Here is a 144,179-nt window from a genome sequence, read left to right as displayed (position 1 = left end):
ATCCTGAAAATGTTCGAAGAAGCAAGCAGATGATTGATGGAAATTAGTTGTAAAGTGCCCATTATTATTAATCTCAAGTGGTTAAATGATACTGACTCTTCTCTATTTCATGTATTATGCTTGTTGCTTTATTTTCTTGACTTTAAGATTATTTATAATAACTTTTATAGGATCCTAAAATCTTCAATCTTTCTAACTGTCTTATATCCTTTAACTATGAATTGTCCTACCAAAGAATCAGGAACTTGGCCCTCTCGGTGTGTGCGTGTGTGTGTGTGTGTGTGTGTGTGCGTGCGTGCTGGGGATGGGGTGAGGAGTCTGCTCTTTTGCATTTTCGGAGTACATAAAGTCTTAAATCTGGAGTGTGGAGCAGGGACGGAAGGAAACAAGTCTAGTTGTTGCTAAAGCTAACCTTGCTGCTCTGAACCAAGTTTCACTGAGTAGTGACAGTGTCCATTTCACTATCCTGGGCAGTTATTAAGTTAAAGTGATTATCTAACTTATATTCCTGCTGCCATAATTGGAACCAATTCCCTTTTTCTTTTCTTAATGTAAATTATCATATTATTTACCATTATATTTATCATTATTAAATTATTACAAAAATATCATCAATAAATTATATTTCTCAGTTTTATGGAAAATGTAAGTAATATAATAATTTGGGGGAATTAGATTCAAATATTTAAAAAAGAGTCCTTTATCTTCTACTTGTATTACTGATGGCCACAAATATTTCTGTTCTTTCCGAACTATCTGAAATAATTTTGATAAGATCTTTTTCTATGACAATTATGATAAATAGACAAGATCTATAATTAAACCACTAAAACTGTACTGATGAAATTTAGATGAAGAAAATAAGATTGTTTTTCAACAAATTGTTGAAAATTGTTTCAAAAATTGTTGCTTGGGGAAAATATTAAAAATATTATGCAAAACAAAAAGCTAAACTGACTTTTAATTAGGTTGATAAATATGTCAAGGGTATTTCTGTTTTCCTTTAAGTGAAGTGATGGGTTAAGTCTATTAAAGTAATGCATCTATAATCCCCTTTAATAACTACATGCTAATGATGCTCTTCCAAGTATATGCTTTGTATCTGAAGTCTGTACTTCCATAGGGGCTTTGCTAGAAGAGACATGACAAGGAAAAGGATTTTATACAAGCCTTCTTTTTGAAAGCTGGCAGGTCACTTAAAAGACTCTAGGGTTTCCTCCAAATTGCATCATAGAGTCTGACACCTGTTCTGTCTGAAAAAAAAAAAAGTATGGCCCTAGAGGAATAACTAACTAATGGTTGAAGAATGTTAACATTTTCTTTAAAGAAAAAGAGAGGGGGAAAAGCTTTGGCAAGGACATAGTACTTTACATTTGCAAATAGCTTTACAGCATACAAAAATCAAATGAAATAATGGATGTGAGGACACTGAGTTAGGTAGAACAGCTGTTATTTCTATTTTACATAAGGAAATTAAGGCTCAGAGATGTTAAGTGACTTTTCTAACGTCCTCAAACTGTTAAGTAACAGAATCATAATTTGAACCCTTCTTTAAATTCCATGAGCAACACTCTTTTCTCCACCACTCAGACAACTGAATACTAGAATACCAGTGGACAGCTTCCTGGAAATACCATCCAGGTTCAGAATGGCAACTCTTTATATGTTATTAACATACTAAAGATTTCTAAGAGGTATGATTCTTCTCAATTTTCCTAAGATATCAATAAACCTTTTATTTTAAGGAAGCAGCAGAGAAACAGGAATGTTATCTCAACTTTTGATCTCAAGGTGGAAAACTCTAAGACATCTACAGTCATCTTATCAATAAGTCAGACAGAGAGAAGTTGGAGGTGTAATAAACAAAGCAGAAAATCAGTTCCATGCGGTGCTAAACAAATAGCTCAAGGGGTGGAAGAACAGATCCAGGCTGCTGTTCATTGGGCAGCCAGCTCTCTTTCTTCTCAGCTTCCTGGTGTAAGTCTTTGCCTGTAAGCAGTGTTATGAAATAGTGTGATTTTAATCAGCTTTGACTGTACCTTGCTCTAAAGGTTTACTCAGTGCAGTCCTTAGAGGCACATTACCATTCGGCCCCATTCCAGGGAAGAAGTCTGTTCTTCATCAGCTTCAGAAAGACAGCAGTGCTTTTGTCTCACCATTCCAGAGCTACAAGAAGGACCTAAGACACAGATGGCCAGCCATAGACTCGGCCTTGCCAAACTGCAACCCCACTGTAAATAGGCCAGTGTGTAACCCAATTTGGTAGCAATGACTTAGGAGAGGTATGTCAAAATGGCACTGTCTCTAAGACCATTCAATCCCTAGTTACATTTCCCAATAGCAAGCTAGTACAAACCAAAGTCCCAGACTATCAAGTGTATTCTGCATAACACAGCATGAATGCTACCTAATGCTACCAATATGTTTGGCTCTTTGCCTTCAGATTTCATAGATTTCTTCAGAATCTCTGAGAACCTTCAGATATATTAATTCATTCATTTAACAAAGTACTAGACACTGGTTATATGGTGATAAACAGTCACAGTTTAAGAGTTGGTTACATTACAATAAATAAAAATGATAAATCACTACACTCATAATGGTTTTAATCCAGGTGAGAGATCGCTAATAAATGATTAAATTAGTAGATAAACAGAATGTAATTATAAGGTAAGAAAGATGCCACAAAAGAAAAATAAACAAAGCACTGTAATAGGAAATAACAGTGCCTGGATGGGGAATGATTTTTAGATAGGGTGACCAGAGAAGGATTTTCTGAGGATTAGCTGAATTTTGAAAGGTGAAAAAGAGCTAATCATGTAAAAAAATCACTTTGGAAAGCACTCCAAGTACTGCAGGATCATTGAGCACAACGGTCGAGAAATAATTCTTGAGATGTTTTATGGTGTAACTTGGGTTTTTTTAAGTAGCACAGGGACAGGACCAGTGGGCAGAAAGAGCTGCACTTTTGTTGTATAAGCTGGTGCTTATGAGCCTAGTGCTCAAAGGGGAGGGGACATGCAGGGAACGTTAGATCATAAATTTTTTTTTCAAATTTCTACTTGTAAAACTACTTCCAAGATATTTCTCTGATGCTTATCATTCAGTTCAATATTAACTATCAGTGAGATGTACAGGCAGTCAAGAGACCCTTTAAGAATGTGGCAACCAGCATGTATTTGATCCTTTTTGAAACTATGCAGGCTATAGGTCAGCCTTCTGGGCTAAAGATGAACATGTTTTTTGCTACTATGCCTCATCATTTCCCCCTGACTAATATTCAGTCCTTAAATCTTTAAGGTTGTGAAAGGGTGAAGGGCTCATCCTCTTAAACTTTTTCAAACTGGCAGGCACCATAGAGATGTCCCTACTTATGGACCAAAATTGGTCACTCTCTGTCCTTACAAGTAACTATTATGGAAGGCCATTGCTGAGAGTGCGGACTGGACATCAGAATGAATTTGTTTCAAGTAGTTAGGACCATCTGTCAGCTGGGTGAAGGAGTCAAGAAGTGACTGTGTTTATCTCAACAAAAGGACAGAATAAAGCAAAAGAGACAACATATTAGGATAAATATTATAATTTTAAAAAAAGAGGTGTGATAAGAAGACTCTTTAGGGTAGAGCACAGTCCACCTCCTGACCAAAAATTTAACTAATCATTAAGTGACAATGTAGGGTCTAAAGGCACCAATTTGGTTATTTATTTCAGTGAGTAATCCTATTATATTTTTATCATAATCTGGAACGTAGACACAAATTACAATTTAATAATGGCACATGTTCCTCCTTGTGCTGCTAAGATATCTAATGCTATTCTACTTTGTATAATTGTTATACTCATTTGAGTTACCTTAGTGTTCAATAATGTAATACTATTTTGAGTCATTGAAGGTCTTTTGTTATTTTATTTTTTTAATGTATATTTATTTTTCAGAGAGAGAGATAGAGAGTGAGTGGGGGAGGGGCAGAGAGAGAGAGGGAGACACAGAATCTGAAGCAGGCTCCAGGCTCTGAGCTGTCAGCACAGAACTCCACACGGTGCTAAAACTCTCAGGCCACGAGATCATGGCCTAAGCCGAAGTCAGATGCTCAACCAACTGAGCCACCCAGGCACCCTAAGTCATTTAAGGTCTTAACTGTGTAGTTATCAAGGGCTTCCATATGCCTTATGACATCTTCTAAACCTACTGATGTAAGAAAAATAGATGTCAGACTGTCATACCAACAGAACAAAGATCTTGTCTGTTGTTGTTTTATATATGGAAGATCAGCTGGACTTGCGATAGGCCTAGCGCTACAGCCATGCATCCGGGCATAACCCATAGTACATTTTCTGATATGGCTTGGTGGAAGCCATGACCACAAATTTTGCCCACATAACCACTGTGTTCCATTAGGTTCTAGCCATCTGATGTCTGGTTGCCTTGTCCAATCAGTAGTAAACCAGTCAGTTGCCTGTAAAATAATGGTGTGGTCACAGGCTTCTGGAGAGAGCTATCTCATTTGATGAGTACTATTGGGCCCTTAAGAAGGGTATGATTTTTCTGTTTCCATCATGAAAGGGCCTTTTGGCTTAGTTGTCCTATTGAGTAAGCCACATATATCCACTCCATATTTGATATAATCCTTCCTGGGGGTATTGATGGGAAGGACTACATAGTCAGGGAATTTGTTGTCATAAGCTTACCTGTGGGTTGGCATATTCAGTTAAAATTTTGATAGTTTGAGGATAAAAGCTCCGAGAGTCCCATGTAACATTTACCATAGGGCAGCAAGAAACATTTACCATAGGCCAGCCCCTCCCCAGCTTGTGCTCCTTCATTCAAAATAAATAAAATAAACTTTAAAAATATATATCAAAATGTATAAAACCATTAAGAAGACTTGTTTGCCTGATGTCTAGCCCTAACAATATCCTAAATACGAGAATCTATTAGCAAGTGGAAGATAATTTGTCCCAGTAGATGAGGGCATCCCCAAGTGTATTTTCCAATCCAAATTTAAGGAACATGGGACCATCCATTGTCTCCACAAATTCATATAGTTAACCCAGTGGAAGAGGGTATACTCTAACTTTTAAGGAACAATTTTGTTATCCCAGCCATATCGAATTGATCAAGGTGACAGCTAAGTTATAAAATTGTTGCGGAGTCCATCCCATTATCCAGCTGTTTAAATAATCATATGTCCATGGGGTCTCTTTTATTATCTGCTAAGGGTAACAAGGAGGAAGATTGTCTATATATGAGCTATTATGGGAATTTCTCTGAAGTTTATCTCTAGTTGTCTAGTTTAGGCAAACAAACATTTTTTTGGTTTTTTTTTTTTAATTTTTTTTTAATGTTTATTTATTTTTGAGACAGAGAGAGACAGAGCATGAATGGGGGAGGGTCAGAGAGAGGGAGACACAGAATCTGAAACAGGCTCCAAGCTCTGAGCTGTCAGCACAGAGCCCGACGCGGGGCTCGAACTCATGGACCGCGAGATCATGACCTGAGCTGAAGTCGGCCGCTTAACCGACTGAGCCACCCAGGCACCCCTGGTTTATTTATTTTTGAGAGAGACAGAGACAAGAGCATGACCAGGGGAGTAGAAGAGACAGAGGGAGACACAGAATCCAAAGTAGGCTCCAGGCTCTGAGCTCTCAGCACAGAGCCCAAAGCAGGGCTTGAACTCACAAACTGTGTTATCATGACCTGAGCCAAACTTAAACACTCAAATGACTGAGGCACCCCTAGGCAAACAAACATTTAAAGAAAATTAATCAAAACTAGAATCTGGAGCTGCTGGGAAGATGGCAGCGTAGGAGGACGCTGGGCTCACCTTGCGTCCTGTTGATCACTTAGATTCTACCTACACCTGCCTAAATAACCCAGAAAACCGCCAGAAGACTGGCAGAATGGAGTCTCCGGAGCCAAGCGCAGACGAGAGGCCCACGGAAGAGGGTAGGAAGGGTAGCGAGGCGGTGCACGCTACAGGACTGGCCGGAGGGAGCCGGGGCGGAGGGGCGGCCCGCTGGCTAAGCAGAGCCCCCGAGTCGGGCTGGCAAAAGCGGAGGGGCCGGACTGAGTGTGTTCGGACAGCAAGCGGGACTTAACACCTGGAAGGTTATAAGTTAACAGCTCTGCTCGGAGAACAGGAGGGCTGGAGAACAACGGGAGGGAGAGTTGTTGAGCCCCGGACGACAGACCTCAGTTAGGCGGGGAACAAAGGCGCTCACCAGCACCATCTCCCTCGCCAGCTCCATCTCCCTTGTCCATCCCCCAGCCAAAATCCCAAAGGGAACCAGTTCCTGCCAGGGAACTTGCTTGCACCTCGCAAACACACAACACTGTGCTTCTGCGGATCCATCCCTCTGGTGGCGGGTCTGATCCCTCCCAGTGCCACAGGACCCCTCCCGAAGCGGATCTCCCAAGGAAAAGTGAGCTGAGCCTGCCCCTCCAGCCCCTGTGCACCTTGCGGATCCACCCCAGCTAATACACCAGATCCCCAGCACCACAAGCCTGGCAGTGTGCAAGTAGTCCAGATGGGCCACCCCACCCCACAGTGAATCCCGACCCAGGAGAGGGGAAGAGAAGGCACACACCAGTCTGACTGCGGCCCCGCCCACCAATGCAAGTTATTCAAGACAGCACAGGGGAAGTGCCCCACAGTCCCGAACCAGTCAAGGGACTATCCAAAATAACGAAACGGAAGAATTCCCCTCAGAAAAACGTCCAGGAAATAACAACAGCTAACGAACTGATCAAAAACGATTTAAACAATATAACAGAAAGTGAATTTAGAATAATAGTCATAAAATTAATCGCTGGGCTTGAAAACAGTATAAAGGACAGGAGAGAATCTATTGCTACAGAGATTAAGGGACTGAGGAACAGCCAGGAGGAGCTAAAAAATGCTATCGATGAACTGCAAAATAAAATGGAGACAACCACGGCTCGGATTGAAGGGGCAGAGGAGAGAATAGGTGAACTAGATGATAAAGTTATGGAAAAAGAAGAAGGTGAGAAAAAGAGAGATAAAAAAAATCCAGGAGTATGAGGGGAAAATTAGAGAACTAAGTGATGCACTAAAGAAAAATAATCTACGCATAATTGGTATTCGAGAGGAGGAAGAGAGAAGGAAAGGTGCTGAAGGTGTACTTGAACAAATCATAGCTGACAACTTCCCTGAACTGGGGAAGGAAAAAGGCATTTAAATCTAAGAGGCACAGAGAACTCCCTTCAGTCGTAACTTGAATCGATCTTCTGCACGACATATCATAGTGAAACTGGCAAAATACAAGGATAAAGAGAAAATTCTGAAAGCAGCCTTGGATAAACGTGCTCTAACATATAAAGGGAGACCTGTAAGACTCATGACCGATCTCTCTACTGAAACTTGGCAGGCCAGAAAGGAATGGCAGGAGATCTTCAATGTGATGAACAGAAAAAATATGCAGCCGAGAATCCTTTATCCAGCAAGTCTGTCGTTTAGCATAGAAGGAGAGATAAAGGTCTTCCCAACCAAACAAAAACTGAAGGAATTCATCACCACTAAACCAGCCCTACAAGAGATCCTAAGGGGGATCCTGTGAGACAAAGCACCAGAGACATCGCTACAAGCATGAAACCTACGGACGTCACAATGAATCTTAACTCATATCTTTCTATAATAACACTGAACGTAAATGGACTAAATGCGCCAACCAAAAGACACAGGGTATCAGAATGGATAAAAAAACAAGACCCATCTATTTGCTGTCTACAAGAGACACATTTTAGACCTGAGGACACCTTCAGATTGAGAAAGAGGGGATGGAGAACTATTTATCATGCCACCAGAAGTCAAAAGAAAGCTGGAGTAGCCATACTTATATCAGACAAACTAGACTTTAAAGGCTGTAACAAGAGATGAAGAAGGGCATTATATAATAATCACAGGGTCTATCATTCAGGAAGAGCTAACAATTATAAATGTCTATGCGCCAAATACGGGAGCCCCCAAATATATAAAACAATTACTCACAAACATAAGCAACCTTATTGATAAGAATGTGGTAATTGCAGGGGACTTTAACACTCCACTTACAGAAATGGATAGATCATCTAGACGCACGGTTAATAAAGAAACAAGGGCCCTGAATGATACATTGGATCAGATGGACTTGACAGATATATTTAGAACTCTGCATCCCAAAGCAACAGAATATACTTTCTTCTCTAGTGCACATGGAACATTCTCCAAGATACATCACATACTGGGTCACAAAACAGCCCTTCATAAGTATACAAGAATTGAGATCATACCATGCATACTTTTGGACCACAATGCAATGAAGCTTGAAATCAACCACAGGAAAAAAATCTGGAAAACCTCCAAAAGCATGGAGGTTAAAGAACACCCTACTAACGAATGAATGGGTCAACCAGGCAATTAGAGAAGAAATCAAAAAATATATGGAAACAAACGAAAATGAAAAGACAACAATCCAAACGCTTTGGAATGCAGCGAAGGCAGTCCTGAGAGGAAAATACATTGCAACCCAGGCCTATCTCAAGAAACAAGAAAAATCCCAAACACAAAATCTAACAGCACACCTAAAGGAAATAGAAGCAGAACAGCAAAGACAGCCTAAACCCAGCAGAAGAAGAGAAATAATAAAGAGCAGAGCAGAAATAAACAATGTAGAATCTAAAAAAACTGTAGAGCCGATCAATGAAACCAAGAGTTGGTATTTGAAAAAATAAACAAAATTGACAAACCTCTAGCCAGGCTTCTCAAAAAGAAAAGGAAGATGACACAAATAGATAAAATCATGAATGAAAATGGAATTATTACAACCAATCCCTCAGAAATACAAGCAATTATCAGGGAATACTATGAAAAATTATATGCCAATAAACTGGACAACCTGGAAGAAATGGGCAAATTCCTAAACACCCACACCCTTCCAAAACTCAATCAGAAGGAAATAGAAAGTTTGAACAGACCCATAACCAGCGAAGAAATTGAATCAGTTATCAAAAATCTCCCAACAAACAAGAGTCCAGGACCAGATGGCTTCCCAGGGGAGTTCAACCAGACACTTAAAGCAGAGATAATACCTATCCTTCTCAAGCTATTCCAAAAAATAGAAAGGGAAGGAAAACTTCCAGATTCATTCTATGAAGCCAGCATTACTTTGATTCCTAAACCAGACAGAGACCCAGTAAAAAAAGAGAACTACAGGCCAATATCCCTGATGAATATGGATGCAAAAATTCTCAATAAGATACTAGCAAATCAAATTCAACAGCATATAAAAAGAATTATTCACCATGATCAAGTGGGATTCATTCCTGGGATGCAGGGCTGGTTCAACATTCGCAAATCAATCAACATGATACATCACATTAATAAAAGAAAAGATAAGAACCATATGATCCTGTCAATCGATGCAGAAAAGGCATTTGACAAAATTCTGCAACCTTTCTTAATAAAACCCTCGAGAAAATAAAAATTCGGGATAGAAGGAACATACTTAAACATCATAAAAGCCATTTATGAAAAGCCCACAGCTAACATCATCCTCAATGGGGAAAAACTGAGAGCTTTTTCCCTGAGATCAGGAACACAAAGGGATGTCCACTTTCACCGCTGTTGTTTAATATAGTGCTGGAAGTTCTAGCATCAGCAATCAGACAACAAAAGGGAATCAAAGGCATCAAAATTGGCAAAGATGAAGTCAAGCTTTCACTTTTTGCAGATGACATGATATTATACATGGAAAATCTGATAGACTCCACCAAAAGTCTGCTAGAACTGATACATGAATTCACCAAAGTTGCAGGATACAAAATCAATGTACAGAAAGCAGTTGCATTCTTATACACTAATAATGAAGCAACAGGAAGACAAATAAAGAAAGTGATCCCATTCACAATTGCACCAAAAAGCATAAAATACCTAGGAATAAATCTAAACAAAGATGTACAAGATCTGTATGCTGAAAACTATAGAAAGCTTATGAAGGATTGAAGAAGATATAAAGAAATGGAAAAACATTCCGTGCTCATGTGTTGGAAGAATAAATATTGTTAAAATATCAATACTACCCAAAGCTATCTACACATTCAATGCAATCCCAATCAAAATTGCACCAGCATTCTTCTTGAAACTAGAACAAGCCATCCTAAAATTCATATGGAACCACAAAGGCCCCAAATAGCCAAAGTAATTTTGAAGAAGAAGACCAAAGCAGGAGGCATCACAATCCCAGACTTTAGCCTCTACTACAAAGCTGTAACCATCAAGACAGCATGGTATGGGCACAAAAACAGACACATAGACCAATGGAATACAATAGAAACCCCAGACTAGACCCACAAACGTATGGCCAACTAATCTTTGACAAAGCAGGAAAGAACATCCAATGGAAAAAAGACAGTCTCCTTAACAAATGGTGCTGGGAGAACTGGACAGCAACATCCAGAAGGTCGAAACTAGACCACTTTCTCACACCAATCACAAAAATAAACTCAAAATGGATAAAGGACCTGAATGTGAGACAGGAAACCATCAAAACCCTAAAGGAGAAAGCAGGAAAAGACCTCTCTGACCTCAGCTGCAGCAATTTCTTACTTGACACATCCCCAAAGGCAAGGGAATTAAAAGCAACAATGAACTACTGGGACCTCATGAAGATAAAAAGCTTCTGCACAGCAAAGGAAACAACCAACAAAACTAAAAGGCAACCAACAGAATGGGAAAAGATATTTGCAAATGACATATCGGACAAAGGGCTAGTATCCAAAATCTATAAAGAGCTCACCAAACTCCACACCCTGAAAACAAATAATCCAGTGAAGAAATGGGCAGAAAACATGAATAGACACTTCTCTAAAGAAGACATCCGGATGGCCAACAGGCACATGAAAAGATGCTCAACATAGCTCCTCATCAGGGAAATACAAATCAAAACCACACTCAGATATCACCTCACGTCAGTCAGAGTGGCCAAAATGAAGAAATCAGGAGACTATAGATGCTGGCGAGGATGTGGAGAAACGGGAACCCTCTTGCACTGTTGGTGGGAATGCAAACTGGTGCAGCCACTCTGGAAAACAGTGTGGAGGTTCCTCAGAAAATTAAAAATAGACCTACCCTATGACCCAGCAGTAGCACTGCTAGGAATTTATCCAAGAGATACAGGAGTACTGATGCATAGGGGCACTTGTACCCCAATGTTTATAGCAGCACTCTCAACAATAGCCAAATTGTGTAAAAAGCCTAAATGTCCATCAACTGATGAATGGATAAAGAAATTGTGGTTTATATACACAATGGAGTACTACGTGGCAATGAGAAAGAATGAAATATGGCCCTTTGTAGCAACGTGGATGGAACTGGAGATTGTGATGCTAAGTGAAATAAGCCATACAGAGAAAGACAGATACCATATGTTTTCACTCTTATGCGGATCCTGAGAAACTTAACAGAAACCCATGGGGGAAGGGAAGGAAAAAAAAAGAAAAAAAAGAGGTTAGAGTGGGAGAGAGAGCCAAAGCATAAGAGACTCTTAAAAACTGAGAACAAACTGAGGGCTTGGGGGGTGGGAGGGAGGGGAGGGTAGGTGATGGGCATTGAAGAGGGCATCTTTTGGGATGAGCACTGGGTGTTGTATGGAAACTAATTTGACAATAAATTTCATATAGTAAAAAATAAAAAAATTTTTTAAAAATGTCAAAACTACCCAAAGCAATCTACATATTCAATGCAATCCCTATCAAAATAACACCAGCATTCTTCACATTCTTCACAGAGGTAGAACAAACAATCCTGAAATTTGTATGGAACCAAAAAGACCTTAAATAGCCAAAGCAATCCCGAAAAAGAAAATCAAAGCTGGAGGCATCATAATTCCAGACTCCAAGCTGTGTTACAAAGCTGTAATCCTCAAGATAATATGGTACTGGCACAAAAACAGACACTCAGATCAATGGAACAGAAAAGAGAATCCAGAAATGGACCCACAAACATTGCCAACTAATATTTGACAAAGCAGGAAAGAATATCCAATGGAATGGAATAAAGACAGTCTCTTCAGCAAATGGTGTTGGGAAAACTGGACAGTGACATGCCAAAGAATAAACCTAGACCACTTTCTTACACCATACACACACAAAAAAAACTCAAAATGGATGAAAGACCTCAATGTAAGACAGGAAGCCATCAAAATCCTACAGGAGAAAGCAGGAAACCCTCTTTGACCTTGGCCACAGCAACATCTTACTCAACATGTCTCCAAAGGCAAGAGAAGCAAAAGCAAAAATGAACTATTGGGACCTCATCAAGATAAAAAAGCTTCTGTAAGGCAAAGGAAACAATCAGCAAAACTAAAAAGCAACTGACAGAATGGGAGAAGATATTTTCAAATGACTAATCAGATAAAGAGCTAGTATCCAAAATCTATAAAGAACTTATCAAACTCAACAACAAAAAAATAATAATCCAGTGAAGAAATGGGCAAAAGACATGAATAGACACTTCTCCAAGGAAGACATCTAGATGGCTAACAGACACATGAAAAAATGCTCAACATCACTCATCATCAGAGAAATACAAATCAAAACCACAATGAGATACCACCTCACACCTGTCAGAATGGCTAACATTAACAACTCAGGCAATGACAGATGCTGGCAAGGATGCAGAGAAAGAGGAATCTTTTTGCATTGCTGGTGGAAATGCAAATTGGTGTACCCACTCTGGAAAATAGTATGAAGTTCCTCAAAAAATTAAAATAGAACTACCCTATGATCCAGCAATTGCGCTACTAGGTATTTATCCAAAAGATACAGGTGTGCTGTTTCAAAGGGGCACACACATCCCCATGTTTATAGCAGCACTTTCGACAATAGTCAAAGTATTGAAAAAGCCCAAATGTCCATTGACGGATGAATGGATATAGAAGATGTGGTATATCGGGGCGCCTGGGTGGCGCAGTCGGTTAAGCCTCCGACTTCAGCCAGGTCACGATCTCGCGGTCTGTGAGTTCGAGCCCCGCGTCAGGCTCTGGGCTGATGGCTCGGAGCCTGGAGCCTGTTTCCGATTCTGTGTCTCCCTCTCTCTCTGCCCCTCCCCCGTTCATGCTCTGTCTCTCCCTGTCCCAAGAATAAATAAAAAAAAAAAAAAAAAAAAAAAAAAAAGAAGATGTGGTATATATACACAAGAGAGTATTACTTGGCAATCTAAAGGAATGAAATCTTGCCATTTGCAACAATGTGGATGGAACTAGAGGGTGTTATGCTAAGCAAAATTAGTCAGAGAAAGACAAATATTATATGACTTCACTCATATGTGGAATTTAAGATACAAAACAAATGAACAGAAGGGAAGGGAAACAAAAATAATATAAAAACAGGGAGGGGGACAAACATAAGAGACTCTTAAATATAGAGAACAAATTGAGGGTTGCTGGAGAGATTATGGGTGGAGGGATGGGCTAAATGCGCAAGAGGAATTAAGGAGGACACTCATTAGCATGAGCACTTGGTGTTATATGTAGGGATTAATCACTGGATTCTACTCCAAAAATTATATGCTAACTAACTTGGATACAAATTAAAAAAATAAAAAGTAAAAAAATTTTTAAAAAGGAAAAAAATTCTGTTTTATGAATCTACTTGAAGATGAAACACATTTTGCAAGAACATCAGAACAGTAACTATAAATGACAAACTCAGAAATGGACATAGTTAACAGTCTGATATGAGGATTCATTATAATGAAATTGACAAATCCAGTTATTTCTGTGACACACTTTTCAATAATTCAAATAATGACCTTTTACCAGGATATACTAAAACTTCAGGAATTTCATATATTTCTTAGAATAATTAGAACATTTATCCATACAATACAACATAAGGCCTATCATTATTGGCTTGACAGAGCTTTCCAAGTAATTTAACATAGCAAACAAACAAGCCTAACTAGTCAAAAAGACTTTATTTACCATTTAAATATTGGGAAGTTTGTTAAAAATCTCAGAAAGTTTTAAAGCATGTGCCTAAATAGGATTACAGATCATTATAAATTTAATATTTATATTTAACAAATGTGGCAATAAGGGGTTCTACAGGAAGCTATATAGTTGTTAGCAAAACTTAACTCCTTTAACACTGAGAAGATTTAACTTTCTTAAGTAATCAAAGACCTGATAAAGACAAAACAGGAGCTTTGGCTTTCTGGGCAGATAAAGAAAAAAAAACTTTGTTTATATTTTCTTATTGAAAGCAGACCAACAATCCAAGAAAACTTTGTCTTTTTAAGAAAGAGAAAAGCAGAATTTCAGTCTTATACAAGTATATATTTAAAATTCATTCATTTCAAGCTCAGTCCTGACCACACATAAAACTCTTTTCCAAAGATTTCCCCTCACAAACCTTCTACAATTTTCTTTTTCATTCTGATTTTGTCCGAAGCCCTTTCTCTCTAAACAACCAGTCTCAGGAAAAAATTATCGTCTTTTACTCACAATAAAATATATTGCTATTCTTTATATATTTCTCATATATCTCCTATTTTCCTACATACAGATTCTTTCCTTATTTTCATCAGTCTTAATTACATCGAGCAGAATTTTAACTCTTAGAAACCTTAGTTCCAGCAAAAATTAAATAGTAACTAATTGTGAAGTATTACACAAGAATTCTTTAGATCTGAAATACACTAATACATTCCACAATTTCTTTAAAAAAAACAAAAACAAAAAACAAAACATGTTTTTCCATAGTACAATCTTTCAATAAAGCATACTTACCAACAGACCCAAGTATCTTCAGTTTCTCCATAAGAAGTCAGAGTAGATAAACCTACATTCAGGAATCAATGTTTTAGTATTTTATCTTATTTGGAAAAGACTTATATATCTAATGAATTCAATCCATTTAATTTGGCCAAACTTCAAAGTTTCAGGTTACCAAAAATTTCAAAAGTTATTTAAAAGTTTTACTAATAAAGATACCTGGGTGATTCAGTCAGTTAAGCATCTGACTCTTGATTTCAGTTAAGGTCATAATCTCACAGTTCGTGGGATAGAGCCCCGCACTGTCAGCACTGAGCCTGCTTGGGATTTTCTCTCCCTCTCTCTCTGCTCCTCCCCCACTTGTTCTCTCTCTCTCTCTCTCTCTCTCTCTCTCTCCCTCTCTCCCTCCCTCCCTCTGTCTTTCAAAATAAATAAAATAAACTTTAAAGTTTTACCAATAAACATTTTTATTTATTCAACTTATTTGTTCTCTACAATTACCCATGAAAACTCTTATGAGACAAAATTAACCAATCATTTAAGTCATCTTTTTGCTGACAAATTGCAACAGAGATACCATAAGCGTATTTGATCTTTAGTAAACATTGGTAGAATAAAAGTTATATTTAATGCTGATACGTCTGAAGGTATGTCTACCTTAATTAAACTAAAAAACTTAAATTACTTTAAATACGGAATATGTTGCAGCTGGGTCCACTAAAATTCAATTTATTCTCCACGGTCAATTTTTACTTGGAGCACCTGTGGGGGTAATGAAGTGGGCAGTTTAAGTCCAAGGGAACCTTTGGGCCCCTTCGTGTTAAGGAGGTGGTCCAACAGCTTGGGGTGCCCTTTGTTCTTTGATAGAGTAGGAGAAACAGGAACCAATGGTGCCAGAGGCATGGAGGATAGTATAGGAGGTGGTTATGCAAGCTGAACCCATGGTGATGCAGAAACAGGAGGAGCGGCAGGTGGGAGCAGAAGAGTTGAGGTGCCACCACAAGGCTGAACACAGATAAAAGCCCAGAGGGCAGAGAAAGAAAACTCCCAGTCCTAAAGCTGGTCAGCTCAGACAGATGAACAGACACACAGTTTCCTTCCACCAACAAAAAGTGAAAATAGGTAGTCTATATTGGGCCAGAGAAGACAGGGACCTCCCCAAACAAAAGGAATTTCAGCAACTTCTTTGGAATATTCCTTCAAGTCCCTGTCCCAAGATAGACTAACCAGACTATTGGCTCCAATTATCATAGCCATTAACTCAGGTAATGAACGAAGGAGAAAACCCCACATACAACAAGTGCCCGGCAACATTCATCCAGTCCTCTCAAAATATATTCCAGATTTGACACACAAGAGAAGCCAACATTGAGGAGATGAGTGACTCAGGAAAAACATAGACAGGCATGTATAGGATCTTGGCAGCAACCAGCTTACAGGAGAGCTGCATACCCTGAGGGTTGGTTTTCTATCTTTTATAGCCCAATAGCTTGGGGTGCTTTTTCTCTAAATACAAATTGACGCCAGTGTGCTAAAAGAGAGCTCAAGAGGGAATATTTTGAGATCAAGGAAGCTGATCCCAAGGCTGATTCCTACAAAACGAGGAGAGTACATTAACTAACTAGGAGTCCATTACCAAAAATTCCCTTCAGCTTCTGAATGGCATCCCGTCAGGAATACTGCTGAAGGTTCCTGAGGTTCAGAATGGCAGGAGGCATCCCTCTTTCTTGAACACTCTGACACCTTTGTACTACCTCCCTTTGCTTCCCCATTGCATTCCAGATTACAATAGGTGTTGGTGGATGAACTGAAATGCCAAAGAAATTGGGGCTGCCTCTTTCCATTTTGGAGTAATTGGTACATTTGGTAACCAATAATAATACCGTTTGTAAGCCTGTAGATCTAGTATTAATGAATGGGGTAGAGAGTCTGGCCTTTGTTAAGAAGGGGCAGCTATTTTATATCATATTAAGCCACATATCTAAGCTAGAAGTACTTTCAATCTGAGAGCAGGACCAAGAACACCAAATCACCCGTGGGTAAGAACAAATGAAAAACAATGAAAAAAAATGAAAGTATGGAACTCCTATCTAATTCAGGCACCTTTCTTGTGAGTTTTGTCCATGATCCAGTCCCAAAGGAGTACACCAAATTGGATGAGTGCCCCAACTTGGTAATAGCTCCAACCAGTCCCTTTCAGGAAGCTCACAGTCAGATGTATCTTGGATTTTTGCTCACCAAGAGATCACACAGGGTTATTTAGAAGGAAGACTTACATAGGAGTCTTCAGATCCATAACTGTCCTAATAACATGCATGGTCATCCCATGCCCTAGGAGAATACAAGTATTAAAAGAACAGGTAAAAAGAAGGATTTCCTGATTTCTGAGCTCAACACCATTATGGCCAAGGTACTGGTGTCCAGCTGGGTGGCAGGAGTTTGTCCCTCCCCATAGTGTAGTCACAGGCAAGAGATTCCTGAGCACTCAGGAGAGACACATTTTGAAGGGTCATACTATTCAGGATATCCTCAAAAAAGAAAAAGAAGAGGTAAGAAACAAAGACTGGCAGTAAAGAAGACTTACCAAGTCTCACTGACACTCTTGAATTCACTCCATTGTCCCGGTCCAGGCCACCAAAAATGTTGCAAGATTGTTGAGCACAATGGTCAAGGAAGAATTCTTGGTATGTTTTATAATGCAACTTAGTAAGTTTATTTAAGTAGCATGGAGACCCATGGGCAGAAAGAGCTGCACTTTTGCTGTATGAAACTGGTGATTATACGCTTAGTGCTCAAAGGAGAGGAGAGATGCATGGAGTATTAGATCATAAACATTTTCTTAGAATTTATACTCCTAAAACTACTTTCACAAGATTTCTCTGGTGTTTATCATTCAGCCTGATATTAACTATCAGTGAGATGTACAGACAGTTATGAGACCCTTTAAAACTGTAGCAACTAACATGTTTTTTATCTTTATTGAAATGATGCAGGCTATAAGTCAGCCTTCTAGGCTAAAGGAGAACATTTTTCTGCTTCTAGCCCACACCACAAGCAGATGACCTGAGTTTTTACAACACCTAAAGACCTGAAAGGAGACCATAGTGGATAGAGTATAAGCAAAGAGAAGAACATTGAGATTAGAAAGGCTAAGTATCATAGGATAGAACATGTAAGATCTGTAGTCCATGACACAAAGTTTTGATTTTATTTATAAATACAATGTAAAACCAGTTAAGTGCTTTAAGCTAAGAACTAACATAAACCTACTTACATTTCTAAAAGCATTGACTCTCACTAATATGTGGAAATCAATTGGAAAGAGATAAGACAAAAAGAAAAACAGTTGGATGCTATTGCTATTTATACATGAAATGATGATGTACTGCCTAAGAAAATGGCAGCAGAGATGCAGAAATGTAAACTGATTCAAGATATATTTTGGCAATTACACATACTAGATTCAGCTAACATAAAAACTCTTAGTATGAAACCATTTTTAGAGAAAATAGTATGTTTTATAACTCCTTGTCCCTGTTTGTTATCCACGGATAACATATCTACCACCTTACTATATCTTATATCTCCAAGTTGTTTCCCAATTTTTATCTGACAACAACAGCCATATGCCAGGTGTATGCTAAGAACTTTACATACACAATATCATTTAATTTCATTTAACAATTATCACATTTGGCAGATGTGAAAACTGAAGCAAAGAAAGGCAAAAAAATTTGCCTATCTTCACATAATTAATAAACTGAGCTGGGAAACTCAATTGACCAAAATTTATTTTCTTCCAGAAGTTTACACCTGAGACAACCAATATTTATAGTGTAATATATTTTGCATTAAAAAAAGTAAACTCATGTGGTAATAATGAAAAAAGTCTGGCGATGTATATAGATATAGATATAGATATAGATATAGATATAGATATAGATATAGATGATATAGATGATATAGATGATATAGATGATATAGATGATATAGATGATATAGATATATAGATATAGATATATATATGGATACAGATAGATATAGATATAGATATAGATATAGATATAGATATAGATATAGATAGATAGATATAGATAGATATAGGTAGATAGATACACACACACACATACACATACACACACACACTAGAGGGTTAGTTGCAATTATCTCAGGGGATAGAACTATAAATGATTTTCTTTTCCTTCTTAAGAATTATTTATATTTTCCACGATAAACAGGCATCACTTTTATAATCAGGAAAAATGTCCTTTTAAAAATAATAGCAATAACAAAATGCTACCACTGTTAGTACTGATAATAATAATAAATAACAGTATGTAACTAACAGTATAGAAACATACCTTATGTATATTAATTCATTTATCATCATATAACCTTATGAGGATTAGTACTATTTTTTATTTATCTTTTACAGATGAGGAAACTGAGGTATAGAGTAACTTGCCCACATTTACACATCTAGAAAGTGATGAGGCAGATATTTTAACCCAGTCAGTCATGCTACAGTCTTATTCTCTTAATCATTATGCTACATATACTATAAATAACATAGTCTATTGTTATATACAAAGCTCTCACTAGTTAGAATTAAGGTTTTTTGTGTGTTTATTTAAAAATCAAAATGGGAAATAGTCTAACTCATATTATTTGGCTAGCCAAGTAGAGTTTCTCTTCTGTGACTGCAATAGTTTAAAAGCCATTCACAGTTACCATGTGCTCAAATAATTTTTGTAAAATTAATTAAAGGCTAAAAGTTCTTTACAAATGCAAACTATTATTATTATCCACAGTACTCAAAAGACTATACTATGTCACTTAGCATCATCACTACGTATGAATTTAAAGACTGTGCTTCAGGAAAAATGTTTTTGCAGTTAATGTCACTTGCTATATCTTTAATTTTTTTCACTTAAAGTTTATTTATTTTGAGAGAGAGAGAGCAAGCAGGGGATGGACAGAGAGTGAGACAGAATCCCAAACAGGCTCCACACAGTCAGCACAGAGCCCAATGAAGGGCTCAAACTCACAAACCATAAGATCATGACCTGTGCTGAAACCAAGAGTCAGATGCTTAACTGACTAAACCACACAGGTGCCCCTAGATTTTTAATTTTTATTTGCCCTTATACAATACGAAAGTTTTAGGCATACCATCCCACTAGTATTAATAGTATTAACCAAATTTTACATATATGAATTCCTTATCACAGCATACAAAAGCTGATCTTTACATAGTAATTAATCTGTGCTGGAAGGGTCCTAAGCAATTTATATAGATTAACTCATATTAATCCTGTGAATAAATACTACCACTATCCCATTTTATAAATGGTAAACTAAAGCAAAGGGAAGTCAAGGAGTTCCCCAAGATCACACAGCTGGTAAGTAGTGAAGCTGAAATTAAAAACCAAGCAACCTGGACTAAAAGTCAGAGCTCCCATGTTTATGCTTAGCACAGTAGTATATGTATACTTAATTTCTAAGGCCCTTGGGTTAGAAAAAATATATTGCTGGAAAATCAAATAAGACCTAAACAGATGAAGAGATATCCCTTATTCACAGGTCCAAAGATTCAATATTAAGATGTAAACTCTCCTCAAATTGATCTATATTTCAACACAATTTCAATAAAAGTCTCAGCAAGACTTTCTTGTAGAAATTAACAAGCTAATTCTAAATTGCATATAAAAATGTTAAAGACTTAAAAAATGTTAAAGACCTATAATAGTCAAACAATTCTATGAAAAAAATGATAAGAAAGTTCAATAATTTATACTACTTATTTCAAGAATTATTACAAAACTCTATAATCAAAACAGTATGGTGTTGGCATAAATATTAAACAAATACATCAATGGAAATGAATACAATCCCAGAAATAAATCCACACAGAAATAGAAAACTGATTTTTGACAAAGGTGCAAAGAAAATGTAGTGGAGAAAATAAGCCTTTCCAATAAATCGTGATGGAATTACTGCATATCCATATAAAAAAAATGAATGTGGATCCACATCTTGCAATAAAAAAAAAACTAAAAATGGATGATAGATCTAAATGAAAAATCTAAAACTATAAAACCTCTAGAACAAACATAGGAGAAAATCTCTGGACCTTGGATTAGACCAAAGGTCAGCAAACTTTTTCTTTAAAGGGCCAGAGAGTAAATATTTTAAGCTCGGGATCAAGAGGAAAAAAAATAAGAATATTGTATAGGTACTTATATGGCAAGAAAGAAAACAAATTTCCATAAAATTTTGAAGAAATTCAAAATAGAATCATGATAACTGAGTGCAATCATTGTGGTACATGTCCACAACATGGTTGTCAATATGAATAATGGAATTTGTGGTGGAGGGATAATATTTCACTTAATTGGACCCCAAGTTAGTGTTTTCTAACATCAAAACTGATTTCAGAATGATATCAATAAAACTGGCAAAGTAAGTACATCCACAAGTTTGCCTCTCCATAAAAGCAACCAAAAAATGCCCCCCAAAAAATTGTCAAAATTAACTTTTTTAGAACTCTGGAAATTAACAAAAGGCTTGTAGCAATCCAGGAAGCATTTAATCAAAAAAAAACAAAAACTAAATCTCAATAAGAAATTGAGGTTTGTTTTAACTTGCATTAGTCCCATACCCTATCCCAGATAGACTTGAAAAAAAATTCATAGCTCACATTCTCGGTTCCAGAGGGAGTACAACAAAATTCATCTCAAGGAATTATTCATTGACCTATCTGGTGGTTCCCTGGAAGATTCCACTTAAAATACCTGCATTTATTGATCTCACTTGAACTTGTCCAGTACCAAATGTCTCTTTCTGGGAAGCATTTGTCAAATGCTTAATATCACACATACCTGAGGTGATGGATAACAGTTGGAGCAAACAATATACTAATCAAAAAGTTTAAAAGGAAAACTTGAGAAATGAAATGTCCATATGGGCTTTGAAAAAAAGATCTGACATATTCCCAGGCATGTAGAAGTCCATATGCCTGCCCAGGGCTATAAGTATGCTAAGGAAAAGACCTAAAAATGCCCCATTCTCTCACTTCTAACTGACCTTAAGTCTCTGTACAAGTAGGAAATGAAGGGTAAGGCAGTGTTGTAAACTTCTTGGCTGAGGGTTGAAAACATGTCTCAAAAAGCATTCATAGTCCCTTGGAAAATACTGGGAAACCTAATGGTTCCAGATATTTAAGGAAATTTCTGTTTAATAGTTAGCTGACCACTCAGCTAACAAATGAAGACTTCAGTGGATTCACACAAAAAAGATACAAAGTTAGGTCAGAAAAGCCACTTAACAAACAAACAAACAACCACCACCACCACAACAACAACAACAAAAAACTACTACTACTACTACAAGGAACAGTAACCCTAAATTCTAGTGATGGGACAGAATCTAATTTCCAGAGCACTACATTATATTATTTGAAATGTCCGGTTTTTCAACAAAAAATTTTTCAACAAAAAGTTACAAGACATGTGAAAACACAGAAAGAATTAGAAGAACTCAGGAAAAAGTTATCAACATAAACTGTCCCTGAGGAAGCCAGACATTGGACATACTAGCCAAGGACTTTAAATCAGCTATTTTGAATATGCTGAAAGAGCTAAGAAAAATATATTTAAATAAATAAAGTAGCAAATTACGTACATTCAAATAGAAGATATCAATAAAGAAATATAATTATAAAAAGGAATCAAACTGATTCTAGAGTTGAAAAGTGAATAACTTAAATGAAAACTTTACTGGAAGAACTCAACAGCAGATTTGAGCAGGCAGAAACAACAATTAGCAAACTTAAAGTTGGTCCATTAATATTATCCAGTCTGAAGGACAGAAATAAAAAATAATCAAGAAAAATGAATAGAACCTCAAAGACATGTGAAACACCATCACATATGCCAACATACACAATATTGTAGGGGGAAAGAGAGAGAAAAGAGTAGAAAGAATATATGAAGAAATGATGGTCAAAAACTTCCAAAAATTGTTGAAAAACATTTATATGCACAATCAGGAAGCTGAACAAATTTTAAATAGGATAAGAATTAAAGATATCCACACTTATACAAATCATAATAAAACTGTTGAAAGCAGAAGACAAAAACAGAATCTTGAAAACAGTCAAAGAGAAGAGACTCATCACATCATCACATACAAGGGAGTCTCAATAAGATTAACAGCTGATTTCTCATCAGAAATCATGGCGGCCAGAAGGCATTAGGATAACATTCAACTAGTGAAAGAAAAAAAAACCTGTCAATCAAAAAGTTTAAATCAGGCAAAATTATCCTCCAAAAATGAAGGAGATAACACTAAACCTGTTCTTTTTTTTATGTTTTTATTTTATTTTTGAGAGAGAGACAGAGCGCAAGTGGAGGAGAGGCAGAGAGAGGGAGACACAGAATCCAAAGCAGGCTCCAGGCTCTGAGATGTCAGCACAGAGCCAAGGCAGGGCTCAAACCCACAGACCATGAGATTATGACCTGAGCCAAAGTCGGACACTTAACCAACTGAGCCACTCAGGCACCCCTAAACCTGTTCTTTTTTTTTTCTGTTTTTCTTTTTTTTTTAAATGTCTATTTTGGGCACCTGAGTGGCTCAGTCAATTGAGCATCTGACTTAGGTCAGGTCATGATCTCATGGTTTGTGAGTTCAAGCCCCCCATCAGGCTCACGGCTGTCAGTGTAGAGCCCTCTTTGGATCCTCGGTCTCTTTCTCTCTCTGCCCCTTCCCCACTTGTGCTCTCTCAAAAATAAATAATACATTTAAAAAAATTAATGTCTATTTTGTAAAATGAAGAAGAAATTAGGATATTCCCAGATAAACAAAATCTAAGAAAATTTGTTACAAGCAGAACTGCCTTACAAGAAATACTAAAAGGAGTATTTCAGGCTGAAATGAAAGGATACTAGATTTTGGCTCCGGTCATAATATCATGATTCATCAGTTTAAGCCCCCCCATCAGTCTCCATGCTGATGGTGTAGAACCTGCTTGGGTTTCTCTCTCTCTCCCTCTTTCTCTGACTTTCCCCTACTCGTGTTCTTTCTCTCTCTCTCTCTCTCTCTCTCTCTCTCTCTCTCTTCTCTCTTTCTCTCTTTCTCTCTTTCTCTCCCTCAAAATAAATAAATAAACTTTTTTAAAAAGATTAAAAATATATACACCGAAAATTTATAAGAGAATTAAAACATGTAGAAATATCCATTTAACACAAAAGGTAGCATTAATGGAGGGACTGAGGGGGAAAAAAAGAAATACGAGAAACAGTGAATTGAAAGTATAAATTTTACCTTAGCAATAATTACATTATATGTAAATGGATGAAGTTCTCCATTTAAAAGTCAGAAAATCACAGACTTGGTTTTAAAAACATGATCTAACTATACACTGACTACATAACAGTTTAAATTCAAAGACAAAAATATGTTAATAGTAAAAGTCATCAAAAGAAAATTAGAGAGTCTACACTAATATTAGACAAATTAGACTTTAAGACTAGTATTGATACTAGAATCAAAGAAAGACATTTATAATGATAAAAGGGTGAATCATCAAAATGATGTAACAATTATATATATATGTATATGTAATAAACATCCAAAATTACATTAAAAAAAAACTGCCAGAAGTGAAAGAAGAAATAGACAATTCAACAATTGTTGGAGGCTTCAATATCTCACTTTCAATAATGGATAGAACTACTACACAGGAAATCAGCAAAGAAATCACAGGTTCCACAACAACTTAAGCCAACTAGATCTGACAGGTATCTACAGAACAACAGCAGAATACACATTCTTCAATGCACATGGAACATTTTCTATTATAGATCATATGCTAGGCTGTATAACAAGTCTTGATAAATCTTGAAAGATTGAAATCAAACAAAGCATACTTGACAATGACAAAAGTTTGAGAGGAAAACACATAGAGAAGAAAATGTGAGAAATTTACAAATATATGGAAATTAAACAGTACACTCTTTATTTTTATTTTTATTTTAGAGTGAGAGAGAGAGCATATGAGTGGGGGAGAGGGGCAAAGGGAAAGAGAGAATCTTAAGCAGGCTCCATGCTCAGTGCAGAGCCCAATGCAGGGCCTGATCCCACAACACTGGGTTCATGACCTGAGCTCAAATCAAGAGTTGGATACTGAACCGACTGAACAACCCAGGCACCCTCTAAACAGTGTGCTCTTAAGCAATGCATCAAGGAAAAAATCATAAGGCAAATTTAAATATAGTTTGAGATGAGAGAAAATGAAGAAACAGCATGCCAAAATCTATGGAATGTAGGAATAGCAGTATTCAGAAGTAAATTTATACCTGTGCATGCTTATATTTTTTTAAAAACCTCAAATCAATAACCTAATAATGATTACAGCTAAAATAATGAAATAGAAAATAGAAAAATAAACAGTAGGAGCACCTGGGTGGCTCAGTTGGTTGTGTCTGACTTTGGCTCAGGTCATGATCTCATGGTTGGTGAGTCCAAGCCCTGCATCACACTCTGTGCTGACAGCTCAGAGTCTGGAGCCTGCTTTGGTTTCTGTGCCTCCTTCTCTCTCTGCCCCTCCCCTGCTCATGCTGTCTCTCTCTCTCTCTCAAAAATAAACTGAAAAAAAAATAATAACAATAACACAGTAAATCAATGGAACCTAAAGTTGGTTCTATGAAAAGATAAACAATTGACAGACCTTTAACAAAGGAAAAAAGAGAAGAAAACTCAAACTACTAAAATTATGAATAAAAGGAGAAACATTCCTATTAACCACACAGAAATATAAAGGATTACTAGGGAGTATAATGAACAATTTTATGCCAACAAATTAGATAAATAAAATGGAAAAATTCCTAGAAAGACACAAACTGCCAAAATTAACTCAAGAAGAAATTAAAAATCTGAATGCACTTATAACAAGTAAAGAGATTTAGTTAGTACTCAAAAAGCTTCCCACAAAACATTCCACTAATATCTATAGTCATCAGAAAGAGAAATTAAGAAAACAATCCCATTTACAATTGCATCAGAAAGAATGAAATACCTAGGAATTAATTCAAGCAATGAGATGAAAGACCTACACACTGAAAACTATAAGACACTGAGGAAAAAAACTGAAGATGGCATAAGTAAATGGAAAGATATTCCATGCATATGGAATAGAAGAACTGTTAAAGTGTCCATACTACCTAAAGCAGACCAGTTTGAAGGCAATCTCTATCAGAATTCCAAAGGTATTTTTCACAGAGCTAGAACAAATAATTCTAAAATTTGTATGGAACCACAAAAGGTAACAAATAGCCAAAGCAATCTTGAGAAAGAACAAAACTGAAGGTATCACACTTCTTGATTTTAAACTATACTACAAAGCCATAGTAATCAAAACAGTATGGTGTTGGCATAAAAAGAGACACACAAATCAATGTAACAGAATAGAGAGCTCAGAATCAAACCAACACATATATAGGCAATTAATTTGCAACCAAGGAACCAAGAACAAGCAACAGAGAAAGGACAGTCTCTTCAATAAATGGTGCTGGGAAAACTGGACAGCAACATGCAAAAGAATGAAACTAAACTATCTTACATCATACACAAAAATTAACTCAAAATGGATTAAAGACTTGAATGTAAGACCTGAAACCATAAAATTGCTAGAAAAAAATACAGGCGGTAAACTCCTTGACATTGGCCTTAGTGATATTTTTTGTGAATCTGATTCCAAAGGCAAGGGAAACAAAAGCAAAAATACACAAATGGAATTACATCAAACAAAAAGTTTCTGCACATAAAAGAGACCATTATCAAAACCAAAAGGCAAACTACTGAATGGGAGATTTTTGCAAATCATATATCTGACAAGGATATAATATTGAAAATATATAAAGAACTCACACAACTCAACAACAACCAACAACCTGATTAAAAAATGGGCAGAAAAGCTGAATAGACATTTTTCCAGAGTGGACATACAGATAGCTAACAGACACATGACAAAATCTTCAACATCACTAATTATTAAGGAAATGAAAATCAAAACCACAAAGAAATATTACCTCACACCAGTTAGAATAACTATTATCAAAAAGACAAGAAATAATAAGGGTTAGAGAAGATGTAGAGAAAGGGAACCCTTGTACACTGTTGATAGGAATGTAAATTGGTACAGCCAATATGGAAAACAGTATGGAGATTCCTCGAAAAAATTAATACTAGAACTATCATATGATCTAGCTCTTCTACTTCTGGGTATTTATACAAAGAATTAAAAATGCCAATCCAAAAAGAGATATGTATCCCTATACTCAATGCAGCATTATTTATAATAGCCAAGGGTTGGAAACAAACTAAATGCCCATCAATAAATTAGTGGAAAAAGATGTGGAATATAGAATGGAATACTATTCAGCCACACACATACAAAAAAATCATTTATGACAACATGGATGGACCTTGAAGGTGTTATGCTAAGTTAAATAAGTCAGATAGAAAAAGACAACATGATTTCACTCATATATGAAATCTAAATAAGCACAAAAAACAAAAGAATAAATAAAACAAAACAAAATCAAACTCATACATACAGAAAACAGAATGGGAGTTACCAAAGTGGAAGAGGGGAGGAAGAGTGGGTGAAATGAAAGAAGGGGGTCAACTGTATGGTGATGGATGATAACTAAACTTTTAGTGGTGATTCCTTTGTCTCATATATGTATGTCAAATTATAATGTACACCTGAAACATAATGTTATATAACAATTTTACCTCAATATATAAAAAAGAAAAGAAAAAAATCTATTAGAATAAACGAGTTTAGCAAGGTTGCAGGATACAAATTCAATAAAAATCACTTATAACCTGGCAATGAACAATCTGAAAATGAAATGAAGAAAACAAATTCATTTGCAAAAGCATCAAAAAATACCAAAATATTTAGGCATATTTTTTTAATTAATTTATTTATTTTGAAAGAGGGAGAGCACTTGCATGTGTTAGAGAGGGAGGGGCAGAGAGAGAAAGGGAAAGAGAGAATCCCAAGCAGGCTCTGTGCTGTCAGCAGAGAGCCTGACCTGGGGCTTGATCTCACCAACAGTGAGATCATGACCTGAGCCAAAACCAAGAGTTGGGTGCTTAACCGACTGAGCCATCCAGGCACCCCTAGATATAATTCAACATAAGAAGTATAAGAATTATACTTAAAAGAAATTAAAGAAATAAATATGTGGCAGATATACATCCTGTGTTCATTGAATGGAGCATTTAATATTGTTAAAATACCAATACTTCCCAAATTGATCCAGAGATTCAACGCAATCACTTTTAAAATTCCAATTGCCTTTTCTTTCATAGAAATACAGAGCTGATCCTTGAAAAAGAAGGGCAAAGTTGGGAGATTCACACTTTTTTATTTCAAATTCTACTACAAAGCTGCAGTAATCAAGACAGTGTGATACTGGTATAAAGACAGATATATAGATCAAAGGAATAGAGTTGATATTCCACAAGTAAACACATGCACTTTTAGATAGAGGAACCAAGATCATTCAATGGGGAAAGAATACTCTCTTCAGCAAATGGTGCTGGGACAACTGGATATCAACATGCAAAAACATTAATTTGATCCCACACCTCACACCATACACAAAATTAGCTAAAAATGAATCAAAGACCTAAATCTAAAAAGTGAAACCATAAAACTCTTAAAAGAAAACATAAGTTTAAGTCTTAATGACCTTGGATCAAGCATGGTTTCTTCTCTATGACACCAAAAATACAAGCAAAGAAAAAAACATTACATGACTTCTTCAAAATTAAAAACTAGTATGTATCAAAGAATAATGAAAGACATCCACAGAATGGGAAGTGAAAGTGAAGAGACATCCACAGAATGGGAGAAAATATTGTAAGTCATATATCTGATAAAGGTCTAATATCCAGAATATATAAAGAACACTTACAACTCAACAATAAAAAGACAACCCAATTTAAAAATAGGAAAAAATTTTCGACAGATATTTTTTCAAAGAAGATACACAGTGACCAACAAGCACATGAAAAGATGCTAAACACCATTACTCATTAAGGAAATGCAAATCAAAACCACAATGAGATACCACTTCACACACACTAGAATGGCTATATTAAAAAAAATTATTAGTGAGGATGTGGAGAAGTTGAAGCCCTCAAATACTGCTGATGGAATTGTAAAATGGTACAGCTGTTGTTCAGTCAGTTTGACATCTCTAAAAAAGTTAAACATAGAATTATATAACCCAGTGTATTCGTTTCCTAGGGCTTCCAAAACAAATTACCATAAGCTGGATGAATTAAAACAATAGAAATTTATTCCTTTACAGATCCGAAGCCTAGAAATTCTAAATTAGTGTGTGATTTCAGACCACACCCCTTCCAAAGATTCTAGAGAAGAATCCTTCCTTGTCTTTTCTAGCTTCTGGCAGTTGCCAGCAATCCCTAGCTTTCTTGGCTTGGAGTTGCATCACTTCAATTTCTACTTCTGTCTTCACATGGCTGTCTTCTCTCTGTGTATGTCTGTCTCTCTGTCCAAATTTGTCTCTTCTTATAAGGACATCCATCACTGGATTAGAGTTCATCTGAACCCAGTATGACTTCATCTTAATTTGATTATATCTACAAAGATCCTAATTTGAAATACAGTCATATCACAGGTCCTAAAGGTTAGGACTACAACACATCTTTGGGGAAGATACAATTTAACCCACAATACTCAGAAATTCCACTATAAAGTATATACCCAAAAAACATTAATAACAGATGCTCAAACAATGTCTTGTGCAGGAGCACTCCCAGGAGTATTATTCATAATAGCAGAACATGGAAACAATCCAAATATCCATCAACTAATAAGAGAAAAAATAAATGTGGTATGTACATACAATGGAAAGCTATTCAACCAGGAAAAGGAATGAAGGACTGAAATAGGATATCCCTGGATAAATCTTGAAAACATTATGTTAAGTGAAAGAAGCCAGACACAAATGGCCATATATATATGATTTCATTTATATGAAATGTTCAGAATAAGCAATTCCATAGAGACAGAAAGTAAGTAGTGGTTGCAGGGGATGGGGGAAAGGGAAAATTAGTAACTACTAATGGTTATGAGGTTCTTTTGGTTCTGATGTAAGTGTTGTGGAACTGGATAATAGTTGTACAACACTGTGAAAATACTAAAAATGATTGAAGTGGATACTTTAAAATGATGAATTTTCTGATATGTGGATATCTCAATATAAAAAATAAATTTTAAAAAATATTTGCAAATGTGCAACTGTTAATGCTCAACTATAATGAGATTTTATAGATTTTTACCTTTGAAAATGTCTTTCACACAGGTACTACAAACTACTGATATCAATCCATAATTATCTGATTTTAATTGAGTATATTTATCATTATACATTTGCAACATAGTCCAAAATATGCTGCTGGAAAAAAAATGTCTGCTACAAATTTGTGTAGGAAAAAAGATCTCATTTCTTTTTTTAACTTTCAAAATAGAGAAAGTATATAAAATAGCTTGACATTACTTGTGATTCAAACAACAAAAATCAAGATGACTTTGCCTTGGTACAAGTTACATAAGTGCTGTTTTCCTTGTAATTTTAGGTTGAACTCATTAATACATTTTATTAAGTTGCAGCAAAAGCCAACTTTGAAAGCTACTTGGTGCTTGATAATAGTAATTCAAAGACATTCTTCTCTTTCAGAAAAATTTCAATCTTGGCTCTGGGCTCAAAAAAATCATAATAAAACATTACCACTGCTAAATCATTGAATTGTTATGTGAAAGAGCAAACGAGGATATTTCACTTCTGTTTCTGACAAAAATTCACAGAACTCATGATGGTTAAGTCCACAAGAGTGAATGAACTCCACTGTTAACACTACTGGTTCAATAACAAATGACAGATTGAAATATTTCTTGCAAAGTACCACTGAATAACCAAATAAACATCTTTTGTTTTCAAATGCTTTGTTAATTTGTTCAACAAAATCCTTCCTGCTTCACACATATTTTTACTACTATCAGTTGTAATATATTTTAGCAGATATCATCTTCAGGTTGTACTATATTAGCATTTTCATAACTTATTTAAAAATATTCTCACCTGTAGCTGTTCCATACAGACTATTCATAGGGCTAATACTTTATCATTTCAAACTTGGTATTTAATCTTGGAATAAGTAAAAACAATTGAGAAATATTAATAACATTTTCAACTCACCAAGAGTCAAGGAAAACCACTTGAAATAATTTGCCTTCTTTTTTAACTGACTATTGATGTTACTATTAATATCCTCAAATCTTTGAGAAATTGCTTTTGCCAAAAGATTAATAATCTGAAATGTTTTCTCTAGACACACTTTTTCTTCAACTGCTACAAACATGATTTAACTAATTCAGCATCAGAAATCCTTGGTTGGCTAACAAATGGGCCACTCGAAAACTGACTCTGGTTGCAGCTTCATTTTTTATTTTTGGAATGAAATTTTGCCATGATGAGATATTCCACATTGAATTTTCTAATTTTTTTCTGTTTCTTTCCTATGAGTCGGGAATATTGTGATAGTCTGATAATGTCCATGTATTTTTCATTCTTTCAGCAGAGGTATGGTGTCACTGCATAATAAATACAATGCTTTACCATCTGGTTTGTTAAGAAAATAATCTAAACTCCATTGTGCTTTATAAGCATGATATTCAAAGTCTGCTTTTCCCTTCTTTTCTTGTTATGACATGATGGGAATGCACTGGAAATTAAAATGAAATATAATGTAATTGTACGGTGATGTATGGTACACAAAATGCTGTCAAATTATAACTGCATCGTTGCAATTTATAGTTCACTGAGCAGCAGAAGTCAATGAGATCACCACATATGGTCTCTGTAACAACTACTCCATTCTTCTATCATAGAGCAGAAGCAGCCATAGACAATACATAAATGAATAAATGTAGCTATGCTTCGATAAAAGTTATGGACACTAAAATGCGAATTTCATATCATACTCATACATCAAGATATATTATTATTTTGACTTTTTCAACCATTTAAAAATGTAAAAACTGCACCTGGCTGGCTCACTCAGTAAGTATGCAACACTTGACCTCAAGATTGTGAGTTTGAGCCCATGATAGGCATTGAGTTAACTTAAAATGTAAAAATCATTCTTACCCCCACAAATGAGTACAAGTAAAATTTGAAATCTTAATAAGGTTTGTGGATTCTGTCAATGTCAGTATCTTTGTTGCAATATTAAATTGTATCCTTTTTACCATCCTTCTTCCCATCTGGAGAAATTAGGGAAAGTGTTCATGGATACCTTGCTACATTTTGTTACAATCGCACATGAATCTACATTTACCTCAAAAATTTCAATTAAAATAATTGAAATAACACAAAAACAATCAACAGACCAGATTTGGACTCCAGGTCACAGTTGGCTGATTCCTGGGTTAGGCTAAAATTTCTTAAAGATAAAACAAAAAGGACAATTTTTAAAAAATAAATTGACTGCTAAAAATAAATAAATTGACTAATTGTACTTCATCAAAATTAAAAACTTATACTCTTTAAAAGACTCTGATAAGGAGAGGAAGATGGCAAAATAGGAGGAGCCGTAGGCTCATCTTGTCCAACCAACACAACTAGATAACTATCAAATCATCCTAAGTACTGCCAAAATCGACCTGAAAACTGACAGAACTCCACAACTGAAAGGAGAGAAGAGACCACATTGAAGGTAGGAAGTGTGGAGACATGGTTTAGGGGATAAATGGATCACAGGTGCTGCAGAGGGGAGGGAGCCATGGTCACAGAGAAGGGCAAGAGAGAGAGGAGCATACAGGGGAACACAGGAGGACATTTTCCAAAGCCATTGGCTTGGAAAATAAAAGGGGCTGAATTTTGTGGGTTCTTGCAACCAGCAGGACTTAAAGCCTGGAGTTTTAAAGGTCATCAGGCTTGGCTGGGATATAGCCTGGAGGGTACTTCCCTGCTTCTGGAGAGAAGACAGGTAAACAACCTGAGCTGGGGGGTGTGTGGTTCACAGTGTGGGAACAGCATCAGAAGAATTTCTGAGGCACACACAGGGGAGATTAGTAGCTCTACTCTGAGCATGTCCCTGAGAGGCAGCATTCATGAAGACACCTCTGCAGGAACAAAGGAGTGGCTGGCAACATTTCAGCCCTCACCTTTCAGCACAAACATAGAACCACCCAAATGAAGCAGCACAGCACTGACATGGGCTGACTAACTTGCTGCTTAGATCAAACCCCACAACCCTACACTCTGGCAGGACTGCCCTTCTCAGTCAAGCTTGCCTCAGTCCCAACGTGGTCAGCCCCTTCCTGAGTAGACCAGCACAAACTCCTGCCCACACCACATCTCTTAACCAGAGAGTTCTGCAGGACCTCAGTTCTGGTGGAGTTGGTGTCAGGTCTCATTTCACAGGCAGACCAGAGCATACCTAGTTAAAACTTGCCACATTCAGGCCAGGGACCAAACACTTCCCACAACAGGCAAAGAGAGCCTCTACAGATAATTGGCCTGAAGGACAGAGCAGCCAAAACACAAGAGCAGAGTGCATACAGCTCACACCAGAGACATTCCTTGAAGCGCCATGCCCTGGGCACTATATGACCTCTTCTTCATAAGGCCATTACTTTCAGGAGCAGGAGACATGCAGAGACTTAGACAAAATGCCAAGATGGAGGAATTTATACCAAATGAAAGAACAAGACAAGGCCATGGCCAGAGATCTAAGCAAAACAAATATAAGTAACATGCCTGATGGATAATTTAAAGCAAACATCATAAGGATACTCACCAGGCTTGAGAAAAGAATAAAAGAAATCATTGAGACCTTTACCAGAGAGATAAAAGAGTTAAAAAAAGAATCAATCAGATGGAGAATGCAATGAACAAGTTTGGAAACAAGCTTCAAGAATGCAATGAACAAGTTTGGAAACAAGCAATGAACAGCAGGCTGGAAAAAGCAGAAGAATGAAGTAGATATGTCTCCTCAAGCAAGGGCAACAAAGGCAAAAATAAACTATTGGGACTACATGAAGGAAAGAAAGAGAGAGAGAGAGAGAGGAAGGAAGGAAGGAAGGAAGGAAGGGAAAGGAAGGAAGAAAGAAAAGAGAAAGAGAAAGTGAGAAAGGAAGGAAGGAAGGAAGGAAGAAAAATGGAGAGGGAGGGAGGGAGGAAGGAAGGAGCATACAGTCTGAAAGAAAAAGGTAAGACTGTCTTAATTTGCAAAAGAAATTACTGTGTACATAGAAAATGCTAAGAAATCTATGAAGAAAAAGCGACTAGAATTAAGTGAATTTAGCAAGTTTATAGGATACAAGATCAATATGAAAAAAATCAGTGTATTTGTATATATCTTAGCATGAACAATTGGAGAAATTGAGAAAATAATATCATTTGCATTAGCATGAAAAATTAAATATGTACATTGAAATTACAAAATATTACTGAGCAAAAATGAAGATCCACACAATGAGAAAATATTGGGAAACTCAATAGGGTTAAGATATAAGATATAAATCATCCCTGGGGTGCCTAGGTGGCTCAGTCAGTTAAGCGTCCAACTTCGGCTCAGGTCATGATCTCACAGTTCGTGGGTTTGAGCCCTGCGATGGGCTCTGTGCTGACAGCTAGGAGCCTGGAACCTGCTTCTGATTCTGTGTCTCCCTCTCTCTCTGCCCCTCACCTGCTCACGCCCTGTCTCTCAAAAATAAATAAATGTAAAAATAAGATATAAATCATCTCTCCCTAAATTGATCCAAAGATTCAATGCAATCCTAATTAAACCCCAGGAGGCTTCTTTAGAAAGGCTGACAGGTTAATTATAATATTTATATGGAACATCAAAAGACCTAGAATAGTGAAAACAGTTTTGAAGAAGGACAAAGTTGTAGAACTTACACTACTTATTCCAATACTTACAGCTTATTTCAACACTTATAGCTACAGTTATCAGAACATTATGAATTGACCTTAGGACAACAAATAGAACAGGCTAAACCAGTGGCTATGGGCATATGTATGTATGTATGTATGTATATGATGTATATGTATATGTATATATATACATATACGTATATGTACGTGTGTGTGTGTGTGTGTGTGCATATATATATATATGCACACACAGTCAATTCATTATTTATAAGGGTGCTAAGATAATTCAATGGGGAAAGGACAGTCTTTTCAACAAATTTTGCTGGAACAACTAGAAAGCGATATGGAAAAAAATTAAATTCAATCCTTACCTCATACCACACATAAGAATCACCCAAAATGGCTCACAGAATTAAAGTGAAGATTATAGAGCTTCTAGAAGAAAACACAGGAGAAAATCTTTGAGACTTTGGAGTAGCAAATATTGACTTGCTTTTGCCCAAAAAAAAAAAAAAAAAAAAATGTGAATGGATATGAAGGGGCAGATTTAAGTGCCAGGGTATGATATAACATGTTCCTTTTCTCATGTAATCATGAAAGCATCTGTCAAAATGCAAAGTGCAGAGATCCTTTGTGGATGCATAGCATGAGTGAGACTTAAACCTTTGTTATGTTAAACCACTGATATTTGGGCATTCTTTGCTACTGAAGCATATTCTAGACCAGTCAGTAATAAATGTTTTGGTTATACAGTTCATATGCTATTTTTCTTAGAAATGTAAGATCTTATTGGCACTTTTAATCTAGAAATATGGCAAATCATCAGTTGAGAACTTCAATCAAGCATGATATTGGAGGTAAGACCTCAATAAAGAAAAATGCTGTTAAAGGTGACTTGGGAAAAGAAAAAAAAAATAGAAAAGTATTATTAAAAGAACACCAAGAGAAAAATATGAAATCATTTCTAATAAACCACTGCTCTAGATTTTAAATCTCCATACTTTTATTCTACATAAAGATGACTCTGTACCAATAGCTGAGTTCTGTTTTCTAACTAAATCTTACCAAGATTACAAAGAAATGAAGACACCATTGCAACCAACTGGCTCAGGGACTAATTAAATAGCTGGACTTCATGCTGGACTTTAATTCCAAATATTACAATGATACACTCATTTTGTCCATTCATTGTCTTTGTAGGTAGCAAATAGATCAATGTTTTTGACTCTGACACTTCTCTTTTTTAACTGACAAATGGAAGTTAGAAATGGTATGCCAACATTTCACCATGGAGCTATCAATTTCTTTCCTGGAGTCTGATCCACACACATTCCAAAAGATTAACACACAAAATTTAATCCAAGCATTTCTTCCTTTTCTCAAAATGCACAAGTTGAGTCCATTTTACAACAATCGGGATCATCCAATTTTGCATGTGGAGTTTGTTAAGTGCTACGCCAAAAGAAAAGTCAGCCTGATGGGAAGAAAAAAAGCTGTGTTCCTCTATGACCATGGCCAGTAGATTGCATTCAGTTAAGTTCTTTCAGGCATAATCCATCATTGACAGAGCCAATTTGTTAACACATGTTCTCTGCTGAATTAAGCCATAGCCCTGTTGCCCTGCATACCATTATATCCATAGACATGCCAAATAATACTCCTTTTTCAGTCGGGCAACCTTAATTAAAAATCCCTCAATGACACTTATAAACTGTTTACCTCACCATATCTGTTGGTTAGATCTGTTTATAACCACTCAAAGAACATTTCTGAGCACTCAGTAATCACAATATTGGGGCTTTTTACAAAGTAACAAGACCTCTCTTATAGTACAATAACTATACAGTAAGTTCATCACAAAAATGCATTTCCCTTACATGTATAAATAACCTTATACCTTAATATTTTCATGATCTATTAATTTCCTATCCAGCCTATGGACACAGCATTAAAAAAAATCAATTCTCAAAACAATTATTCAACTGGAACCAACATTTTTTGTCCTTGCCATTAAAATTCTTTGTTTCATACCAAAATATTCCCCTTTACTGGATACCTGGCTAGAAATGGGGAAAACTAAAAGATTTTTCAAGTCCTAATAAGCAAAGACTTACAACTCATAAATTAGAAATCAAAGGACTAATTTTGCTGTTCATCTTTACACAGATCTTTTTATATTTTAAAAATATTTGTATGAATAAAAAGAAAGAGTCACCATGGTATTTCAGCATGATGTTATGAGGAGATATCACAATTCAGAATATTTGCAGTCCATCAAATGAAATCTTACACAGCATACATTATTAAACTCCTATCAGTGTCATAAACATTATAGGATTCCTGACTTGTTAGCTTATGGAGGTTGTGATAACCAAAGCATTTCATGGTGTTTTAAACTAGAGTACATTGCCAAGAAATCTGTTTCTCCCCACTATCCCTGCCTATTATTAAACTGGGCCATCCAAAATCCTTTCGGGGTCAACACAAGTTGAAATTCGAATCATTAGGTTCCTTTGTCATGGAGTATTATCCTAAGCATAAAATACTAAAAAGAGATATACATCATTTCCTTTGTGTTCTCTTTTACGAGTCTTTTGTTCAGAGATCAGCAAAGATCTATACAGACATCAAACATACCTTAAGTATTTACAGTGTTCCAATTATCATGCTACAGTCTAAGGTTGCAAAAGTGATTAAGGCACAGTCCTGGTCTCAAGTTGCTTACAGTCTAATAAAGAAAACATCCTTTAATTACACAAAAATAGAGGCATTTTCGTGGTGTTATTGTATTAACTTTCTGATATATAAGTGTAAGTTTGGTAGTTAGCCAGACCATGTTAAATAAAATCTAACTATAAAAGTGTTCAATGGTACATTATACATGGCAAACAAAACATTTTTATTTTGTATATTTTATTTTGTTTACCTAAAGCCCATTTAGAAAATTTTCTTGGGTTTTTTTTTTTTTTATAAGCCAATTGTTATTTTTTTTAAAAGACTGGCAAAGATCTGTAAATATCCACAATTATCTTTTTGCCAGGTCTTAAACAATTCATGCTACGGCAGGACTGGATCATCTGCTTCACCCAATTCCCAGAAAACAGGGCTTGACAAGTGTGAGTGGGTTCTCTGAAGGTCTACTCACAGGACACCATTAGTGGAACACACAGTCAAGGAACATTTTAGGTACTACCAGCCTTCTATCAATGGGTATAGGCCACATTTTCTTCTGAGATAGCCTCACCTTATCTTCATTTATAGGCTAATATCATATTCAAGCCAGATTAACTAAGAGTCACCTGATCTATATATAACAAGCATAAAACTTTTTATAGTGTATCAACAGCTTTCCTCTTTTATATACCACAAAACATCATAAATTATCTATCTTCTTTGAAATTGGGTGAGGAGATTAGGATTGTGGCAGCATTAAAATAAGTAGAAATAAAAATTAGTAATCACTTAGACCACAACATAGAATTTTCAAGTCAATCTTTTCAAGTCAATGAGGATAAGAAATAGTCTTGAAAGCAGGCTTTGTAGGAGAGAAAAGGATTTTCTAAATTCCTTGAGGTCCCTGTTTAACAAATGAAAATGCATATCTGACTCCATCACAGATTTTTCTGTAAAAGAAGTCTATCCACTCTCACCACTTTTATTCAACATAGTACTGAAAGTCCTAGCCACAATAATTAGATGACAAAAAGATATAAAAGGCATCCAAATTGGTAAGGAAGAAGTAAAACTTTCAAATTTGCAAATGATATGATACTACATATAAAAAAACCCTAAAGCAACAAAAAAACTCCTAGAAATGATCGATGAATTCAGTAATTTTGCTAGATACAAAATCAATGTACAGATATCTGTGGCATTCCTATATATAAATATTGAAGCAGCAGAAAGTGAAATTAAGAAAACAATCTCCCTTAAAATAAAGAAAACAATCACATTTACAATTGTACCAAAAAGAACAAAATACCTAGGAAAAAACTTTAACCAAAGAGGTGAAAACCTCTTTTTCAGGTGTACTATAAAAACTATAAAATATCAATGAAATAAATTCAAGACAATGCAAAGAAATGGAAAGATATCTTCATGGATTGGAAGAATAAATATTGTGAAAATGTCTATACTACCCAAAGCAATCTACAGATTTAATGCAATCTGTGTCAAAATACCAACAGCATTTTTCACAAAACTAGAAAAAACAATCCTAAAATTTGTATGGAACCACAAAAGACCTCAAATAGTCAAAGCAATCTTGAAAAAAGAAGAACAAAACTAGAGGTATCACAATTCCAGACTTCAAGCTATATTTTCAAAGTTGTAATAATCAAAACACTATGGTACTGGCATAAAAATAGACATGTAGATCAATAGAACAGAATAGAAAATCCAGAAATAAACCCACAGTTATATGGTCAATTAATCTTTGACAAAGGAGGAAAGAATATGCAATAGGAAAAAAATAGTCTCTTCAACAAATAGTGTTGGGAAAACTAGACTGCTACATGCAAAACAATGAAACCACACCACTTCGTTACACCATTCACAAAAATAAAGTCAAAATGGATTAAAGACCTAAATGTGTGACCTGAAACCATAAAAATCCCATAGAAGAGCACAGGCAGTACTTTCTCTGACACTGGCCATAGGAACATTTATCTATATAAGTCTCCTCAAGGGAAAACAAAAACAAAAGCAAACTCTTGGGACTACATCAAAATAAAAAGCTTCTTCATAGTGAAGAAAACAACAAAACTAAAAGGCAACCTACTGAATGGGAGAAAATATTTGCAAATGACATATCCAGTATAGGGTTAGTATCCAAAATATATAAAGAACTAATACAACTCCCCAGAAAAACAAATAATCCAATTAAAAATGGTCAGAGAACATAAATAGACATCTCTCCAAAGAAGACATACAAATAGCTAAAAGACACATGAGAAGGTGCTCAACATTACTCATCATCAGGTAAACACAAATCAAAACTGCAATGAAGTATCACCTCACACCTGTCAGAATGGCTAAAATCAAAACCACAAGAAACAACAAGTGTTTGATGAGGATGTGGAGAAAAAGGAACCCTCTTACACTGTTGGTGGGAATGCAAACAGAGGCAGCCACTGTGGAAAACAGTATGGAGATTCCTTAAAAAAATTAAAAATAGAACTACCCTAAAATCCAGTCATTGCACTACTGGATATTTACCTAAAACACGAAAACACTAATTCCGGGGCACCTGGGTGGCTCAGTCAGTTAAGCGTCCAACTTTGGCTCAGGTCATGATCTCATGGTTCATGAGTTCAAGCCCCATGGTGGGCTCTGCGCTGACAGCTCAGTCTAGAGTGTCTCTCTCTCTCTCTCTCTCTCTCTCTCTCTCTCTCTCTCTCTCTCAAAAATAAAATTAAAACATTAAAAAAAAACACTAATTCAAAGGGATACATGCACCCTGATGCTCATTGCAGTGTTATTTACAATAGCCAAATTATGGAAGTAGCCCACAGGTCCATCGATATACGAATGGATAAGGAAGATATGGTACACACACATGCACACACACACACTGGAATACTATTCAGTCATAAAAAAAGAATGAAATCTTGCTATTTGTAATGACATGGATGGAGCTAGAGAATATAATGCTAAGTGAAATAAGTCAGAGAAAGACAAATACCATATGATTTCACTCATATGTGGAATTTAAAAATCAAAGAAGCAAAAGGAAAATAAAAAAGAGAGAGGTGTGCCTCAGTTGGTTAAGCGTGGGACTCTTGATTTTGGCCCAGGTCATGATCTCACAGTCGTGAAATCTGGGCCCACGTCCAGCTCGATGCTGGGCAGGGAGCCTACTTAAGATTCTCTCCCTCTCCCTCTGCCCCTCCCCAGCACGTGTGTTCTCTCTCTCTCTCTCTCAAAAAAAAAAACCCAAAAAACAGAGAGAGAGACAAAGCAAGAAACACACTCTTATCTATGGAAAACAAACCAATAGTTACCAGAGGGGAGGTACATGAAGGGATGGGTTAAATAGGTTTGAGGATTAAGGAATGCACTTGTGGTGATAACCACCAGGTGATGTATGGAATTGCTGAATCACTATATTGTACTCCTGAAATATAACACTGTATGTTAACTAATTGGAATTAAAATAAACACTTACAATGGTTAAAATCCTAAATTCTATGTTATGTATATTATGTAACAATAAAAAAGGTAGTAACTATTAAGTATTAAAACAATGCTTCATATGGTGTTTTGTAACAATGCACCCTACAAGTAAAGTCTCCAAGGGATACATACTGTATACATTACAGATCTTAGTTACTGATGTGAATTTCCAACAGAAACAGATGAATCTGTTAATGGTAATACAAGTAAAACAGCTAAAATATTGAAAATAAAGATCAATAATTATCTCCTCATCAGAAGCCTTAACAATTTACAGACTGGATTGAGGGCAGTGTACATTTTGTTCTTACTTAGATGTACACTGAATAAGAAGAGATAAAAATATGTTGTAACAGAATTTGAAATAGCTAAAGAATGATACCTTTTAAAGATATGCTAGTTTCACAACTAAATATTTTTAAAAGTCACTATGTTTATTCTGTAATAAGTACCTCAACAAGTAAATATTAAAATATATATCTGAAAGTAAATATGAAATAATATGGTGAATACAAGCAAGTTAGAACACTAAGTCCTCTAAAGAGTTAAAATAAGCTGTAGTCTGTGAGCGGTCACCCTCTAGAACTGTGTCTTCATAAATTTGAATCATTTATAGAGTGTTTTTGATGATAGGCAATTCTTTGTTGAAAGTTAAGTGCTCTTTTATATGAATAAATAAAGAAAGCTTTGGTTTGAACTAATACATTATTTTGACAAATGTTTATTGGAAACCCAATTATGGGTTCATAAATCAGGGTTCATTGTGGCCCAGCAGGTGAGCTCACCAATGCCACCAGATGTCATGGCACATACCGATAGGATAATTAAAACAAGTCCATGGAATGCTGTCCTTCTCCTACACAATGACAGTAGGGAAGACAGAGGAAGAAATAGCTTATTATCTTTAAATTACTAAAAATGCTTTTGCAAGATGTCATAACCATACCTTAAAGGAAAAAGAAACACATTTCTTTCTATTTACTGCTGGATTAAAATAACAAGGTCAAGAATGATACATGATCTCTCAGACAGTTGATTCCTCATAATAAAAAGGGAAAAAATTCATCTGCATATATCCCCTGTCTGAACTATGTCCTTAGAAGAACTGTTCTTTTTTTATTTTTATTCTTCCCTTCCTTATCTTCCATCCCCTTTTTAAATAAGTTCTTTCCAGAAGAAGTGAGTCTTATTAATAAGGCCTAGTGTACTGGGGCCAATATAGCACAATTCAGCAATATATTGTATGGATCTGAGTTGCATGAAAAATTCTATGATAAAAGCTTACATTCTTCATTGCCAAAAAAGAAAACAGTCGACAAGAAAATTCTGGCAAAACCACAAACTCATTGCAACTGAAAATTGGAAAGACTCTCAACTCTAAAGACTTGTCAATGTCCCTCTATAGGCCAAATGTACCAACCATGAAAAGGTAGGGGAATGCGGTATGTAATGAAAGCACAATTTGTGTATTGTAACCAAGAGTAAGAAATTTTCTTGACATTAGACTGTCTAAACCTAGTGAAAGATGTAGAAAAATCAGATCTGAGTGATTAGCATGATAAATAAAATCTAAGAATTCTGCCTCTTAATAATACAAATTTGTTATAATTATCTTTAACCATTTTAAATCTTTCCTTGTTATAAGTGTTTTAATGACTCAGTTTTATTTTCTATGTAGGTATTTTTTCCTTTATAGAAAGAACAACACATACAATAAAAGATATTTGAGTATATTCTGTGATGGAAACAGAAATTTTATGCTTTCTCATACAATACAGCTAAAAAGGGCTTCCGCCCTTTTTGTTCACACACCACGACTTAGCAGTACAAAACGAAGGATCTCTGCCTGTCACAGATTGCTAGACAGGCCTCTGCATAATTCATCCCAAACAATTGCAAGTAATGGAGGCCAACACATCAGAGTTCTGCCACTAGACCAGCCAGACAGCTCCACATGAAGTGCCAGCTGAGTCAGGCCACAAATACAGAGCTCTGCCATTACTATGTAACTGCACTGCTCAAGCCCGCTGGCTTGGCTATTGCTGATAATATAAACAAGAGGGTAAAGAACAACTGAAAATGCAAGCTGTTAAGCCACTCCAATCTTAAACCCAAGAAATTGTGTCACCAAGACTGACTTTTAAAAAGTCAATGTCTAGGGGCGCCTGGGTGGCTCAGTCGGTTAGGCGTCCGACTTCAACTCAGGTCACGATCTCACGGTCTGTGAGTTCGAGCCCCGTGTCGGGCTCTGGGCTGATGGCTCAGAGCCTGGAGCCTGCTTCCGATTCTGTGTCTCCCTCTCTCTCTGCCCCTCCCCCATTCATGCTCTGTCTCTCTCTGTCTCAAAAAATAAATAAACGTTAAAAAATTTTTTAAAAAATAAAAAAAAAATAAAAAGTCAATGTCTAAATGTAACTGTTATTTGTGAAAGACAAAAAAATGTCACCATCGTGTCACAGGAAAAATATTTAGAAAGAACGGAACTGGGAGCTGGGTCTCCAAGCACCCTTGATTTCAAACTATCTGGACAGTTTCGTACAAAGAAGAGCTCTATTTAAACGGGTGCCTAAACAGCCCTGAATTCTCATAATGAATTAAGAGACTTTCTTATTGGCTTGAGTTGAATGAATCTTCATAATGTCAGGTTAGTGGACAGTTGTCAAGAGCAACAGACCGCCATGAAAGCGGCATAACAGCACAAAGAGCTCCACTGACTCATTCCCAAACTGGACAGGATTATTAAAAAGCAAGCAACTAAAGCCTCTGGAAATGGTCCTGTGGGTAAACAGCAAATGAAGAAAAACATCTTTTATCTTTCGATAAAACCTAAGAAATTTCTTAGGTGATACGTGACAGTCTGTGGCATTTGAATGAAGACCACTTCTTCCACCCCACACCCAGCACAGTGAGGCAGACACTTCATTCAAGACTGCTGCGGCAGGGAACTCCTCCCTCTGTCCCCTGTTCTCTCCCAGGGAGAGAGAGCTTTCTTTCTGGAAGCTAGCAAGATTTCAGTGCTTCTCATCTTGCACCCGGCTGCCCATTGCTGGGGATAAGTCCCAGGCAAGTACATTCAAGAGGTGGGAGCTCTCTTCTTTCACCCAACTCCCACTTGGGGAACTGAGGCTCCTACGGTGGTATGTCACCCAAACAGAACCTGTCATATTCCCCACTCCCAGCTCCAGAGCCCTGACCCACAGATTTTGCCTAGGGGAGAAGCAGCCATAAAACAGAGAGTTCCTGATATTTTCGCAAAGCAATTGACTTCATCTGCAATAGAGCTTTGGAGAAGTTTAACCTAAGAGCACTCTTGAGAACAATAACCTGGGTGGCTCAGTCAGTTGAGCGACTCTGGCTTAGGTAATGATCTCACGGTTTGTGAGTTCAAGCTCACAGAGCTGTCAGCACAGAGCCCTCTTCGGATCCCTCTCTCTCTACCTCTCCCTTGCTTGTGCTCTCTCAAAAATAAATAAAACCTAAAAAAAAAAGAAAGGAAAGAAAGGAAAGAAAGGAAAGAAAGAAAGAAAGAAAGAAAGAAAGAAAGAAAGAAAGAAAAGAACAGTGGAGGCTATGGTAAAAGGCCATTGGGAGGAGACTTGTGTATGTAAAGAAGAAAAGGCCTAGACTGTGGCCTGGCTAGTAATTTAGAGAACTGGGGAAGGAGAGAGCCTTCCTGGGGTCAGGACAAATATCACCCTGATCTCAGAAATGATTCTGTCCAAAGAGCCACAGTCTGATTGGATTCATTTGTAGATGAATTTATGCCCCAGGACATTTTTGTAAAAAAAAGAGTAACAGGCAGCAATTACGGGAGTTTTAGCAGCTGAGTACAGTCAGGGAAAGAGTGGAAAAGAGCCCTACCACTGCTGCTGTCATCCCAAAGTGACGGTGGGCACACCTAAAGCTGTGCCTCCCTGAGGAGCAACATCAGATTCATAACCTTGGGGGGGTGAGGAGGTGGGTGGGGAAAGCAGGGAATAGATTTCACTAAAATGATCCAGCCAATCACTAAACAAATAAATAGGCAAGTAACAATAACAAGCCCCAGAATGAGGGGAACAGTGCCCAGGGTTACTACAATATATTGTCTAAAAAGGCCATAAAATTACCGTATCAATAATGCCAATAAAAATTAAGAAGTATGCAAAGAAATAGAAAAGTATGACCCATACCTCAGAAAAAATAAAAGCAGGCAACAGAAACTTCTTGTGAAAGCAACCAGAGGTCTCATATAACAGAAAAACATTTCAAAATAGCCATTATAATTAGGTTCACAGAACTAAAGAAAACCATGTTTTAAGAAGTAAAGGAAGGTATATTGACAATATTGTACCAAAAAGAAAATATCAAAAAAGAGATAAAAATGACTTAGGCATGAGTGGCTCAGTTGGTTAAGCAACTGTCTCTTGATTTTGGCTCAGGTCATGATCACACAGTTCATGGGTTCGAGCCCCATGTCGGGCTCTTTTCTGACAGCATGGAGCCTGCTTGAGATTCTCTCTCTCCTTCTCTCTCTGCCCCTCCCTCACTCATGTGTTCTTTCTCTCTCTCTCTCTCTCTCTCTCTCTCTCTCTCAAAACAGATAAGTAAATAAATAAGTTTTTAAAAATTACTTTTAAAAAAGAACCAAATGGAAATCTGGAGTTAAAAATGCAATATCTGAAATAAAAATTTACAAGAAGGGGATCAATGGTAGATTTGAGCTGGCAGAAGAAGGAACTGGTAAACTTGAAGATAGATTGATGGAGATTATGTGAACTAAAGAACAGAAGAGGAAAAAGAATGAAGAAAAATAAACAGCCTCAGAGAAATGTGAGACACCACTAAGCACAACAACATACAGATAAAGGCAGTACCTGGAAAGAAGAAAGGAAAAATCCATGATCAAGTGAATTTTTCCCAGGAATTCAAGATTGGTTTAGCATTGAAAATCAACTAACGCAGTACATTATATCAATAGAACAAAAAACAAAAGTCATCAATAATCATCTCAATCACAAAAGCATCTCAAGAGATTTTGAAAAAACTCATCACCCCTTCATGATTAAAAAAACATTAAATAAACCAGGCATAGAAGGGGATTTCTTCCATTTCATAAAGGGCATCTATGAAAAACCCACAGCTAACATTATAATTTATGGTGAAAGACTGAAAGCTTTCCTTCTAAGATGAGGAACAACACAAAGATGTCTGTTCTCACCACTTCTCTTCAACACTGTACTGGAAATTCTAGCCAAGGGAGTTAAATATGAAAAAGAAACAAAAGATATCCAGATAGGAAGGGAACAAGTAAAACTATCTCTACTTGCAGGTGATATGCCCTTGTGTAATTGAAAATCCTAAGGTCCCACTAAAAAGTTATTAGAACTAATAAATGAGTTTAACAAGTTTGTAGGACATAAGATCAATACACAAAAAACAGTCATATTTCTATACATTGGCAACAATCTGAAAATGAAATCAAGAAAATCATTTCATTCACAATAGCAACAAGAAGAATAAAATACTTAGGAATAATTTGATAAAAAGCAGTGTAAAATTTATACTCTGAAAAGTATAAAACACTGTTGAAAGAAATTAAAGAAGATCTAAATAAATGGAAAAACATCTCACATTCATGTACTGGAAGATTTAACTCTGTTAAGATAGTATTAGTTTCCAACTAATCTATAGATTTAACACATTCCCTATTAGAATCCCAGCCAACTTCTTTGTATAAATTAACAAACTGATTCTAAAATTTATATGGAATTGCAAAGGATCAGAATAGCCAAAACAATTCTGAAAAAGAAGAAAAAACTAGGGGCGCCTGGGCAGCTCAGTCAGTTAAGTGTCCAACTCTTGATTTCAGATCAGGTCATGATCTCAAAGTTTGTGGGATAGAGCTTGCTTGGGATTCTATCTCCCACTGTCTGTCTGTCTCTGTCTCTCTCTCTCTGCCCCTCTCCAACTTGCACGTGCGTGCAAGTGCTCACTCTCTGCTCCCCTTCCTCTCAAAATAAAAAATAAATAAAAGAAGAAGAAAAAACTAAAAGGACTCATACTTTCCAATTTCAAAATTTACTACAAAGCAAAAGTAATCACCACAGCATGGTTCTGGCACAAAGACAGACACATAGAGCAAAAGAATAGAATTAAGAGTCCAGAAATAACCCCCTTACTTCTGTGGTCAATTGATTTTCAACAAAGGTGTCAAGACCAGTCAGTTGGGGAAAGAACAGTCTTTTCATGATCTCGGAGTTGCAAATGATTCTTAGATATTATGTCAAAATTATGAATAGCAAAAGAAATAATTGATAAATTACACTTCATCAAAATGAAAACTTTTGTGTTTCAAAGGATACCATCAAGAAAGTGAAAAAGCAACCCCTGAGTGGGAGCAAATATTTGTAAATCATATATTTGATAAGGGACTTGAATCTAGAATATATAAAGAACCTCTACAAGTCAGTAATAAAAAGACAAATAACCCAACTAAAAAGATGAGCAAAGGTTCTGAATAGACATTTCCTCAAAGAAGATATACAAATGGCCAATAAAAACCTGATGCTAATATCATCCTCAATGGGGAAAAACTGAGAGCTTTCCCCTTAAGGTCAGGAACAAGACAGGAACGTCCACTCTCGCCACTGTTATTCAACATAGTATTGGAAGTCCTAGCCTCAGCAATCAGACGACACAAAGAAATAAAAAGCATCAAAAACGACAGGGAGGAAGTCAAACTTTCACTCTTTGCAGATGACATGAAATTCTATGTGGAAAACCCAAAAGATTCCACCGAAAAACTGCTAGAACCGATTCATGAATTCAGCAAAGTTGTAGGATATAAAATCAGTGCACAGAAACAGTTGCATTCCTATACACCAACAATGAAGCAACAGAAAGAGAAATCAAGGTATCAATCCCATTTACAATTGCACCAAAAACCATAAAACACCTAGGAATAAATCTAACCAAAGAGGTGAAACATCTATACACTGAAAAGTATAGAAAGCTTATGAAAGAAACTGAAGAGAACACAAAAAAATGGAAAAATGTTCCATGCTCCCGGATTGGAAGAACAAACATTATTAAAATGTCAATACTATCCAAAGCAATCTACATTTTCAATTCAATCCCTATCAAAATAACTCCAGCATTCTTCACAGACCTAAAACAAGTAATCCTAAAATTTGTATGAATCAGAAAAGACTCCTAAAAGCCAAAGCAATCTTCAAAAAGAAAACCAAAGCTGGAGGCATCACAATCCCAGACTTCAAGCTGTATTACAAATCTGTAATCATCAAGACAGTATGGTACTGGCATAAAAACAGACACTCAGATCAATGGAACAGAACAGAGAACCCAGAAATGGACCCACAAACGTATGGCCAACTAATCTTTGACAAAGCAGGAAAGAATATCCAATGGAATAAAGACAGTCTCTTCTTCAGCAAGTGGTGCTGGGAAAACTGGACAGCGACCTGCAGAAGAATGAACCTGGACCACTTTCTTACACCATACACAAAAATAAACTCAAAATGGATGAAAGACCTCAATGTAAGGCAGGAAGTCATCAAAATCCTCAAGGAGAAAGCAGGAAAAAACCTCTTTGACCTCGGCCACAGCAACTTCTTACTCAACACGTCTCCAGAGGCAAGGGAAACAAAAGCAAAAATGAACTACTGGGACCTCATCAAAATAAAAAGCTTCTGCACAGTGAAGGAAACAAGCAGCAAAACTAAAAGGCAACTGCCAGAATGGGAGAAGATATTTGCAAATGACATATCCAGATAAAGGGTTAGTATCCAAAATCTATAAAGAACTTATCAAACTCAACACCCAAAGAACAAACAATCCAGTGAAGTAATGGACAAAAGACATGAATAGACACTTCTCCAAAGAAGACATCCTGATGGCCAACCGACACATGAAATATACTCAACATCATTCATCATCAGGGAGATACAAATTAAAACCACAATGAGATACCACCTCACACCTGTCAGAATGGCTAACATTAACAACTCAGGCAACGACAGATGTTGACGAGGATGCAGAGAAAGAGGATCTCTTTTGCACTGCTGGTGGGAATGCAAACTGGTGCAGCCACTCTGGAAAACAGTATGGAGGTTCCTCAAAAAACTAAAAATAGAACTACCCTACGACCCGGCAATTGTACTACTAGGCATTTACCCAAGGAACACAGGTGTGCTGTTGGCCAATAGTAAGTTTATGAAAAGATGCCTAACATCATTAGTCATCAGGGAAATACAAATCAAACCACGAGATACCATTTCTTACCACTAGGTGTTTAGAATAAAAGATTCAGATAACAAGTGTTGGTGAAGAGGTGGAGGAATTGGAACCCTCATACACTACTGATAGGAAAGTAGAATGGTGTAGCTACTCTGCTAAAGAGTGGCAGTACTTCAAACAATTAAACATAGAGTTACCATATGACCCAGCAATTCCCCTTGTAGGTATATTCTCAAGAAAAATGAAAACATGTCTACACAGAAACTTGTACAAATGTTCATAGCAACATTATTTATAATATCCAAATAGTGAAAACAACCCAAATGTCCATTAAGGAACAGCCAGATAAACAAAATGTGGTATATTCATACAATGGAATATTATTCTGCATAAAAAGAAGAAATGAAGTACTAGCACATGCTACAACATAAACCTTGAAAATAATATGTTAAGTGAAAGAAGCTAGTCACTAAAGACCAGATACTATATAATTCATTCATATGAAAATCCAGAATAGGGAAATCTATAGACAGAATGTAGATTAATGGTTGCCTCAGGCTGGGAGCTGTGGAAGGGAAGATGGAAGAGGAGGGTTATATTAGTGTTCTCCAGAGACACAAATCAATAGAATGTGTGTATATAAAGAAGGAGATTTATTTTAAGGAATTGATTTATACAATTATGGAGGCTGGTGAGTTCAAAATCTGCAGGGTGGCCAATAGGCTGAGACCCAGGATAAACTGATGATGTAGTTCAAGTGTAAAGACCAAAAGTCCTTCCTGCTTTGAGTAAATCAGTCTTTTATTCTATTCAGGCCTTGAAACGGATTGGATGAGGTTCAAAGTCCATCTATTTAAGTATTAATCTCATCCAAAAACACCTTCATAGAAACATCCATAATAATGTTTCACCACATTTCTGGGCACTGTGGCCCAGTCAAGTTGACACACAAATTAACCATCACAAGATTAATAGATAAAGGTACAGGGTTTATTTCTGAGATGATGAAAATGTTCTAAAATTGACTGTGGTAATGGTTGAACATGTCTGTAAATACACTAAAAAACACTGAACTATACAATTTAATAGGTGAAATGTATGTGAATTACACTTCAATAAAGCTATTTTTTTTTCAAAAGGACAAACTACACTAATACCACCACTACCACTAATCTTCATATCCTTGGAAAATGCAAACAAATTATTTTACCCATAATTCTCACTCTACATATACAGAAACTGAGACTTAGAGACATTAAATGATTCATCAGGGTCACATAGGTAATAATGTCAAAGCAGGGAATCAAACTCAAGTCTTTGGGCTTTCAAATCAAAATTTCTGCAATACAATGAAAAGCAATCGCTGTTTCAATCTAAGAAAGAGGCCTACTCAGAAAGATGTCTATGTCTACAGCCATGATCTATCAAAAATTATTTTTTAAACTAATAACAGCAGTACTAAAGGCAGCTTTCAAGTTCTGTACTAGGCCAGGCAAACAAAAAATATAACAGCCCTACAGACTACATCTTTTGATTTTTCTCTAATCCTTGTCTACTATCAAAGGAAGTATCTAGGAGAAAAAAATTACAAATTCCATATACTGTGTGGATCTTTATGTTTTGTGAATTCATGTTTGGTATAAACTTAATCTACTAAGTTTAGTATCTTTAAAAAGTACTTCGATCTCGCTTTCGTAAAATAAAAGGTGGGTCTTAAAACAATACCTCTTAAGTGTGGCATTATCTCCATAACAAACTAAAACTATTATCAAAATGTAGTCTCTTTGGGAAACCACAAATAGTTCCTTTTAACCTCAAAGGCTACTAGGTGTATGTGCAAATGCCCACTTAAAGAAGTCCAACTTTTAATTTATCATGATCACTAAATGGGCTTCATCCAGAGTTAGAGCTGCATTATACATTTCTGACCCCCACAATCATAAGGACAAGCTTTGATTTATATTACAATTGAGAATGAGCCTCAAGATATTGTACAGGAAATTAATGTTTGGCTTGGGTATTCTCATGGCTTATAGCAATATTGTAGTTGATGGCATAAACCAGGGAACCTATTAAGCAGCACATCCAATTTGTCCATGGTTCCATTGCCCTCTAGTGGCGATTTTGCAACTAGTTATTAACGGTAGCCTTTGAAAGTCAGCAAGTGCTTCTCAAAGCGTGTAAGCAGATCAACATCAACAGCAACATCCAGGAACTTCTTAGACATACAAATTTCAAGCCCTAACTAAGATCTAGTGAAAAGAAACTCTGTGGATGGTACCCAACAGTCTGTTTCAATGTACCCTCCAGGCAATTCTGATGCACAGTAACTTTTGGGAACCACTCACTAGTTTAAGGGAAGCATTTTATTCAATTTGAAGTAAATGTGAATACAGATAGGTGCATGTGATGGTTAGTTCTGTGTGTCAACTTGACTGGACTAAGGGATGTCCAAATAGCTATTAAATAAAACATTATTCTTGGTGGTTTGTGACAGTATTTCTTAAAGAGATTAGCATTTGAGTTGGTGAATTGAGTAAAGCAAAAGTCCTCCCCAACATGGATGAGTATCATCTACTGGGTCTAAACAGAACAAAAAGGCAGAGGAAAGGCAAATTTGCTCTCTCTCTACTTGAGCTAAGACATCCATCTTTTCCTGCCCTCAGAATATTGGCATTTCTGGTTTTAAGATTTCAGACTCAGATGAATAATTACACCATTAGCCCCCCCAATTCTCAGGCTTTCAGCCTTAGACTGAATTACACCACTGGCTTTCATGATTCTCCAGCTTGCAGACAGAGATCATGGGACTTTTCAGCCTCCTTAACCATATGAGCCAATTCCTATAATAAATCTCCTCTTGTATGTATGTATGTATGTATGTATGTATGTATGTATGTATGTATGTATCTATCTATCTATCTATCTCCTATTGGTCCTTTCTCTGAAGAAACCTAATACAGTAAATATAAGTGTTCTTTTATAAGAGTATTGCTCATAATTATTCCTATGCTTTTTCTGAATTTTGAAAGGTCTTTTATATGCACAGAATACTCTAAGAAAAGCTTACATTCATTTGGGGAGATTTAAAAGTGCTAAAAAGCCATGACTAACTGATACAGAAAACCATAGGATAAAATGAATAAAAGTAAATTCATTTTAAGACCTTGCTGACTAACCAAAACATCTGACCAGGATCTACCTATTTGTTACTTGTCTATAAATCAGAGAGAAAATGTTTGTTCGATGAACTAAATATTAAATCCAGGTTTGGGTGGGGAATTTAATAGCCAAGCTCTTTAATGGATGTATATTATTTTCTACCCATTTTTCCATTACATAAATTGCTACTTCCCATTACATATATTGTTAATTGAATCATTCAAACTATCAGAGACAGTACCTCAGCCACATCCCGAGCTAAGGCCAAAAACTATGTAAGGCAGACTTTTTAAAAATTATATTTTGAATAAATATTTCAATAATTTTAAAATCATGTATAACTTAGTGTCAGCTCTAGGCTGTTAATGGTCACTTACTCTGTTCATCAGATAAAGATGGTGTGGTTCTACAAAAAGCAAAATAGACTTGAGGTAAAAAAAGAAAAAAAAAATTATATATATATATGAGATTTGATCTATGTGACCTTTGGTAAGTTTCCTAAACTCTATAAGTCATGGTTTCCCAGCTAAAGAGTAGTGGGAAAAAATGATATCTATATTACTGAGGTTTTGTGAGGGTCAAGTACACAAGACTAAAGGAAGATTAAATGTTAAAAGAAACTTATACATCACGTTTAAGAAAATATCCCAGAAAGAATGGCATATATTACAGAGTATTAAAATTGTTATTGATTAATAAAAAGATGGCCGTATCTCCTACTGCACAAAACCCTTACAAATAACCACTATAAACTCTGCACAAAATATAGAAAAAAACTAACTGAAAGCACTTGAGGGAAAAAAAGCAAGCAGACATTGAAGAGGGGGTCAACATTTATAAGAAAGAATGGCACTGAGCAAGGATAGACCCCAGTCAACACACTGAGTACACAAACACAGAAAACCTGCAGTCTTAGTGGTTAAAGCCTAGAAGACAGAGTATGGAGTGACCACAGCAGCTGAAAAGTGAGGGTGAAAATCCTAGGGAAAGAGAGAGCCAATAGAAAGTAAGCCTTACTCCATATATTAAATAGTCTTCTAATTCTCTGACTGACTCTGAACAATATATAGAAGGGCAAAATCCAATCAGCACAATGAAGGCTAAGCAAATAAAGACCGTTCAGAGTTTGAAGTTCAGGTTAGCTGTCTGCTAAAAGAAAAAAAATATATTCTTCTGAAAAACAAACATGATCAAGGGAGGTCTAAAATACATCATTCATAACATCCAGGACACACAAAAAAATTAGTAGACCTATGAGAAAACAGGAAAATATGACCTGTACTCAAGAGCAAAGGCAATCAATGGAGACCACACCTGAGATGACTCAGATACTGAAATTAACACACAAGGATTTTAAAGCATCTATTACAGTTATGGTCAAGGATATAAAGGAAACATGGTCATAGTAATACAAAATCTTAGCAGAGAAATAGAAACCATAAAAAATGAAAATTCTAGAACATAAACATAAAATCTCTGAAATTTTTTAAAAATCCATTGGATGGGAGTGCCTGGTGGCTCACTTTGTTAAGAATCCAACTTCAGCTCTGATCATCATCTCATGGTTTGTGAGTTTGAGCCCCACATCAGGCTCTCTACTGTCAGCACAGTGCCGGTTTCTGATCCTCTGTCCCCCTCGCTCTCTGCCCCTCCCCCCTCACATGCTGGCTCTCTCTTTTTCTCTCTCTTTCAAAAATAAATACAAACATTTTTAAAAAATTCATTGGATGAACTTAACAGTAGATTTAAGATGAAGGAAGAAGTCAATGAACTTGAAAACAAATCCAGTAAGAACAGAAAACATAAATTGGAAAAAAAATGAACAGAGCTTCTCAGAAATCTGTGGGATAACATCAATAAGTCTAACACATGTGTCAATGGAGTCCAAGAAGAGAAGTAAAATGATAGAAAGAATATGTGAAGAATAATGACTGGAAACTTTCTAAATATAGTAAAAGACTAAAATTTACAGGTTCAAGAAGCACAGAGAGCCCCAATTAGGATAAATCCAAAGAAAAACTACACCCATAAACACAGTAGTCAAACTACTGCAAACAAAACACTAAAGGTAAAATCTAAAAACATCCAGAGAAAAACAACCAATTACATATAGGGGATATAATTTGAATAACTAACTTCTCATCAGAAACAATGGAGGCCAGAAATTAGCAAAATAATCTTTAAAATGCATAAGGGGAAAAGAAAACTGTCAACCCAGAACTCTGTATCCAGAAAAAATATAAGAACAAAGGAATAATAAAGACATGTTGAGATAAGGGGTGCCTGCGTGGCTCAGTTGGTTAAGCCTCCAACTCCTGATTTCCACTCAGGTCATGATCTTATAGTTTATGAGCTCGAGCCCTGTATTGGGCTCCACACTGTATTCTCAGTCTCTCAAAATAAATAAATAAACTTAAAAAAAAAAAAGACACGTTCAGATCAAAGAAAACAATTCATCATCGACAAACCTAAACTACAGAAAATGCTAAAAGATGTTCTCTAGGCTGAAGGGAAATGATAACACATGAATATTCAAATCACCAGAAAGGAATAAAGAGCACTTTCTGTTTATGCCTCAAAGTCTGTCTTTTAAAATGACTCAAAGATTCTGATTAAAGTGCTACTAAATGGGCCTAACTTCTTTTCCCAACTTCACTTTCTCAAACATACAGGCATACATAGCACCAAACATGCAGGGATGGGGAAATATTCAATAAGTGGTATTCACATATACAAGGATTAAGTACCCAAAGTAAACTGTAGATTCTCTAGTTCCTGCAAGGTTTTTCCACACTGCCTATCTTTCTCAATGGAGATACTGAGTTTATATACTCTATAAATATAACCACTTTTGTTAGTCAATATTTTGTTTCACTTACTATAAAATGAAAACTGCAAACATTAAACATTCTGAAAGATAACTCATCAGTTTCTATAAATGCTTCAGTATATAACCTTTTCAAGGAACAGAACTCTATTATACACTTGTTTTGTACCCCGAACAATACCTAACAGAATGGTGGGCAGAGTGAGTGTTTAACATTTACTTATTGTTTTCAAATAGCTTTGATAGTTGAAATGTGTTGTATCCAGTTAACTTTAATCTCATCCCAAAAGTTATACAGTAGTTTTACATTAATTTAGAAGACTAGGGATGCCCAGATGGCTCAGTTTGTTGAGTGTTCGACTTTGGCTCAGGTCATGAGTTTAAGCTGCGTGTTGGGCTCTGTGCTGACAGCCCAGAGCCTGGAGCCCACTTTGAGTTCTGTGTCTCCCTCTCTCTCTGTCCCTCCCCTGCACGCTCTCTCACACTCTCTTTCTCTCTCTAAAATAAATTAAAAAATTTTTTAAGTTATAAGACTAAATGTGGAAACGGAAATTTTTTCTCCTGGTATTAGAGAAGGCTATTGTTTGAGGACTCATTCATTAACAGCTGACCCAAGGAAAAGAAAAGGTAAGAAACTGAAAAAGAAAAGAGAATCTGATGGGAAAAGTTTGATTATTTCCAGAAGTTCAACGTAATCTTATTGTCCTATTTATTCCTAGGACCAAAATTTACTTCTTACTGTAAGGAGTAATGCAAAAAACTATTAATATATGATTTGGTTAAAGTCCTTTCCCTATTTTTTAATCAGGCTATTTTAGTTTTGTTATTGTTGAGCTGTAGTTCCTCCTCCATTCTGGATATTAATCCCTTATCAGATACAGACATTTCCCTGAAGAAGATATACAAATGGCTAACAGGTATATAAAAAGATGTTCAACATCACTAATAGAGAAGTGCAAATCAACACTATAATGAGATTATCACCTCACACCTATTAGCATAGCCACTATCAAAAATAGAAAAAATAGAAAATGTTGGTGAGGACGTGAAGAAACTGGAAGAAACCCTAGTATACTATTAGTAGAACTATAAAATGATGCAGCCAGCCACTATCAAAAAATGGTATGGAGACTCCTCAAAAGATTAAAAATGGAGTTTAGCAATCCCACTTCTGGGTATACATCCAAAAGAGATGAAAGCAGGATCTTGGAGAAATATTTGCAAACCCATGTTCACAATGGCATTATTCACAATACCCAAGAGATGGAAGCAACCCAGTGATGGATAAACAGAGAAAATGTGGCATATGCATACAACAAAATATTACTCAGCCTTTAAAAAGAAAGAAATCCTGTCACACGGCACAACAGACAACATGCTACGTAAAATGTACCAGTCACAAAAAAGACAAAAACTCTGAGATTCCCCTTGTATGAGGTATCTAAAGTAGATACCTGTTTCAAATTTATAGAAACAGAGGGGTGCCTGGGTGGCTCAGTCGGTTAAGTGTCCGACTTCAGCTCAGGTCATGATCTCACAGTTTGTGAGTTCAAGCCCCGCGTCAGGCTCTGTGCTGACAGCTCAGAGCCTGGAGCCTGTTTCAGATTCTGTGTCTCCCTCTCTCTCTGCCCCTCCCCTGCTCATGCTCTGTCTCTGTCTCAAAAATAAATAAACATTAAAAAATTTTTTTTTTTTAATTTATAGAAACTGAATATAGAACTATAGTTCCCAGAGGCTGGAGAGAGGAAAATGGGAAGTTGTTCAATGAGAAAAGAGTCTCAGTTTTACAAGACGAAAAAGTTACAGAGATGCACAAGGTGAATGCTAGTTAACACGATTAAACTGTGCATTTAACAATGGTAAACTTTATGTTTTGCTTTTTTCTTCTTTCTTTCCATTCCCTTTCCCTCTACCCAATCTGTCCCAAACTCAAAATATATGCACTGAATCAACAAAATAGAGGAAGGAAAAATGAGCATTCTGTTCTTCTCCTCCCTTTGAGTTCTCCACAACAAGCATTAGTTTTGGTTCCGAAACAGTGAGGGGAAAATTGGAGGGAAGTTCAATTCCAGGCTTCTGATTTGGGGGAACCAGAACATTTCTTCCAATTCAGGTCAAGTTGGCAACTCTACCAGGCAATAGGGAAACGTATCTGAGTACTCAAGATCTTTAAAGCCCAATGAGAAATTAATTTAAATAATAAAATATTACAATACTCTCTCATATTCATAGTTAATATACCAAAACTGATCTCAAAATAAAGGAAAGAAAGAGAGAGAGAGAGAGGGATGGAAGAAAGAGGGTACGAAGGAAGGGGGGCAGGAAGGAGGCAAAAATAAGAAACAACACATACATATGACATTTTCTTTACTAACCAATGAAACAAAAAATAAAAAAACATATCTCGTAAATGAATAGCTATTCCATTAGAAAATACTTCATTCTACAATCTCTTTCAGCTGCTATTCCATCAATTTCATCAGGTTTTGTTTCTTCATTTCTGTTTGGATGCAAAGTCCCATAATAAACAATAAGAAAAATAATTCCAAGGACCAGACTAAGAGCTATAGTGATACTGATAGGTATAAAATAGTCTGAATTAAAAATAGAGACTGGGCAAACCCAAAACCCAATCAATATCCCCACTGTGACCAGTACCCTTACAATATAATAACAGAACATTGGATATTTGGTGTTCTGTCCCTTAATATTAAAAAATGTAAAGGTAAGTATGAATCCAACAACAACTCTGTATAAGAATTCCATACTTATAGAAGCACAAAACTGAGTTTGCTTTTTAAATGCCCACAATATCCCTAAAAACCAAAGAAATAACAACAGAAATAATGCAATCTTAACATTTATGAATAAAAGAAGTACAACACTCAGCATCCAAGATAATAATGTAAACAATTTGTAAAAGAGGTATGTGAGTTTAGGACAGAATCCATTAAGGAGATTTTTATCAGGCAAGGATTTTCTTAAAGCTACTTGATAATCAACAGTCGACCAAGAAATAGCACAGCAAGAAACCATGATGGCAGCATCTACAAAACAAAAAATAAAAACATATATTGTTATAGGAATAATAGTAGCAATATCAAATTACTATATGCCATACATGCTTTATCTGTATATATGCATGCCCACAAACATGTCAGGCACCTTATATATTCATTTCATCTAATCTTTGAAGTAGATATTAATATTCCCATATTACATATGAAAGAATTGATGCTTAGAGAATATACATATTACTTGACTCAAGTCACACAGCTAGCAAGTTGCAGAGATCTGAAGCTAAATCCGCCTGAGGGTTCCAAAGTTGGTTTACTTAAATGCTACATTAGACTGCTTTATAAAATTTTAAATAAATTCACTGCACAAATCTTATTGAGCAACTTATATAATGAAAACTGCACACTCTAGAAGTTCTCTAAGAGACTACAGTTACAGTCCTAGTCTTTCCAGTCTTTTTTGGCTTTGACCTTGGACATATACCTAATTCTCCAAGAGACAGCAAGATGGGGGATGGGGGTAGGAAGGGAAAGAGGAAAAGAGGGATGTTAAACAGAAAATTAATGTCAGTACAAGGTATCAACAAGCTTAATTTCCATTTCTATAAGACGAATCAAATGAGCAAATATATTCTAAAACTTACAAATTTCAATAGGTTTGACATCTTTGTCCCATTTTTTTCCCCCAACAAGTAACAGAAGAGTAAGTTCATTACTACTGTAAAAAGGTATGCCATTAGCCCCATTGCCAAAGCTGGGAACTTTAACAGAACTGAAAGCAAAGACATTAGAGAATTAGAATTTAAAGCAGACTACAGAATGCTATTCCTTCCCATTTAGCCTCATTGGAGGTCTATATATTATGATAAAAAGGCAGACTTAAAATAAACTGACCTATTAAAGAGGATTATGATTATAAATGCCTTTGTCTACCCTCCTGGTTTTACCATATTCCACTCTGGACCACACAATTAGCTGAACTTTTTTTTTTCTTCTTTAATTCAAACGTATTTTAATTAAAGCATCTCTTTCCCCTAAATTTTGTTTTTTTCTAATTAGTTTTATCTTCTACCAAATACATATACATAACAATTGAACAAATAAACAAAAACAAATTAATACACATATATAACTTAAAAGTCAGTAAGTACTATAGAACTTATAAGAAAAATACCCTGTTCTACCCCCCTCCTCACTTCTCAGTCGCAACCCCCAGAGGAAATCACTATCAATTTCTAGTTTTTCTTCTGACACTTATTGCCATATTTGCAAGTAAAACACACCTATTCTATTTCATAATTTATCTGCTTTAGACAGTGCTTACTGATTTCCTATTTGGAAAGAGGAAAATTTAGCACATACACACATATATGCACATGCTCCTTGCATTTTTCTCTCCCTCCATCTGCCCAACGGAGTAACATCACAATTTTTGGTAAAAGTCTATATTCGGTGTTTATCTTACTATAACTACATAAGTAGAGCTTTTTTTTTTTTTTTTTTACTGCTCAGCCAAGTATTACATTCATTATATTTTCTTTCCTTTAAAACTGCCCATTGCTCCTTTACTTGTTTAGTTTTTTATAAATTTATTAATATTTCTTAGGAAAATCTTCAAATTAATTAATAAAACTCCCCTATGGGGGCACCTGGGTGGCTCAGTCGGTTAAGCTTCCGACTTCAGCTCAGGTCATGATCTCATGGTCCATGAGTTTGAGCCCCGCGTCGGGCTCTGTGCTGACAGCTCAGAGGCTGGAGCCTGTTTCAGATTCTGTGTCTCCCTCTCTCTGACCCTCCCCCGTTCATGCTCTGTCTCTCTCGGTCTCAAAAATAAATAAACGTTAAAAAAAATTTTTTTTAAAAACTCCCCTATATATATCTACCAGTTCTTATTTTTTTAAGAATATAATCCTCCTGGTCTAAGGTGGTTGTTCCCAAGGTTTGCTTCCTGCCTTCCAAGAACTTCCCTTCACTTCTCTTCGGTGTTGACTTCTGTTTCCTGTTCTCATGTTTCTTTCTCGCTTTATTCCCATGTTTTTACCAAGCATTCTCCAGATATTCCTGAGAGAAGCTGCATCTAAGCAAAAATTTTTAAGACCATGTATGCCTCAAAATGTCTTTACTCTACCTTCAAATTTGATACACAGTTTTGCTAGAAATAGAATTGAGTGTTTAAAAATGTTTTCCATTAAAATTCTAAAGTCATTGCTCTATAAGCTCTAATTTCAAGTACTAGGGTTAAGAATTTCAATGCCATTCAGTTTCTCTATCCTTAAGTAATTTTTTTTCTCTCAAATCTTACAGAAAGTTATCTTTATTCTTGCTTCTCTGAATGTTATAATGATGGGCTTGGTATGCCCATTTTTATTCATGCTTTCAATCTAATAACCCACATCCTTCAGTGATATGCTATTTTATTCTTCGGTGGTTTCACTACAAATCACAATATGCATATCAAATATATCAAAATTATAAGTTAATGCTCTACCTCAGAGGTGGATTTACAACAATGGTAATGAAGCTTAAATTTCAGGGACTCACACTTGCCCAGGTTCCTTCCAAGCCTAGCAAAGCCCTAGCAATGTGTTCACTTTGTCATGTATTTTATAAGATTCAGGAAAATAAAACATTTTAATTGAAGTTGATTAAAATCCCTGTCTCTACCCCTACTTACTCTCTCTTACATTTTCCCTTGCTGTATTGAAGTAGTTGTGGGTCATTTTGGAGATCTGGCTAAAGGGAAACTGAGTTGAGAATACATTAAGTGTAGGTCTGAGGGACATGTTTATAAGATCTGTTTCAATAATTAAGATTAGTAAGTGACAGAGCTAGAATTCTGTTTGCCTGATTTTAACACTTCACTAGATTGCCATCAACAGGCCTTTGACTATGTAACAGGAAGGCATGATGATCTTGCCTCATCCAGTAGACGTTATTAGTTTGACACTACTTCCCATTTCTTACTAATCTATATGCTCTAACATATTTTTCTTGTAATTTAGCTAATGTAACACTATATTATACTCTACCCAAACTGAATTCCTTGTCTTTGCCAAACCATGTCTTTGCCTATGTATTTCTCTCAGTCTGAAATGCCCTTGCCCAATTACACATACACAGATCCTTATTAATTTCTTTTTGATTTGACATTATTGACACCGGTGAAGAAAACCTAAGACTCTCAATATTTACTGAGACATCAACAATAAACTAATGTTGTCAATTCACACTATTTAAAATTAGTTACTTCATCTAAAAAAATTGTATATACTCTGATATTATAGCACATTATTGACAAAATTGCCAGGGTTTTTCCCAAATTTAACAATCAAAAAAATATGCATATTATTAATAATCTGTGACATTGAATGAAGTTTTTCTAAGTTAAAATAAAAAACAAATTTCAATCAACTATGCTAAAAATCGGATTGAAATTTTCTGTTCTCTCCATAAATATTATAAAATGATAATCAAATCAAGTCAGTCAGAGAGTACATGCCAAAAAATTTAGAAGAGTATCAAAATAATAAAAACATATTACTTTTTTCTCTCGTGAAATTTATAGTATTTGTCACCTTTCTTACATCTGTAATTTACTACAATTTATTTTATTTTTTAAAAATGTTTACTTTCGGGGCGCCTGGGTGGCTCAGTCGTTGAGCCGCAGACTTCGGCTCAGGTCATGATCTCGCGGTCCGTGAGTTCGAGCCCTGCGTCAGGCTCTGTGCTGACAGCTCAGAGCCTGCAGCCTGTTCAGATTCTGTGTCTCCCTCTCTCTCTGACCCGTCGGGCTCTGTGCTGACAGCTCAGAGGCTGGAGCCTGTTTCAGATTCTGTGTCTCCCTCTCTCTGACCCTCCCCCGTTCATGCTCTGTCTCTCTCTGTCTCAAAAATAAATAAACGTTAAAAAAAAAATTTTAAACGTTTACTTTCATACCTTTTATGGACTGAACTGTGGTCCTCCAAAATTCATATAGTGAAGCCCTAACCCTCAGTGTGACTCTGTTTTGAGATAGTGCCTTAAAGAGGTAATGAAGGTTAAATGAGGTCACATGGGCATGGCTCAAATCTGATAGGACTAGTGTCCCTATAAGAAGAAGAAGAGACACCAGAGAACTTTCTCCACACAGAGGAAAGGCCATGTGAGGACACAGCAAGAAGGTGGCCATCTGCAACCCAAAGATAGAGCCCTTACCAGAAACCAACCCAAATGACACCTTGATCTTAGACTTCCTGTCTCCCGAACTATAAAAAATATATATTTCTGATGATTAAGCTGTGAAATTCTATTATGGAAGCCTACACAGACTAACACAATACCTAATTTGTTTACATATTACATTCTTTTTCTTAAATAGGGTCTTTCTAAATGTTTTAGTTTTACACTTCAAAAAACCCAGATCTACCTTTGCTTTACCTTTTTTCTGGACTACACAAGGAATTTAAAACACTTTAACTCCATTATCTTTTACTGGACTTACACATTTTTGCTGTTTTATACTTTCATTCTATCTTTTTCTTAACCACATAGTATTATTTTCCTTTTATACAATCTTAATGTAGATTTACCCACATATTTACTATTTTCTTTCCTCTTTATTCCTTCTTGCATTTCAGAACACCTCCATTCTGTATGAAGTACATTCTTGGAATTTCCTTTAGTGAGGATATGCTAAGGTATGAATTTCTTTCTACTTAGTTGCTTGTGAGATAAAGGGCTTCCTGAATCTATAGGTAAGTGACTCTCATCAGTTCTGAAATTTTTTCAGCCATTAACTTCTCAAATACTGCCTCTGTTCCATTCTTTCTCTCTCCTTCCCAGACTCTGTTCAGATGTATATTAGACCTTCTCATCTCTTCTTCCATGTCTCTTAATATCTCTTACATATTTCCCATCTCTTTGTCTCCGTAAACTATAATCTGGATAATTTCTTCTGATCTAGCTTTGACTCACTAATTGTCGATACAGTTGTGTCTTATCTAAGTTTTCATTTTCAATTCTTAAAATTTTTAATTCTCAAAAATTCTGCTCTTTTGTCAAATACACAATTCATTTTTTTAATTTTTTTTAATGTTTATTTATTTTTGAGAGAGACAGAGACAGAACATGAACAGGGGAGGGACAGAGAGAGAGGGACAGGGAGACTGAAGCAGTCTCCAGGATCTGAGCTGTCATCACAGAGCCTGACATGGGGCTCAAACCCACAGACTGGGAGATCATGACCTGAGCTGAAGTCAGACACTTAACCAACTGAGCTACCCAGGCACCCCTACACAATTCATTTTTTATAGCTTCCTATTCCATATTTTCAAGTTCATCATTTACCTCTTTCAACATAATAGGAAGTATGTCATACTTGGCAACCATTAATTTCCAATATCTAAAGCCTTACTACATACATTTTTTTCTATTTCTGCTGATTCTTACTCATGATGCCTTATTCCTTCTAGTGCTATAAATTATTGTAAAACATTCATTCTCCTTGGAAAACTGTGAAAATTATTTGAGGCCTAAGAGAAAGTGAATTCCTCCAGGGAGGATTTATATTTGTTTGTGCTAGACAGGGTCACTATCAGTCTGGGACCACTTTAACCTATATTCATAGGTTATAGGCTTTTATTGGTTTGTTTTTGGGGTTTTTTTTGTCTTGTTTTGTTTTTTGGACTAACCAAAGGTGAGAATTTTGATTGCACAATTGTTACAGTGTTATGTTTACCTTCTCTACTCGGCACCAGGCAATATTCCTTGCTGTCTCTTCAAAGTAGAGAGGGAGGTAAGTAACTTCACACTTTTATCTTGAGGAGGGTACCTTTTGGAGTACCAGTTTTACAGATTAGAATTTTCTACCAGATGTCTTTCCCTTGTGAGGACTCTGAGTTTTGTCTTCAGTCTTCCCCACACTGGAAGCTATTGAAACAATCTATTATTTATAGGTTTGGTTAAAACCTCCAGGTATGCCTTCAAAGTCTTACTTAACCCTGCTGTGTTCCCACTTTCACATATTTTGGATTGTTGTATCAGATTGTTTTATGGCTTTAGGAAGGCTTTTGAAAACATTTATCCAATTGTTTTACATATTTTCAGAGAGAGGATTAATTCAAGTAATTTTGCCTTTCAGTGGTAGGGTTTATTTAAATAATCTGAGTTTTCCATCTGCTTTCCATCTTCTAAACATTTGTTGATATTTCTAATCTGCTATTCTACTCTGCATTCTCTTTGTCCTTGTGGGTTTATATTGTTTTTACTCCTTTACTCTCCTTTTTAGTATAATTTCAGGAAAGTGCAAAGATAAAGAATATGTTCAGTCTTCTGAAGTACTTCTATATATAACCTGATTATTTTTTACATTTTGAATTATTCTTCCTGATTGTCAAAACAATATGTGATTTCTGCAGAAAATTTTTAAATTCAGAAAAGTATAAAGAAGATGAAATAAAATCACTCATAATCCTACTACCCAGAAGCAGCCACAGTTAACATTTTTGCATATTTTCTTCCAGACATTTTTATATAATGATTTCTTTGTATCCTTAAAAGTATGCTGATAGAAAATTTCATACTGCTTTTTGCCTAAATTTTATTTTAGAATTACTTTCTTGTCATCAAAAGTTATCTGTAAGTACTATTTCTAGTGGCTATATCATTTTTTATACTAACAGTCTACAATAAGTTATTTACTAATTCCACTGTTAGCCAATTAGGTTTCTCATTTTTTGCTATTTTTTACTAACACCTCAACTTCTTATTTCATGAAGAAACTAAAGGATGAGGATAGAACCGTAACATATAGCTAGCTGTCACTGGAACCCATTGTTGGTCTGGATGCTGTGTACTACTCAAAATCATCAAAAGATCCACCATAATATAGGCTGTAAGTTCTAAATGTTGATCTTCCAGCTTCAGGAACTATATGATATAGAACTTTTAAGCCCAAACCCACAAAGTCTTTGTATCACAAGGAATAAAATGTCTCATAAGTAGGTTCTCTTCAATGTCTTACTATCAAAGTAAAGGTAAAAACATTAAAAGGGGCTGCAGTCTAGAGGTTTATGGGAAACCAGAAACAGGAAGCCTGGGAGAATGAACGGATCTCATGGGTGACTCTACCATAGAGAGAACTCCAGGGAAGATGATAATCTGTTCCTCTGAGATGAATCCATGTCTGCACAGAACAATAGTCATTATTGAAAACTGGGTCTATTATTTAGCAAGTAGGTTTTTTTAATATCTAAATTAAATACCTAAAAAGGTTTTTTTTTAATGGAAATACCAAATTCTGGAAATTCCCAGAATTTACCCTATGAATAAACTTCACACATGCAAAATGATGGCTACATAAGATTACTCATTGTAATTTTACAATAGTAAAATATTAGAAACAACCTAAATTAACGTAAATATGGGACTTGTTAAATAACTCATTGTACATCCATAATTTGTAATCTTATACAGATAATAAAAATGAATGAGGGAGCTCTTTCTGTACAGATATGGATAGATTTCCAACACATACTGTTAAGTTCAAAAAGCAAAGACAGATTTTATGTTTACCATTTCTGTAAAAGAAACAATAGGAAAAAAGGATATAGGCTTTTTAAAATTTTTTCTGAAAGAATCATCAAAAAATTGACAATAATAGTTTCCTTTCTGGGCAGATGAAAAGAAGGAATGGGAATAAGGGAGAGAGAGAATATGTCTTCATATACTTTTTGATACTTCCACAATGTACTTCTTTTCAAAAAAAATGAATAATTCTAAAAAGAAAAAATGTAAGAAAAATTCTAAAACCTGCCAAAGAGCTGTGTAGTTGACACAAGATCTCAGTGTATTCATTTCACATACGGTGTGAGGAAAGACTTACACTGAGTGAAATTTGCTTGACCATGCTCCAGAAGGGTGTAGAGCTGCAAAACAAGTTGTGGGCAGCCTTCCAGGTAGGTCTCAAATAGCCTGAGCATGCTCAAGTCAGTCATTCTATCTATAACTTCTTTATGCTGATCAATTTGTTCTTCCATGAAGTTATCAGTTTTGCTGCTGTATTTGAAAGCCACATGATAACCTTTTTTCAAGGCAAACCAATACCTGTAAAAACAAACATTTATCTCCAGTAATATATTCTTTATAAGTGTATGTTAATATACATAATAATTTTGGAAAAGGCAACATGTTTAAGTATAGAATTTTCATACAAACTTTGTCTACTACAAAATTTCTTTCAATTCTGAATATTTCATAGTGGCTATATTGAGATTCAGACTCCATAAACTTTAACTGCATGTTTGATTTGTAGGTGTATGCTAGCACACATGTTAAGCATACATGATCTCAACTCATCTTCACAGTAATTATAGGAAATGAGTAGGTATTATTCCATTTCACAGATGAGAAAACTATGGCTGAGAATGTTAGAGTGATTCACTGAAAGTTATGCAGAGCGTAAGAGGCAGACATAGACTCCAAACGTAGATCTTAAGATTCCTAGTCTTAACCACTACTTTCTGAAAGACAAATTGCAATTTTCAATTCATGCGATTTATCTTAAATACAAGACAGATACATGGTTTTATGATAATGTCAAGGTTGAAGATAAGACTGAACCTAGCAAACAATTACTCAATATCTGCAAAGTGCTAGCCTCTTTGACCACTACCACCCTAGAAAATATGTAATGTCTCAAAGACTTTTAAAACATTCTTGCTCAAGCTCCTCTTTTTAAAGAATTTTAAAATGAACATGATTTTTCACCATGCAAATAAAACTAATAACAAAACATATCGAGACACTTATTTAGAAGAAATTTGGAGCTAGCAACAAGGCAACCAGGATTCTAGCCCAAAGCTTATCAAAACTCTTTATTCCTCAGTTTCCTCATATATAAAATAAGGGCAGTGATATATACCTTCTTTCAACCTGCCTCTTCTGTCAATTTTTCCCATTTCAGTAAATGGTACCAACATTTACCATGCTGCTCAGACCAAAAACATGGAAATAATTTCTAACTCCTTTCTTTTTCTCACAACCTAAAAAAATTCCTCACCAGGTTCTCTTGGTTCTTGGTTCTAACTTCAAATATATCCAAATCTAAACACATCATCACTTCCACCGCTTCAATCCTAGTTTAAACAGCCAACATCTCCAGTCTATATTACTTCAATAGTTTCATAACTGGGCCTTCTGATTCTATTGCTCCCAATGCATTCTACTCCATAGATAGCATCTAGGTTGAACCTGTTAAACATAGTTCTGATGTCACTCTGCTCAAAATGCTCCAATGATTTCCATCAAACTTAGAAAAAAAACAGTCTTACCACTTTTTACATAGCCCTTCATAATCTGCCTCACATGCATTACTCCCGCTACCTTTCCATCATATTTTTCTCACACTTTTGGTATTCTCTTCTTGCTATTTTTTCCAATGTAAAGGCTTTATCTTTGCTACCCGCCTCTGCCTGGAACTCTTCTGGGCAAGATGTGGCAGACGCTGCTCCAGGAAGCTCTACACACGTGTGGCACCATCTCCTGTGAACACCCATGGGAGGTCATGCCCGATCTCTACTTCTACAGAGATCTTGAAGAAACTGGAAAAAAGAAGTAGGCTACTGCTGAAAAGGATGTGACCAAAGAGAAATTTTAGGGTGAATGGACTGCTCCAGCTCCTGAGTTCACTGCCACTCAACCTGAAGTCGCAAAATGGTCTCAAAAAACTCAGGTGCCCTCAGTACCTATTTAGCAATTCCCTATGGAAGACTGGAGTTCTCAGCCTGCCACTGAAGGCTGGTGTGCAGCTCCCACTGGTCTGGCCACTGAATGGGAGGAACAATCACTGAGTGGTCTTAAGCTGCTCTCCCACAAACTCTTACAACAGAAATAAGGCTGACCAAAAAAAAAAAAAAGTTCCTTAAAAACCAAAAATGTTTAAAAAACAGAAAATTTACTAATTTACTCCTTAACTTCATTCAGGTCTCTACTCAAATGCTACTTCCTCATAGAAGTCTTTCCAGGTCACACCATCTAAAGTAGTAGTACTCCCCATCATACTCTCTTTATCCTGTGGTGGTGTTTTTTTATCACCATTTGACATATTATTTTTATCTTTACCTCCTCACAAAAATGAAATCTACATGAGCAGGGACTTTGTTTTATTTATTGCTATATCCTAATCAACTAGAACAGCTGGTGCATAGTAGGTTCTCAGAAAATATTTACTCAATGAATGAATAACTGAAAGCTCATGACATTTTTCCCATAAAGAGACAGTAGATAGGAAAGAACTTTGAAAAGCTGGAAGTAACACACAAATATAAGATATTGCTATTGTTAACAAGATGTATGCATATATGGATATACAAAGATTCATTATGTGGCCGACAGCAGTATATTTTTACCATTACAGTTTTAAATACTACGGTCTATTATATTCAGTGTGGGCTAGATGCCAGGTTTACAAAAATGACGAAGGTGTGATCTCCCTCTTCAATGACCTTACAGACTAAGTAAGTAATCACTATATCAGTAATCACATAAAATGTAAATGGATTAAACGCTCCAATTAAAAGAGAATGTTGGGGGGCGCCTGGGTGGCGCAGTCGGTTAAGCCTCCGACTTCAGCCAGGTCACGATCTCACGGTCCGTGAGTTCGAGCCCCGCATCAGGCTCTGGGCCGATGGCTCGGAGCCTGGAGCCTGTTTCCGATTCTGTGTCTCCCTCTCTCTCTGCCCCTCCCCCGTTCATGCTCTGTCTCTCTCTGTCCCAAAAATAAATAAAAAACGTTGAAAAAATTTAAAAAAAAAAAAAAAAAAGAGAATGTTGGAGCACCTGGGTGGCTCAGTCAGTTAAGCATCCGACTTCAGCTCAGGTCGTGATCTCGCGGTCCATGAGTTCGAGCCCCGCGTCGGGCTCCGTGCTGACAGCTCAAAACCTGGAGCCTTCTTCTGATTCTGTGTCTCCCTCTCTGACCCTCCCCCAATTCATGCTGTCTCTCTCTGTCTCAAAAATAAATAAACGTTAAAAAAAAATTAAAAGAGTATGTCAAGGCACTTGGGTGGCTCAGTAGGTTAAGTGTCCTACTCTTGATCTCAGCTCAGGTCATAATCTCACAGTTCATGGGTTTGAGCCCCGTTGATGGCACAGAGCCTGCTTGAGATTGTGTCTTTCTCTCTCTCTCTGCCCCTCACTACTCACTCTCTCCCTCCCTCTCTCAAATTTAATAAACTTTAAAAATTTTAATTAATAAGTAAAAGATATTGTCAAACTGGATAAAAAATAAAGATTCACCTTAGGTGATTTGGAATAGACACTTTTTTTTTTATATGAAATTTATTCTCAAATTAGTTTCCATACAACACCCAGTGCTCATCCCAAAAGATGCCCTCTTCAAGGCCCATCACCTACCCTCCCCTCCCTCCCACCCCCCATCAGCCCTCAGTTTGTTCTCAGTTTTTAAGAGTCTCTTATGCTTTGGCTCTCTCTCCCACTCTAACCTATTTTTTTTTCCTTCCCCTCCCCTATGGGTTTCTGTTAAGTTTCTCAGGATCCGCATAAGAGTGAAAACATATGGTATCTGTCTTTCTCTGTATGGCTTATTTCACTTAGCATCACATTCTCCAGTTCCATCCACGTTGCTACAAAGGGCCATATTACATTCTTTCTCATTGCCACGTAGTACTCCATTGTGTATATAAACCACAATTTCTTTATCCATTCATCAGTTGATGGACATTTAGGCTCTTTCCATAATTTGGCTATTGTTGAGAGTGCTGCTATAAACATTGGGGTACAAGTGCCCCTATGCATCAGTACTCCTGTATCTCTTGGATAAATTCCTAGCAGTGCTACTGCTGGGTCATAGGGTAGGTCTATTTTTAATTTTTTGAGGAACCTCCACACTGTTTTCCAGAGTGGCTGCACCAGTTTGCGCTCCCAACAGCAAGAGGGTTCCCGTTTCTCCACATCCTCTCCAGCATCTTTAGTCTCCTGATTTGTTCATTTTGGCCACTCTGACTGGCATGAGGTGATATCTGAGTGTGGTTTTGATTTGTATTTCCCTGATGAGGAGCGATGTTGAGCATCTTTTCATGTGCCTGTTGGCCATCTGGATGTCTTCTTTAGAGAAGTGCCTATTTGTGTCTTCTGCCAATTATTTCACTGGATTATTTGTTTTTCAGGTGTGGAGTTTGGTGAGTTCTTTATAGATTTTGGATAGCCCTTTGTCCGATGTCATTTGCAAATATCTTTTCCCATTCTGTAGGTTGCCTTTTAGTTTTGTTGGTTGTTTCCTCTGCAGTGCAGAAGCTTTTTATCTTCATGAGGTCCCAATAGTTCATTTTTGCTTTTAATTCCCTTGCCTTTGGGGATGTGTCAAGTAAGAAATTGCTGTGGCTGAGGTCAGAGAGGTCTTTTCGTGCTTTCTCCTCTAGTGTTTTGATGGTTTCCTGTCTCACATTCAAGTCCTTTATCCATTTTGAGTTAATTTTTGTGAATGGTGTAAGAAAGTGGTCTAGTTTCATTCTTCTGCATGTTGCTGTCCAGTTCTCCCAGCACCATTTGTTAAAGAGACTGTCTTTTTTCCATTGGATATTCTTTCCTGCTTTGTCAAAGATTAGTTGGCCATAATTTTGTGGGTCTAGTCCTGGGGTTTCTATTCTATTCCATTGATCTATGTAGACACTCTTTTTTAATAAATTTTTTTAGTGTTTATTTTAGAGAGAGAGAGAGAGAGAGAGAGAGAGAGAGAGAGACATAGCACAAGTGGGGGAGGGGCAGAGAGAGAGGGTGACACAGAATCTGAAGCAGGCTCCAGGCTCTGAGCTGTCAGCACAGAGCCCGACATGGGGCTCAAACTCACAAGCCATGAGATCATGACCTGAGCCGAAGTCAGACGCTTAACTGACTGAGCCACACAGCCACCCCACAATAGACACTCTTTAAACATAAATATACAGATAGTTTGAAAGAAAATTAGAAAAAAGTAGTTGGTAGGGTTATATTAATATCTCAGACAAAAGAGACCTCAGATCAAGGATTATTACCAGGGAAAAAGAGGGTCATGTCAAAACGATGTAAGAATAAATTCTTCATGAAGACATCTGTGTGTACCTAATATTGGAGCTTTAAATACCTGAAGCAAAAATTATCAAAAATAAAGGGAGAAAAAGACAAATTCATAATCTTAGTTGAGGATTTTAACATGCATCTCTCAGTAACTGAAAGAAAAAGGCCAAAAGAAAAAATCAATAAGCATACTGAAGATTTTAATAACACTATCAGCCTAAACGCCCTAATTTACATGCATAGAACACTGCACCCAACAATAGCAAATTATAAATTCATTTCAAATGCACATGGACTATTCACCAAGTTAGACTATATGCTGAGCCTTAGAAGAAGTCTCAATAAATTTGAGAAGGCTGAATCATACAAAGTATGATTAAATGAGAGATCATCAACAATAAAATATCTAGGAAAATCCCCAAATATTTTGAGTTTGAGGTAAAAGATCCAGATCCTAAAGTTTCATAAATATTGCAACCTAGGAAATTTGAACATTACTAAAGGACATGTCTCTAAAGAGTTTCAGATAGAAAATAAATAAGAAAGAGGGTTCAACTATTTAATGACCATTTGAGAAACTCTATAAAGAAGGGTGTAGGGATCTGTGGGAAGGAAGAGACTCATCACCCAATGTATTCTGTTTTATACAATTTGAACTTTTTTTTACAATGTATTCAAAAGGAGCAAAAATAAATTCCATATTTTAAATAATTCAAATGTCTTTCATGTATCTATCAAAGGGAAAGTCTCCTTTGACAAAGAAAAAGATTTTATCACAAATCATACATAAAATGGAAATGCGAAAGGGTCATCTAACTTATATTCTGAAAAGTGAAACATTTTTTTCACAGACCCCTGAGCAGTAACAGCATACTTACTAACAACAGGCACTTATATCTAATAAATAATTCATGTTGATATTCCTTGTCTTTCATCTACCAACACAAACTCAATTTAGCTACCCTATAAGGAAATGAATCCATAATTCAGTATGTCTCAATTTTTTCTCTACTTAGTCTGGACAAACCCTGGGATAATTTGCCCATTTTTACTGTTTTAATTTTTGCTTATTTCTATTTGTCTCAGTATTCTGCCACTTCTTACACTAACTAAAACGCAAAGAAAAAGAAAGACAAAAAGAAGGAAGAGTTTTAGTTTATCTAGCTGGCAGGCATTTTTCACTAAGAGCCAATCTAATTCAACTTTTTCTTTTCTTCTTTTGTTTAATTCTTTGAGCAGGCAAAATACATAATTCAAAAATCAAAAAATACAAAAAGTTATTCACTGAAAAAACTTCTTCCCACTCCTATGGCCCAACTACCCAGTTTTTACCCTCCCCTATGACCACAAGAATTCACTGTTACTGGTTTCAGGCATACCTTTCTAGAGTTTGTTAATGTATATGCAAGCAAAAACAAGCATATAAGCCTTTCACCACCTTCTTTTACACAGATTGTATATTATACTTACTGCCTGCACCTTGCCTTTTCACTTAAAAATATATCTTAGAGGCACCTGGGTGGCTCAGTAGGTTGAGCATCCAATTTTGGCTCAGGTCATGAACGCATAGGTCATGGATTTGAGCCTCGCGTCGGGCTCTGTGATAATGGCTTAAAGCCTGGAGCCTGCTTCAGATTCTGTGTCTCCCTCTCTTTCTGTCCCTCCCCTGCTCACACTCTCTCTCTCTCTCTCTCTCTCTCTCTCTCTCTCTCTTACTCTCTCTCTCAAAAATAAACATCAAAAAAATTAAAATATATATATACATATATACATATACACATACACACATGTATATCTTAGATAGTCTTCAACAAATGGTGCTGGGAAAACTGAACAGCAACATGCAAAAGAATGAAACTGGACCACTTTGATACACCACACACAAAAATAAATTCAAAATGGATGAAAGACCTAAATGTGAGACCAGAAACCATCAAAATTCTAGGTGGTAACCTCTTTCACATCAGCCATAGCAACTTCTTTCTAGATATGTCTCCATAGGCAAGGGAAACAAAAGCAAAAATAAACTATTGAGACCTCATTTAAAAAAAAAAAGCTTCTGCACAGTAAAGAAACCAATCAACAAAACTAAATGGCAACCTACAGAATGGGAGAAGATATTTGCAAATGACATATCTGATAAAGGATTAGTAACCAAAACATATAAAGAACTTATCAAACTCAACATGCCAAAAAACAAATAATCCAGTTAAAAAATGGGCAGAAGACATGAAAAAACATTTTTTCCAAAGAAAATGTACAGATGGCTAACAGACACATGAAAAGATGCTCCACATCACTCATCATCAGGGAAATACAAATCAAAACCACAATGAGATACCACCTCACACCTGTCAGAATGGCTCACATTAACAACTCAGGCAACAACAGATGTTGGTGAGGATGCAGAGAAGAGGATCTCTTTTGCACTGCTGGTGGGAAGGCAAACTGGTGCGGCCACTCTGGAAAACAGTATGGAGGTTCCTCAAAAAGTTAAAAATGGAACTACCCTATGATCCATTAGTTGCACTACTAGGTATTTACCCAAATGATACAAAATACTGATTTGAAGGGATACATGCACCCCAATGTTTATAGCAGCATTATTAACAACAGCCAAATAATGGAAAGAGCCCAAAGGTCCACTGACTGATGAATGGATAAAAAAAAATGTGGTGTGTGTCTGGGGTGCGACACACACAGACACACACACACACAATGGGATATTACAAAGCCACAAAAAGAATGAAAACCTGCCATTTTCAATGACATGGATGGAGAGTATTACGCTTACCTAGAGAGTATTATGCTAAGTGAAATGAGTTAGAGAAAGACAAATATCATATGATTTCACTCATGTAGAATTTAAAAAACAAAACAAATAAACATATGAGGGGAAAAAAAGAGAGGCAAACCAAGAAACAAACTATTAACTATAGGGAACAAACTGATGGTTACTGGAGGCAAGGTGGGAGGGGGGACATGGGTTAAATAGGTGATGGGTATTAAGGAGGGCACTTGAAATGAGCACCAAGTGATGTAGGTAAGTGATTAGTCACTAAATTCTACACCTGAAACTAGTATTACACTGTATGTTAACTAGATGGAATTTAAATAAAAACTCAGAAAAAATACATCTTGGAGATCTTTTCATTTCAGTACATAAAGTACTTAACATTCTTTGTGATAGCTATGAAGTACCCCATTGCCTTGGATATACCATAAACTCTCCCAACAGACATTTATTGAAACTGTTTCTATTATTCGCCTTTTACAAAAAAAAAAAAAAAGCTATGACTGAAAATTGTGTTCATATGTGTCATTTTACATGTATGCAAGTATGATAAATTCCCAGAAGAGGAACGTCTGGCCAAAAGGTATATATATACATTTGAAATATAATCAAATTGCCTTCACAGGGATTGTACCAATCCATCCTCCCATCAATGAAATATAAGAGTACCTGTTTTCCCATGCCTTTCCAAGAGAGTATATTATCACTTGGATTTTTGCCAATCTGGTAAGTGACAAACATCTCAGTGAACTTTTAGTTGGCATTTTTTTAATTATGAACAAGGCACAGCATCTTTCACATAATTTAAGAGCCACCTGCATTTCCTTTTTTTATGAAGTATCTTATTCTTTTCCCATTTTTCTATTGGAAATTCCCATTTTATACAGGCAACATAATGGCAATAAATTCATATCTTTCAGTACTCACTCTAAATGTCAATGGACTAAATGCTCCAATCAAAAGACACAGGATAACAGAATGTATAAGAAAACAAGATCCATCTATATGCTGTTTATAAGAGACCCATTTTAAACCTAAACAAACCTGCAGATTGAATGTAAGGGGATGGAGAACCATCTATCATGCTAATGGTTGCCAAAAGAAAGCTGGAGTAGCAACACTTATATCAGACAACCTAGATTTTTAAATAAATATTGTAACAAGAGATGAAAAAGGGCATTATATCATAATTAAGGGGTCTATCAAGAGGATCTAACAACTGTAAACATTTATGCTCCAAACATGAAAGTTCCCAAATATATAAATCAATTAATCACAAACATACAGAAACTCATTAATAATACTATAATAATAGGGAAATTCAACACCCTACTCACAGTAATGGACAGATCATCTAAACAGAAAATCAACAAGGAAACAATGGCTTTGAATGACTGGACTGGATGGATTTAACAGATATATACAGAACATTTCATCCTAAAGCAGCAGAATACACAGTCTTCTCCAGTGCACATGGAACATTCTCCAGAACAGATCATATACTAGGACACAAATCAGCCCTCAAAAGTACAAAAAGATCAAGATCATACTGTGCATATTTTCAGACCACAATGCTATGAAACTCAAAATCAACCACAAGAAAAAATCTGGAAAGATAACAAATACTTGGAGACTAAAGAACATCCTACTAAAGAATGAATGGGCTAAGACGTTAAAGAGGAAATTAAAAGTACATGGAAGCCAATGAATATGATAACACCACAGCCCAAAACCTCTGGGACACAGCAAAGGCAGTCATAAGAGGGAAGTGTATAGCAATCCAGGCCCTCCTAAAGAAGGAAGAATGATCTCACACACACAACCTAACCTTACACCTTAAAGAGCTGGAAAAAGAACAGCAAATAAACCCCAAAACCAACAGAAGACAGGAAATACTAAAGATTAGAGCAGAAATTGATGCTAGTGAAACCAAAAAAGCAGTAGAACAGATTAATGAAACCAGGAGCTGGTTCTTTGAAAGAACTAACAAAATTGATAAACCCTAGCCGGTTTGATCAAAAAAAAAAGGGGAAATGACCCGAATAAATAAAATAAAAAATGAAAGAGGAGAGATCACAATCAACACTGCAGAAACACAATAAGAGAATATTAAGAGTAATTATATGCCAATAAATTTAGCAATCTGGAGGAAATGGACAAATTCCTAGAAACATATATATTACCAAAACTGAAACAGGAAGAAATAGAGAATTTGAACAGACCAATAACCAGTAAAGAAACTGAATTAGTAATCAAAATCTCCCAAAAAGCAAGAGTCCAGGGCTGGATGGCTTTCCATGGGAATTCTACCAAACATTTAAACAAGACTTAACTCCTATTCTTTTGAAGCTCTTCCAAAAAATAATGGAAGGAATATAATAATGGAAGGATAATAATGGAAGGAAAACTTCCAAACTCATTCTACGAGGCCAGAATTAACTTAGTCCCAAAACCAGACCCCACTGAAAAGGAGAACTACAGACCAATTTCCCTGATGAACATGGATGCAAAAATTCCCAACAAGATACTAGCCAACCAGATCCTACAATGTATTAAAAGAATTATTCACCACGATCAAGTGGGATTTACAGCTGGGATGCAGGGCTGATTCAATACCCACAAAACAATCAATATGATACATCACATCAATAAAATAAAGGACATGTACCACATGATCCTCTCAATAGATGCAGACAAAGCACTTGACAAAATACAGCATCCTTTCCTAATAAAAACCCTCAAGAAAGTAGGGATAAAATTATCATACCTCAAGATCATGAAAGTCATATATGAAAAACCCACTGCTAATATCATCTTCAATGGGGAAAAACGGAGAGCCTTCCCCTTAAGGTCAGGAACATAACAGGAATGTCAACTCTCGCCACTTATTCAACATAGTATTGGAAGTCCTAGCCTCAGCAATCAGACAACACAAAGGAATAAAAGTCATCAAAAATGACAAGGAGGAAGTCAAACTTTCACTCTTTGCAGACAACATGAAACTCTATGTGGAAAACCCAAAAGATTCCACCAAAAAACTGTTAGAACTGATGCATGAATTCAGCAAACTTGCAGGATATAAAATCAATGTACAGAAATTGATTGCATTTCTATACACCAATAATGAAGCAGCAGAAAGGGAAATCAAGGAATTGATCCCATTTACAATTGCACCAAAAACCATAAAATACCAAGGAATAAACCTAACCAAAAAGGTGAAAAACCTATAAATTGAAAACTATAGAAAGCTTATGAAAGAAACTGAAGAGGACACAAAAAAATGGAAAAAGATTCCATGCTCCTGGATAGGAAGAACAAACGTCATTAAAATGTCAAAACTACCCAAAGCAATCTACATATTCAATGCAATCCCTATCAAAATAACACCAGCATTCTTCACATTCTTCACAGAGCTAGAACAATCCTGAAATTTGTATGGAAACACAAAAGACCTTGAATAGCCAAAGCAATCCTGAAAAAGAAAATCAAAGCTGGAGGCATCATAATTCCATACATCAAGCTTATCACAAAGCTGTAATCATCAAGATAGTATGGTACTGGCACAAAAACAGACACTCAGATCAATGGAACAGAACAGAGAACCCAGAAATGGACCCACAAACGTATGGCCAACTAATCTTTGACAAAGCAGGAAAGAATATCCAATGGAATAAAGACAGTCTCTTCAGCAAGTGGTGCTGGGAAAACTGGACAGCGACATGCAGAAAAATGAACCTGGACCACTTTCTTACACATAAAATAAAACAAAAAAATAAACATACACAAAAATAAACTCAAATGGATGAAAGACCTAAATGTAAGACAGGAAGCCATCAAAATCCTCAAGGAGAAAGCAGGCAAAAACCTCTTTGACCTCGGCCACAGCAACTTCTTACTCAACACGTCTCCAGAGGCAAGGGAAACAAAAGCAAAAATGAACTACTGGGACCTCATCAAAATAAAAAGCTTCTGCACAGTAAAGGAAACAAGCAGCAAAACTAAAAGGCAACTGACGGAATGGGAAAGGATACTGGCAAACAACATATCAGATAAAGGGTTAGCATCCAAAATCTATAAAGAACTTCTCAAACTCAACACTCAAAAAAAAAAAAAAAAAAAAAAAAAAAAAAAGATCCAGTGAAGAAATGGGCAAAAGACATGAATAGACACTTCTCCAAAGAAGACATCCAGATGGCCAACCAACACATGAAAAATACTCAACATCATTCATCATCAGGGAAATACAAATTAAAACTACAATGAGATACCACCTCACACCTGTCAGAATGGCTAACATTAACAACTCAGGTAACAACAGATGTTGGTGAGGATGTGGAAAATGAAGATCTCTTTTGCACTGCTGGTAGGAATGCAAACTGATCTAGCCACTCTAGAAAACAATATGGAAGTCCCTCAAAAAACTAAAAATAGAACTACCCTACAACCCAGCAATTGCACTACTAGGTATTTATCCAAGGGATACAGGCGTGCTGTTTCAAAGAGGCACATGCATCCCAATGTTTATAACAGTGCTATTGACAATAGCCAAAGTAAGGAAAGAGCCCAAATGTCCACTGACGAATGAATGGATAAAGAAGATGTGGCGCATATATATACACACACACACACACACACACACACACACACACACACACACATACACACACACACATACACACACACATATACATATAGTGGAGTATTACTCAGCAATCAAAAAGAATGAAATCTTGCCATTTGCAACTATGTGCAATTAGTCAGAGAAAGACAAATACCATATGACTTCGTTCACATGAGGACTTTAAGAGACAAAATAGATGAACGTAAGGGAAGGGAAGGAAAAATAATATAAAAACAGGAGGGGGACAAAACATAAGAGACTCTTAAATATAGAGAACAAACAGAGGGTTGCTGCAGGGGTTATGGGCTAAATGGGTAAGTGGCATCAAGGAATGTACTCCTGAAATCATTATTGCACTATATGCTAACTTGGATGTAATTTTTAAAAATGAAAAAAATGAATAAAAAAAAAGAAAATTCCCATTTTCTTATTCTATTTCTATTATATTTTTCTTTTACTTTTCACTTCACAAGCTCTTTAAATATTAGAAGACTAGGACGCCTGGGTGGCTCAGTTGGTTGAGCGACTGACTTCGGCTCAGGTCATGATCTCACAGTGTGTGAGTTTGAGCCCTGCATTGGGCTCTGTGCTGACATCTCACAGCCTGGAGCCTGCTTCAGATTCTGTGTCTCCCTCTCTCTGCCTCTTTCCCACTCATGTTGTGTCTCTGTCTCTCAAAAATGAATAAACGTTAAAAAAATTTTTTTAAATATTAGAAGACTAGCCCTTTGTCTGTTATAAGCTGCAAATATTTTTCTTCCCTGTTAATGTTGCCTTTTCTTTTTGCTTTGCTTTTGTTTTTGCTGACTTGGGGAATTTTTGTTTTTGCTTATTGACATGCATTTTTATAGGTCAAACCTATAATTTTATGGCTTATGGGTGAGTTATGGTTAGAAAGTTCTGACTCCAAGGCTATAAAGAAATTCTCCCATGTTTTCTTATAGTACTTTTTTTTTTTGCTTTTTTACATTAACTATTTATTCAATTGGAATCTATCCTGGTGTTTGATAACTTACCCAGAATATAATCCATAACATGCAATCTTAAATTATCCCTACTCTAAAGTTAATCAAAACTTTACTGTTCTAATGCCGCATATACTTGCTATTGTTTCCTCTTCTAGTCTGGTATATTTCTACAATCTGTGGTCTTTACATGGCATACAGACAAAAACACCTCTTTTCTTATCCTTGTGGTTTGGATTTGGAGGGGTAGGGAGTAGTGCTACCCTGGAAACAAAAGTCTTCCAATTTATCCTTTCATATGTTCTTCTGTCTAGCAGGAATTAGAACACATATTTTCTCACATAAAAGACTGGGAGGCTGAAGACATAAACTGCAACATTTTAAAATTCTCCCAATACCCACCTGTATGTTTCTATCAAGCTACTTCTAAAGAGTTCACCTTTATCACTGAACAAGCTAAACCCTTTTCAAGACCATGTGCCATCCTAGGTTATGAGCTAAGCCTGACTTTTATATGAAGGTCCAGTCTAATTATAATTCACATATGCTTTTTTCCCCCAAATGGCTACCCAGTTCTCCCAACACACCTAACGACAAAGCAAGAAATCATTAAGAATGTAGAATTTCTATGTGATACTATCAACTACATTTACTAAATTTCATTTATAGAATACTACAACTAACAACAACAGAACACATATGTTTCAAGTACACATGAAATCATAACGATGGACCATATGTAGGACAGTAAAACAAACCAAAATAAATTTCAAAAGATTGAAATGTCAAAAGTATGTTAGCTAATAATGGAATTAATTAGAAATCAATATTAAAATATCTACAGAACACCTGAATACCTGAAAAATTATTTAAATACAGCCTAACATTTGGGTAAAAGATGAAGTCACATGGAAAGCAAACAGTTTTTGAACTGATTGATAATAAAAGCACAAACTATCAAAATGTCTGGAAAACAGCTAATTCAAAGGTTTGGAAAATCTTTATAGCTTAAATACTTTTATTAGAAAAAAGAAAGGGTTAATAGTAATGATATAGGTTTTCACAGAAATGAACTACAAAAAGAGGGGGAAAAAAGCCCTAAACACATAGAAAGAAGACAACAATAAAGATAAAAGCAAAAATCAATAAAATAAGTAAGAGACAAACATAGAAAAAACAAAGTCAAAATCTGGTTCTTTAAAAAGACATTAGACACTGATAAATTTCAAACAAGACTGCTGTGGGGTGGGGAGAGGTAAAGAACACAAAATGCCAATATCAGGAATAGAAAAGGTGACAGCACTAAAGAGCCTATAGAGAGCAAAACTACAATAAGGGAATATTAGGAGCAAGTTTACACCAATAAACTGAACAACTCTGATGAAATAGAAAAATTTCCTGAAAAACACAACTTACTAACACTGACAAACGATCAAACAGAAAATCTGAATAAATCTAATTGTTCTAAAAAATCTACACACATTAACTCCATCCAATACATTTTTTCTAACATTTATGGAAGAAATAGCACCAGTCTTATACTAACTCCTTCAGAAAATAAACAAAGAAGGAACACTTTCCAACTTGGGTTATGAGGCTAGCATAAAACTATCTACAACCTGCCAGTGAGGGGTGCCTGGTTGGCTCAGTTAAACATCTCCTGAGTTTGGCTTAGGTCAGGAGATCCAGCCCTGAGTCCAGCTCTGCACTGACAGTGTGGAACCTGCTTAGAATTCTCTCTCTCCCCCTCTCTCTGCCCCTCCCATCCTCCTTCCCTCCCTCCCTCTCTCTAAGTAAATAAACATTTTTTTAACTAAATAACAAAAAATAAAACCCGCCAATGACATTAAAGGAAAATTGTAGGGCGCCTGGGGGGCTCAGTCACTTAAGTATCTGACTCTTGATTTTTGGCTCAGGTCATGATCTCACAGTTGTAAGATCAAGTCCTGAATCAGATTCTCTCTCACCCTCCTCCCTCTGCCCCACTTGCACACATGTGCACACTCTCCCTCCCGCACCCCCCACCAAAAAAGGAAAAGAAAATTGTAAAACAATTTGTTGTAAAACAAATATCCCTTATGAGCATGGACACAAAAATGCTTGATGAAATATTTGCAAATGAAATTCAGCAATGTATTAAAAAAATCAAGATCGATTAGGGTCTGTCCCAGGAATGCAAAGTTGGTTTAATAGCCTTAAATCAATCAATGAAAAATGAATTAATGAAAAACCATATGATCTCAACAGGTACAAAAAAATATTTGACAAAATTAAACATCAATCCACAAAAATAAATCTCTCAAGATTATTAAAAGAGAATGAAATCTCTTTAATCTGATAAAGGGCAGCTATGAACACCTTGCAACTAACACCAAACTTAACGGCCAAAGATTCAACACTTTATCCCTGAGATCAGAAACAAACCAAGAATGTCACTGTCATCACTTCTATTCAATATTTTACTGGAAGACCTAGACAGAGAATGATGCAATACAAAAGATAAATAAAAGGAATAAGCATTTTTAAAAAGGAAATCAAACTATTCTTATTTGTAAATGACATGATGATTAACACAGAAAATACCAAGAAACCAAACAAACAAAAAATTGACTATGTGAGTTCAGCAAGTTCTTGGGAGATTAAGTTAAAAAAAAGATCAGTTGTATTTCTACTCAGTGGAAACAAATAATTGAAAAATGACATTTTAAAGACAATGCCAATTATAATAGCTGGAAAACTGATTCAAATTTATGTAGAAATACAAAGGCCCTAAAATAGACAAAACAATTTTGAAAAAAAACATAATGAATATATGACTTCAAGACCCAACTATATGTTGTCTAGAAGAAACCCAGTTTTGACATAAAGACACATACAAATTGAAAGTAAAGATATGTCAAGAGAATGAGAAGACATGCTAAAGATTGGGAGAAAATAATTGTAAAAGACATATGATAAACAACTGTTATTCAAAATATATAAAGAACTCTTAAAGCTCAACAATAAAAAAATGACCTGATTAAAAAAATGGGCAAAAACCTGAATAGATACCTCACCTGAGAAGATACATAGATAGCAAGCAAGCATATGAAAACATGCTCCATATCATATGTTATTAGGTAAATGCAAGTTAAAATGAGGTACCACCACCCACCTATTAGAACGGCCAAAATCCAGAATACTGACATCAAGTACTGGCAAGAATGTGGAGCAATACAAACTTTCAATCACTGCTGGTGGGAACAGAAAATGGTACAGCCACTTTGGGAAATAGTCTGGCATTTTCTTACCAAATTAAACATACTTAGAGCACCTGGGTGGCTCAGTCAGTTGAGCGTCTGACTCTTGATCTCAGCTAAGGTCATGATCTCACAGTTTTTGAGTTTAAGCCCCATGTCAGGCTCTGCACTGATGACATGGAACCTGCATAGGATTTTGTCTCTTCCTCTCTCTGCCCCTCCCCCACTCATTTTTTTCTCTCTCTCAAAATAAATAAACTTTAAACACACACACACACATACTCTGTTTAAAAAAAAAAAAAAAAACTTACTCTTACCATATGATCCAGCAATACATACCAGTTCCTTGGTATGTATCAAATTAGTGAAGATTTATGTCCACACAAAGCCTATACATGAATACTCACAGTAACTTTATTCATAATTCCCAAAACTTGGAAACTAAGATATACTTCCTTGGGTAAATGGATAAATAATCTGTGATACATTCAGACAAAGGAATATCATTTAGTGCTAAAAGAAATGAAGAGATACAAAAGAATGTTAAATGCCTATTGCTAAGGGAAGGAAGCCAATCTGAAAGGCTACATACTTCATGATTCTAACTGTATAATGTTCTGGGAAAGAACTGGAAGACAGTAAATAGATCAGTAGTTGCCAGGGGTTAGGGAGGCAGTAGGGATGACAGAGCCCAAAGGATTCTTAGGGCAGTGAAACTATTACATATGATACTATATGGTGGATACATGTCATTATACATTTGTCAAAACCCACAGAATGTACAACACCAAGAATAAACTCCAGTGTAAACTATGGACTTTGGGTGATGATAATGTGTTAATAGAAGTTCATCAATTGTAACAAATGTAACATTCTGGTAAGGACTGTTGCTAGTATAGAAAGCTGTTGATGGGGGATTAGGGGATATATGAGAACTTTACTTTCTACTCAATTTTTCTTTGAACGTAAAACTGCTCTAAAAAAATAAAGTCTACTGTAAAGGAGTGAAAAGCATATGACATAAAGGAGTATTATAAAGCTACAGTAATCAAGACAATATGGTTTCTTTCGAAACGGCATGCTTCCCTATGTAAAAAATTCCTAAAAAAAATTCCTAAGGAGTCTACAAAAGAGTTACTGTAACTAGTAAATGTCTACCAAAAAAGCTATTAGAACTAATAAGTGACCCTATCAAAGTCATAGGATAGAAGATCATTATAAAAAACAAGAATGAAGGATAAAAATCATGATCCTCTCAAGAGATGCAGAAAAACATCCGACAAAGCACAACATCCATTCATGATAGAAACTCTAACAAATTGGGCTTGGAGGGAACATACCTCAACATAATAAAAACCATGTATGACAAACCCAAAGCCAATATCATACTCATTGGTGAAAACCTGTGAGCTTTCATCTAAGATTAGGAACAAGACAAGATGTCCACTCTCATTACTTTTATTCAACCTATTACTAGAAGTCCTAGCCACAGCAAAAAAGGAAATAAAAGGCACCCAGATTGGTAAGAAAAAAGTTAAACTGTCACTATTTGTAGATGACATGATACTATATATAAAAACCCTAAAGACTCCACCAAAAAACTATTCGAATTAATAAACGAATTCAGTAAAGTTGCAGGATACAAAATCAACATACAGAAATGTGTTGTGTTTCTACACACAAACAACTAACTGGCAGAAAGAAAGAAAAATCCCATTTACAAATGCATCAAAAAGAATAAAATACCTAGTGGGGGTGCCTGGGTGGCTCAGTCGGTTGAGCATCCGACTTCAGCTCAGGTCATGATCTCGCAGTTTGTGAGTTCAAGCCCCACGTTGGGCTCTGTGCTGACAGCTCAGAGCCTGGAGCCTGCTTTGGATTCTGTGTCTCCCTTTCTCTGCCCCTTCCCTGCTCATGCTCTGTCTCTCTCTGTCTCTCAAAAATGAATAAACATTAAAAAAATTAAAAAAGAATAAAATACCTAGGAATAAATTTAGCCAAGGAAGTGAATTTAACCTGTACACTAAAAACTGTAAGACACTGAAGAAAACACAACAAGTGAGAAAATATACCATGCTTGTGGATTGGAAAAACAAATATTGTTAAAATGTTCATATTACTCTAGTAATCTAAAGATCCAACACAAAATACCCTATCAAAATACCAACAGTACTTTTCACAAAACTAAAATGAATAATCCTAAAATTGTATGGAAATACAAAAGATCCTGAAAAACCAAAGCAATGTTAAGAAAGAACAAAGCTGGAGGTGTCATAATCCCAGATCTCAAACTATACTGCAAAACTATAGTAATCAAAATAGTATGGTATTGGGGCACCCAGGTGGCTCTGTCAGGTAAGCCTCTGAGTTCAGCTCAGGTCATGATCTCATAGTTCATGAGTTTAAGCCCCACGTCAGGCTCTCTGTTGTCAGCACAGAGCCCGTTTTCAGATCCTCTGCCCCCCTCTCTCTCTGCCTTTATCCCGCTCATGCTTTCTCTCTCAAAAATAAACATTTTTTTAAAATACAGCATGGTATTGGCACCAAAAAAAAAAAGACACATAAATCGACGAATAGAATAATGTCCAGCAATAAACCCATGCTTGTATGTCAATTAATCCACAAAAACTAAGCAAGAATATACAATGGGAAAAAGACAGTCTCCTTAATAAATGGTGCTGTGAAAACTGTACAGCTACAAGCAAAAGAATGAAACCGGACCACTTTTTAACACAACAATAAACTCAAAATGGTTTAAAGACCCAAATGTAATACCTAAAACCATAAAACTTTTAAAAGAAAACACAAGCAGTAAACTCTTGACATCAGCCTTAGCCACATTTTTCTGGATCTGTCTCCACAGGCAAGGGAAACAAAAGCAAAAATAAACTACTGGGACTGTATCAAACTAAAAAGATTTTACAAAACAAAGGAAACCATCAACCAAAAAAAAGGTAACCTATCATATTTGCAAATGATATATCTGACAAGGGGTTAATATTCAAAATATGTAAAGAACTCATACAACTCAACACCAAAAACCCACAATGATCTGATAAAAAAATCGGCAGACAACCTGAAGAGATATTTTTTTCCAAAAAAGACATACAGACACATGAAAACATGCTCGACATCACCAATTATCAGGGAAATCAAATCGAAACCCACAATGAGATATCACCTCACACCAATCAGAATGGCTAGTATCAAAAAGACATAAAATAAGTGTTGGCAAGGAGGTAGAGAAAAGCAAACCCTCATGCATTATTGGTGGGAATATACATTGGTACATCCACTATGGAAAACAACATAGTTTCCTCAAAAAATTAAAAATAGAAATCCTATACAATCCAATAATTTCACTTCCACATTTACCCCCCCCACAAATAGTAATTCAAAAAGATATATGCACTCCTATGTGTACTTCAGCATAATTTACAATAACCAAGATACGGAAGCAACCAAAGTATCTATCAATAGATGAATGGATAAGGATGATGTAGTATATTCACAACAGAGTATTTTTTTAATGTTTATTTATTTTGAGAGAGAGTGCATGTGCACGTGTGCAGAAGTGGGGAAGGGGCAGAGAGGGAGAGAGAGAATACCAAGCAGGCTCCATGCTTTCAGTGCAGAGCCCAACACAGGGCTCGATCTCACGAACCGTGAGTCATGACCTAAGGCAAAATCAGGAGTCTGGCAGTTAACCGACTGAACCACCCAGGCACTCCCACAATGGAGTATTACTCAGCCATAAAAGAATGAGCTCTTGCTCATTCTGCAACAACATGGATGGACCTTGAAGGCATTATGCTGAGTGAAATAAGTCAGAGAAAGACAAATATCATATGATTTCACTTATCTGTGGAATCTAAAAATCAAAACAAGACAAACAGAAACAAACTCATAAATACAGACTGGCAGTTACCAGAAGCAGGGAATGAGAGGATAAGCAAAATAGGTGAAGGGGAGTAAGAGGTACAAACCTCCAGTTATAAAATAAATGAGGATAAAAAGTACAGTATAGGATATGTAGTCGATAATATAATAACTTTGTGTGGTGACAGATGGTAACCACACTTATCCTGGTGAGCATTTTGTAACATATGTAATAGTTGAATTACTGTGTTGTACATCTGAAACTAATATATAAACTATACTTCAGTTTTTTTAAATCCATTTAAAAAATAAAAACTATACTTTTATATATCAGCAATAAAGAATTAGAAATTAAAATTAAAAATAAATAGCACTTATAATAGCATCCAAAAAAATGAAACACTTAGGGATAACTATAACAAAACATATATAAGACCTATACATTAAGGACACCTGGTGGCTCAGACCGTTGAGTGTTAGACTCTTGATTTCTACTCAGGTCATGATCTCGTGGTTCATGAGATCAAGCCCTACATAGGGCTCTGCACCGACAGTGCAGAATCTGCTTGAGATTCTCTCCCTCCCTCTCTCTCTGCTCCCCCACCTCTTGCACATGCTCTTTCTCTCTCTTTCTCTCTCTCTCTCTCAAAGTAAATAAATAAACTTTAAAAAAAGACCTATACGTGAAAAAACCACAAAACTTTGTTTAAGGAAATTTTCAAAAGTCTAAATAAATGGACAGAAAAACCTTGTTCATGGATTAGAAGACTAAATGACTCAAAACTCTTAAGATATCTTTTATATATGTATATGTGCATCTTATCATATGTAAAATTATACCTTAATAAGCTGATTTGTTTAAAAACTGATCAGTATATTTATTGCTGACACAGACTTTCCTGGAACAGAGTCGTATACCAGTTATGCATTACCTAAGTAAGACCAAGGAACCTCAAGCTAAGAATTTAAATGTAGATCCCATATGATAGACCTTTTAGGCATCTCCTAAGAATAAACTCAAAGCCTCTACAGAGGGCTTGGTGAAGGCCCCACAAATAATTTTTTCAAGAGCAATGACCAGAACATGATCATTGACACCAGGTACACAGGAAAACAAGGCAATATGAGTACTCGATAGCAGAAGCAGAACCAGTTGGAACAAACCTGAAAAGGCTTCAGACATTGCAATTATAAATGAAACAACTAAGGAAATTATAAAAAGTGACATAGCAGACTTGAAAAGAACCAAATAGAGTTTCCAAATATAAAAATTATAATAGTCAAAATTTGAAACTCAGTGGTTGGATGTAATAACATTTTGCCCACAGCAAAAGAAAGTACTAGTGAAATTTTTTAAAGAGTTATGAAAAAAATTCACAGAATGTACCACAGAGAGTCAGAAAATAAAAATTGAAAACATCTAACATGTAACACTCACGTTAGATAGTGTGAGGTCTAATTTATATTTTCTTGGAATCCCAGAAGGAAATGTGGCAAAACTTTAGAAAAGACTGGCATTTAATTTCTGAATAGCAACAATGGAAATCCAAGAAAATATAATATGCAGAGACAAAATAACTACTCACTAGATTTCTAGAGCCACTAAAATATCTCTCAAGATAGATGGTTATTAAAATAGCCCAAATTCAAAATCTAACTGTAACAAAACAATTAATCCTATCATCTTAATATTTGTCTTTAATTTTTCTCTTTACCTAGAATATATATATTGCTTTTAACATAATTAAATTCCTTAATATAATAATGAAAATGTCAGATGAAATTAGACATACGGAAAATCACAGAATTCTCAGGACTATTTGGATACTAGTTTCTTTAACTATAAAATAAGGTTTTGAACAAGATGATTCTTAAGGTTGTTTTTAGTTCTGCACATGGCTACTGCATTATTGCAGTAAAAATTTCATTTAGTTAAATCAGTGGCATAAGTAACTTGAAAAATTAAGTGCTCTATCAGAGTTGCAACTGATAATCTATATTTACATTATCAGGCTTGGAATATAAAATAGAAGATAGAAGATTCATTCACAAGGCACAGAAAAGAGTCATTTCCCTCCTATATTAAGTGAATACATATCAGAAAAAATAACTTAATTAGGTAAATTAAAACATTCTATTAATGAATCTGGAAAATTCTAACAGTACAGCAATGACTCATATAAGCACTGATACTAAGGAGCAAGTAACCTTTGTGCTACATGCAAATAGGGGATCTTTGTACATTTCACTACCCAAACACAGAAACATAGTTTTTATTTGGATGAAGGAAAAATAGTGTTAATGATCAAAAGTGTATGCTCACCTTGTAAAAACTCCTCCTTGCAAGCAATGAAGTAGAAGAAAACAACGCTGACTTTCTTGGCCTGCTTTTTTTAAATCAGCCTTGAACCAAGAATAACTAAAACACTGAACCACAAGTGTTCCAAAGAACATAAAGCTTACTGTTAAAATACCAAAAACATATTGTCCATCATGGAAAAACCTGACAGACACCCAGATGTCCACAATTAAATCAGTTATATAGATTACAATGCCAAGAACTGACATCATAAAATTCAATTTAGTGTATTTCATTATGAATCACTATAGCTCTTGGTTAGCTACTTTTTTCTCTCTCTCACACACACACACAAAGAACAAATATTTGTGTCCATTAGGATAGCAATGAATTTTAGTTTCTGTTCCCTGAATTTATTCAGAAGAAAGAATAAATATTATAGATTGGAACACTAAAACTAAAGTGACTAATTTTAATTTTCTTTTCTAAATCTCCTATCCAGATCCAATGTTAAAAGTCTTCATTCAGTTTTCTCAATGATCTTCATTACAGATGACAACACCTAAAATGAAAGATACATAAAAGATTCTAAAAATCTTGAGTATAATATTAGTCCATGACTTTATCAAACATGTACTTTTTCTAAAAACAACATATCACCACTACATACAGTTCTTATAATAGCTTTGGTAAAGTAAAGCCTCAGAAATAAACTTATTAGTTGACAACTTCCTGTCAGACTACTTACCTTTTAAAAACCATAACCTACTAACAAAAATATTTATCACTTGTCTATCTAAAGTGGCAAAAAACTAGAAATGATCTAAATGTGGCAACATAAGGAACTGGTAAATAACGGTAGATTCACAAAATGCAACATTACACAACTACCAAAAAATATTTAACAAAGGTGCAACAGCTGTGAAAATTTTTAATCTGGTTCTTAAATTTTATTTTAATTCATTAGTTAACACACAGTGTTATATTAGTTTCAGGTGTACAATATAGTGATTCAACTATTCTGTACATCACCCAGTGCTCATCACCACAAATTCACTTCTTAATCCCCCATCATCTATTTCACCCATCCCCCCACCCACCTCCCCTCTGGTAACAATCAGTTTGTTCCCTATAGTTAACTTTATATGGTTTCGATTCAGCAATTCTACCTAAGAATCAAGCCTAGGGAAATAGTCACAAATGTGTACAAAGATATGTGCTCTTTGCAAAACCTGTTTTTAGAACAGCAAAAAGTTGAAAACTATTTAGATGACAAGAGACCTAGTTCAATAAGTTAATTTACCTCCATAGCAAAGAATATACTATGCAACTTTTAAAAAGAATGAAGCAGCTCTGTATAAATTGACTTCAGAAGATCTCCAAGATATGTTAAGCAAAAAAAAGCAAGTGCCAGAAGGAAAAATATAGCATTTATGGTTTTCAATTATATATGGAGAAAGTAAGGAAGTTGGGAATAGAAAGTAAATGCAATTTCAATCCTGTAATTAATTACTCTTCTATATTGTTGGAGTTTTTTACAAGAGATATGTACTCATGTATTACTTATATAATCTCTTAAAATAAAAATAATAGTAAATTATACTTTTAAAGAATTTGAATGACTGGAAAAAATGTTTATGCTACTAATGTTAGCTAACATTTACTTAGCCCTATGTGTCAGGCATTAAACTAAATCTTATACAAGATTTAGATGTAAGATTAAATTTGATGTAAGATTAATTCTTACATCAAATTTAGGAGATAGGTACTACTATTATGACCCCTATTTTATAAATGTGGGCTGAATGCAATCCACAGACAAAATCTGTCTGACTTGAAAGATGCTCCCACATTTCGTGGGGTGTGTGTGTCTGGGCCCTTTGTACCAGCCAGTGGTGCTCTCTGGTAAAGGCATGGAATTGGTGGCTGCAGCCTCTAGGCTGGGTAGAAGCAGGGGACTTAAACCAGACCCAGAGCCAGAGCCAGTACAGTGGTAGCAAATGGATTGACCATTACTGCTGCAGGATTTGCAGGCTGTTATAATTTTGTAAGCCATAAACCATACGGAGCCTAAAGCAAAACAAGCTTTTCAAAGTCTACCAAAATCTGCCTTCAGTGGTCGCTATTACAGAGGTGGGTTTGAACCCGAAATGACAAAATGAGAAGCAGCACTAATAGCAGGAGTAAGCTAAAAAAAAAAAATAATAATAATAATAATAAAATAAAAATAAAAAATAAGTAGTAGGCATAAGTTCTACTGCCAATAAAGGAAAAATAAGAGATGCTCATCAACGAATTACAATTTTAAATCACCTAGACAAGAGAGGATCTCCTTACAGCAGCCAAAATCAATGAAGCTAAAGATTTACTACAAGGTCAAGCTAAAAAATGAAGTAAATATGCAATGATTTTTTTTTTTAATTTTAGGGAGACAGAGAGAGAGAGAGAGAGAGAGAGTTGGGGAGAGGGGCAGAGAGATAGAGAGAGAGAATCCCAAGCAGGCTCCACGTTCAGCATGGAGCCTGATGCGGGGCTTGATCCTGGGATCATGACCTGAGCCAAAATCAAGAGTCAGACACTCAACAAACTAAGCCACCCAGGTGCTGCATGGGCAATGAATTTTAAGTTCTTATTAGTTTATGTTTAAGAGTGCCAGGTTTTTATAATAAAATGTTTCAAAGCTACAAAAAAAGGAAAAAAAAAAGTTTGAGTCAACAGGGTTTTTTTTTTAATTTTCCTAAGTAATTGCCAATATTTCATATAAAAATCCAGATTTTTCACGGCTATCAAAAAACTGAAAGAACTGCTACAATAGGCTAATATTCCTTCATTAGTAGTGGATGCCTCCTACTAATGGGGGCATGCTCTCTCAAGTTCACCACAGTAGCAAGCCACCTAACTTCAGTCATTTCAGCAGCTGGGTCTCAATGCTAATACAGCTACCTACTAGCTGTGTGTCCTTAAACATGTTCTTTTACCTGCCTATGCCTTATTTTCTTTCACCTGAAATATGGAAATAATAATGGCATATACCTCACAGGTTGTTGTGAAAACTAAGAAAGGTAATATGTATAATACACATAAACCTCTAGCACTTGGCATACAGTTAGAGCTCAATAAATGTTAAGTTACCATCATTACCTTGCCTGCCTCCCTGATCTCTATAAGCATCTGAGTTTGCCATCTTTGACTTCACTTTCAAGAATGTTAAGTAAAAATAAATACTGTGGCATGTTCTTATGTTGAAGTACTAACTACCAGTGTGACTGTATTTAAAGATAGGCCTCTCAGGAGGTAATTAAGTTTAAAAGGAATAATAAGGACCGAGCCCTAATCCAATAGGACTGATGCCCTTATAAAACAAAGTGACAGAGGTGCCTGGGTGGCTCAGTTGGTTGAACATCCGACTTTAGCCCAGATCATGATCTCGCATTCATGGGTTCAAGCCCCATGTGCTGACACAGCCTGGAGCCTGCTTCAGATTCTGTGTCTCCCTGTCTCTCTGCCCCTCCCCCTGCTCGCACTCTGTCTCTGTCTCTCAAAAAATAAAATAAAACGTTAAATTTTTTTTCAATGAAGTGACAACACAGACCTATCTCCCCCACACACCCTCCTCCCATACACTCACATGAGGACACAGCAAGAAGGCAGTCATCTGCAACCAACAAAAAAGAGGACTCACAAGAAACCAACCCTGCTGGCAGCATGATATTGGACTTCTGGACTCCAGAACTATAAACAATTAATTTCTGTTGTTTAAGCCACATAGTCTGTGGTAGTCTGTTATGGCAGCCTGAATAGACTAACACCTGATATGCTCTATAAAGAACATTTATTACTTTAAAAACCAGGAGGGGGCAATGTTACTAAAAACACACACAACCCAATACTTACAGTGTTCTCGTTATTTTACCATGTATAAGTATTTTGTTTAAAAGTCTTCAAAATTATATGAAAAGGTATTTCACTCTTCTTACAGAAAAAAAAAAAAAAAAAAAAGCTCGCTATTACTACTTTTCCTGTCAAGAATGCTGTGGCCAACAGTATAGAAAAAAATAATTTTAAAATCTGAGTTTTCCCTATCCAGCAGGCCATGAATTTCCCTGCAGTATGCTTCTTATTTTAAAATGAAAGACATCATGCCCAACATAAGCATGGAGGTTAGGAGGATGAGATTTAATCAGAAGGTTCTGTTCAATTGAATTAAATACTTACTTAGAACCTACCATGTGCTATTTTAGGCTTTTGGGATATATCAAATGACAAAAGAGACAAAAATTCCTGCCCTTGTGGAACTTACATCCTAGCAGAGGAAGACAATCAATTAACAATAAAAACAGTAAGTGAATGAAATATTATACTGGAAGGTGATAAGTATTATGGAAAAAAATACAACTCTAGGAGTTGAGAGTAGAGATAGTCTCATCATGAGTTGAAATTTTATTTTTTTTAATTTTTTTAATATTTACTTATTTTTGATAGAACACAAGGTGGGGGGGAAGAGAAGAGAGAGGGAGACACAGAATCTGAAGTAGGTGCCAGGCTCTGAGCTGTCAGCACAGAGCCCGATGAGGGGCTCAAACCCACAGACCATGAGATCATGACCTGAGCTGAAGTCGGTCCCCCAACTGACTAAGCCACCGGGTGCCCCCCATTATGAGTTGCAATTTTAACTAGAATAGTCAGGACAGGCCTCACTGAGGAGGTAGGCAAATGAGTAATGAAATTAGTTATGTCTATATCATGTAGAAAAGTTTTCCAGGTGAAAAGAACAGCTAGTTTGAAAATCTAATGTACTAGATTTCAAATATATCCTCCAGAAACAAAAGCTCCACTAAAAATTGGCAAATTCCTTACCATGGTCATACTGGATGTGTTCAATGTGCATCCAAACCCTGTTCTAATATCATTCTAAAAAATATAGTATTTTTGTAAGTTTTTATTTAAATTCTAGTTAATATATAGTATATAATATACTATATATTATAGTATATTATATATATACTGATATAATATATATCATTATATATAATATATAATATAATATCAGTTTCAGGAGAATTTAGTGATTCATCACTTACATGTAACACCCAGTGCTCATCACAAGTGCCCTCCTTAATACTGATTACTCATTTGGCCCATCCCCCGCCCACCTCCCCTCCAGCAACTCTTAGTTTGTTCTCTATCATTAAGAGTCTCTAATGGTTTGCCTCCCTCTTTTTTTTCTCCCTGCCCCTATATGCATCTGTTTTGTTTCTTAAATTCCACATATGAGTGAAATCATATGGTATTTGTCTTTCTCTGACTGACTTATTTTGCTAGACATAATACACTCTAGCTCCAACCACATCACTGCAAATGGCAAGATTTCATTCTTTTCGATGGCTGAGTAATGTTCCATTGTATAGATATACACATCTTCTTTATCCATTCATCAGTCAATAGATCTTTGGGCTCTTTCCATAATTTGGCTATTGTTGATAATGCTGCTGTGAACATCGGGGTGCATGTGCCCCTTCCAATCAGTATTTTTGTATCCGTTTTGGGTAAACACCTAGTAGTGCAATTGTTAGGTCATAGAGTAGTCCTATTTTTAATTTTAAAAAAGAAATTTGTTAAGCTTCACTACCTAGGGAAAAGAATATCACATATATAATGGAAGAACAGATAATAGTAACAATAGCTACCACTGCTGAGGGTTTACTATGTGTGAAGTATTTTTAGACAATTTTATTTAATATTCACAAATCTCTATGAGAAGGGTATTATTGGCCAGAATTCTGAGGCTTGTGAGTTATCTCTAATGAGTAAACGGACTTTAATGTAGATAATTTCCTTAACGTTACAGACCTAAGCACTCCATGGGTACATTTCTTAATCACTATCCCCACAAAGATAGTTTCCTTTACCTGGCCTGGATATGGAAGTCACTTGCAATTCTGAAACAAATTTTACAAAATGGCAAAAATAATTTCTAAGTTATTGGCAAAACATCAGACTCAATAGACTTATCTGACATGGCAACTTCTATATTCCTAACTTAGTCAGGCAGAACATAATGCCAACTGGAAAGAAAACTACATAGCAAGGAAATAAACATAGCAGCTCTCATAAAGAGGCTCTCCAGCTCCTTCAATGACCACATAGTTGTATAAATTATATAAAGGATGGTTCCTATCTATCCCTACAGTATAATCACTGTTCCATTTATCACCTTAGGACAAATAATACCACCTACAAAATTTGACTTCATAGAGAATTTGTGATACTTGCTGACTTAATAGGACAGTTTCAATCCAATTTCAGTCAAAGGTCAACCCAGCTATGTGGCTAACTGGCTGCCAGCCAAAATAAATAACCTTTGCCCGCTGTGTGGGATCTCTTTGCAATAATCCAGACATCTGAAGAAATAAAAACTAGCAAACTTTCGTTTGTTAACCAAATTCAATACATATAAAATACAGACTTACTTGCCAAGTATAAAAAGCTGTCTTTAACTCAAAGTCCCTTCTGGAAAATCTTCATCCTTGGCATCTTTTATTTCTTCTTCACTGAAAATAAGTGTCATTAAAGGGTATGTAAACCTTTAAGATCGAATACTAAAATGAAACTGAAATCATCTGTTAGTCATATTATGGGATTTCCTCATCTAGTGATAACAGAGTTTATGTCACTGGAACTAACAGTACACCCTTTCATAACTATCACATTGGGAGAAGGAATCACATGGCCCCTTTTATAAGTTAACTAGGTTACAAGGTTTTACTGTATTCAAAATTTAAGTTTCAAGAAAATACAATTTGCTTCCCAGCATATCCAAGTAGATGACAAGTGTATGAAAAGGAAGGAGAGAGATTGTTCAATTTGAAGTACTCTGATAAAGAAATTTACGAAGTATTTTTAACTTAGTACCACCTACCTTTTTCAAACTATATACCTTCTCAAACCCTATGCCCCAAGAACATATGATTATTGGTTTCTCTTCCCCAAATAAATACTACAGTTCTTCTATTTCCAAGCCTTTTCTCAACATTATTTACTGTTTAGAATACCCTTCCTACCTCCATCTACCTGATCAAGTTCTATCAGTCCTTTAAGAATCAGTTCAAAGCCCTACCACCTTTAAGCTTTCCCAGATCTTCCCAGTTAATTTGATTCTCCCCTTCCCCCTTGCAATCCCACCACTTCAACTATACTTCGCTAGGATTTACCCACACATCCTTTAAAATAAGATAATGTATGTCTCCTTCCTAGTTATAAACCTCTAGAAAGCCAACTAACATTTTTAACACCCCCCCATATGTCTACAACAATACGTTGCACATTGCAGGCAGATGATAAATGATTGTAAATAAATTAACTGAACAGAATATAAAATCTTTCATCTTATTTCTTGAAGGGCTTTAACTTCAAGTCACATTTCTAAACATATCCACAAAGACAATTTTGTATCAGCAGCTTAGAACTCTTCTGAGCTCAACACATATAACCAACTGTCTATATATTTCTTTACCAGAATATCCCATAATCATCCTAATTTCAGTTGTCCAAACCAAGTTCACTACCCAATCTCTGTTCCTCCTCTTCTGCTGGTGTCTAATGTCTCAAATCAAGTCACTCAACTTTTATATTATTTGTTGGGTCCATTCTCTGCCAAATGAAGAGCTTGGCAACAGATTAAAAGAACTTGAGATGGAACCCACAAAGGAAATTCTAACTTAAAACAAAAAGTCGAGGGATAGAAGAATGGAGCTGCCCACAAGTCCCAGAAATTATTGTTCCACCATTTTCTCAAAGGTTGGCTGACTTTCCAGCTCAGGAATTTTAAAAAAGGAAAATGGAAGTAGCTTCCTGACTGAATACCCATTAAGTGATGGCTACAAATAAATAAAATTGGGAAGTTGAAAATGCCTGATGTGGGGAATTTTTATGATTCTTCCAAACATTTTTTTTTAAAGGGCATATTGCCAGCCTTCCTATTACAAAGGGGACAATTTACGCGATTATTTCAGCAAAGGTTTTTGAAACACTTTTCCATTAAAAGTACATCTTTGAGACACAAGGCAAAGAAAATGTTATACATGATACAGGTGTGTCTTTCAAGAAATCTGGAATAGTAAACTAATGATTTGCAAAATAAATATTGTACAAATTAATAGCAGTCTTTTCTTCAGAAATACCCGCAAAACAAAAACAAAACAAAACAAAAAAGTTAAACTGTGTTTCCTAAATTTTAGAACCACAAGCATCTACTGTCAATTTCTCATTTGTTTTGAAAAAGAAGTGGGCTGGGACAGTGGAGATGATCTAGATCGCTTTTGAGGTAGGGCTTACATACGATTGCCGAAACTCAATGAAACTGATCATAGGATCTGTGCATTTCCTTTTAGGTAACGTGTAACTAGATTTTTTTTTTTTTTAATAGGTAGCAGCGGTTAATACTGGGATAGTTAGTGCTGAACCGCTTAGAAATGGACTCCTTATAGAGAAAATAACTCCCTTAGGTCTTAGGCACACAACTCCTCAAGGCCGACCGAGGTGTCTGGGCAGGAACACGGCCCGCGGAGGGAGGGACAAGCTCCTTGAACGTGACCAGATGGGGGCAAAGCAGCAGACGCTGAGCGGGGGTTCATAGCTGTCACCTGGGCAAGTCTCCAAATCTCCGTTTTTCATTTGTAAAGCGGCCATAAAAATAGCGCCTACCTCTTAATGTTGTGAGGGTTAAATAGTGTCTAGAGAAAGCACTCAGCATAGCAGTAAGGACTAAGTAAATATTAGCTGCCGCTATTATGAAAGATTCACAAGCTCCTTCTCCCTCACACACACACTCACACACCGCCATGGCCTAAAAACAACGAGGTGCCAGTGTTTTGTAACCAACCCCACACCTGCCTGCCCTTTGCTCCACTACGAGACCTCCTGGGTTAAAACGTCTCTGGACCACTGAGATGAACTCGCCTGTCTGGACACAAATCCCTGTGGTCACCAGGCTCTGTGACAGGCGACAGCGCCCGACGAGCCGGAACCCAACCCGGCCTCAAGACGCCTCGAGCCACGCGCCTTCGCTCGCCCGCCCTCCCGCCGGTGCCCGCGCAGCCCGGGAGGCGTCCTTTGACCTCTGGCCCCGCCCCCAGCACAGCTGAGCTCTCCTCCCGTCTGGCGAGCGCGGCGTCAGCTGACTGCCGGCCCCGCCCCGAGCCCAGTCACCAGTTCCGCGCTCTGGTCTCCGCGCGTCGGCGGGTGGCGGAAACCGAGATGTCGACTGTCCTGCAGCGCATCGAGCGGCTGTCCAGCAGGGTGGTGCGCGTTCTGGGCTGTAACCCGGGACCCATGACCCTGCAGGGCACCAACACCTACTTGGTAGGGATCGGCAGCAGGTAAACGTCCCTCTTCCTCTCCGACAAACACCCGGGCCTGCGGGACACACGGAACTGGGGTTGCGACAACTGCTCGCCGGAGACGGAGAGGCTGTGAGCCGGCACCCTGGAGCTCGGTGACCTGCCCGGGCCAGGCTGCCCCACTCAGGACCACCGTCAGACGCCCCGATTCCAGCCATCCCCTGAATCACTGTAGTACCGGGTGGTAGCCCCTCTAACTGACAAATAGCCGATGGGGGAGAAATAATGGGGGAGGGGGAACCTTCCTGTTTTTGAAACCCCACTTACTTTGCATTCAGTGTCAGAGTGAGTGTATTTAAGATGTTGAGAAATTAGGATCGCCTAGAGTTAGTAATCCAGAAAAGCGTTTACTTTGCTCACCTTCTGCCTTTGACCTAGTGTTTTGCTCAGAGTATAACTTGCCCTTCACGAAAGTAGATTTCTTGTGCTGAGACCTTTTTCTTAATTCAGCAGCAGAGGGCAGGATTTTCTTGCTTGCAAATTGCTCAAGTCTAGAGCTCCCCGCCCCCCCCCCCCCCCCCCCCCAGCTCTTGGGAAAGAGGAGCCCACTAACAGATTTTGGATTTTGTTACTATTGTGTGGCCTCATTTAAGTTATTTTGTTGGTGGAATAACCTATCTGTATTTCTAAGATTTTTCTCTTATTCAGCTGCATTGTTTTAGTGTAATTCTGCAGAAGTGGGGAGGTGTACTGCACAAATGTGCATTGAACAGTTTTTGTAGGCTTCGTCTTTAGTATATATCCTATGTAATACAAAATAAAAATAAGATAACAGTTCTCCTTGAACCTAGAATTTAATCGTATATTTCAAGATGTGATTTCCAAAAACAGTTTAGTAAGAATAATTGGAGTCTTCGTTTGAGGTGTCTGCTGTATTTGCTCAATGTTAGATGGAGCAGGATGAAAGGAAGTGGAAGTATTAAAGTCAGGAAAACAAAACTTAAGGAATCGGAAATGCTAAAGTCAGGAAAACAAAACTTAAGTTCAGAGTAACAAGGTAGGATCAAGTAGGTACAAAAGCTTTGCTTTGGGCTGCCTCCAGAACTAGAAGGATAGAAAATTCAGCAGAAAACATACCTCAGAGCTAGGATAGAGTCTGTCTTGGCTGGGACTCCCTCACCCCAGGAAGTCCCTAGGCATTTCTTCTCTCTTCAGCGTGTCATCTTAAACTAGTTCCCACGTCAGTACCATGATAAAATGGAATATAGTCAGAATTACCCTGAGAAGTCTCTTAGGAGGCACTGAGTTGGAGGTCGTGTACTATCTAACAATGAGTTCAGTGCAGCCTGCTTTTCTTCCAGCAATGAAGCAGATGGCTGGTCCTGTTTGAAAACCAGATGACGAAGTTGGCTTGCGTTTAGGGGCCATGTTGTATGAAAAATACATACTGTATCTTTAAACACTGGAATCACTTTCACTGTAGCAGAGTGCTTGTGGTAAAAGGGACATAGAGAACCTGGAAGTGACTAAGGGAAACTTTCACAGTCTCCCACTTTATACTGCTTATGTTACCACTCACGTCAACTCATGGGGTGAAATGGCCAGTGGAATCACTCATATATGACATATATATGACCAATTCATACAGTGGAGCTAGAATAACGTGCAGATGATGTTACTCTATAAAGTAGAAGTCAGGTGGCAAGAGATGAGTATTAATTTGGTACAAATAAGAGATCAGATATTGGTATCCACTTGTTCTGCACAAAACAGTTCTAAGATCACAGGTGGTGCTTATATCACCAAACCTAATGGCATTTCTCCATTCCTATCTTATTTGGACTTCAGTACCTTTTGACACTATTGACCATTCCCTCGATTTACTAACACCACAGTCTCCTGGTTTCCTCTTACCTCTCTAGCTATTATTTCTCAATCTTCTTTATAGAATCAGCCTCTTTACCAGATCTTTAAGTGTGTGAGTTCCTCAGGATATAATCAGAGTTTCTCTTCTGTTCTTATGCTATATTCTCCATCTAGGGGATCTTGTCTACTTCCTTGGCTTCACGTATTATCTATCCATTAATAGCTCCCAACGTTATAGCTCCAGTTTAGGTAAAATACAAACTTGATCTTCAGACTAGGATATCCAGCTCCTTTTCTTAAATCTCTACTTGGATGACACAGCCACTTGAAACTCAGTGTTTCACAAGCTGAACTCCTGTGCTTTCCACCAAACCTGGTCCTCTTCCAGTCATCCATATCTTGGTAAACAGAACCATCCCCATATTTGATCAGTGCAAATGCTTAGCACCCTTCCTGCCACTTCTCAGCTTCCTGCACACACTTCCATGCCATTTGGAGGATCTCTCCGTGTCCACTTCTGTCACCCAGACTGCGCCAGTATGACTCTTGCTTACGCTTCTAGAAAGCCTAACTGGCTTCTCTGGAACTGTTTTTGTCCTTCTTTAATCCATTCTCCCCCATGTGGCAGGAATAGTATTTTCAAAGTTAAAATTAGAAGGTCTTGCATTTGTGGCTTCCACTTGTCTCATCAACCTCATCTACAACCCTTCTCCCATCCCAGCCAGATGGGCTGTATTCATTCTGCCCCCTGGCTTTCATGCAGGTTTTCCTCTAAGTCTCCCACTTATCCCTCTCCTCTTTACCAAGCTATCTTCACTCATGCTGTAGAGTTCAGGATGAACTCTTCCAAAATATTTCTTCAAGGAAGCTGTCCCTGGCCCCTTAGACTATGTTAGGTTGACATAATGCACTGTGTTAGCACTCTATGCTTTTCATGGTCCGTGTCTTAGTGGGAAAAAAAAAATGATTTTTTTTTCTTTTTCTTTTTTTGTTTTTTGTTTTGAAATTTATTGTCAAATTAGTTTCCATACAACACCCAGTGCTCATCCCAAAAGGTGCCGTCCCACCCCCCTCCCTCCCACCCCCCATCAGCCCTCAGTTTGTTCTCAGTTTTTAAGAGTCTCTTATGCTTTGGCTCTCTCCCACTCTAACCTATTTTTGTTTGTTTGTTTGTTTGTTTGTTTGTTTTTTCCCCTCCCCCATGGGTTTCTGTTAAGTTTCTCAGGATCCACATAAGAGTGAAAACATATGGTATCTGTCTTTCTCTGTATGGCTTATTTCACTTAGCATCACACTCTCCAGTTCCATCCACGTTGCTACAAAGGGCCATATTACATTCTTTCTCATTGCCACGTAGTACTCCATTGTGTATATAAACCACAATTTCTTTATCCATTCATCAGTTGATGGACATTTAGGCTCTTTCCATAATTTGGCTATTGTTGAGAGTGCTGCTATAAACATTGGGGTACAAGTGCCCCTATGCATCAGCACTCCTGTATCCCTTGGGTAAATTCCTAGCAGTGCTACTGCTGGGTCATAGGGTAGGTCTATTTTTAATTTTTTGAGGAACCTCCACACTGTTTTCCAGAGTGGCTGCACCAATTTGCATTCCCACCAACAGTGCAAGAGGGTTCCCGTTTCTCCACATCCTCGCCAGCATCTATAGTCTCCTGATTTGTTCATTTTGGCCACTCTGACTGGCGTGAGGTGATATCTGAATGTGGTTTTGATTTGTATTTCCCTGATGAGGAGCGACGTTGAGCATCTTTTCATGTGCCTGTTGGTCATCTGGATGTCTTCTTTAGAGAAGTGTTTGTTCATGTTTTCTGCCCATTTCTTCACTGGATTATTTGTTTTTTGGGTGTGGAGTTTGGTGAGCTCTTTATAGATTTTGGATACTAGCCCTTTGTCCGATATGTCATTTGCAAATATCTTTTCCCATTCCGTTGGTTGCCTTTTAGTTTTGTTGGTTGTTTCCTTTGCTGTGCAGAAGCTTTTTATCTTCATGAGGTCCCAATAGTTCATTGTTGCTTTTAATTCCCTTGCCTTTGGGGATGTGTCAAGTAAGAAATTGCTACAACTGAGGTCAGAGAGGTCTTTTCGTGCTTTCTCCTCTAGGGTTTTGATGGTTTCCTGTCTCACATTCAGGTCCTTTATCCATTTTGAGTTTATTTTTGTGATTGGTGTGAGAAAGTGGTCTAGTTTCAACCTTCTGCATGTTGCTGTCCAGTTCTCCCAGCACCATTTGTTAAAGAGACTTTTTTCCATTGGATGTTCTTTCCTGCTTTGTCAAAGATTAGTTGGCCATACGTCTGTGGGTCTAGTTCTGGGATATCTATTCTATTCCATTGGTCTATGTGTCTGTTTTTGTGCCCATACCATGCTGTCTTGATGATTACAGCTTTGTAGTAGAGGCTAAAGTCTGGAATTGTGATGCCTCCTGCTTTGGTCTTCTTCAAAATTACTTTGGCTATTCAGGGCCTTTTGTGGTTCCATATGAATTTTAGGATTGCTTGTTCTAGTTTCGAGAAGAATGCTGGTGCAATTTTGATTGGGATTGCATTGAATGTGTAGATAGCTTTGGGTAGTATTGACATTTTGACAATATTTATTCTTCAAATCCATGAGCACGGAATGTTTTTCCATTTCTTTATATCTTCTTCAATTTCCTTCATAAGCTTTCTATAGTTTTCAGCATACAGATCTTGTACATCTTTGGTTAGATTTATTCCTAGGTATTTTATGCTTTTTGGTGCAATTGTGAATGGGATCAGTTTCTTTCTTTGTCTTTCTGTTGCTTCATTATTAGTGTATAATAATGCAACTGATTTCTGTACATTGATTTTGTATCCTGCGACTTTGCTGAATTCATGTATCAGTTCTAGCAGACTTTTGGTGGAGTCTATCGGATTTTCCATGTATAATATCATGTCATCTGCAAAAAGTGAAAGCTTGACTTCATCTTTCCCAATTTTGATGCCTTTGATTCCCTTTTGTTGTCTGATTGCTGATGCTAGCACTTCCAACACTATGTTAAACAACAGCGGTGAGAGTGGATATCCCTGTCATGTTCCTGATCTCAGGGAAAAAGTTCTCAGTTTTTCCCCATTGAGGATGATGTTAGCTGTGGGCTTTTCATAAATGGCTTTTATGATGTTTAAGTATGTTCCTTCTATCCCGACTTTCTCGAGGGTTTTTATTAAGAAATGTTGCTGAATTTTGTCAAATTCCTTTTCTGCATCGATTGACAGGATCATATGGTTCTTATGTTTTCTTTTATTAATGTGATGTATCACGTTGATTGATTTGCGAATGTTGAACCAGCCCTGCATCCCAGGAATGAATCCCACTTGATCATGGTGAATAAGTCTTTTTATATGCTGTTGAATTCGATTTGCTAGTATCTTATTGAGAATTTTTGCATCCATATTCATCAGGGATATTGGCCTGTAGTTCTCTTTTTTTACTGGGTCTCTGTCTGGTTTAGGAATCAAAGTAATACTGGCTTCATAGAATGAGTCTGGAAGTTTTCCTTCCCTTTCTATTTTTTGGAAAACCTTGAGAAGGATAGGTATTATCTCTGCTTTAAACGTCTGGTAGAATTCCCCTGGGAAGCCATCTGGTCCTGGACTCTTATTTGTTGGGAGATTTTTGATGACTGATTCAATTTCTTCGCTGGTTATGGGTCTGTTCAAGCTTTCTGTTTCCTCCTGATTGAGTTTTGGAAGGGTGTGGGTGTTTAGGAATTTGTCCATTTCTTCCAGGTTGTCCAGTTTGTTGGCATATAATTTTTCATAGTATTCCCTGATAATTGTTTGTACCTCTGAGGGATTGGTTGTAATAATTCCATTTTCATTCATGATTTTATCTATTTGGGTCATCTCCCTTTTCTTTTTGAGAAGCCTGGCTAGAGGTTTATCAATTTTGTTTATTTTTTCAAAAAACCAACTCTTGGTTTCATTGATCAGCTCTACAGTTTTTTTAGATTCTATATTGTTTATTTCTGCTCTGATCTTTATTATTTCTCTTCTTCTGCTGGGTTTAGGCTGTCTTTGCTGTTCTGCTTCTAGTTCCTTTAGGTGTGCTGTTAGATTTTGTATTTGGGATTTTTCTTGTTTCTTGAGATAAGCCTGGATTGCAATGTATTTTCCTCTCAGGACTGCCTTCGCTGCATCCCAAAGCGTTTGGATTGTTGTCTTTTCATTTTTGTTTGTTTCCATATATTTTTTAATTTCTTCTCTAATTGCCTGCTTGACCCATTCATTCTTTAGTAGGGTGTTCTTTAACCTCCATGCTTTTGGAGGTTTTCCAGACTTTTTCCTGAGGTTGATTTCAAGCTTCATAGCATTGTGGTCTGAAAGTATGCATCGTATGGTCTCAATTCTTGTATACTTATAAAGGGCTGTTTTGTGACCCAGTATGTGATCTATCTTGGAGAGTGTTCCATGTGCACTCGAGAAGAAAGTATATTCTGTTGCTTTTGGGTGCAGAGTTCTAAATATATCTGTCAAGTCCATCTGATCCAATGTATCATTCAGGGCCCTTGTTTCTTTATTGACTGTGCATCTAGATGATCTATCCATTTCTGTAAGTGGAGTGTTAAAGTCCCCTGCAATTACCACATTCTTATCAATAAGGTTGCTTATGTTTGTGAGTAATTGTTTTATATATTTGGGGGCTCCCGTATTTGGCGCAGAGACATTTATAATTGTTAGCTCTTCCTGATGGATAGACCCTGTAATTATTATCTAATGCCCTTCTACATTCCTTGTTACAGCCTTTAATTTAAAGTCTAGTTTGTCTGATATAAGTATGGCTACTCCAGCTTTCTTTTGACTTCCAGTAGCATGATAAATAGTTCTCCATCCCCTCACTTTCAATCTGAAGGTGTCCTCAGGTCTAAAATGAGTCTCTTGTAGACCCAGCAAATAGATGGGTCTTGTTTTTTTATCCATTCCGATACCCTATGTCTTTTGGTTGGCGCATTTAGTCCATTTACGTTCAGTGTTATTATAGAAAGATATGGGTTTAGAGTCATTGTGATGTCTGTAGGTTTCATGCTTGTAGTGATGTCTCTGGTACTTTGTCTCACAGGATCTCCCTTAGGATCTCTTGTAGGGCTGGTTTAGTGGTGACGAATTCCTTCAGTTTTTGTTTGTTTGGGAAGACCTTTATCTCTCCTTCTATTCTAAATGACAGACTTGCTGGATAGAGGATTCTTGGCTGCATATTTTTTTCTGTTCATCACATTGAAGATTTCCTGCCATTCCTTTGTGGCCTGCCAAGTTTCAGTAGAGAGATCGGTCACGAGTCTTATAGGTCTCCCTTTATATGTTAGAGCACGTTTATCCCTAGCTGCCTTCAGAATTTTCTCTTTATCCTTGTATTTTGCCAGTTTCACTATGATATGTCATGCAGAAGATCGATTCAAGTTACGTCTGAAGGGAGTTCTCTGTGCCTCTTGGATTTCAATGCCTTTTTCCTTCCCCAGATCAGGGAAGTTCTCAGCTATTATTTCTTAAAGTACACCTTCAGCAACTTTCCCTCTCTCTTCCTCCTCTGGAATACAAATTATGTGTAGATTATTTCTCTTTAGTGCATCACTTAGTTCTCTAATTTTCCCCTCATACTCCTGGATTTTCTTATCTCTCTTTTTCTCAGCTTCCTCTTTTTCCATAATTTTATCTTCTAGTTCACCTATTCTCTCCTCTGCCTCTTCAATCCAAGCCGTGGTCATCTCCCATTTTATTTTGCAGTTCATTGATAGCATTTTTTAGTTCCTCCTGACTGTTCCTTAGTCCCTTGATCTCTGTAGCAATAGATTCTCTGCTGTCCTCTATACTGGTTTCAAGCCCAGCAATTAATTTTATGACTATTATTCTAAATTCACTTTCTGTTATATTGTTTAAATCATTTTTGATCAGTTCATTAGCTGTTGTTATTTCCTGGACATTTTTTTAAGGGGAATTCTTCTGTTTCATCATTTTGGATAGTCCCTGGAGTGGTGCGGGACTGCGGGGCACTTCCCCTGTGCTGTCTTAAATAACTCGAGTTGGTGGGCGGGGCCGCAGTCAGACCTGATGTCTGCCCCCAGCCCACCGCTGGGGCCACAGTCAGACTGGTGTGTGCCTTCTCTTCCCCTCTCCTAGGGGCAGGATTCACTGTGGGGTGGCGTGGCCCATCTGGGCTACTTGTACACTGCCAGGCTTGCGGTGCTGGGGATCTGGCGTATTAGCTGGGGTGGATCAGCAAGGTGTACAGGGGCGGGAGGGGCAGGCTCAGCTCTCTTTTCCTTCAGAGATCCGCTTCGGGAGGGGCCCTGCGGCACTGGAAGGGAGTCAGACCCGCTGGAGGGATGGATCCGCAGAAGCACAGTGTTGGGTGTTTGCGCGGTACAAGCAAGTTCCCTGGCAGGAACTGGTTCCCTTTGGGATTTTGGCTGGGGGATGGGCGAGGGACATGGCACTGGCCAGCGCCTTTGTTCCCCACCAAACTGAGCTCTGTCCTCCCGGGGCTCAGCAACTCTCCCTCCCGTTGTCCTCCAGCCCTCCTGTTCTCCGAGCAGAGCTGTTAACTTATAACTTTACAGGTGTTATGTCCCGCTTGCTGTCCGAACACACTCCGTCCAGCCCCTCCGCTTTTGCCAGCCAGACTCGGGGGCTCTACTTGGCCGGCGGGCTGCCCGTCCGCCCCGGCTCCCTCCCGCCAGTCCGTGTAGCGCTCACCGCCTCTCCGCCCTTCCTACCCTCTTCCGTGGACCTCTCGTCTGCACTTGGCTCCGGAGACTCTGTTCTACTAGTCTTCTGGTGGTTTTCTGGGTTATTTAGGCAGGTGTAGGTGGAATCTAAGTGATCAGCAGGACGCGATGAGCCCAGCATCCTCTACGCCGCCATCTTTCCTCCAAAAAATGAATTTTTGTGTAAGAAGCTTCATGTCTTTCCTCACTTCCACTCCCCACCAAACTAAGTGCAATGAAGGCTTACTCATCACTGTATCCCCAGCACCTCACACAGAGCTTTGTACATAGTACAGTAAATATTTGCTGAATGAATGAATGAGGGTTCTCTAGGTTTTCTCTTCATTTTCAGTACTATGATTCAAAGATTTCTGAGTAACTGCAGTTGTAGCTGGTATTCTTCATTCTCATTAGCCTGTGTATGCCAAATAAATTTCCCTAAAGCATTACTAACCATCCTGTGATGCCCCAGTACACAGGTATTCGGTAAACATTTGAATGGACAAATAACAGCCAGATCTTCTGACAAGTGTTTCCGTGTTCCTCCTCTGCTCAAGAATCTCCAAAAGCTGGGGCGCCTGGGTGGCTCAGTCGGTTGAGCGTCCGACTTTGGCTCAGGTCATGATCTCATGGTTCATGGGGTTCAAGCCCCGCGTCAGGCTCTGTGCTGACAGCTCGGATCCTGGAGCCTACTTTGGATTCTGTGTCTCCCTCTCTCTCCCTGCCCCTCTCCCACTTATGCTCTGTGTGTCTCTCTCTCTCTCTCTCAAAAATAACTAAACATAAAAAAAAAAAAAAAAAAAAGAATCTCCAAAAGCTGCAAGTTTAACCTTTACTATCAAAATTGTAACTCCCTTGATGGCAAATAGTATATCTTTTAATAGGAAAAGGTAGTCTAATGTAGCAACTAGAGTTAAGACTCTGTACCTAAATCTGGATCCTAGCTTATGACTTTGGACAAGACAGTTGACTCTCTTAAGCTTCAGATTCCTTATTTGTGCAATGAGAGTTGAATAGTACCCACCTCAAAGGGTATTCCTCATATCCAAAGAAAATGTGCATTGCAGTTAGAAAGGTCTGGATTCAATTATATTCTCTGCTAGAGTTTGTGACTCTGAGCAAGTTACTATATTACTTATATGTCTAACTTGTCAAGGCCTCAGTTTCTTCATCTATATAATGAGAGAAGAATCTCAGGATTGTTTTGATAATTAAATAAGATAAAAATAAAGCTACTGCCTCCAACAAACATTTATTCCCTAGTACTTGCCACTATCTAGGTTCCAGCAAAGCCAGACAAGGTTTCTGTCCTCAGGGAGCTTAAATTTGTAGGTTGTGGGAGGGTATGGAGATAGGCAATAAATAAATAAACATGTAAGTATATAATGTGTCACATGGTAATAGGTGCTATGGAGAAAAAGCAAGGGAAGATGGCTGGAATGTCATCAAAATTCACCCTGGCCCAAACCAGATTTATCTCACATTTGTTCCCTCCAGTGTTTACAGTCCTGGTTAATGACATACCAGTCATCTCATCCGGAAACCACAGAATCGTCAACTCTTTCCTTTCCCTTCCGACTCCAGTTGTTTAAAAAAAAAATCCTGTTGAGGTGCCCGGGTGGCTCAGCTGGTTAAGTCTCCAACTGTTGATTTCAGCTCAGGCCACAATCTCATGGTCGTAAGAGCAAGCACAAGTTGGGATCTGCACTGAACATGAAGCCTGCTTAAGATTCTCTGCCTCTCTCTTTGCCCCTCCCTACCACATGCACGCACAGGTGTGCTTGCACGCTCACTGTCTCCCTCAAAAAAAAAAAAAAATCCTGCTGATTGTGTCAATGTTTTTTAACCATCTCCTCCTTACATTTCCACTGCCTACAGGACCTCATAATGCATTCTTGGGCCAATATAACCATCTAGTTTCCCTGTCTCCAGAAGGGACAGTTATAATACTATGTACTTGTGAAGTATGGCCACTGCTCCATGGAACTTAAGGTGTAGATAAAAGGCTGTGGACCACAAGGCCATTCATGCCCCCCCACCCACCACACACACAGAAACACCCCAATCCTGCAAGCAGACAGTTTGTTTTTATTGGGTCTCTGGGAATACGGTTAGGGAAACAAGCCACCCAATATAAAATAGCCATACGGTTTCTTCCTGTCATTTACCCCATATTAATGTTCTGCAGAATGCTGAACTGTTTATCTGTCAACTGTCACTATTTGTTTTCATAGCTCTTCCCACCCTCCACTAGTATAAACAGGATTTTTTGTCTTGTAAGAAAGGCATGGCATATAGTAGATAATTCATACAGTTATTATATTAATGAATGACTCAGACTTTTCATTAAGACTAATCTTCTGTCCCCCAATATGAATTAGGGAGGTGTTACTGTGAAGCAGCATGAATTAAGAAGTTTGTGAGCTGGTTCTTTAGTTCAGGAAAACCTCACAGAGAAAGAACGTCATCCCATAAAATAGTGAGGAAGGGCAAACAAAGTATAAGGAAGGTTCAGAACCACAAAGCTGAAAAATATAACAGGGTTGTCTAAGTCAAGAAATAAAGCAACTCAGACATTTCCCCATGCTTCCCTCCTACCTTCATTTTTATGTGGAAGGGAACCAATGTAAAACTTGAGTGTAAGTTTTTATGTAGTGCAGAAGACGAGGTTTCTTTAGGAATACCATTGAATCTAATTCTTCCATATCTATGAGACATTTAAGGATGTCATAAAAGATCTCAAAGAGTGGATAGGAGCACCTGGATGGATCAGTCAGTTAAGCCTCCAACTTTGGCTCAGGTCATGATCTCATAGTTCATGAGTTCCAGCCCCCCATCGGGCTCTCTGCTGTCAGCGCAAAGTCTGTTTTGGATCCTCTGTCCCCCTCTCTCTGCCCCTCCCCTGCTCATGCTGTCTCCCTCTCTCAAAAATAAACATTAAAGAGAGAGTGCATAAAAGCACATTCTGGAGCCAGAATATCTAGGTTTGAATGCTGGTTTGGCCATTTATTTGCAGAGTAACCTTGGGCAAGTTACTTAATTTCTGGATATAATAATGAAATACCTATTTTTAAAACATTTTCTTAATGTTTATTTTTGAGAGAGAGACAGACAGACAGTGTGAACAGGAGAGGGGCAGAGAGAGGGAGAGACGTAGAAAGGGAAGTGGGCTCCAGGCTCCATGCTGTCAGCACAGAGCCCCATGCAAGGCTCAAACTCACAAACTGTGAGATAATCAACGGCCGAAGTCAGAGGCTTAACTTACTGAGCCACCCAGGCACCCCATGAAATACCTATTTTCAATAGTTTTATGGGAGTGAGGGGGCCTGGGTGGCTTAGTCGGGTAAGCATCCAGTTTCGCCTCAGGTCATGATCTCATGGTTTGTGGGTTCAAGCCCCACATTGGGCCCTGTGCCAACAGCTCAAAGCCTGGAGCCTTCTTCAGATACTGTGTCTCCCTTTTCCCTTTGCCCTTCCCCCCGCTTGTTCGTGCGCACTCTCTCCCTCTCTCTCTCTCTCTGTCTCTCTCAAAAATAAACATTAAAAAAAATAGTCTCATAAGGAACATAATTGTTAAAATATGTAAAGTCCTTAGAACAATGCCATATTTAAGTGCTATGTAAGTATTCAATATTATTGTGCCTTGAACTTGCCAAGTTCAGACTCACATTTAACTATAGGTTTTGTTTTGTTTTGTTTTGTTTTTTGTTTCTTCTTGAAAGAGAGAGCATGCACACACAGGCTCTGGAGAGAGGCAGAGGGAGAGAGAGAATCCCAAGCAGGCTCCATAGTCAGCACAGAGCCCAACATGGGGCTTGATCCCACAACCCTGAGATCATGACCTGAGCCGGAATCAAGAGTCAGACGCTCAACCAACTAAGCCACCCAGGCGCCCCTATAAGTTTTTTTCAAAGAACTTTTCTTACAGTGAGATTACTGTGGTTAAGGCAAAGTATCCTTTAGTTGGTTTTTGAGAAGGTTGAAAGCCAAGCAATTTATGTAGTTTCTTAAATGTAATATGAATTATCTATGTGAGACATATGCTGATACTCTCTGTTCCAATTGTGTGATTATCTTCCATTTAATTTTCAGGAGAATCCTCATTGACACTGGAGAACCAGCAATTCCAGAATATATCAACTGTTTAAAGCAGGCTCTGACTGAATTTAATACAACAATCCAGGAAATCGTAGTGACTCACTGGCACCGTGATCATACCGGGGGCATAGGAGATATTTGTAAAAGCATCAGTAATGGTAAACAGAAAGCATTAATTGAGCTCATTGAGGAAAAGTACGTTTTCAGAATAATTATTTCAGTTACACAACTATGTAAGCTAGTTGGTCATTTACTGAATACCTTATATATTTATGTCATACTTTTAGAAGTTAATATACTTTAATACTGCCCCAATGTTAACAAAAGAGGAGAGGGAAAGTCCTGTTTTCTACTTCAGATCTCTTATCCCGCTTATTTTTCCCCTTTGCCCAGTGATGAAGGTCGGTTTTAATTTTGTCTGTGTGACAGTTAGTACTTCAGATCCAGTAACTAACCAGTGTTGAGCATTTACTGTGTGCCAGGCACTGTGCTAAACGCGTTACAGGCAGCTGCTGTTTTTGTCCACATTCTAAACCTGGTCTCAGGTCCTCCGTAACTTTAAGGCACTTACTGCAGTACACTGAAATGCTGGTAAAAGATCATTGCACTGATAATTCTCTGTACCTGAAACCCATTCAGAACTGACACTTTACTGTTTCTCTCTTTATTCCCCCATCTCGCCATCACACACAGATTCATTCATTCCTTCCTTTAACAAATATCCAAGCGACCACTATATCCAGACACTGTTCTTGGCACAAGGGATATAGCAGTGAACACCACAAAGGCTCTGCTGTCCTGAAGCCTGCATTCTAGTAGGGAAGGTAAATGATAAATACATAATAAGTCAGATGGCGATAGGTGCCATGAAGAAAAAAATAAAGCTAAGTAAAGTAAAAGGGGAAAGAAGCCAAAGTGGCGGAAGGGCAGTGGTTTGTATCAAGAGTGGACAGGGAGGGGGAGTAAGCTATACAGTATGGCTGGCTGGCTGGCGTGTCTGAACAGACAAGAAGGCATTGCAAGAGCAGAGATACTGGAATTGGGGTGTGCTTGGCAAGTTCAAGACACATGAAGGACAGAAGGTCAGGAGCATTCATTCACAAAAGGAATGCACATCTGCATTCAACTCATATTTTAAATATTTTTAAGTGTCGTCTTTTTTGGGCTTGAGATTACATTTGGGACACCAAGATATTTTCAGCCAGAGCACCCAATATCACCAGGCCCATTATTAAAAAACGCTCCAACCTTTGTTACCTTCTTAGCTCTTTTTTTTTTTCCTGATGTTTTATTATTTATTTTTGAGAGAGAGAGACAGAGTGTGAGTGGGGGAGGAGCAGAGAGAGAAGGAGACACAGAATCCAAAGCAGGTTCCAGGCTCTGAGCTGTCAGCACAGAGCCCCATGCGGGGCTTAAACTAACAGTGAGATCATGACCTGAGCCAAAGTCGGACACTTAACTGACTGAGCCACACAGTCTCCCCCTCTTACCTCCTTTCTTACAATCCTAGAGGACCGTATGCCATAGGAAATCATTATCTTTCAGTGTCACTTTTCCTCACCTTTCTCTTATCTATCTACCAATTAAATTTTGTGAATTAAAAATCAATGCTGAAGGTTCTTGACTAGCTTTGGCCAACTCTTTTAGCATGAGGGTCAGTTTGAAATTTTTTAATGTTTATGGCCTACTGTTTCATAAATCAACTTCATTGAACTTGAATTTATATACATAAAGTGTACCCATTTTAAAAGTATAGTTTGATAAACACCTTTGTGACCAATCCAGTCAAGATAAAGAACACTCTCATGCCCCTAAAGAGAGGTCCCCTGGTGCCTCTCTGCAGTGATTCTCCCTCCAGCAGCCACTAATCTGCTTTATTTCACTATAGATTAGTTTTGCCTGTTTAAAATGTCACATAATGGGGGGTGCCTGGGTGGCTCAGTCTGTTGAGTGTCTGACTTTGGCTCAGGTCATGATCTCGTAGTTCACAAGTTCAAGACCCACATCGGGCTTGCTGCTGTCAGCGTAGACCCGCTTTGGATCCTCTGTCCTCCTCTCTCTGCCCTCCCCTGCTTTTGCTCTCTCTCTCTCTCTCTCAAAAATAAATAAGCATTAAAAAAATGTTTTTAATAAATAAAATGTCACATGATAGAAGCATACAGAATCACTCTCTGGCTTCTTTCACACAGCGTCTTGTTTTTGAGATTCACCTAGGTTTCATATATCAGTAGTTTGTTCCTTATTGCCTAGTGGTAATCCATGGTGGGACTATACCATGATTTGTTTATCCATTCACCTGCCAATGGACATTTGACCTATTTCTTTAAATTAAAAATTAAAAGTTTTGGGTTCCATATAAAATAATGAATATTTGTATAATAGATTACCTATTAGGTTGATTTAAAGAAAATTGAGAAGGGGCACCTGGGTGGCTCAGTCAGTTACGCATCAGACTCTTGATCTCAGCTCAGGTCATGATGTCAGGGTCGTGAGTTCAAGCCCCAAAATAAAGAAAAAAATTTGACACTGCTCTATAGCCACTAAAATTTTAATATTTTGAGAAGTAACTTGTTGACTTTCATTCTGAACTTTATTGAAGCTAGACCAACTGTATACAGACCTTGAGTTGCTCAGCACTAAAATCATACAGAGCTACCTTTCAGAATCTCCCCGCAAGAGTCCCATGTATTTCTTCATTCTCTAAATCCTTAATTACTGGCATTCTTGTTCCATTTTATTTTATTACTTTCTTTGCTCCATATCATTTTACTATTTTTGTAAACTATCAGATGGCAGAAATTTTTCAACTGCTTTATGATGCTAACAACCTGTGGTTTTACAGGCCACACCTAAATTATGAATGCCATTTATAAGACTTATGTGACCAGGTGCCTGGGTGGCTCAGTTGGTTAAATGTCTTACTTCGGCTTAGGTCATGATCTCATGTGAGTTTGTGGGTTTGAGCCCCACATCAGGCTCTGGGCTGACAGTTTGGAGCCTGGAGCCTGCTTTGGATTCTGTGTCTCTCTTTCTCTCTGCCCCTCCCCTGCTTGCTCTCTCTCTCTCTCAAAAATAAACATTTAAAAATTTTAAGAAAAAAAAAAAGACTTCTGTGAGAAGATACAGTAACTTCAAAGCATCCTGCTTTCAAACATTTAATATACAATCAGTGTATAATTTAGGAATTCCCAGTAGCTGGCAGGAAACCAGAATTTTACTAGACATGAGAACTATATAGCCCCAGGCTGCCCCAATATTTTGGTTTATTTTTAAGTAAATCTTACAAAATATATTTTGTAATCTGATAGCTGTTATTTTGCAGCTAAAGCTGGGTCTTTGCCGTTTCTTTCCCATCCCAGTCTTAAGAGTCAAATGTTTGCTTCTATGCCATTCAATTAGAATGTATTCTCATTGGAAGGTATTATAAACAATATGACTTGTATCAGCTTCAGTAATTAGCATTAACAATGATGTTATAAACCATTATTCAAACCTTAACAAGTGACTGAGGGTTTCCCCCTGTTAAAATAATTACATGATTGAGACAGAAAGTAGGTAAGTGGTTGCCAGGGGCTGGAAGAAGGAGAGAATAGGGAGTGACTACAGTTGGGTAAAGGGTTTCTTTGAGGGATTTTGAAAACATTACAAAATTGGATAGTGGAGATAGTTATACAGCTCTTTGGATATACTTTTTTTTTTTTTTTTTTTTAGTTTATTTATTTTGAGCGAGAGGGAGAGAGAAAGAATCCTAAGCAGGCTCCGCACTATCAGTGCAGAACCAGATGCGGGGCTCAAAGCCACCAACTGTGTGAGATCATGACCTGAACTGAAACCAAGAGTCAGATGCTTAACCAACTTAGCCACCCAGGCAACCCTGGATATACTTTAAGGACACTGAACTATACACTTTAAAAGGATGAATTTTGTACTATTGAATTATCTGTCAATAAGCTTTTATTAAATACAATTATTATTATATGATTGCTTTCAGCATGCCCTTCTCCATCCTGCCTATATAGGTTGTTAATTTGAGGAGGACATGTGTTTTCATATTTGCACATAACTTTAAAAACTAACACAAAGTTATTGTATGGCATTTGTTTTATAATTTTGAGATAACGGTGAGTTTTTTGGAAAGATTGTGTACCAAAGGTCTCATAACCAGAAGAAATGTAATACCTCTACTTCTCTACTGAAAGACAAAATTATACAGATTAAAAATAAACACATACCAAAAAACCTCCCCATCTCACTCCAGAATGAAGACAGCCTTATTATGTAATGCCAGTTCCCAGAATAGCATATTATTTTTTGCTTCAGCCTCCAAGATACAAAATAGTGGAGTTTGGGGCTGGAGAGGGAAGATCTGGTCCCAGTTGTTTTATTTTTATTACATTTGCAGTATTTCTATCTCTTTTCTCTTCCATTCTAGCCTGATTTCTGTGCCTTGTCAGTGTTTCCCTGAATGTCTTCTTCTCCATGTTGTCCACTGCTGTCACCTTAGTTCTGACACCTAGTCATCCCCTCCTGGTCTTTCTGATCTCTTCCCCTCCATTGTCCCACCTAGAGCTGCCATATTGATCAACGGGTTAACATTATTTCATTTTCTTTCCAAAGAGTGTACAGTGGCCACATACGGTAAAGTTTAAATTCCTCTATTCTGTGAAAGGCAATATAAGGCCCTCCATGGTCTGAGCGCATCTAATCCCACTTTATCTCCGCTTCTCAGCCAGTGTTTTGCATTAGACAGGTTGGTAGACGCACGTGGTCATCTCTGTGCTTTTCCAGATGCTGTTCCCCTTATCTATAAGTCCTTCTCAGTACCTTTTCCCAAATTACTCATCCTTTACGCCATGCTTCAAGTTATATCAAGTCTATGAATTTTTTTCTTAATTGTTTCTTCTTTCTCTTAACTAGCATTGCATTTATGAGCTGAATTGTCCACGTAGTATTCATTAAATGAGACCAAGGATAGTTCTTTAATTATTTCTGGTTTGTAAATTTTATGTCCCCAACTGTGACAGTTTTTAAGCATCTGGATGTCATGGTGCTTCTATTCACTATGTGTAGTATACCGGTTAGATAATTCACACTCAGCTATTGATTGGTTAATTGATTTTCTTAACGTCAGTGAGAGGTCTAGTATGGGTTAAATTTATTTTAACAATTTCATATCTTAGCCCCGGGTTTGAGGCTTCCGTTCAACATTCACAGAAAGAACACTGTGCTCTCATCCTTTTATTATTAAGTACTGCCATGATGCCATGACTTCTTCTACTCTATGTTAAGACCTAGATAGAAAGAAAATTCTCAGGTACTGTATTACTGCCTCTTCAACACCCATCTTGATAGCAAAACTAGCTGAGATTATGAAGAACTACTTTCAAACTTTTGTATAAAATAAGGGTGACTAGAAAATCTCAAGGGCGTTTATGTAGACCTAGAAGCACATGAAAGAATAAAGAGCTCTTTTGTTGGGATAGAAAAAATACTATTCCAGAGATAACGCTGCTATAACCCATCCCATTTCCTCTTGTCTCTCTCTTAATGTTAGTATTTTTTGCCGTCATGCACAGTGTTAGCTCTATGAAAGCTGATCTCTTAAAAGGCTGAATTGTCATTGAAAGTATGACTTAATCTATTTTACATGTTTTGTTACTAGACACTGCATATTGCATTAAAAAACTCCCACGGAACCCTCCAAGAGAAGAAATTATAGGAGATGGAAAGCAACAATATGTTTATCTGCAAGATGGAGACATGATTAAAACTGAGGGTGCCACTCTCAGGTCAGTAAACATCCTTTAGCCAGGGAAGGGGGGAGGAGGTGATGTATGTCTTATAAAAAGTAAATAGGGGAAGATTTCTGCATATTTGCTTATAAGAGTGAAGAGTATCTCAAGAAGGATATAAAAGATCTGATAACATTGGTTACTCTGGGAAGAAAAACCAGTTGCTTGAGAAATAGGGGAAGAGACTTTTCACTCTATCTACCCTTTTAAAACTAATTTGTTTGAATTATAGGATTACCGTTTTTTAATAAAATTTAAATTAAAAAAACAGATCAGCATTTCCTGCCAGGGTGGTTTAGAGCTCTCAGTCAAATTAAGGACCTTCTCATGCTGTCAGTTCCAAAAGATGATCCGTACCTAAAGTAAATACATTTTAGGCCAGACCCATAATCTCCCATAACCTAAGTGAGATTGAGGAGTTGTTTCAAACTCAGTAGTTTAAAAACCGAACTACTGATGGTTCTCCTCTGTCCCCCATGATCGACTTGCTTTCCGACTTCAGAACACCTATTGCTCTCAGCACATAAGATTTTAATTTTTCTTCTAAGATGAAAGCTGGCTCTACTTCACCTTTATCGCTCCCCCTTTCCCCACCCACCACATCTAATGAGGTTAGTTTTTACCTTAAAAATATTTGTCTATTCTGTCCCCTTTTCTTCGTGTCCACCACCACTGCTTCTTGCTTAATATTTCTGTCTCCAGGCTCCCCTTTTCAATCTACCCTTCACACCCCATGTCACTTGAAACCTTGAATAACTCTCACTGCATACAAAATCATGTCACTGTCTGGCCCCAAACCACTTTCCTGGCCTGAGTTCTACCATTTCCTTGTAAACACAATTAACCGTATCCAAATATTCCAACTTCAGTTCACATGTTACTTACCCAGGCAGAATTAACTGCTCCTTCCTCTAACTTTCATATAACTTGTATTTTATTATAGTAATTATTGAGTTGTATTGTAATTTTTGTGTGTGTGAGTAGGTATTTCCTTAAACGGTAATAAACCCCTTAGGTTCACAGTGTTAATGACAGTTGCTGTAGTAAACCAATCCCAAAATGTATGATGGTTCATACATGAATTAAGTTTTCTTCCCAGTCACATAAAGTCCACAAAAGCTTCCTGATCATCCAGTGCCCCCCGCCCCTGCAAATAATGTTTCGGATACCTTTCATCTTACGACTCCACCATCCTCAGTAGTTGGTTTTCAAGGTCACCTTGTTCACCTCAGTCAATCCATTGGGTTGTAGAGAAGGAGCATGGAAGGGATCTTTCATGGGAGGCTTTCACAAACCAGACCTTTTGTTACATTGGCTGTAAATTCAGTCGTGGTGGGCCACTGCTGACTGCAGGGAGGCTGGAAAAATGGAGTTTAAATTCATGCCCAGGAAAAAGAAGAAAGGTTTGATGATAAGCTGGCTGTTCTCTGACACAAGGCAGATACCAGATTCATCTTCAGATCCTCAGTCCCTGGCACATAGAAGGCACGGAATATTTACCAACACAGAGTAAATATCTAAAAGAGGGAAATAGATGAACAGATGAATGAGAAAGAGAAGATGAAGAACTGGGTATCCGTGCCCTCTTTCAAACCAGTGTTCCCTTTTTTCCTACTATGCCATTGATTTATAAATTTAATGCATAAACCATAAATTTATGGGCAATTTTCTAAAAATGCTCTTGTTGGAAATACGGTAGTATCTCCTATAATTTGTTCATGATACCTAAGGATAATAAACATTACATTACTACTTCTTCAGGGAGTATTCTCAGCAATGATGAATTTCCCCCATCACACAGTAAGGGTCTGTCTCAAAGGCTTGGGAACCATGGTACTGGTTTATTGGTTATTACAGAATCATGGATATTAGATTTATACCTAATTTGCAGATTGAGAACATTTGGTCCCGGGTAATTAATTACCACCCATCTGCCATGAACAGACCATATCTTTTTAAGCTTTTTATTAAAGTATACAAAAAGAAAAGTGTACATATCATCAGTGTGCAACATGGTGAATTATTACAAACTGGACAAACCATGTGAGCAGCACTGGATCAAGTGATGACAATATCAGTGCCCTAAAGCCTCTCATGTGCATGCTTCGTGTCACTGCCTCCCCCTCACTTGAATGTGATCTTAGATTCATGGGGTGAATTGATGCCAAAGCCCTCGATATTATCTGAATTGCATTTAATTTTTCACTGAATTCTGATTAAGATGAATTATGGGAATCTATTTTAAGATTTGGGAGGTAAATGAAAAGAATCAAAAAAAGTAGACACACTCTTTAAAAATGACTTAGTAAATAACCTTTTCACAAAAATCTAATTATACTAGAGTTTGATTTTCTTTTTTTTTTTTAATGTTTATTTATTTTTGAGAGAGAGAGAGGCAGAGCACAAGTGGGGAAGGAGCAGAGAGAGGGAGACACAGAATCGGAAGCAGGCTCCAGGCTCTGAGCTGTCAGCACAGAGCCTGACGTGGGGCTCGAACTCACAGACTGTGAGATCATGACCTGAGCTGAAGTCGGACGCTCAACCGACTGAGCCACCCAGGCACCCCAAATTATACTAGAATTTGAATAAAACATTTAGTTTACTGATGACATGGTTTCCAATTTCCATTTTTAATAAAGTTAGTAAAACCCAGTTGTTTTAAATGTTAATGAGAAGATTCGTTAAGCAAAAGTTCCATAAACAGAAGATTAAAATCTACTTAAGTCCTCAAGTACTTCATGTCCAGTTGATGTGGTCTACTTGCCAATTTGGGGGGGAGAAATAAAATAGAGATAGAGACAATACCCACCAAGAACCCTTTAGTGAAAAAGAAGAAAGCAGGTGTTTCAGTAGGATTTGATTCTGAATATAACCTTCAAGAATTTTCTAGTGACCTAAATTCAATTTCTCAAAGACAAGTCAGTCTGACAGCTTTTGTTACCTGTTCTAAATCTTCTAAGAGAGCCGTCCTTATAAAGTCTGCTGTATCACACAAGTGGCAGAACTAGATAAATGTGGCACCTGATGAATGGGAAGGCCACAGCTGCAGTCCCTCTGATCTGTGGCAAAGCACCTCTGATGTCATCTCCTTTCCTCCCCCTGCCTATGTGAAGTGAATTTTAATACCGTTTTTATGCAGATTAAAGCATTTGCTGCCCAGGTGACTGGAGAACTGGAATTTCTGATCCCCTAATTTAAGAAATCTCATTGCCTTCGTTATCAAAGAAAACCATTACTGAGTTCAGGAGTAGGGAATGGGAGGAAAAAAGAAAGGATGCATTGCAAGCACAGTGACAGATAAGACAGTCCGCAGACTCTGAAAAAGAGTGCTTCTTCTGATCAATTTTTGTAGATTAAAAAAAAAAAAAAATGATTGGGGTTCTGTTTGTAAATGCATTGGATGTGTGATTGTTCATAAGATTGTCCATAAGATATCAGACAACCCACACATGTTTATAGCTGTGAAAATACGCCTCCCGGAATTATTTTCATGTAACATTGAACCAGACAAAAGAGATGTCTCCGTATCACTTTTTACTTTCCCTGCCCCAGACCTGGAGCCAGCCATATCTTCAAGAACCCTGACTTCATTAAGTGGGAAATGGTATTTAGAAACAAAGAACTAAGTGTGAGGTGTGCTCATTACTACCGGAGTATCATTACTTCTGGGCCTTTCATGGAGCTAGAAAAAAAAAAAAAAAATGAATTCATAATGATTCCTCAGTTCAGATGAGAAACAACCCAAAACCTTAATTCCCTCATTCATATATATTTCTTCCTTATCCCACAGTAAAAACCTTGCTTCTCAACATCAATTTACTTACTCGTTTATACTATGATACAATAAACACAAAATAATCTCAGAAACACGGTAACCTTCACACTGCCAAAAATAAACCTATTAAGCCAAGTTCAAAATCCTTCCAGTTCTTTTAATCTTGGGATATATTCTATTAAGGATGTATAATCTTAGTACTTAAAAGTTACTGGAGTTAATATTAGTGTGGCTGTTATCTGGTACATAGTAAGATTGGCTTCTTTCTGTATTCAATGTTAACGTTTTCTTTCACCTTTTATTTAGTTTCATGTTTAGAATATATCAGCTTAAAATTTAAAACCAATAAAAAGTTACTATCAGAGACTTCTTGCTTGTATCTTTGTTCCCTACATCCTACCTGCCTACCCCTATAAGGCAACTATATTCATTCATTTTTTTATTTATCCTTCTTTTCTTTTTACAAAAATAAGGAAATAGATACATTTTCATTTCCCTAACTTTCTATACAAAAGAGCAATTATCAACACTCTTGCACACTTTGTTTTTAAGAGAAAAGCATCTGTTAGCCTTTAATGAACCTCCCTCCACATGGCTTCAAGCTACCAGGACACAGCACACAGCCCCCCCCCCCCACACACACACACACCCTTAATCTTCTGCTCAGCTCTCCCACTGTCATTGTGTCTTCAAGGTGACAGGCTGTCTGGGGAATTTTCCCTTCCCCAAAACTTTGTAGTACCCCGATCACACCACGCCGGTGATAGGAGCAGCTCCAGTCTTATTCTTGGCAGCATGTACCCGTGTCTGGCCACTGGCCACAGTCCACGGTTTATCAAGGTTGACGGTTGGGCAGAAGCCCCGGTTCCTCTGTCGTGATGCCTCATATCAACTTTCCCAAAGCAAGCTGGATGATACTTGTCAAAGTCAGTCCCGTGGTGATGCATGCCACCAGCATTATCCCGGCCTTCTGGGCGCTTCCATGCTTACTGATGGGGCTGTGGCTGTGGCTCCCGTGGCCCTGAAATTTCCAGGTCTTCCTCAGTCTGGATGGCTGTGTGGAAAAGGTGCTTGGTGATAAGGCCAAATGGAGACGGGGCAGGGGGAGAGCTTACCCAACTGTGAGGGGTCTGTAGGCGGAGGGAGGTCAAGGATCTGCTTCGTGGCACATTCAGCAAAGTTGATGTTAGGGGCTGGCCCAGGGCCACGCGCTCTCATCAGGGCAGTGCGGGGTGCCGAGTACAGCTGCCTGTGTGTCTCCGGGGTCCAAACGCCAGGCCAGACATGCACCCGCAGGCTCCCAGAACCATACCAGCCACCTTGTCCTGAGGCCCACCGCGCATGGCCTGAAAGACCAGGGTGCAATGCCAAGTAGACTTCACAGCCTGCACCAGCAACAAAGCAAAGGCATGAAAAGAACCACACTTTGCTCTTTTTTTTTTTTTATCACTTGACCGTATATCCTGTGAATTACTCCATATCAGTTCATAGAGAGTTTCATCATTTTTTTTGATGGCTGCTGCATATATTCCATTGTGTGGATGTACCACAATGTGACCACAGTGTCCTATGGATGGGTATGGGGTTGTTCCTAATACTTTGTTTTTATAAATAGTGTGATGAATAACTTGTATATATTTTTTGTTTTTGTGAAGGTGTATCGTCAGGGTAAACTTCTAGCAGTGGGAGCGATGGGTCAAAGGGTTATGTAATTTTGCTAGAAAATGCCAAATTCCCTTCATTGTGGGCTTTACCGTTTTGCTCTCCCACCAGCAACTCACGAAAGTGCTTTTTTCTCATAGTCTTGCCATAAAGTATATTGTAAAATAAACATATGCAAAGGAAATTGAAAAAAAATTGTCTTTAAATAATAAAAGCACTGTCTTTGAGTAGTGCAATGATTGTGAATTGTTGTCTCCTTTAAGTATTTTCCTTTCTCTTTTCAAAATTTGTTGTAATCAGTGCATGCTTATTATTGAGAAAAAGGTGGGAAAGTATTGAGTTTGCACTTCAGAATGAGAAATTTGATTTAAAGGAGAGAATTTTCTGGTGATAATTTTCAATGGGCCACAAGAAAAAAAGGACTTTTTTTTGCTTTTTGGTTTTTTTCCCCAAGGCGCCTGGGTGGCTCAGCTGGTTAAGCCTCCAACTTCGGCTCAGCTTACAATCTCGTGGTTCATGAGTTCAAGCTCCACATTGGACTCTGTGCAGACAGCTCAGAGCCTGGAGCTGCTTCAGATTCTGTATCTCCCTCTCTCTCTGCCCCTTCCCCACTCGTGCTCGCTCGTGCACGCACTCTCGCGCGTGCTCTCTCTCTCGCTCCCTCTCAAAAATAAAAACATTTTTAAAAAATGTTTAAAGGAGCTTTCTAACAGGTTAACATCATTTATTTGTGTCTTACTGAGATAAGGACAGAGAATAATTTACTTCTCAAAATTTCTTCTAAGCCTAAGAGTCTATAATTGTTACTATTTCTTCTTTGTCTTTTAACTAGAGTTATACACACACCTGGCCACACTGATGATCATATGGCTCTACTTTTAGAAGAGGAAAATGCTCTCTTTTCTGGAGATTGCATCCTAGGAGAAGGAACAACTATATTTGAGGACCTTTATGATTATATGAACTCCCTAAAAGAACTGTTGAAAGTCAAAGCTGATATTATATATCCAGGTGGGTAGTCTCTTACATGTACCGATCCACTTGTGTGACATGATGGAGAAGGTTCATTTTGGTTTGTCTGTATGTGTATTTATGTTTTCAGGGCTTGAAGAGATAGACAGTGCTTCTTTAAATCACCCCCCCCCCCCACGTCTTATCAAGCCATGCAATTAAACAGGCTGAGAGTAATATTAATAACTTTTTATAAAGATACAAGAGTTATTTTTTAATATCTACACAGCTATTAATAGAACTGTTAAACAAAGTTAATAAACTTACATTTTCATTCCACAAACTGTCTTCACTTCTGTCAATTTGATTTCTGTTGTAGACTGCATTTTAGCAGTGAACTCTGAGCTCTAGTCTTTAACTCACACTATTGAAATATCAGTAGCTTCCATGTCAACTGTAAAATTGTGTATTCATTTCACTTCTCCAGAAAAAGAAGCCTGTTTTAGTATCTCAGCTGTCACTGCATTGCTCTTCAATATGAACCTCCCTTTTATCCTAAAAGTGAAGAAAGACATAGGACTGGACAAGAGGGCCCAGAAGGAAAAAGAAACGAGGTTACCTATTTGTTTAAGTCCTTCCAACTTGTTCCTAACCAGAAAGCCATGGAGAGACTTGTAATTACAGTGTCTTCAATCCCCTTATATTCTTTCATGAGTTTCTACTGCTGAGGGGATAGGAAACATGGTGGAGCTGGGCATTTGGATTTATTATGACCTAAGAGGAATGGAAGCTGACAGCTGTTTTTAAAGAGAAGAGAGCACATGTTTGATGTACTCACATTGGAGTAAAACTAATGAGAGGCTGCCTTGGTAAAGGTTCTTAGAGTATTAGTGACTCCAGTGAACTGGCCTACTGGCATAGCAGGAACTTAAAATACCTTCTGTAACCATAGCTACTATATATTAAGGCCTGCTACCTCTCAGGTACTGTGCAGGGACCTTTACAGTGTTGTCCTCACAAAAACCCAGTGAAGCAGGTCGTGGGATCTTCATTGCACGGCTGAAGAAACAAGCTCAGGGATTCAGACTTTTGATGGCCACGCAACTAGTAAGTGATAGTCAATATTCCAACCAAAGCCCATGCTCTGTATATGGTTAACAGGTTAGTCTGCTTAATTTGTTCTCAAATATTTTAAACATCCCTCTTGCAGACTTGGGTCATACATAATTTGCACTATCTGAAAGAGCAACTAAATTTCAATATGACTTAGGGGCACCTGGGTGGCTCATTCAGGTAAGCATCTGGCTCTTGGTTTCATCTCAGTTTGAGCCCCACGTCAAGCTCTGCACCAATAGCATGGAGCCAGCTTGGATTCTCTGCCCTCCCCCCACTCGTGCTCTCTCTTTCTCAAAATAAATAAATGTTAAAAACAAAAAAACAAAAAAACTTTAAAAACTTAAAAAAAAACTTTTACTATAATTTAATCGGGGTTGTCAGCATTTCTGAATGACTAGCCTATACATAAGATGCTTACAATTTTACTGTGGTTCTTGTGAATTTTTAGTAGATCTTGGTCACTTACAAGAAGCTACTTTTTACATTCCTCCTTTCAATCTTTTGTAAGTGTGGCATGGTGGGTAAGAGCACAGAGTAATTAAAAGCTCACAAGTCAGAACCCCAGCACCGTCCCCTCCTCACTGTTGAACTGTGGGCAAATTATTTACCCTCCTTACACTCCCACTTCTGTTATAAAGAAGGTATGATAAGAGTGCCTACCTCATCAGACTCTTATAACAATAATATATAGAGGGTGGGTGATGGGCATTGAGGAGGGCACCTTTTGGGATGAGCACTGGGTGTTGTATGGAAACCAATTTGACAATAAATTTCATATTTAAAAAAAACAATAATATGTATTATGCATTTAGAGCAGTGCCTGGCAGATAATGAGCACACTATAAATAGTACCTATCCTTACTCATGTGCTTACTGTTTTTGTTGTTAATTTTTTTTTAAGTATATAGTAATATTTCATGCAGATTTTATCTGATATAATACTCTGGTTTTGGCATTGTATGTAATTTTTAAATCTCTTACACCTGTATCATTTTCCACAAATTCATATTTGGAACACTTAGTATGCTTTTTCAATACATCATATGCATTATTTTTAAACAGGCTGAATTAATTTCAGTTGTACTTAGTGTTTTTTATCTGTTTGAAATAAATATTATAATTCTAATTCAGGACACGGCCCAGTAATCCATAATGCCGAAGATAAAATTCTGGAATACATTTCTCACAGAAATATGCGAGAACAGCAGATTCTTACATTACTTCATGATAATTTTGAAAAATCATTTACAGCAATGGAGCTGGTAAAAAACATTTACAAGGTAATTTTCATTTATCTTATTTGTACATAGCAACAGTTTTATTAGAATACTCTACACAGGGGTACCTGGGTGGCTCAGTCGGTTAAAGCATCAGACTCTTGATTTCAGCTCAGGTCATGATCTCACAGTTCGTGAGTTCAAGCTCCGCATCAGGCTCTGAGCTGACAGAGCAGAGCCTGCCTGGGATTCTCTGTCTCTCTCTCCCTCTGCCCCTCTCTGCTCTCACTTTCTCTCTCTCAAAAATAAATAAATAGATTTAAAAAAAAAAAAAAAAAGAAGAATCTATGTAATAGAACACATATGGTAGACTTATCACATCCCAGAACAGAATAAGTCTGTTAATTTTATAAGTAGTGTGCTTGTATAAATTTGAGATCAACAATCTCAACTTTCTAGAACACAGAAGTTAAACAAACAAAAATGGACACGGGAAACCAAACAAACCATTCTGAACTATCATTAAACCTTATGTACTTCATTCTGTAGGAGAGACCATTACCAACAGCCTATAACGATTTATGTATTATTATATCCCTCTTGATTGTTGGTGTCCTAGTCTGTAGCAAGTGAGAAGGGTTATCTGCTAGAGACATACTGGGATAGCAGGGAGAAGTAGCAATGCCTAACAAGGAAGAAGAAGGGGAAAGTACATGTAACAGAACATGAGTAAATAACTTAGTATATAGAGAAAAGAAACCCTCGCGTCAGTGGCCTCTGAGCATATCATATATAACTACTACCACAACCTGTATAGCCATAAGATACATGGGAGTATAAAGATGAGCATGAAAAGTACCTGGGCCCAGTTATAATTAGTAAAGAACTGTAAAGTTCCATAGGCCTAAGTTATCAAGACAATCACATCGTACTCAGTGTGCTTTGTTTTAAAAAGGAGGGATGAGTGGTTAAAATGGCTAAAGATAAAAAGTGCCACTGGCAAAGCGGTAATATAAATTTTCTTTCTCTGAGAAAGGGGGAGAGAATGCTTATGCATGAGTAAGGGAGGGGTAGAGGGAGAGCGAGACAGAGAATCCTAAGCAGGCTCCACATGTGGAACCCAACTCAGGGCTCAATCCCACGGCCATGAGATCAGGACCTGAACCGAAATCAAGAGTCGGATGCTTAACCGCCTGAGCCACCCAGGAGCCCCTGGTAACATAAATATTTAAATTCTGTGAAAGAGTTCATTTCCTCATAATACTAGAGTATAGCCACTCTAGACTATACATTGGTACACTGGGGTTTTCTCTCCTAACTTACGTATAGACAGCAGAACTCTTATAACCCTCCCAGATGAGTCATTAAGCAGTTTCCCATACCCTAAAAAATGCTGGTTCTGCATTCAGAGGTATGTTCAGAGGTATACTCACTGTATATGTGTGTCAAGTACCTGTTGCATACAGAATAATACTAGGTATTACACAGAGATGTATTCAGTCAAAATTTACTAGATACCTGTGCCACACAATGGACGAGATACAGAGTTACACAGATGATTAGAGATCCCTGCCCTCAGAGGACTCATAGTTTAGTGAAGACAGACACGTTCAACAGATAGTTGTAATACTAACTCTATCATTTTTTGAACACATTATTATGTGCTAGATGCTGTACTCGTTTCACACTTACAAACGTAATTTGAGGTCCTTAATTCATATACCTCGAATTCTCAATACATGAAGATACTATTATTCCAATTTAATAGACTTAAAAAACAAAAAACTGGGGCGCCTGAGCGGCGCTTAAGCATCTTAGGCTCAGTTAAGCAACTTAGTCAGTTAAGCAACTTAGGCTCAGGTCATGATTTCATGGTTCATGGGTTCAAGCCCCGTGTCGGGCTCTGTGCTGACAGCTTGCTCAGAGCCTGGAACCTGCTTCAGATTCTGTGTCTCCTTCCCTCTGTGCCCCTCCCCCACCACACTCTGTCTCTCTCTGTCTCTCAAAAATAAATAAATGTTGGAGCGCCTGGGTGGCTCAGTCGGTTAAGCGTCCGACTTCGGCTCAGGTCATGATCTCACAGTCCGTGAGTTCGAGCTCCGCGTCGGGCTCTGTGCTGACAGCTCAGAGCCTGGAGCCTGTTTCAGTCTGTGTCTCCCTCTCTCTCTGACCCTCCCCCGTTCATGCTCTGTCTCTCCCTGTCTCAAAAATAAATTTAAAAAAATGTTAAAAAAATAAAATTAAATAAATAAATAAATAAATGTTAAAAAAAAAAATTTTTTTTAAACTGACTCAGAAAGTTTGAGTTAAGTAACTTCCAAAGGTACACCACTAGCAGATGTCACATACTCAAAAGTGAGATGTCAGATACTATTCATATCTTGCTTTTTCTATCATACCAGGCTTCCTCCAAGACCTCTATATAGTATATCAGAGCATTAAAGAAAGAAGAATAAATTATATCTGATGGAAGATGCAGGGTATTAAGGCTTGCCTGGAAAAGCTTTAAAATTTTAATCATTTCATTGAGTCTTAAAGAAAGAGTAAGCATTTCCCAAGCCAGAGTATAGGAGAAAAGAAGCCATTCTAGACAGAAGGAAAAACATGCCCTGGGAGTAATAAACCAGCATTATGTACATTTGAAAACCCACAAAGAAACTGCATATGACTGGAGCACACAATACATATAGGGATGGGCAGGAAAGGAATCCCAGGGAATGAGGCAGAAAGGCAAGGATGATCAGATCATGGAAGCTTTCACCACCATGCTAAAAAGTTGGGCTTTAGCCAATAAACCTGGGCATAGCCACTCAAGGATCTTGGGAGAGGAGTCACATAATCAGATCTCACAATGCTGGGGGCACCTGGGTGGATCAGTTGGTTGCGCATCCAACTTCCACTCAGGTCATGATCTTGCAGTTTGTGGGTTCGAGCCCTGCATTGGGCTCTGTGCTGACAGCTCAGAGCCTGGAGCCTGCTTAGGATTCTTTGTCTCCCTCTCTCTCTGCCCCTCCCCTGCTCTCTCTCTCTCTCTCTCTCTCTCTCTCTTTCTAAAAAATAAATATTTAAAAAAATTAGAAGATCACAATGGCAGATATGGTAAATGGAGCTTAAGGGAGAGTTGGGGGTTAGAAGTTTATATTTGGGAACATTAATATCTGATACTGCTGTGCCAAGTTGGTTGTGTAAGAAATGAGTCAACAATACAACTCATTGTTGCATGAATGCTTAGGGGCGCCTGGGTGGCTCAGTCAGTTGAGCATCTGACTTCAGCTCAGGTCATGATCTTGCAGTTCATGAGTCCATGCAGAGCTCACTTTGGATCCTCTGTACCCCTCTTTCATTGCCCCCCCCTCAAAAAATTAAATAAACTTTTTTTTTTTCATGAGTGTTTTAAGAGAAGTCTAAGGAAATTTTCAGGATGAAAACTAAATGATGGGAGAGGTAGTATAACCAATGGAAACATACAAAGATACTATCATGTAACCTAATAAATAAACCATAGGGCCAATGGATCTGTGGCATCATCAAAACTATCTAGAATAATTTTTATAGTTATTTATTTATTCATTCATTCATAAAACGTGGAGTTCCTACTCTGTGCCATTATGCTAAGCACTGGGTATTCAGTGATGAACAAAACTGACACTATTAACTGTCTAGACTGTTCAGTCTATTTGATCTACAGGTATATAGATAGAAATACAGTGGCCTAAAGCAAGACATGTACAAGGTGAAATCATTTTGATTATTCCTCTATAAAAATGTATTTAAGTTAAAATTTTCCCCTTTCGATGCATTTTTTCTTCAATAGTTTCAAAACGATTAACTTCTTTTTTAAAAAGGAAATATTTTCTTTCACTCTTGTCTTTCTTTTTAGACTGTTCCTGAGCATTTATATAAGATGGCTGAACATAATGTCTTGCTTCATTTGATAAAATTAGAAAAAGAAGGAAAAATCTGTAAGTATACTTCCAAACTTCACTTCTTTTATTACCAGCATCTAAAATATTTTCTTACAAGCCCTTCCTTGAACGTCACTGTAAGATGGAGAAACGCACTAGGAAGAGTTAATAGTGAAAGGCCAGTGGACCACAAGTTGGAACCTAAAGTTCCCACAGGAATTAGAATTTTGTTTAGGGGTTGCAGTTCTTACCCACCAGAACTATAATCAAAGGCGTGTAATGGAAAGATAGTTTCTCCTCTCCCAACCACAAGACCACAAAGAATTTCACATGTAGAAGGCTTGGGAACAGCCAAGTGTTTTAGCAGTAGTAAAGGTAGTAACACAAAGATATTAAAGCAGTCAATCTGTCTTTACTAGTTTTAGGTTAATTCATCAAATTAATCTTTCTAGAAGTTTAATCCTTAAAATCAAGAAGCTTAAAGCTTGAATTTTGTGTGGAAGCCTCAACAATGCTTTTATATGTCCAAAAATTAAAAAAATATCCACTTTATATTGAGCAATAAAATTATTTTAGGAATGAATGCTTTTACTAGCCACAAAATAACTTAAAATCCATTAAATTTGCTTATCTGTTGTTAAATTTTTACTCTCTAATTTTCTTTCCACAGTTAGCAACATGGATCCTGACAAGAAATGGAAAGCTAATCTTTAGTTGCAGATTAATGAAAGCTTGTGTTGGTTTGTTTTTAGAGAATGGTGTGATTTTCTTAACTATTAATTATTTATACGAAAGACAGAGTATAGAACATTGAAAATAACCCTAGATATACTTTAAAATATTGTCATATTTTCTTCTAAAATAAATATTACATTTTACATGTTACTTATCTAACCTGAGTCGTATAACGTTTTGTCAAAAATTCAGAATCCAACAATTTATCCATGTTCAACAGATTCAATAAAATGGCTACTTTAAAAATAATAGAATTTGTGTAATTTAAAACTGAATATTATTCTTGGAGATTAGTTATCTATTACAAATGGCCAATAATACTATTTTCTCCAGCTGCTGCAGTTAACAGCACAGATTTCTACATAATCCTTCTTTACGTCTGTAGATAACAGCTTTGTTTTCATGCTTCTATCGATTATGATTTTATTTTAGTTCTATAGCCCTGTATCTTGTATATTTTCTTATAATGGTATCCCACAATAATTTATGAACATCGACATTGGCATAATGCCAATTAAAGTCATTATATAATAATTATTTCTGTAGTCCATTACTACAACCAACATACTTTTTCAAGTTTAGTTTTTAGTATGTAGTCATCAGCATATATGTGAATTATATACCAAAAGTTGTTTTTTTAATTAATTAGAGGATTTATAAGACAGGGCATTTTTTATATAAGTAGTGTTCTTGAATAGGGGTTAGGTTCTCAGGGCAGCTCTCCAGTGCTTATTTAACCCACAAGGTTGCCAAACTACAATACTAAAATGAGCTCAGAATCCTGAGAAATGGCCCTTTTAAAATTCTTTCCTAAAGGTAAGACTACAAAATTTTTTTAGGCTTTTTTTGATATCCTCACCTCTTTCTGCTCCTTTTCCCAAGGTCCGCAGCATGTTCATACTATTCTAAACACTTATTCTCATGCTTTAGAGACCTACTGTGTTCCTGAAACCATTTCACATTACAAAATAACTGTGAACTCAACAATAACAAAAATAAACAACTCCATTCAAAAATGGGCAAAGGACTTAAATAGACATTTCTCCAAAGAAGATATACAAATGGCCAATAAGCACAGGAAAATATGCTGAACATCACTAATCACGGCAGAAATGAAAATTAAAACCACAATGATATACCACTTCATCCCTATTAGAATGGCTATTATCAAAAAAAATAATAACATAAGTATTGGGGAGGATGTGGAGAAATTGGAACCCTCGGGCATCACTGGTGGAATGTAAAATGGTGCAGCTGCTATGGAAAACGTTGTGGTGGCTCCTCCAAAGCTAAACATAGAATTACCATACAATTCAACAATTCCACTTCTGGTATATACCCAAAAGAAGTGAAAGCAAAGACTTGAATAGATATTTACACGCCCAGGTTCATGAAGGCAGTGTTATTCAAAATAGCCAGAGGTGGAGGCAACCCAAGTGTCTATTTAAGGATGAATGGGTAACTAAAAGGGTGTATATACAGACAATGGACTATGATTCAGCCTTAAAAAGGAAGAAGATAGTGGCGCCTGGGTGGCTTAGTCGGTTAAGCGTCCGACTTCGGCTCAGGTCGTGATCTCGCGGTCCGTGAGTTCGAGCCCCGCGTCGGGCTCTGTGCTGACAGCTCAGAGCCTGGAGCCTGTTTCGGATTCTGTGTCTCCCTCTTTCTCGGACCCTCCCCTGTTCATACTCTCTCTCTGTCTCAAAAATAAATAAATGTTAAAAAAAAAAAAATTTAAAAAAAAAAAAAAGGAAGGAGATTCTGACACATGCTACAATATGGGTGAAACTTGAAGACATTATTCTAAGTGATATCAGCCAGTACAAAGGGACAAATACTATATGATTCCACTTATTTGAGATACCTAGTGTAGTCCAATTGATAAGAGACAGAAAATAGAATGAATGGTGGGGTGCCTGGGTGGTTGAGTCGGTTGAGCATCCGACTTTGGCTCAGGTCATGATCTCACAGTCTGTGAGTTTGAGCCCCGCATCGGGCTCTGTGCTGACAGCTCGGAGCCCGGAGCCTGTTTCAGATTCTGTGTCTCCCTCTCTCTCTGACCCTCCCCCGTTCATGCTCTGTCTCTCTCTGTCTCAAAAATAAACGTTAAAAAAAAAATTTTTTTTTTAAAAGAATGAATGGTAGATGCCAGAGACTGGGAGAGACAGAGAAATGGGGCATAAGTGTTTGGTGGGTAAGGAATTCAATTTGGGAAGATGAAAAAGTTCTGGAAATAGATGATTGTGATCATGATTGTACATAAATCATGAATGTATTTAATGCCACTGAACAGTATACTTAAAAATTGTTAAAAAAAAAAAAATGGGGGCGCCTGGGTGGCTCAGTCAGCTGGGGCATCCGACTTCAGCTTAGGTCATGATCTCATGGTTCGTGAGTTCGGGCCCTGCGTCGGGCTCTGTGCTGACAGCTCAAGCCTGGAGCCTGCTTCGGATTCTGTGTCTCCCTCTCTCTCTGCCCCTCCCCCACTCATGCTCTGTATCACTGTCTCTCAAAAATGAATAAACATTTTAAAAACTTTTTAAAAATGGTAAAAAATGGCTATAAATATTTTCCCCAACACCACCACCAAAAAAGAAAAAAAAATCTGTATTCCCATTCCCTAAGTATAGCAGATACCAGCAAAATTTAGACAAGAAGTCTGATTATGTGTGTATGTGAATGTTTAGTTTACCTCTTAATTTGCATGTCCTCCATTCTTTCCAATCTCTTTGAATAAAACAGCAGTTGATCAAACCAGAAAACCCAATAGTTATTTTTGATATGCCCCCATCCCTCATATCATATCCAGTTTTTCATCAAGTACATACTGACTGTTCCAGCTCTGGAACTTGTCTCTGCCTCTTACCCCACCAATAGTCCTTAGCCCAGGCCATCACCCTTTTTTGCTTGGACAACTGCCATAGCCCATAACTCTGGTCTCCCTACTTCTGTTCTTGGAGGGAGTGAGGGGACAGGGATGAGAAGGGCATTCTGAACTGAAGAAATCTGCACAAAGCCATGTAATCACGGTCTTTTTTAAGTACCATGGCACCACTGCAAGTGGACCTATTGGAGGAGGGGTGATAATGGAAGGCCCTTCAACTTCCTGATTTTTCACAGTCTAAGCAACTGACCTTTAACAAAAACAATGGCATTCATTAAATATCTGCTTTGTGCTGGGTACTGGATCAGGCACTGGGGACACAAAGGGGAACAAAACAGCATCTCTGCTCTCAAAAGAAGCTTATATTCTAGTTGTGGAGATACATAGCTACAATATGCAGTACCATGACATTTGGTTGGGTTATAGAAAGCTTAGAGGATGGGGCACCTGGGTGGCTCAGTCGGTTGAACCCACTAGGTTTCGGCTCAGGTCATGAATTTGAGCTCCACGCTCCAAGCTCCTGCTTGGGATTCTCTTTCTCCCTCCCCCTCTCCCTCTCCTCTGCCCCTCCCTGCCTCTCTCTTTCTCTCTCAAAATAAGTAAACTTTAAAAATGAAAAAAAAAAAAAAAAAAAAGGTTAGAGGAGTCTGAGCCCAGTCTTCAAAGATGAGTAAGTGGTATCCAGGTAAAGAAGTTAGAAATGTTTAGATTTCTTTTTAATTTTTTTGAGAGAAGAGAGAGAGTGTGCAGGGCAGAGACAGGGAGACAGGATCTGAAGCAGACTCCAGGCTCCAAGCTGTCAGCACACAGCCCAACGTGGGGCTTGAACCCACGAACCATGAGATCATGACCTGAGCCAAAGTTGGACACTCAACTGACTGAGCCACCCAGGCACCCCTAGAAGTTAGAGATGTTTAGGAGATGAGAAGAATTGTTCCAGTTGGAAGAAATGGTGTATGCACATAAACAGATATGGCAGAGCATCACATGGTTGGAGAACTAAGTATAATGTTTGTGGGTTGAGGTCTTAGAAACAAAACGAATCAAGGGAACATAGAAATTTCACAGGAAGCAATGTATTGTCATCCAGCCATGCTTCGCACAGGCTGGAATATGCATAATTTAGGAATTAGAAAGTTAATCATATGGGAATGCAAGCTGGTGCAGCCACTCTGGAAAACGTATGGAGGTTCCTCAAAAAACTAAAAATAGAACTCCCCTACGACCCAGCAATTGCACTACTAGGCATTTATCCAAGGGATACAGGTGTGCTGTTTCGAAGGGACACATGCACCCCCATGTTTATAGCAGCACTATCAACAATAGCCAAAGTATGGAAAGAGCCCAAATGTCCATCGATGGATGAATAGATAAAGAAGATGTGGTATATATATATATATACACACACATACATACACGATGGAGTATTACTCAGCAATCAAAAAGAATGAAATCTTGCCATTTGCAACTACGTGGATGGAACTGGAGGGTATTATGCTAAGTGACATTAGTCAGAGAAAGACAAAAATCATATGACTTCACTCATATGAGGACTTTAAGAAACAAAACAGATGAACATAAGGGAAGGGAAGCAAAAGTAATATAAAAACAGGGAGGGGGACAAAGCAGAAGAGATTGTTAAATACGGAGAACAAACAGAGGGTTACTAGAGGGGTTGTTGGGGGGGTGCTAAATGGGTAAGGGGCACGAAGGAATCTACTGAAATCATTGTTGCACTATATGCTAACTAATTTGGATGTAAATTAAAATAAATTAAATTAAAAAAAATTTTTTACAGTTAATCATAGTCTAGAGCAGTTGTAGTATTATTTTGTTGTCTTCCCAACAGCAAGAGTTGGTTCCCAACCATTGTGATTTCATTCCTCTTTGTTTCTGTCACAACCAATTACTATACCCTCCTTTCAATATACCCAGTAGTTTTGGATTACTCACAGCTTCTGCTTAAACACATTTTCTGTTTACTCAAGAATTTGCATTCTCCTTGTCATCACTTTTGCCTTTCTCTGTATATCTTCAACTTCTGTTTCACAACAACTGAGTAGACCTGTACGTGTCTCAGATGCAGATCTCCTCCTAGAAGAGGACCTGCTTGGTGTAATTAACCTTCAGTGTCCCTGTTCAAGAGTGCTTTCCTGCCATCCCGTCTTTTATATTACTGACCAGCCTTTATGTAACTACTCTAGACCAATCATCTGGGACCAGAAGGGAACCCCATTCAACAGTGGACTGGGTAAGGATTCTGAGATTGGCCTTTTCAGTACAGTGAGAAGAAAAAGAGCAGAGAAGGGGTCTCAAAGGTAGTAGAAGACAGGGTATAAGAAGTATTTAAGAAAAGGAATAGCACTTAGAAACTACTAGATCTTGAAAGAGGGGGATCAAATAGAAAAGGAGAAGTCTAGTAGAGATCTAGATTTCTGGCTTGGGCAGCTGGGTAGATGTTGACCTGATAACCAGGATGAGAAAATACAGGAAATAGAGAAGGTAGAATGGGTTAAGGAAGGAAAGATGCATTGTACTATAGATGAGTTGGAAGTACCAAGGAACATACAGACGGAGATACCTAGGAGGCACTTAGGTCTATGGAACTGGAGCCGAATAGGCAAGATCTATTTTGCTGCATGTGACAGAAACTTATTTTCAACTAGCTTAAGCAAAAGGGGAAGTTGGTTGGCACATGTAACCAACCTAAGAAGGATAAGGGTGGAGCCAGGCTTGCGAACAAGAATAAAGATATGGATCCCATCAATACAACCCCAAACCTCTCACCTCTATTTCCTTTTTTGCAGATTAGACGGGCTTCTTCACAAGGCAGGAGACATGGCTACAGGCCTCTCTGGGCTCATATCCTAACCACTTCATAACCAGCAAGCAAAACTGATGCTTTCAGGTTCTGTTTGAAAAAATCCTAGGGGAAGGACTCCGTGACTTACACTGGCTCATTACCCTTTCCTTAGGCCAGTCTCAGCTGTACAGAACAAAAGGTACTGTAATTTGGCCCAGGTTTGGTCACATGCCTACCCCTGTAGCCAGAGTGGGTGAGGTCTGTTCTCAGATAAAGAAGAGTCACAGGAAGATTCTAGAGCAATATGGATTCCTTACTGAATTGCTTTCCTTTCCTTCCAGTGTATGATAAAACAGTTCCCTGCAGTAGCTCACAGAATGTCTGGACCAACTCTATGCAAACTGAACCTTTCCTGTGTATTTCTGTGAGAGTTTTTGAGTGTTTTCAAGTTATTTGGGAGTATCTTCACGTCCCCGATAGTCACTTCAAGAAAAAGTAAAATTCGCTAGTAGCAGGGAAGCTAAAATCCTAGAGAAAACGAGAAAAGATTCAAGTACAGGTGTTTCTTCAACCTGCCAGGACGATACATTAGCACCACCTCCCTTGCAAATCACTCTGTGCTTACCAGAGCGTGGACCGGCATGAGACACGCTACCAACTTCCAGGCATTGTTGGACCGGGAAAATGCACCATTATCGGTCTTTTCCCCCATTCCGTTGGGCGGGGGGGCAGGGTGCTTGAACGGAGACTTCATTTTGATAGAAGAAAAAGGTTCAATATTTGAAACATTGATTGTGAAAGTCTTACTTCCAACCTCCATGGAGCTGGGCCTTCTGAAACATTTGGAATTAAAATGGAGAAGGGATATGTATAGGTGTATTTACTTGCAGATGCAGAAAATATCTCTGGAAAGATACCAAAAATAGCTTGATCAAGGATAGGGTAATCACTAGGACAGAGGTGTTTTACCAGCCAAAAAAAAAAGGTCAGTAGTATTAAATGAAGACTCTTATGTGCTGTTTATGCCTATTTTACCCATTATTGGATTATATAACATTAAATCCTCAACAATATTACCATATTGTTACTGCATATTACCAATTTTATCCTGAAAGATTGCACATAAATGCTAAAATTCTGAATCCCCAAGAAATCCACATTAAAATCCATTAACATTATAGGCAGTTTTAAAAAACAGTAAGCATTATTCTTTGAGAATGTAATTCTATTCAGTACTATTTGTGGCAGATTTACTACATGTTTATTGCTACTCCTTTCCAAGACCCAATAAAAAATAATACATACTAAGTATACAGAGTTATAGATTAAAAAAATAATAGTAAAACGTATAAACCTGAGAAGACAGAAAGCAAGAGGGGACCGCATAGATTACAACCAAATTTTGAAAGACTACAGATAGAGCTAGGGCAGGGATAAAACTATATCCTGAAATTGCTGTAGGAAGGAAAAGAGCCAAGTCACCCTAACAACCCTTTCAAAAGATTAGGACTTACAGGCACCAGGTGCTACAGAAGGTGGGGGCAGTGCTCTGTTCTAAAAGTGGGATTGTTGAAAGCTTATATGTGCAACATACCCGAGTGATACACAGCCAGGCAACAGCTGCCCCAAAAAAGAAACCAAAGTTTATTCTTAGAAGTGGAAGGCCAGAAAAAAAAAATTAAGTGAAAGAACAGTAAACTCCCATTCCCCTTTCCTTACCTGTCCCCAGAACAGTGGCTTCCAAGGAGATGAATGTTAGATAGAATATTGGGAATTTCATCTCTAGAGAAAGTGAATGGTACAGACAAAAAAAAAAAAAAAAGAACTTTACATAAATTTATATAGGAGTTCTCCAAGAGATTAGCTATATCTCCCTACAGGGAAGCCCATCCACACATATATACAGTTCCCAATCAATATCTCTTAATATAAACAGAAATCCAAAGTTCATAAGAAATGAAAGAACAAAATAAGCAGGGATAGGGAAAAAAAGAGTATACAAAAAAATATTTTAATTATTAGTGTTCTTAGATAAGGGAAGGTATTATAATTTGTAAAACAAGGACAGGATGCTGTGAAAAACAGCTCTAGGAAAAAGCCTGATTAAGTAAAGATATAACTAAAATAAATAGAAATTTTGGATAACAAAACAAAGATGGAAAACAGAAGGGAAAAGATAGAAGATTTTGGGAGAAAACTGGGAGGTACAACATCAAAGTAATTGGGGTTCCAGAAAAAAAGGACTGAAATTGGGCAGAAACTATCAAAGGAGAAGTACAAAAAAATTTCTTAGAACTGAGGGACATGAGTCTTTCAGTTGAAAGGGTCCACTAATGCCCAGCAATACAAAAAAGATAAAACAACCCACACTAAGTCATAACATTATAAGATTTCTGAGCTTAACATTATAAAATTTCAGGGGCTAAGGAGGAGATCTTCAAAGATTCTGGGTTGTGGGTATGGTAGCAGGATTGGGGATTTGGAATCACTTGGAAGGGAGCATGAATCGAAACGGCACTGTTTTTTTGTTTTTGTTTTTGTTTTTCAGTGTGTATTAGGACATAATGCCTTCAATAATCTGAGGGAGAAATTATTTGTCCTAGAAGTTTATAACCAACCAAGCTATCAGCCATGTGTGAATGCAAGGACTCAAAAAGTTTATGTCTGCCATGCACCTCTCAGGAACTGCTGGATAATGTACTCCAGAAGAACAAGAAAAAGCACACAACTGATATAGTAAATCCAAAATAGAAAAACGTCAAAAGTACATTCTAAGGCAAAGGTGTGCCTAAACCCTGCTCTAGATTTATTTATCCTATTTATTTATTTATTTATTTATTTATTTATTTATTTATTTCGGGGCAGGAGGAAGTAGGGGCTTCAAAAAGAGATCTCCAGAGGGGAAACTGATTGATTATCTGGTACTCCTGAGCCTTTGGGAGGAAAAATCTGTGGTGGTCCTATAACAGCACTAGCTGAACAACTGAAACAATGATCAAAGTAACAATAGAAAACTATACTGGTGGAGGAAAAAAATGAGGCAAGCACTGATTCCAAAAAACATAAGCTACACAAGGAAGGAATAATTATGAAATAGTTTTGGTCTCTGCAATTCTACCTAGGCAATAATGTAAACACTGACTAAAAATTGTGTTAAGGGGGCACCTGGGTGGCTCAGTCAGTTAAGCATCTGACTCTTGATTTCAGCCCAGGTCATGATCTCTTGGTTCCTGGGATCGAGCCTTGTGTTGGGCTCCATGCTGACAGCATAAGGCCTGCTTGAGATTCTCTTTCCCTCTCTCTCTGCCTTTCTCCTACTCATGCTCACTTGCTCTTTCTCTCTCCCTCTCCCTCCCTCCCTCTCTCTCTCAAAATGAGTAAATAAACTTTTTTTTTAATGTGGTATAAGGATAATAGAGGAAAGGAAATAAGAGGTTGTGAGTGCTGAATCATCACCTATGATAATAAAAAGTCAATAAAGTCTAAAATTGATAAATCAGGAAATAAAAGGGTTAGAATTTCATTAATGCCAGAAAAGGCATCTTAAAAAAATTCCGGAAGAGATTGGGAAAGGGTTTTCCTGTTGGCACTGATTTTTAAATAAACTTTTAAATATTTTTAAAATATTTTAAATAAAAAATTTCAGAAGAAATTTTTAAATAAATGTGATATAAACTAAACATTTTAATGTCAAAATAGTGATAGTATGCAATGGGTAAGTTCCAACTCTTTTAGTCCAGTGGAGTAAGCACTTTTGTCATAGAATTTGCTCTTGCAAAAATCCTCAGGAATTGTAAACAATGAGAGACACATGCTTATTTAATGTTCTCTTAGCCCAAAGGGTAAGAATCTTCCAAGTTCATAATCCTTAATGGATACAAATCTCAAGCATAAAGATTCCCCTAAGAGGAAATCCTATACCTAGTATCTAGACTGTAGGACCTGGAGAATGAAGGTGAACTGGACGTCCATGGCCTTTAAAGTTCCACTGCAGTATGAAACCATCTAAAGATAACTAGACCTGAAGTTACCCGAAGCCAGCAGAGTGCTATTTATAGCTGTATGGTAGATCCCAACTTTGTATTCCAATCATAACACAGTACACAACTAAAGATCTATCATAGTTCAAGTTTCTCCCATTGAGATCTAAACTGAATTTAAGATTCAATAACTAGCCAATGTAAAGAAAAAAAGATTCTGCCTCTATCTCTCAACAAATACTTTCTCTGTGGTTGGTTAAGTTACCCACTACAGAATTTGCAGGCAAGCTAACCCTAAAATGACAGATTTCCTCACTTATGTTTACTAGCGTTTTTAAGAACTTTGGCCCCATAGAAGCACTCCTCTGAAGAAAATAGTATTTTTCCAAATCAGAGGTTTCCAAATATAAATTAGGCTGCAGCAATCCAGGCTATAATGAACTTACTTTGTGCATGATTATAATACTACTGTGATATCCTTGGTACTTAAGTTTGGAGGAAAGTACTTCTCTAACAAAAGACCAGTTACTTAGTTTTCCCATGTTTGTCCCCATAATTCCATGAGATTTTAATCCATTCAGTATCCATTTCCTCCTTTTAGGGTGAGACTAACATCTACTCTGGAGCCATATAAAGCAACCTATGCTCTTCATATTTCCCAAGAGTTGAAGAAAAATTTTTATTAGCAGAAGCTCTCTGGTTTCATACCACAGAAGTCTTCCCAGCGTACTTTGTGGAAGTAGATAATCCAGCCTCCTTCTCCTGTTTCAGTTTTCAAAAAAGGTAAAAATGTCTATCACAAATGGTATATCTCAAAATTTTGTATCTAAACTTGAAACTCTCAGGAATACTCTTAGCCATCTAGTCTCTCAGCACAAAATGTGCTCTTGGACCACTTGGATCGCTATCAACTGGGGAGCTTACTACAAATACACATTTCTGGAACCTCCCAGATTTACCGAATCAGAATTTCTAGAGAGGACCAAGGAATATAATTTCTTCTGTCAACCCAGATGATTCTTTTCTGATACCAATAGAATTCTAATTTAGCTGGCACAAAAACCAACACTCAGATCAATGGAACAGAACAGAGAACCCAAAAATGGACCCAGAAAAGTATGGCCAACTAATCTTTGACAAAGCAGGAAAGAATATCCGATGGAATAAAGACAGTCTCTTCACCAAGTGGTGCTGGGAAAACTGGACAGCAACATGCAGAAAAATGAACCTGGACCACTTTCTTACACCATACACAAAAATAAACTCAAAATGGATAAAAGACCTCAATGTAAGACAGGAAGCCATCAAAATCCTCGAGGAGAAAGCAGGCAAAAACCTCTTTGATCTTGCCCGCAGCAACTTCTTACTCAACAAGTCTCTGGAGGCAGGGAAACAAAAGCAAAAATGAACTATTGGGACCTCATCAAAATAAAAAGTTTCTACACAGCAAAGGAAACAATCAGCAAAACTAAAAGGCAACCAACAAAATGGGAGAAGATATTTGCAAACGACATATCAGATAAAGGGTTAGTATCCAAAATCTATAAAGAACTTACCAAACTCAACACCCAAAAACCAAATAATCCCATGAAGTAATGGGCAAAAGACATGAATAGACACTTCTCCAAAAAAGACATCCAGATGGCCAACCGACACATGAAAAAATGCTCAGCATCACTCATCATCAGGGAAATACAAATCAAAACCACAATGAGATACCACCTCACACCTGTCAGAAGGGCTCACATTAACACCTCAGGCAATGACAGATGTTGACGAGGATGCGGAGAAAGAGGATCTCTTTTGCACTGCTGGTGGGAATGCAAACTGGTGCAGCCACTCTGGAAAACAGTATGGAGGTTCCTCAAAAAACTAAAAATAGAACTACCCTATGGCCCAGCAATTGTACTACTAGGCATTTATCCAAGGAACACAGGTGTGCTGTTTCAAAGGGACACATGCATCCCAATGTTTATAGCAGCACTATCAACAATAGCCAAAGTATGGAAAGAGCCCAAATGTCCATCGATGGATGAATGGATAAAGAAGATGTGGTATGTATAGACAATGGAGTCTTACTCAGCAATCAAAAAGAATCAAATCTTGCCTTTTGCAACTACATGGATGGAACTAGAGGGTATTATGCTAAGCGAAATTAGTCAGAGAAAGACAAATATCATAAGGCTTCACTCACACGAGGACTTTAAGATACAAAACAGATGAACATAAGGGAAGGGAAGCAAAAATAATATAAAAACAGGGAGGGGGACAAAACATAAGAGACTCTTACATATGGAGAACAAACAGAGAGTTACTGGAGGGGTTTTGGGAGGGGGGGATGGGCTAAATGGGTAAGGGGCCCTAAGGAATCTACTCCTGAAATCATTGTTACACTATATGCTAACTAATTTGGATGTAAATTTAAAAAAAAAGAATTCTAATTTAGTATCAGGTTGTTGGCTTTTATTTATCAAAGGTTGCTGTGAGATACACACAAATAAAATCTCTATCTTTTTTTTAATGCTACCTGTCAAGGACATTGTCTATTTTATTATTCAGTGTTCTTTGGTTTCCATGGAACAAAATCCCTTTCAGATTTCAGAGCTGGATAAAAGGTTTTCTTTTCTATGAACTGCTGTGCTTTCTTTATTAGACTAGTGTTCATCAAATTTGGCTAATTATCAAAATTGCCTGGGGAAATTTTTAAAAATACATGCATCCCAGACCCCATGTAAAACCCATTCATGAGATACTCCAGGTAAGAGAGAATCCATGTAAGACTAAACATTAACCATGTTTCAAAACTATACGTGAGATGATGTCTAGATAATTCACCATGTTCACTTTTTGCCTTGGCTTCCTGGAAACTAGACCTAAAGCAATTTTTCTTAAAATTCAGTTCTTTAATATAATTATTCTCCTTTTCTTTCCCTCATTTTATTACTTGTCTGGTTCAGTATTTTTTAATGAGTTTCAACTTCAGAGGAAATAACTTGTAATAATACTATCCTTTGGACCAGCACATTCCTTGCAAGGGCATTTTAGCCTAAAATAAATCACTTATTGGGATTATAGAGTAAAAGAATCTGGTGGGCTTAAAAGTTTCATCATTCAGATTTTATGGAAGCTTCATAGGAAATTACTGTTTGAAAGGCACTCTGAAAATCATTGTTATTAAATGCCATATACATAATTAAGTTTCTGATCCCTTTTCAATCTCTTTGCTAAGGGTACTCCCCAGACTAAATACATTGTTTCTTTCTTTTTATTCACCACCTCAAAGATCGAATCCATTTTAGTGGTGTCAACCATTACCATCATGCTGAACGATTTCCAGATGTATGCTTGAACTTGAATCATTCACTAAAGCCCCAGGCCTAAATCCTTTGCTAACTGCAGAAACTCTTCATTTGGCTGTCTCCCAAAGACCACACATCAATGTGCAATTTTACATTCCTGATTACTGCCCTCTTCCAATTCGCCCTTTAGGTAAATAGCATCACCATTTTTTCCACATCCCCAGCTGAATTAGTCCTTGGTTACTCATTTCTTTGAATCCCCCTCCACTTAGCAGGGCAATATTTATGCTCTAATTTGAGGATGTGGATGCAATCTGAAGACCAAAGAAAATGCCAGTGATTATGAGTGATCTCAGAAGGAGTGATAAATTGCCTAGGAAATAAAACTGCCCTGTTTCACAGGGACAAAACTTAACATTTGTCTTAGACAGTCTCAGGGATAGACCCCTTTCTGTTTTCCCCAGTCTGGTACTCCTGCCCCAAATTAAAGTAAACTACTGATTTCTCTGTATTCGTTCAATTCCTCTTCTTATTCATCGTGGTGCTGGCGGTGGTGGTTAACGGTAATGGTTTAGCAATAGTATTTGTCCAACCAATTTCTCATCTGAAGAGAAGGAATGGTAACAGTACCTAACTCAATAAGTTGTTAAGACTATTAAATATCCGTAGTGTTCAGCATAATGCTTGGTACCCAATAAATATCAGTTGCTATTATTTTTGTTGTTGTTATTATTGACAGAATATAGTCACATAGTCCTTATGATTATTTCACTTTGATTTATACCAATTAAACTCCACAAAACACCAAATTTGCTCTCTGGTAAAATCTTACATAAGATTATGAGATTTTATAAGATAGAATTCACATTCTTCATCTTGGGAGTGAAAGTGTAATAGTTGTAAAACCTTAAACAAGTCATTTTGCTGAGCCTCTGTTTCCTCATTTGAAATAGGAATAACATTACATTCTAGGTTGACATGAGGTAAAAATTAA

The 144,179-nt window shown here is 37.2% G+C and overlaps 2 protein-coding genes, 1 long non-coding RNA gene and 1 pseudogene across 4 annotated transcripts; 3 read left to right on the top strand and 1 right to left on the bottom strand.

Annotated features, from left to right (window-relative positions):
• Positions 1-57,511: 57,511 nt before the first annotated feature.
• Positions 57,512-98,152, bottom strand: XKR9 (XK related 9). 2 transcript variants are annotated; one of them, XM_078441594.2, is made up of 5 exons: positions 97,914-98,152; positions 95,496-95,576; positions 89,050-89,587; positions 66,040-66,260; positions 57,512-58,208 (listed from the first exon to the last, which is right to left on the bottom strand). In XM_078441594.2, the coding sequence occupies exons 3-5, from the start codon at positions 89,319-89,321 to the stop codon at positions 57,580-57,582; spliced, it is 1,122 nt and encodes a 373-aa protein (XP_078297720.1). In that variant the 5' UTR covers positions 89,322-89,587; positions 95,496-95,576; positions 97,914-98,152; the 3' UTR covers positions 57,512-57,579. The 2 variants fall into 2 exon arrangements, with proteins under 2 accessions (XP_078297720.1, XP_078297719.1); XM_078441593.1 differs by lacking the exon at positions 97,914-98,152 and having other exon boundaries at positions 95,496-95,610.
• Positions 90,867-91,417, top strand: LOC132664630 (mitochondrial import inner membrane translocase subunit TIM14 pseudogene; annotated as a pseudogene).
• A 58-nt stretch (positions 98,153-98,210) lies between the features above and the next one.
• Positions 98,211-132,345, top strand: LACTB2 (lactamase beta 2). The gene is made up of 7 exons (XM_078441595.2): positions 98,211-98,402; positions 111,061-111,224; positions 116,729-116,855; positions 123,128-123,306; positions 125,494-125,642; positions 129,460-129,541; positions 130,155-132,345. The coding sequence occupies exons 1-7, from the start codon at positions 98,281-98,283 to the stop codon at positions 130,196-130,198; spliced, it is 867 nt and encodes a 288-aa protein (XP_078297721.1). The 5' UTR covers positions 98,211-98,280; the 3' UTR covers positions 130,199-132,345.
• A 2,454-nt stretch (positions 132,346-134,799) lies between these two features.
• Positions 134,800-142,412, top strand: LOC144615045 (uncharacterized). Its single transcript, XR_013553390.2, has 4 exons — positions 134,800-135,354; positions 135,911-136,105; positions 138,455-138,688; positions 140,488-142,412. It is a non-coding gene; the product is annotated as an uncharacterized LOC144615045 (long non-coding RNA).
• Positions 142,413-144,179: the final 1,767 nt, after the last annotated feature.

This window comes from Panthera onca, chromosome F2, assembly GCF_046562875.1.
Source record: "Panthera onca isolate mPanOnc1 chromosome F2, mPanOnc1 haplotype 2, whole genome shotgun sequence".
Lineage (NCBI taxonomy): Eukaryota > Metazoa > Chordata > Mammalia > Carnivora > Felidae > Panthera > Panthera onca.
The sequence above is the reverse complement of the archived record's forward strand: the minus strand, read 5'-3'. Positions and strand labels throughout refer to the sequence as shown.

Bases quoted from the DNA above. Each gene is read 5' to 3' on its own strand.
- XKR9 (XM_078441594.2), bottom strand. From the start codon at position 89,321: ATGAAATACACTAAATTGAATTTTATGATGTCAGTTCTTGGCATTGTA. The intron at 66,261-89,049 runs GTGAGCATACAC...TTGTTTTTACAG, and splicing joins CAAGGAGGAGTTTTTACAAG to GTATTGGTTTGCCTTGAAAA. The intron at 58,209-66,039 runs GTAAGTCTTTCC...TTTGTTTTGTAG, and splicing joins TCAAGCAAATTTCACTCAGT to ATGCTGCCATCATGGTTTCT.
- LACTB2 (XM_078441595.2), top strand. From the start codon at position 98,281: ATGTCGACTGTCCTGCAGCGCATCGAGCGGCTGTCCAGCAGGGTGGTG. The intron at 98,403-111,060 runs GTAAACGTCCCT...TTTAATTTTCAG, and splicing joins TTGGTAGGGATCGGCAGCAG to GAGAATCCTCATTGACACTG. The intron at 111,225-116,728 runs GTAAACAGAAAG...TTTTGTTACTAG, and splicing joins TTGTAAAAGCATCAGTAATG to ACACTGCATATTGCATTAAA.